This window comes from Macrobrachium rosenbergii, chromosome 12, assembly GCF_040412425.1.
Source record: "Macrobrachium rosenbergii isolate ZJJX-2024 chromosome 12, ASM4041242v1, whole genome shotgun sequence".
NCBI lineage: Eukaryota > Metazoa > Arthropoda > Malacostraca > Decapoda > Palaemonidae > Macrobrachium > Macrobrachium rosenbergii.
Genome location: NC_089752.1, coordinates 13,305,985 through 13,442,066, shown reverse-complemented (window position 1 = coordinate 13,442,066; position 136,082 = coordinate 13,305,985). Strand labels below are relative to the sequence as shown.

Genomic DNA, 136,082 nt, shown 5'->3' with positions numbered 1-136,082 from the left:
TTTTCTCGAGTTCCGGGACTTCTCTTGTTGGTTGAGGGATCTCGCTCCCTCCCATATTGTCCCTAGCATCGCTGTATTGGGGTTGGTGGTTTTGTTTACTCGAACGCGTCGAAGTCACTGTTCGTCTCCCCGTCGGATTACGTTGATACGGTATATATATATTGCTTCAGCCTATGTTATGAACATACGAGCATTTTACCCGTCTCGTTCCTCCGGCGGGGAAGTAAGGGCGGAAGGTTTTTCATTATAGGGGAACGGATCCCTCCGTCCTCTTGAGTTCTTACCATCACTTGTTACTGTTTTTATTTTTAGATAAGTCTGTTATCTACAGGAGTACTCTCCTTTATTCATTATATATAATACATGAGTCCGGTCCTATACCAGGGGTCTCCGCCGTTATTTTACTGGCAGCCCTTATGGTTAGTTCCTGGTCTCTCTCCCCTTCATTCCCCGGAGTACTCCGGGGTCTGAAATCCTACCTTCCACTCTGTGTAATTTAGAGCTTATTGGCCCAGTTTATGTTAGGGAGTTCTTCTCCGCCGGAGTATTCCGGTTGCAGTTGAATTTCCCGGCCTCGCCAGCTTTAGTTTGCTTAGGTGAGGTTCATGTACTTTTACTTACAGACTGTTCGCTGTGAGGAGCGGGGGTGCACCGCCTCCCTCCAACAACCCTACGGTCACGTGAGTTTGTCGGACCCACGCTGGTTGTGAACCCGCCTGGATGACCTGATTGTTTGGCACCCTGATGGTTGTGAGGTTTGCTTCGCCTCTCTGCACAACTGTCCAGGATGAGTTGGTAAGTGACAGTCTTTACATTACTCCTTGCTTTATGCTCTCATATTGCATATTATACATTGTTTATGAGGTTCCCGAATGGTTTTCGTCCCAGCTAATTGTTGGTTTTCTTACAGGGCGGACGAAACTTCCAAGAAGTCTGCCTTGAATCCCTCCGGGCCTGGGTGGCTGGTTTTGAAGGAACGTTGGTGGGAAGCCCTACGTCCTCGACGCCAGGTTGAGGGACTTACTCTACCCCGCGCGCACGGGTGGCGGCCCGCAGTGCCTGAAGATCTGCCACCCCTATCATCCAGCAGATCCGGGATGAGACCCAGCCACCTGAAGCGGATATCCCTCTCTACGCTGAGGTCTCGGAGGATGTTGCACGCCATTAATCTCAACCTGGAACCGATGAATGTGGAGCAGGACCAGGTGGTAAGTGGTGAGGTAGGTGAGGTTGTTGGGGCGGGCCCCTTTATTTGACTCCCCTGCTTCATCTATTTCTTCTTTTGCAGGCTTTGTGAAGTCTTCACTCTTTGGGTGATAGAGCTCCATCTGCTATCCCCAAGTTGAAGTTGAGACTTCATGGAAGGCGAAAGGGCTTCAAGTCCTCGTCTTCCAAGAAGGCATTGCCCTTCCCTGCCGGCTAAGGTCTCAGGACCTGTAGCCTCCGGAGCAAGTCTGGTTCTCTCCAGCAAGGCGCGAGTAAGAGGGCTGCAAAACCAAGCCCTCCCGCCAACCTGCTTTGATGCAGAGGCCTTTGCTAACCAGCTTTATAAGCGTTTTAATGGAGGACCTGGATTGAGATTTAGCGAAATCTCTGAGAAGTTTGCCAGTCATGACAACATACTGGCGGGAAATGGCTCACCCACCCCAGCCGAACTCAAGGGTATGTTATCCCCGACACTGCGGACTCCCGCCTGCTTGATGTCGGTAACCCTTGGCGGTTCGCTCCGGGCCATCCAACATGATGGCAAGCTGACTCTTGATGGTCTTGGCACGAGACGGTTGAGGAATTGGAGTTCTTCCCCGATCTCCTGCCCCCTTACCCAGGCTTCGTGGAGGCTCACGGAGAAGCTTGATTCGGTCAGACAAGGTTCCGGGAGACTGTCATCATCCCCTAGGGACCAAGCTCAGTCGGCTCTCCTGCGCACTCTGACGGAGTGGCAGGCAGATAACACGGTTGACTCCTTTCAAGGGGAACTTTACCATGTTCGCCCTGGAGACAACCTTCCCACCCTTTGCTTGACAAAGTCGCTCTGGCTACGGCCGAGCGTGGTTTTTGATGGTAATCCGTACCTCAATTGAGGGAGACAGACCCTACTTCCTGGTATTCCCAGGAAGTAATGAGTTCTGGTCAGACGCCCGCCCACTTTCACTGTAGGCAGCTGGACCCTTCTGCGCTCCCACGCAATTTAGCGAGCAGCTCCCCAAGCCGGAAGCTCTTTGAAAGCGGAGTTTGATGCTCGGGTTAAGTTGGCCGCCGTTGAACTCTGTATGCCTTACTGAAGCTACTGCCGTCTCCTGCTCGGACGAGCCCTCTTTTCAGGTTTTGGCTAAGTCCTTGCTGGCAGGTTTCCAGTTGGACTTATCTGAATTTATCATGGCCAGACTGGAATGTAGGAAATTCATCTTTGCGATGCAACTATCAATCACGAGCCTAACAAGCTCGTGAAAAGTTCGATCTGGGGACCTAACCTCTTCCCTGAAGAGGAGGTCACGAGTGTTATGGCCGAGGCTACACGGGCCAACCAAAGTCTTCGTTCGCTGGGGTATTTCGCCTCAAGGCGTAAGACCCCAGAATCGGCCGGCCCCCAATCGAGAGGAGGAAAAACGTTCAGGAGGCATAAGAGGCCTCACCACCAGGCGGTAGTCCGCCGTCCCGGTCTCGGCAGTGGCACAGCCTTCCACTTCTAAGGCCCACCCCCAACAGTACGTGCTGGTCCAACCAGCTGCACCCTCCTATGTGGCCTCACCAACATACAACCCCCCATATGAGGGCCGTGGTTATTTTCACGGCCTTAATAGGGTTGCAAAGGGGAGGAAGAGGCAAAGCCCCTCATAGAGGAAAGCCAATACCACCCCAAGGGGAAGACCTGGACGTGGTAGGGGAATAAACCCGCTCCCTCCCACTGAGAGAACACAGGTAGGCGGTCGCCTGTTTTTGGTTCAGGGACCAATGGACCTTCAGCCCTTGGGCACACAGCATTGTGTCCAAAGGGCCTAGGATGGAGCTGGATCAAAAACCCTCCTCCTCCTAACCAGGTTTTACCAGCCACCCACAGCAATCCTAAAGGATTATGTGACAGAATTGCTCAACAAACGAGCAATAAAGAAAGTAAGGCACCTAAAGTTTCAAGGCAGGTTATTCACTGTTCCCCAAAAAGACTCCGATCAGCAAAGAGTGATCCTGGATCTGTCGGCGTCTAAAAATCTCTACATAAAATGTGACAAATTTTCATGATTTCACGGTAGCTCAGGCACGGACTCTACTTCCGCGTGGAGCCGCTACCACTCTATCGATCTTTCAGACGCTTATTATCACGCCCAGTTGCTGAACTTCTCTCAGTTCCTCGGTTTCAGACTCGGGAATCAAGCCTACTCCTTCAGGGTCATGCCCCGGTCTGAACATTGCGCCCAGGATATTCACAAAAGCTGGCGGATACGGTAGTACAGCAACTCCGGTCTCAAGGGATATCCCTAGCAGCATATTTGGACGATTGATAATTTGGGCACCAACAGTTCCGGAGTGTCAGAAAGCCCGTCCATAGTCATCAGTTTCCTGGAGAGCTAGGGTTTCCAACTGAACAGAGAGAAGTCCGCCTGACTCGAGTCCCGGTTTCAGTGGTTGGGCCTCCAATGGGATCTGTCATCTCACACGCTGTCCTTCCGCCTCCCAAGAGGAAAGAGATAGCATCTCTCACCAGGAGATTCCTCAAAATCCATCAGCATCCCTTTGGTCCCAAGAAAGGGTTCTTGGGTCTCTTCCAGTTTGCCTCAGTGACAAACCTGCTATTAAAAAGCGAAGTTAAAAGACATAAACAGAGGTGTGAGTCGAGCCAATGTCAAGCTCAGAGACAAGGTCTCCTATCCCACAAATCTTAAAGACAAGGTTACGACCGTGGGCCTCGGTCAAAGGCTTGTCCAAAACAGTCCCGCTTCAATTTCCCCCTCCGCACTAGTAGTTCACACAGACGCTCTAAGCGGCTGGGGGGATATTCACCAAAACAAAAAGTACAAGGAACGTGGTCCACAATGTTTCAGCAGTTCCATATAAACACCCTGGAAGCTTATGGCGGCATTTCTAACGCTGAAGAAAATCCGCCTCCCAACCGATTCATATCAGGTTGGTATTGACAGCGCAGGTAGTTCATTGCATCAACAGGGGCGGCCCAAATCAGGCCGAGTAAACCAAGTAATGGTTGCTATCTTCTCCCGGCGAACAAGCACGGCTGGCACCTGTCAGCCACCCACCTGGCAGGTGGCCGGAACGGTGGCGGGATTCCCTGTCCAGGAATGCTCCGTAGAGACGGAGTGGTCCCTGGACGGAATCTTTCAGTGGATTTGCCGGGGTCCCGGGCCTCCGCGTGATCTGTTCGCAACGGAGAGCAACTTCAAGCTCCCCTGTTATGTGGCCCCCAACCTGACCTCAGGCTCGCCACAGACGCAATGACAGTAGATTGAACAGCTGGGAGAAGATTTATCTTTTCCTCCAATAAATTTACTGCTGAAAGTTTTATACAAACTTCAGGGACATTCAAAGGTCAATTAGCCCTAGCTCCCTATTGGCTGAAGAGCAATTGGTTCCTCTTCCTTCAGGAACTGGGCTTACGGAGTCTTCGGATTCCTGCCCATTCTGACTCAGACAGTACAAACCAAGACTGTGTCAGCTTCCTCAAGAATTCAAGAATGCCCTAGTTTTATGTGTGTACTTTATAAAAATTCGCAGCTCAAAAGGAGCTTAACATTGACCCTGTCAACTCTGTTTTAGAATCAGATAAAAGAGATTCTACTATTAGACAGTATGACTCAGCAGTCAAAAATTAGCCTCCTTCCTAAAAGCATCTGAAGCCAAAATCATGACGACTAATTTAGGAGTTCTTTCTTTAGATCATTGTTTGAGAAAGGCCTAGCTCGCCACTATTACCACAATCAAGTCAGCATTAAAGAAAGTATTTCTTTACGGCTTTAAAATTGACCTTTACAGATTCCTATTTTCATCTATCATCCCAGAGCATGCGCTCGTCTGAGACCAGTATCACGCCCACAGTCTGTTACGTGGTTTCTCAATGACGTCCTTAAATTAGCATCAGAGATGGATAACTTAAATTGCTCTTATCAGGATCTGTTAAGGAAGACTTTATTTTTATTAGCTTGGCTTCAGGTGCTAGAATTTCAGAGCTGTCGGCTCTCACTAGAGGTGATAATTATGTGAACTTCCTCCGTCTGAGAGGTCCTCTCCTGACCCTAGTTTTTAGCTAAGAACGAAGACCCACAGGACAGGTGGTCTCCTTGGAAGGTGGTGCCCCTTCCTCAAGACCAATCTTTATGTCCAGTTTATACACTTAAATCTTACCTTTAAGAACCACAGAGTAAGTCGGGTCCTCTTTTTATCAGGAGAAAGGTGGTACTTTTCACTAAATGCTATAAGACAACAAATTTTATATTTCATTAAACAGGCCAACCTTGAGACTCAGTTCCTAAAGTTCATGATATTCGAGCAGTTGCTACTTCCATTAATTACTTTCATAATATGGACTTTTCGGAGTTATCTAAATTTACGGGTTGGAAATCACCTCTAGTGTTTAAACGCCACCATTTAAAAACACTCAAGCCCTGAAATTTTCTACCATAGCTGTGGGAAGTGTCATCTCCCACATTAATTAATCATATCCTTGTCCTTTCCTTTCCCCCGCCCGCCTGCCTCATTTACTTTCTGCTTGTTCTCCTGGTTGATTATACTCACTGCCTGGCTCCTCATATTGATGTTTGTACCTTTTGATGGAAAACTGTAAATCTGACATGCCATGATTGTTTCTCTTGTGGGTACTGACAGTTTTTTATTTGGCCTCACGTACCCCAGATAATGTATATATTAATACTTAGATTTTGTCTCTTACGTGTTTAGCCTAAGTTTATGTGTATAGTATTAAAGTTGTTTTGCTTGTTTTTGCACTTTTCATGTTTCACCTTTGCTTTAAGTAATTTTAAGGTTTTTTGGGGCTTTTTCTCCGTCAGTCAGACCTGCCCATGTTTCTTGTAGTATTGGTTGTTTAATGTGCCTTAAATTTAATATGCCTTAGTCTTAGTTCTTGCTACATGGAAGAGAGATTGCTTAATTAAAATTATTTTGTAAAACTTTGCCTTTTCTTCAGATTACCTCTCCATTTCTTTTTCCAGTAGTTGCAGCCTTGGCATGATTCATCACTATTTCACTCGGCCGACATCGGACTGGACTCAGAAAAGGGATTTTGACAAGGAAAAATCTATTTCTGAGGAAGGTCCCGTGTCACCCGTGACCTCCCCTGCATTACCTAGTACTCTCCCCCTCTTGCACATGCCAAGTCAGGGTTAGTGCTAGCATGGAATGAAGTAGGTGGCGCTGGTGTCGCCGGGCCCTGGCGGGTGTTTGGTGGGGCTGTAACGGCTCACCGCTCCTTTCCGGGATTTTGATAGGAGAGATCTTCGAGCAGGTTTCCGTGGTAGTGGTAATTCACTCACCCTTCTTATACCGACGCCTTCCTGAAGACGCTCACTGGGGGTAGTAACCCCCAGCTTTCCTGAAAGCTCTTTTCTGGTATGGCTCAGCAAGGTTATACCTAGAAATTCTGTGCTGTAATGGAATTTCACCGGGTGACACGGGACCTTCCTCAGAAATAGATTTTTCCTTTGTCAAAATCCCTTTATTACAATAGTTATCGGCAATTTTCGGTTATCGGCGCTCGGCCTGGAACAGAACCCCCTCCGTTAACCAGGGACTGCTTACTGTACCTTTTTTAAAAAGACCCAAATATGGCTTACCAAAAGCATAATATGGAGTTATGCAGTAATGCCTTGAAATTACAGACCCCATAATTATGCATTTTGATAATTACAGTAGTGTCCTGAGTACTGTACTATATGCTTAGTGTTCTGTCTTGCAACCACAAAGTGAAAGTAAGCTATTGCAACCATAGTGATTTTAATTAATTGATCAATTGTTCTTTGTACATTCAGTGTGCCTGGAGCCAATCATAAGTGGCTGTTGGTGAGGCAGAAGTTAGATCTCAACAAGATGATAGTGGGTGGAGTGTGATTAGGTTCTGTGATTATTCTGGGGTGAAGAAGCAGGTAGTGGTGAGTAAAACATGATGAGCAAATATTATGTCATTTTGCTTGATATATAGTGTGGATGTTTCTGACTAAGTTTTGAGCCACCAATATATGACAGCATTTAAGGGTACACCCTACATTCTCTGATAAAGTTAAGAAGGATTTGAATACTGAACTACTTATAAAAATCTAATCCATGGATGCAGAGCAACACTTACATTCTAACATATTGTGAGTGATGGTCCAACTTTAAACCAGCTTTACAATCAAACAATAAATCAGTGAAAGAAATTTGTCAGAATCTTAAAAATTTTCTTTTTAGTATTCAAGTATTAAATTTTCAGTGAGTTGGAATATATTAAGTTGTAACATATTTCACAAAAAACAACCCGTTGAGCCAGACCTATGAGAGAGAAAGTTTATAATTTTTTTGTGGTTAAACTTTTATAATAGGGTGTCCCCGAGTTAACAGTGGCACCGATTACGGTGCTCTGATCTTACGTGCTTTTTCAAATACATTTACCAAGCATAGGTATCTAGTTATGGTGCTGTTAACAACGCTTACAACAAGAATGGGCACCTAGTTATGGCGCCTGTTAATTAATAAGCACTGACTTACGTCAGAAATCGAATTAACAGTGCACCACTGGAACGGAACCCCCGCCGTAAGTCAGGAACTGCCTGTAATAATAGTACTTTAATGTAAAAAATCTATATGCTTTTAGGTCACTGTTTCTTAGAAGTGATTCTTATAGAATGCTGATGTAAGAGGCATCAACTCTTTCAAGACAACATTCTCCAATCTCCCCTTATCCTTTAGGCTAAGACTCTGAAGGAGAACAAATCATTGGAGTGCCCTATTTTATTCTCTTCTGCCAAAGATTATTTCAGCTATCATCAGGTTTACAATCAGTGCAGAATAGAACTGCACTCCACTATGCAGTAGAGCACAGTCACAAAACCCACTTAGAGTCAAAATGAAAATCAACGTAAAAGATATATCACAAGTTAGGATTATTTACTATGAAGCTTCACAAGCCAGGCTCCTTAACTCAGGAGTTTTGAAAATGCTAGGATACAAACATGATTTGGTACATGTTTGAAAGGACATTGTGCAGTGACATAAAGACTTATCTTTTAGGATGTGTAAAACGTTGAATGTTCATATGGTAAGTTCTATTAGGCTAACATAGGTAACCTGCAGTAATTAACAGACTTCAGGCATGTATGGACAGGGTATACATACTTCCAAAATGTCTGTTAACCTTGGGCCAGTAGCATAGAATATACCTGTACTCATAAAATTTCTTTGAAAGAGATTCCCAGGAATAAGATATAATTTTATTTTTTATAAAAAATTAACAAGCCAAGTGGAGGTAAATAGTGGCATTGATTTAAGAAAAGGATTTGTTCTTATAGAATGTATACAATAGAGATTAACTTTTTCGGGGACAAGATAGCAAAGCATTCTGACAACCTAGCTAAAACTGTGAACAAACATTGAAATAAGTTTATTCCTGTCTGCTAACTAATGATTGCAAATACAGATGGTTGAATAAGGAGGTAATTATCATGTTGCTTAGTTGTATTTGCAGTTCATTGAAGAAGACTTGTTGGAGCTCTTCCTTATATCTCATAGAGAAAAGGTAAATACAGTTGGTGAATAGAGAATGTCTAATGTCTTGTAGGTTGGCCAAGTTGCAACAGCAAAACAGCAATCCTGAGTTAGGTGTTTAGACATTGGTACTAGAACCATTGCATCCTTCTAACTGGAAAGTGCTCTTTATACCTGGGGTTAGCATAAACATTTAGACTGGAAAAAATAAAAAGATGAGTAATGCATCAGTGGTGACCACTGACGCAAAGGCACCATAGTGCAAAGAAAGTTAATGAATTTCGTGTAAGATAGGCAGGAAGGAATTTTCATGAAGATATTGTGGGAAATCAACTGCGAAGAAAAATTTCTTAAATTTCTTGAGTGTGGTAAAGAGCTAAGGAATGCTACCATTTACAGACTAGTATTATTTACTAGCTGTTTATGCAAGTTAATGGAAAGCATTGTAAATATTAGAGCTGTCTGGTGTATCAAGAGAAGCAGTATTCTCATTCCAATCCAGTTTGCAAACAAATGTAACAAGTTCACCTTAGATTTATTGTTCTGCCTTCAAGAGCATATCTGTAGAGGGTTTGAGTAAGAAGTTAACTATGACCACCTTCATTGTCACTTCATGGCAGTAAAAAACCAAAAATCACTGTACAATCATTGCACGTAAGATTACTTACCAGTGTTTATAGAAAATTCTGTTTTGGACCAAACATGTAGTTCCTATAAACAATATTCCTTCTGATGCATTTAATTTAGAAAGTGGAGTTCTCCAAAGAAGTGTTCTAAGCAGCAGTGTTCCTATTAGCAATAAATGTTATATTACCTCTCAGTATGTAGGCTACAGTACATGAATTATTGTGCTATGTATTGTTTAATGAGCCTCTTTATTTACAGCATACTGGACATAAACACTCAATAAATTTATAATGAAAATAAATAACTGGATGTCAGCAGGCTTTCAGTTCTCCATAAAGCATGAAGGCTGTTGGGTTTATGAGTCAAATAGAAAAAAAAAGGTAATGACATTGAATTAAAAGATGAAAGACAACCAATAAGTCAAATAGTATGGTTCCTCTTCTTAATCTCTTGACATATCTCAGTTATAAAGCTTTTTTCTGAATTTTTCTCTTAACCTGTTCATTTGTAAGCCTATTTTGAGTATACAGTACACATGAATCACAGGCCCTCCATTCCTAAGAAGAAAAAGTCAACTGCTGTAGATTAGGCTACTTTATATGGTTCTCCCAGGTCCCAGTGGTAGTCTAACTTTTTATGTACGTCTGAAACAGCTATGAAGAACAGTGTGATTGTGAGGAAGGTTGTTTATTTAGAAGAAATGTGTGTTATGGAACAATAATCTAGATAAAACAAAATGTGTAAATGTTATTTTTTTATCAGAGAATTTGGCACTCCTGTTTAACACATGGTTTTAGCTAGTTTCGGTCTGTAGAGAATACCAAAACTTCAATCAACAGCAAATGACAAGTACCTAGCATAAATCTCCGAAATAATTTTTTCAAAACTTCAACATTTTCAGTTTATCCATTTATAAAGTCTTTGAAGCTGCAATTTATTAGATAGAAGAAATTTCATTCCTTCTAGCCAGCCTTAGATTTAGAATATCTTTTGTAATTTATCCATCTAGTGATAGGTGCCCTGCCGAACTTGGAGCACAATCTGCCACTGAAATTATAAAAAAAATGCCTGCACCAGACACAAAAGGGAGACCCTTTTTCATATACAGTATACAATACTATGTTGCTCTTTGCAGAATAATAGTACTAGAAAGTTTACCCAATGCAATACTGTTCGTTTGCATTAGGCAAGGTGCCCAATAAATTTAATATGTAAAGTGCATTGCTGTAATTCTGGAATATGATGTGAAGTAAGTTGCAAAGGCTGCTCATTTAAGATAGTTTTAGAGGATGAGGAATGTCCTTGTAGTCGATACCAAGGGTGAGGTTACATAAAAGCAGTAGTCTAAGGGGACCTGTAAACGAACACTTAAAGTTATCTCCTAGGCATAGCCTATAAATGGACCAAGATGAAAGATGCATGGATATCTGTAATAGGTATCTAACCTGCCTTAAGTGGAGGCAAGATTTTGTAACCATCTAGCTTGTCACATGTAAATTAGTCACTGAATACTTACCATCAGAAAAGTCCAGAGTACATATCTAAATCACAGATATCCCTTCATGATTAACTGAACATCCATATCTGTTCCTCCCGGTCATTCTTTGCCATGAAGAGTACAACAGCAATACTTCCCAAAAAAGGGGTCTTTCATTTATTAATATTTTAGTTGGATAGACAAAACCCTTTTCTCTCTAGGGTATAAAAAGCATTGAAAAGGGAGAAAGAATGGGAAGAGAGTAGGGCTTGACTACAAAGGAAGTGATAAACCTAATTATTCAAGGATGAAAGGTTATTACACTTGGGAAAAACAGCAGAAAGGGAATTCCAGAGCTTGATAGTAATAGAAGTCACAATAAAGTGGGAAGAAGTGGGCTAAAGATTGCTACAAGGCTGCTTGATGAGAGGAGAAACTCTTCCCTTACGCTCAACAGACCAGTGACAAAAATAGTAAAGCACATAGAAGAGAGACAGGCCACTTTTGATCATTGCTTAGACGAATAGCCTTTCATTCAGTCCTGTAACATGATGCTGGTGTATTTTTCAAATGTAGGATTAGTATTTGAAAATTACTGAAGCTGCACAGCACAAGCCATCACTGCCGAATTATCAGTGATTTTGATCGTTCTGTTGTATAACTTCTACTCTTTATTGATTTTGAGGTCTGTGACCTTTGATGTGATGCCACTTGATTAAATTGACTATTATTATTGATGTGTAATTCTCTAGTTTTGTCTTTTACACAATTTTAATTGAAAATTGCCCACATGTTGGCATTCTGGATTGCATAATTATTCTCTGCTTATTTTATAGCAGATATTAAAGAATGGTATAGACATTCTGCTTGTTTCTAGTAGGATCTATCTGCAGTCATTGTATAAAACCATAGTTGGTGGTCAAAGCCATGTTAATTTTCTATTTAGTACATAGTAAAACAAACTGCAGTTTCGGAACAGCAATTTTTTTCCTTCCAATTTGACCTCCTGAGACATCCAGTAATTGATCTGTGTTTCTGGCTTCTATATGCCCATCCATTTATTAGGAATTAAGCTTTTTAAAGAACGATAAAGTTATGGTTTGTGAAGATGAAGACTTAACACTCCATAATTATTACCGTACCTATGTGATGGATCCAGGGTCAAGGTCATACTTAGAGGTCAAAAGTGAAATAAAAATTTAACCTTTTTGATAACTTTTGAACTATAAAAGGTAAAGACTTCATATTTGGAATGCATGCACCATAAATGAATTCACTGCGCCAAGTAAGGTCACCAGATCTAGAAGTCAATTGTCAAATGGGATTTTGCCAGTCAGGTGCACTGTATTCAACAGATTATTAGTATGATAATTATTAAGCTGTTCAACTTAACAGGTATTGGCTATAGAGGAAAAATCATAATGTTCACTGCCACATTCAAACTTGAACTGCTGAATTACTGATGAACTTTTGTGTAAAAAACTTCCACAATGCTAGGTGCTTCATACACCTGCAAATGAGGCTCATCAACAGTGAATTGAGCCCTACAACATACGCTGTGCCATTCACCTTCATCATGCACTCACTTTCGTGCTTCATGGATATTAAGGACCTTTCTTTACATTACCTCTTCTCCTCCATTTATTCAGTACTTTCAAGTATTTTTCTGCTCCTCTGTCCCAACACCTACAATTTGTACAATTGTCACCAACCTATCATTGCTCATTCTCTGCATAATACGACACTATGTCAAAACACACAGATCCATCTTCTCATTTATGCTAGCCTATTTACCACCCTTACACATCTCCAGATTTTTACCCTTTCAAATCATACTTCACAAACAATTCATTCCAACAACTTTAATTTTTTTTCAATCACTTTCCACATTGACACTTCTCTTCCATAAATGAGAATTGCTCAATACTGTAATGTCTTTTTATATTCCCACCCTGGCTTAAGACTACATCTTGCTACCTTCATTGTTTCACTGCTCCTGTAACTCGTCTCTTGTTTCATCCTGCCAAATTCCTACATTCTTTCACCATTTATATCAATGTTCATTGCTCCATTTTCATAGTTTCCATTTAACTATCTCAGCCTTCTTCCTGCTCAAATTCACTCTTGGCTTTCTCTTTTTGAAAATTTGTGGAACGTGGGAAATAGAAGATAGACAAAAGACACGAGTGGGAAAAGGTCAGTGCAAGGTTGAGCCTGTTTATGGAAAGGACTGTTGAGAACCTAAGGGACTATCAAGAAGTTGAAGAATGGAAAGACACTGAGTGGCTGACTAGGGTTTGTGATTTATTTTTGGATGAGGGAAGGGCTCCAGTGAATGGGTGAGAGGAATAGTTATTCCACTTTATAAAGGTAAAGTGATAGAGCTAACTGTAAGAATTATGAGAGCATAAAATTCCTCAGTACATCAGGAGAGGCATATGGTGGGATTTTGATTGCGGAAATAGGTGGGGAGATGAGGAGAGGGGTGTACGATTCAAGTTTTCGTTATGATACAGTTGTGAGAGAAGTTTAAAAGTAAAGGGGAAAATTTGTGTGTCATTTATGGACCCCCCAAAAAACTTACGATAAACTCAAGAGAGTGGCAGTATGACGAGGTTTGAAAATGTATGATGCAGAGTATAAGCTGTTGAAAGCAATTAGAAACTTACAAATGGCAATGAAACATGTGTTAGAGTATATAAGCGGAAGAGCGACTCGTCTGGTACAGAAATGGATCTGAGAAGAGAGTGTGTTGTCTCCCTAGCTATTAAATATCTTTTTGGATGCACTGATGTGTACATTCAGAGAGAGGACATTAGATGTGAGAGCAAAAAATTGGGATAAGAGCATGACTTGTGAAGACACTGAGCTGGGTTTAGTTGTAGAAGTCTGGGAAATGGAGCAACGAATGTTAATATGGATAGTAAAAGAAAGAATGCAATTTACACATTTAGGAATTTGAGGGGCAAACGTAATGGATGGAGAAAGAGCTTAGTCACAGAACAGGCAGAGCAAGGAAGGTAGCGAGATGGATGTGTCTATAATAGAGGATTGAGAAGAGATTTGAATTGACTATGGAAGCCAAGGTGGGAATGTATGAATAGATTGCTGAGCCAATTCTCCTTTGTGGAAATGAAGTGTTGATAATGTTGACTGTGAGTGAAAGAAAGTTGTTGTTCTCGAGATGAGCTCTGTGCATAGTTTATTAGGGGCAAGAAGAATCAATGGGGGGTAGAAATATGGGGATAAGTAGAACTATGAAAAAAGGTTAGTATGAGTGAAAGGAGTATTTTGAGATGGGTCAGTCATGTGGAGAAAATGGATGGTTGGTGAAAAGAGTGTATAAATTCTGAATAGGTAGAGGAATGGACGAAATGACGACCCAAACTAAGTTTTGATAGGTAGCGTAAAGTAGGTACTGGGAGGAAAGACCTGGATATTCAACAAGTACAGGAATGGTGTTAAAATAAGGGTTAACTGCACAGTGTTTAGGGAGATTCGATGGACTGCCGGCAAATTTTCTTTGTACTGTAGGTGTATGAATCAGTTGTGGATGTTTTGCTGCAGTTCAACTGCAATTAAGCATGCAAACCTCGAATGTGGTGCTGACCGTTGTGTGTGTGTGTAGCAAATGGTCTAGTAATGCTAATGGAGAGAGAGAGAGAGAGAGAGAGAGAGAGAGAGAGAGAGAGAGAGAGAGAGAGAGAGAGAGAGAGAGAGAGAGAGAGAGAGAATTTTCGTTACAAATAGTATAGGAAACAAACTGAGACACATTACTCCAATGTATTCTATGGGGTACAATCCTTCCAGTCTGCGAACAGCTGATTCACAATAACAACAACAACAATGTCAGAAGAGGGGGAACGGTAATGATTTTATCTTTATTGTTTGGTTAAAATACCTTGTTTTTGTCTTTTTATTATTGTAGTACATACCAAAGTCGTAGTTTGAAGTAGGAGATTTAATTTTAATAGCTTATGGAGTTACCATAGACTAGATATGTTATTGATTCTAGGGAAACCAAGCTTGGGGACCCTTCCATTATTTTCGTATCCTAGCCAAGGGTAGTATTCGGTATCCCAGTTCCTTGTAAGATATCCCTAGCTTGAAGGAACTTTCTCTTTGAAAAAACTGCTGTCAGCCAGTGTAACTGCAGTTGCATCATTATTGTTGCACTTAGTGTAGTTATTGGCGAATCCCTTGGCTAGTGGCCTAGAGGTAGCCTAGCCTTTAATATGGGTTAGCCTTTAGCTTAGGCTTGTTCATGGGAATACGATATTTTTAATCCTAGAGTGTGGTATGGTGTAACTAAGGGTTTTTTAGTAGCTACCAAACTTTTTTCAACAGTCACAGTATATAGGCTGAGGTTAGGTCCTGTTACTGAGATATCTAGACCTAGTGTTCTATAGGTAGAATGCTTAAATGACAGCATAACTATCATTGGTAAATATATGATAAAATAATTTCTCACCGACAATGTGAGTCACATTAGCCCATATACAGGTTAGGCTATACAGTGGAACCTTGGTCCAGAAGGCTGCTGATGAACCAATCTGTCTGTAAACCCGATCAAATTTTTCCCATTAGAATAAGGTAAATTGGAGTAATTCATTCCAGACTTCAAAAAATATAGAAAAAGGCATACTAAGAAGCCAGGCAAGCAGAAATCAAACAAAAACCTAAACAAAGTAAATATAGGTTAAATAAATGTAAATTTATTTTATTCACACTTTACCTGTACTTAGGAGAGTTAATGACATGTGTTAGGTGGTGAGGACGGTGAATAGGAGGATGAGATATTGTTTTCGGAAGACCAGTCCCTTTCCATGAAAACAGTAGGCAACTGTGCTTTTTGGGATGTTTCTCCTCTCTGTCTAGTGTTATCTGTTTTTGCCTGACTTTTAAAATGTCTCTGAAATGAGACAAGGCATAGTCAGTCAGCAGGATTGTAACACTTTGTTTGCTACAGCTTTATTTGGATTGTATTTGTAACTGAAACTTTGCACTTCTCTCCTTTGAAGACAGCTTATCCGCTGCTGTCTTTTGCTGCTCCCTCTGAAGGTCCTGCAGTTTTTCCGTGATGAACTCTGACTTATTCTCCTCCACTAACTCTCATCATCACTGACTGACCTCCATGCCCAAGGAATTGCCCAAAAGCACAATATCCTCTACAACATTCTTAGCCTCAGGGTATTCAAAGTCCCTTTCTGTTATAGCATCTGGCCATAGTTTTCTCCAGGCAAAGTTCAGGGTCTTGTAAGAGACTTCATGCAAGGCTTCATTTATAAGGCTTATGCAGCAGAGGATGTTGAAACAGTTCTTCCAGAATTCTCTGAAGGTCAGCTCTGTATCAGAGGTCACTTCACAGCACCTCTAGGATAGTACTCTGGTGCAGAGTTTCTTGAAATTAGAGATGACCTGCTGGTCCATGGGCTGGATGACAGGGGTTGTGTTAGGGGGGAAAGAACCCACCGTAATTAAGTTAAACTCCTGCAGCAACTCAACCTCCAAGCCTGGATGATGAGCAGGACCACCGTCCAGCAGAAGGGGCCTTCAGAGCCAATTAGCCCTCCTCAAGGTATTTTTGATGGTACGGCCAACCACTTCATTCACCCATTCAGTAAAAAATTGCTTGGTTACCCAAGACTCACTGTTAGCCCTTCACATCACATTTAGTTTGTTTTTTATTAAAATACTTTTTTTTATATGCGTAACTCACAAAATAATGACATAGCAATTGTTTCTACTCTACATGGCAGCTCAAAATTTAAAATTCGCGGTAGCGCTTGTTTGTTTAATGTGTAGTTATACTGCCCCACCCACTTTTGGTGAAGGATAGGTACAACACAACTAAAAAGCTCAGTTCATTTCTGCCGGTTGATGACTGAACTTGGTCATGAGCAGCTCTGAATTCGTTATTTTTCACTGGATGGTAACTGTTATCCTTCATTTGGTGAAGCATTTTGTTCTTTTTGGTAGCGCAGTCCTGTTAATTGGCTTAGCTAATTCAGACTTCTCTTTTGTGACTTCCTGGTTTTGACTTATTAATCGTGTCAGATTCTAGCCTTTCTAGTATAAGGTATTGTAGTAAGGGCTGTAAGAATAGGTTGACTTCAGCCAAATATGACAATCATATAATCAGGGAACAAGTTTGCTCTCCTGAACTTTGTTGTGACGAGTGTAAAGACTGGGATAAGGGGAAGCGGAAGACTCTTTATGCATATTTAGACAAATTGCAGCATGACAGAATTAGGAAAGCGACTGCTAGGAATGAAGGGAAGGCTTCTGCTAGTCAGGCTTTGTCTTCGGGGGTTGATGTGGCTCCTTTACAATAAACTAACAGCTGGAATTGCTTTTTCCCCTATCGCAAGTCCTCCGACTTTCCCTGCAACTCTAATCCCTGGCTCTCATTCCTCTGATCCCAACTCCATTGCCAGCCTAGAAGCGCACGTGGACAAGAAATTTGATTTATTAGTGAACACAGTTTCCCAAATTGGGAATTCAGTGCGTGTCCTCATGGACAAATTCAACAGTGTAAGTGCAGTGTCAGTGGAGGGGGCGGCTGCTCGTCCCACTGATGCCCCGTAGACCAAAGTCCCTGCTAAACTCCCCTTGCTCACCTGGGAGGAAGCAAACTGGCAGTCCAAGGGAGGTCGGTGGGGTTTGCCCATGAGTAGTCATCGCCTCGTCCAATCCTGTTGTCCGTCCGTCCCAGGTCTTGGAGGATCGCCATTGGAAGGGCATTTGAATGGACGTACATGCGTTATCTTCTAGTGACTCAGACTCTGGCGCTCATAAGCACAGTCGGCGATTTGCCAGTGTTTTAAGACCGTTGAGAAGGTCTGACGCCCTGATGGACAAGGACATTTCCCTGTCTCGTAAGCGAGCATTGGGTAGGGCTCGTAGTCCTCAGCCCTCCGGTAGCTTTTGGGAGTCTCCTCAAGCTTCTCGCTCCCTTTCAATGGACATCGAGCACCATAAAGTGTGTAAAGAAATGTCCGTTAGTCCAGCGTATGGTTATCGAGTGTCCAAATGTCCAGAGTCCGAGAGTGTAATGCCCGATTGTGAGAAATCAATGTCCGAGCGGCATTTGTTGGAGTGTCCATTGTCCGCATGTCCAACAAGTGAACGTCCAGTGCCCGTGCATTCCGAGAGTGATCGTGTTTTGTCGGATCGTTCTGTGCTTGGACATCAAGTGTCCGAGTGTCTGTCTTATGGGTGCCCAGTTTCCGAGCGTCCTCCCTTAGGAAGCATAGTGTCTGAATCGCAGACTTCAGATCTGTCTGCCGGATCAGTGAGCGTACGTCCAGGGACTGAGTGTCCAGTGTTAACTGGCACCAATGTTGATGTTTGTCCGCCTTCCAGCATCCATCCAGCGCCACAGGTGGGACTTGCTGTCTCTGGTGCATCTTGTGCTGATCCCCTTGTGGTTCAGGATCCTTCCTTAGTCCATGTTCATCGACATTTAGATAAGATCTTGAACTTGCTGCAGAACCCATCTACAACCACTCAACTGCCTTTGGATCCTCCGATGTCCCCGATTTCTTCCGAAGAGGAACCTGTAGAGGATGACGTTCCTACGTCGAACAATGAGGCCCTGTTGTGGTTCTTCCTGGTATGCTACCCAGACTTCTTTTCTCCAGCCGCTCCTGCTTCTCCAGGTTTGGCATTTATGATGTGACAACCGTTAGGAGTGTCTAAATTGCCACGTATGGTTCTGTCCTCCTCATCCAGGAAAGCTTTCACACGTATCAACGTATGGTTGTCAGAGAAGAGAGATGTTGGTAAAGCTGTGTTCTGTGTGCCTCCTTCTCGTCTGATACGTCAGAAGTATTTGTCCTATTCTACTGGGGAAGTTCCATCCTTGGGAGTTTCTGCCTCCTCTCAAGGGGACTTCTCCAGTCTCATTGATGCTACTCGTCGGTCACCTTTCTCGTCTGCCAGGATTTTGTTTACCTTATCAGAACTGGACCATTTACTGAAAGATATTTTTAAGGTTATCGAGGTTCTGAGTTTCCTCAATTGGACCACTGGTGCGTTAGCGAAGAAGATCGAAGACTGTGCATCACTTCAAGAGAATTTTGCTTCGGACTGGCTGGGGGTTTTGGCCTCCACAGATCATGCAGTGAGGGACGGTGCCCATGAACTGGCCACCATTTTCAGTACTGGTGTACTGAAGAAATGAGACTTCGGTGCTCGTTCACCTCTAAGGGAGTCACTCCTTCTCAACGTTCCTCCCTCCTGTTTGCTCCCTTGGACAGCAACGGGTTATTTTCCCAAGAGACTTTAGAACGGGTGGCAGGAGAATTGCAGAAGAAATCCACCCAAGATTTACTCGCTCAGTCCACCAAGAGTACTAGGGTCTCGACATGCCCTTCTTCCACTGCGGTTCTCCCGACCAGGAACACTTCTTCTTTCCCTCAGCAACGCTTTCGAGGGAGTAGAGACCTCATCCAGTCCCGTCCGAGAACTAATTTGCATCCAGTGCGACTCAACAAACAACCCTCCAATAAAACCACCTCTCACAAGTGAGCTACCTTCCTCCGTGCTCCATTGGGAGCAAGACTACTTTTTTGGAACAGATGAGAATCAAGGAAAGTAGATCCTTGGGTGCTTCAAGTCTTGAAAGAGGGCTACTCAATCTCCTTCAGGGAGAAACCTCCTTTAGTAACCTCTCCCATCAAATTGACAGACTACTCTGTAGGCTCAGAGAGGTTTTTAGCCCTGTCTTGAGAAGTTTCAGCTCTGCTCAAGAAACAGGGAGTGGAGGAAGTCGAAGACATGAGCACAGAGGGATTTTACAACCATCTCTTTGTAGTTCCCAGGTCATCAGGGGAGATGGAGACCTGTCCTGGATGTCAGTGCTCTGAACCTCTTTGTCCAAACTACAAATCAATCAGTCCATATCAGCCATCAATCAGGGGGATTGGATGGTGACAATAGATATGGAGGATGCTTATTTCCACATTCCAATTCACCAGGATTCCAGGAAGTATCAGAGATTCATGTCCCAGGACAGGGTCTTCCAGTTTCGGGCCCTGTGCTTCAGCCTCTCCACGGCACCTCAAGTTTTCACCTGGATTCTTGCTCCTTTAGCAAAGTGGCTACACCTTATGGGAATCAAGGTGTCCTTATACCTAGATGATTGACTCACACTCCCCATCAGAAGCACAATGCACGGAGGACCTTCAGAAGACCCTTCAACTTGCGCAAGACCTAGGATTGCTGATAAACTTCAAGGAATCACAATTAATCCCCACACAGTCGATTCTTTATTTGGGGATAGTGATAGATTCTCTGAATTTTCACGCTTTTCCATCCCAAGAAAGGATTCCCAAATGTAGTTCGAAAGTTCGAGAATTCATGTCTCTTTCGTACTGTTCGGCCAGTGCTTGGATGAGTCTTGTGGGAACTCTGTCGTCAGTCGAGAAGTTTGTACCTCTGGGCAGACTACACATCAGGCCCCTTCAGTTCTATCTCAAAGCCAACTAGCGGAGAAAGATATATCCAGATTCGTTCATCTTCAAAATCACTCCTGAAATCATGGAGGACCTTCGGTGGTGGCTAGCGGAGGACAGATTCGAGACAGGGATGTCACTGTCTCCAGCAAACACCAACCTAATGTTGTACTCCAACGCGTCGGATCTGGGTTGGGGAGCCCTTCTCAACGGCTTGGAAGTATCAGGTTTATGATCCCCAACCAAAAGAGATTTGCATATAAATGTGAAAGAATTGAGGGCGGTACACCTGGCCCTTCAGTTTTTTGCGACAGAGACCTTTGGGAAAACAGTTGCGTTACATTCAGACTGCATGACCACACTGGCTTACATAAAGAAACAAGGGGAACCCACTCTTTTTCGCTATGTGAAGCAGCCAAAGATTTTCTTCTATGGGCACAGAACAACAGAACCATTGTTCTGACCCGCTTCGTCCAGGGCAAAATAAATGTTCTCGCAGACAAACTAAGTCGCGGCAAACAGATGCTACCGATGGAGTGGACACTCAATCCACAGGTGTGCACCGACCTGTGGAAATGGTGGTGAAAGCCGACGGTAGACCTGTTTGCAACGTCAAGAAACCTACATCTCCCTCTGTACTGCTCCCCGACTCCAGATCCACAAGCGTGGGCGACGGACGCCATGTTGCAAGATTGGTTGGGTCTCGACGTCTCCACCTTTCCTCCTTTCAACATGGTACTTCTGTTGAGGAAGTTCAACACCCACAGCAATGTTTCAATGACCCTATTGGCTCCCGGACCTTCTGAGCCTACTAGGGGTAGACTATCCAAGGCTTTTGCCTCAGAAGAAAAATCTTCTCACACAGCCCATTTTCTTTGTTTTCACCAAGGCTTACCCACTCTCACTCTGACAGGCTTCAGACTGTCAGGGAACTTGTCAGAGCAAAAGGGTTTTCAAGGAAGGCTGCAGAAGCTATTGCAGGATGTAGGCGACGATCTTCAGCTGCAGTCTACCAGTCGAAGTGGACAGTCTTTTGGAGCTGGTGTCGAGACAGAAATATATCCTCTACTCAAACGACTGTAGCTCAGATCGCAGATTTTTTGCTGTTCCTCAGATCCTCAAAAGGTCTAGCCACGTCAACCATCAAGGGATACAGATCTATGTTGAATTCTGTCTTCAAGCACAGAGGAATAGACCTTGCATTAAACCAGGACTTAAGTGATTCAATAAAGTCCCTGAATACTACTAAGCAAGATAGAAGCCCAGCTGTTGCATGGAATTTGGATATCGTCCTCAAATGGCTTTTGGGCCCTCCCTTTGAACCTCTAGAATCCTCTTCTCTTAAAGATCTGATAAGAAAGACGCTTTTTCTTATGGCCTTAGCGACAGCAAAGAGGGTTAGCGAGCTATATGCCTGTGATAAGAGAGTAGGCTTCTCGCAAGGTGACGCTATCTGCTCCTTGACCTTAGGTTTTATGGTGAAGAACGAAGACCCCTCTAGTCCCTGGCCTCCTTTAAAGTCAAGAGCCTGGCTAACATTCTAGGTCAAGCAGATCAAGAAAGACTCCTTTGTCCAGTTCGTTCTCTTCGCGAGTATTTGCGAAGAACCAAAGAAGTTAGAGGCCCTTCTCCGAATCTCTGGTGTTCCGTTAAAAACCCCAGTTGGCCGTTATCCAAAACTGCCTTAACATTCTTTTTAAGAACTGTGATTTTTGAATCGCACTCCAAGATCCAGGAGGATGTTTTTCCTGTATACAAGGTCAAGGTACATGTAATTAGAGCAGTAGCGACGTCCTTGACCTTCAAGCGCAATCTATCGCTGTCTTCTCTCCTGCATCCACCTATTGGAGGTGCAAATCAGTTTTTGCAACGTTCTACCTGCATGATGTGGAAACAACTTACGAAAATTTCAGTACTCTAGGGCCGTTTTTCACAGCTGGCATGGTGTTGGGTGAAGAGGGATAGGAGGAATTTCTTATTTTTCCTCTATCCACTCTCCTTGAATGAGGATTGGTGTTTTCTTGGGAAGTCTGATTGGTACTGTCATGAGTACCATCGGTTGGTTTGATTTTTAACAAGTTTTGTGGTGTGGGTTTTAAAATTCTGGTCATATTTGCACTGTGCCCAGGGCAAGAGCACACACATTTCGATGTGTCTTATTTGGATTGTTAGCTTTGGCGACCTGCGATAACTCCTATGTTGCAAAGCACCCACTGAAGTAGAGGCGACTCTTGGCTCTACTGCCACACCACTACAGGTCGAGAGGAGCTCCGACCAGAGGCAGTACCCACCTGCCGTAGTTCCCTCACCAGGTAAGGTTACAACAAACATTTCACGATGCTAACTAAATTTCCTATTTCAAATTTATCTCCATCCCTGAGTGTTTTTGAGTAGTCTTGTCCTTGTATCCCACCTTCTGTCAATGTGGAATTCAGCTATGTACAGGTAGTCCCCGATTTACGACGGGGGTTCTGTTCTTACGTCGCGTCGTAAACTGAAAATCGTTGTAAACCAAAAAATCATCAAAAATCATCAAAAATCCAAAGAAAACCTTACTTTTCATACTTTTGGTGCATTGAAAATGCTGTAAACTGCATTTTTCTTGAGTTTTTCATAAAAAAACTCCAAATTTTGAATATTCTGCTGTTTTGGAGCCATATTTCTTCTCTTAGATCGGCATTGTAACCCCGGAACATGCATCATAAACCGGGGAATAATTTCTGATGAATATATTTGAAAAGCGTTGTAACCTCGGAAGGTCGTAAGCCGGACCTGTCATAAACCGGGGACTGCCTGTAATTATTTGGTAAGTTACGTACTGTATATAAAAATTATATTTTTATAATAAAATAAAGTTTTATGTATACTTACCAAATAATTACATGATCAGAGCCCTCCCTCCTCCCCTCTCATGGACATAGAGCATAAACGAACTGAGCTCTTTAGCTGTGTTGTACCTATCCTTCCCTGAAAATGGGTGGGGCAGTATAACTACAACTTAAACAAACGAGCGCTACCGCGAATTTTAAATTTTGAGTTGCCACGTAAAGTAGAAACAATAGCAATGTAATTATTTGGTAAGTATGTATAAAACTTTACTTTATTATAAAAATATTATTTTATTGAAAACCCTATTTTCTGAGTGGTAGACAAACAAAGGCTTCATTTGTAGGTCCTTGCTTGCATTCCCACACAGCAAGAGTCAGCCTGTCCTTTGGCTTGTGCCCTGGAAATGACTTCTGTAGGATGATGTAGGTTCTGCTTGGTATTTTCTTCCAAAACAGGCCAGCCTCATCACAACTAAGAACTTGCGGAACAAAACCTCCAGCCTCTACATAGTCCTTGAACTCTGTATTTCTTAGCAGCCATAACATCAGAACTGGCAGCCTCCTCATGCATCACCACATTGTGTATGCCACCTCTCCCCTTGAATTTCTTACAACACCCATGAATGGCTTTGAACTCTCGAGCAGTACCTTTATCAGCACTCATTCCACCAGCATGCACTTGTTTTGCTTTATAAATGATGGCCTCTGAAACACTGTCACTAGCTAACTATTTTTAATTTTTCCAAATCAATAACAATTTCTCCATCTCTTCAATAATTATTTGTAATAGCTTTCACTTCCTGTGCAACATCAGCTGCTTTGATGGCCACTTTACGCTTCACCATGGAAGAAATTGTTTGTTTCAGCATCCAAACTCCGTTGACAGATCAACCCCACAGATACCACTTTCAAATCAGATCTTGCTCCTATTTGCTTACAAATCTCAATTTTTTCCTTCCTTTGTCTTGTTAGCATCTCCAGCATGTTTAAAGGCCATGATGACTTATAAATTTGTGCTAGAATTGCTAGATGGCTCACAAAGAAACATGAGACAATTTGGCTGAGATGAGCATAGAGCAAGAGGTACACAGACTTTATGCTTTACCACATACACACATACGCATGACACGCTTACTCCCATAAATGTTCTAGCCAACCATCTTTGTGCATTCGCAAGCCGAGCAGATGTTTACTAATGGGGCTGATTATTCCTCTGAAAATAATATCCTTAAACCTAATTGTCCAGCAATGGAGATGTCCTGTAACTGATGTTCTGTATTTTTCCAAGTGCTGTTGTTATTCTGTTTCCCCATTCCCCTCTGTTTAACTCTTATAGGAAACTGGGATTGGTAATACAATGGTACTATTGTCTTTCCAAATATATGAACCATATATATTTTGCAGCTGTTTATCTCATGCTGTAAGCATTTCAAACCATTAGTGTTGCTGCAAACCAACTTGTTTTTGTGTTTTTCCAGCCTTCTGTATGTAACAGCTATGAGGAGACCCCATGGGAAAACTGTGGTTTTTAGGGGGTCCTGGGTCACTGAATAACAAAGTTAAGTGAAAAGTCTGGACAGAAATGGTGTAAAATGCAGACTCGTAAGACAAATACCCCTGTAGTCAGAAAAATACATAGTTCATGACTATAAACATTTTCAGTTGCAAAATATATATGACAATACTAGTTACAAGGATACATCTTAATTTTACATTTCCGGTTCTCCTCGACCAGAATGGCTTCTCTCTCCTTGGACCCCATATTCTAAGCTTGCCTAGAGTACCATAAATCATAGGAATGAAATACAGAAATTCATATCAACATACAAGAGGTCTTAACTGACTAGTGGGCTACCCCAAGTCTACCCCTCAGCACTGCACACAGCATAGTCCTTAATTAAAAGTTGGGAGCTACACAGTTGGAAGGCACACTTTTCCTTATATCATAATCAAGGTAATTGACGTCTTTAGTTAGCAAAATTGTTTTGTGAAGGAGAGCATGTATGTGTTAGGGAATATTACCTGATGAATAAAGAATATTTAACACAGATTTTGCAGTTCTTGCAAAGCGGGCAACCATTGTATGTACAGTATAGTGTTTGTGTTTTTTGTTCAGCATAGATTAAATAAGAAAAGTGAACAATAAAAGTTATGAAGGATGTGAGCTGGTGCTTGGGCACATGATGTCCATGGTGTTAGTGTATCCAGTTTTGTTGCTCTTCAGGGGTAAGTCCTGTGAGGAGTGTGCTGGCTGATCTCCACAGTGGAGAGGTTCAACAATAGCAGAGGAAGGCCAAAGGATGTGTGCTGGTTTTTTTGATACCAAAAAATTTTTTTTAGCTCTCTCCTTCAAGACTGCCCTCTCTACCCCCCACCCCCCCAACATTCTCATCCTCCTTTGGCTCACCAAGGGTGGTACATGCTTGATGTTAGGTGACCAGCACATGCTCTCCAGCAGTTCCAAGCCAGGTTTGGGTGCTGAGCTAGAGGAAACAATAGTGATTGTTCTTGGTTTGCCACCACCTGCCCCTGCTTCATTGTTTGCTATGCTGGAGTATCAGTAGATATTTCTGTCTCTCAGTATTCTGTTTGATCTGTCTTTCATTGATGTTCCATCAAAGAAACTCACTGCTGAACTCAGTGCCATTGAAACTTCTGTTGCTTTTGTCTTGGCTGTGGAGATACCTCTGTGGTATCAAGCACAGCCTTCTCTATGCTGATGCAGCTACCTTCCTCAGCATGTCTTGTATTGTAGTCAAGAAGAGTAAGACTGTAGACAAAGGTGATGAACACAAGTGCATATCATCTTCCTCACTGAGCTCTTCTTCCTTATCTTCTGCTCCTTCATTCTTCCATAAGAAGAGGTCTTAGAAGGCCTCTCAAGAGTTCCTTTTGGACTTTGAGTAAGTGCCTTCCTTCTTCATGGGTTTGCAGATGCATGGATGGGCTGTTTGATATGCCATCAAACTATCAACCAAGTATGTTCCAGGCAGGAGGAATTTTTGGGCAGACCAGCTCAGTCGCCAATGGCAAATCACAGGGCAGAGAGGTCTCTACATCTTTGTGTAGTAGAGAGGCTGTCTGAGCTATGGGGAACATAAGTGTTATTCCTACAGGAATACAAACCACTGGTTTCTGCATAGGAATTACCTTCAGCCGAAGCTGGAGCAGGCCATTATACACAACAAGGTTTTTTGGTAGTTGAACTACCAGTGGGAGGGGTACCCTCACCACTTCCATTCACTGAGTTGCACAACCACTTGCCTTATAGCCTTCGTCCAGAGCAGATGCATTTCTTTGCCTTCCTCTCCCTGAATGTTTGCCGGCTGTTCTCTCTGCACTTCATCCTGATTTTTCCCTGCTTGATTGTGTTGTGCATATATTGTGATATCTGTGCTTATATTCTTGGTTCTTTATCATGCAAACCCAAGAATCTTCCAAGCCTAAACCCCACCTTTGCCTGGGTGTTGGGAAGTGGCGATGTAACTTCTTCCTTTCATCCTTTGATGTAGACCTGCACACCATTTGCATGAAATGTCGCAAACGCATGTGATCTATGACTGATCCTTGTTCTGAGTGTCATGTTTGGTCCCCGGAGCAGTGGATATGGTTCACTGGAAAGAGGAAATCCAGGAAGGCTGCCTGCCTGTCCTCAGAGGGTTATTCTCCTCCAAGGACGCCGGGTAGCTCCTTGTCTCTTCCCATATGACTCCCCTTAGCTGCTACCTCTTCTAGGGGAGAGGTCACTCCCCCACATTCCCCTGTTACTTGGCAATAGGTGGTTCGCGTGGGAGGGCGGAGGCCAATCACGATCTCTCGAGGACTTCCTCCATTTGTTGGGTGGAGGGGGAGCATTCCCCCTTTGAGCAATGGGAGGCAGCTCCTGCTAACCCATGTTTTACAGGTCTGGGGGAGATCGGGAAGACTTGTCAAGATCTTAGGAACCTCTGGCCATCCCTAGGTCTTCCCGGGGGAGCCATCAGTGCGGGGCTTGATTGCGCACCTTAGTGCCTGCAGTCTGCCTCTTGTCTCTATTGCATCAGTAACTGGAACCATGGTTTTAGTTACAGGATCCAAAGTCACCACGACTACTGTCACGGTGCCTTCAGTTAGCCATCCTGTTCTATCAGTGTCGACGACCTTCCGAAGTCTCCCGACGCCAAGGATCTTCTCCTAGACGAATTGTTGAAGAGGTACAAACATGACTGCAAGAGGACATCAAAGAAGAGACCCCATTCGCCTTCGTCATCATCGTCAGTATCGTCTTCTCCACCTGCCTTTGCCTCCTCCCCTTCTCCTTCTAAGAGTCCCATTATGCAGACAGACCTGAGGAAGGAAAAGGCAACTGCTCTCAACCGTAAGAAGGCCCGCTGGTTCTCTCATGACATGTCTTCTTCTATGGAAGAAGCACAAGGATCTCCCTATGGCTCTCCCTTGTCCCCAGACAGGGAACCTGCGTCTCGGGTATCCCCGGACACCCGAGGCGCGGAAGAAGCGTCCGGGTCAGCCACGGCGCGGCTTCCATGAGCCAAGTCCTTGTACGTGGATCACCCACATACACCAACACTCAAGGCACCGATACCAGACAACAGACGTCTCTCATGTCTGGCAAAGAACCTTCTTCTGTGCAGGACTCTAAGGTTTTGACCTGGAGGCTCATCCCCCCATCACAGACCCCCATGTAGCACAGTCGTCCGCGGCGCATTCCTGTACCCCGGACGATCCACGTACACAGGTGGTCTCCCCAACCTGTGCCACTGAAGGTTCTTCTGCCCGGGTTCCAACAGACCCGTGCAGCTACAGTAAGCTTCCACAGTCCCCGAACTGGGACGCAGCCTATAGAGAGAGTGTGGATGTGCAGCGTGCAGGCTTAGCAACTCATGCAAGACAGAGGCTTTTTTCATATTACTGTACAGTACTGTGCAGCTGTCTCATTGCCTCCTGGGAAGTGGGCCATCTGAAGGGTGCGGACATTTTATCCACAGTAGAATTGTTGATTGCTTATGAGGAGCTTCGACCTCATGCCTCAGGAGTGAGATGTGACTTTCCCATTGAAGTTTAACTCCAGCACTAGCCTATATGAGTCCTGGGGGATAGAGATCTCATGTTTAAAACTTTTATGCTAGTTGAAGTGGCCTTTTGCATAAAGTCTTGCATTTTTAGGGTTGGGGTTTGCTCTCATGCTCATTTATTCCTGAATTTATAGTGAAGACTCAGAACCTGTCAGTACCTGAGGAAAGATTTGATAGGATTTCTATTCCCTCCCTCCAAGGCTTCATTGATGGTGAGCCAGGTGAGATGCTTTTATGCTCAGTGTTATTTGAATAGGATCCAACATCTTAGGCCTAGTGTTGACATCTGTTTATTAGCACTGGTAGGCACAAGAAGGTGGTGTCCAAGAACTTTTTCTTTCTGGCTTTGTGAGACAGTCATATGAGCATATGGATCATCTGATAGGGTTGATAACCATTCTTTCTGGGAGAGCTCATGAAGTCTGGCATTGTCCTGTTGCTAGGATGATGAGGAACTTCTTGGTAATACAAGTAATTAGGGTGAAAGTTTGGCAATGACAGACACCTTTTCCTCATTCTACTCGTCATTCTACCAATGACACCTTCCCTTTAGGAGATGGTGGCTACTCAACATGTGTAGCTATCAAGTTCCTCATGAACAGAAAAGTATCTTGCCAAAGGTACATAGGTAGTCAAAAGACTGGTATTGAAAAGGTGAGTAGCTGTCACTACTCTCACTTCTTTGTGAGTTAGTAGTCAAGCCAAGTACATTTTGCAACAAGGGATAGTTGGCATGTTAGAATATTATCATCTGGAGCCATCTCATTCTGTTGGCCTACTATGGTTTACTGATGCCAACCAACCAGTACTTCCCTGCTTCCCATTCCATATTGGAAGGACAGGTTTCTCTGGAAATTTCCAAGAGTGAGCATTCAGACAAAACTCTTTGGCTCATGGCTTTATCAGCCTCTACATCCCCCTACAAGGTTGTTTAGGAGATTTCAGGAGTAATAAGTCCCCTGCTTATTTCTCATGATTGGGAAAATAATATCTCCAAATGGAGATGGAACACTGCCAGACATTTCTGAGAAACAACCCTTCCACTGTAGGAATGAGTCTCCTGCATAAAACTTTTCTTCTTCTTCTTCTTCTTCTTCTTCTTCTTCTTCTTCTTCTTCTTCTTCTTCTTCTTTTCTTCTTCTTCTTCTTCTTCTTCTTCTTTTTTTCAGCTTGATCCTTAGTTGGGGTCACTGTGTTTAATGAACCTCTACCAGCAGTTTCTGTCTTGAATATCTAACTGTGTAGTACTGTAATTGGTTTTGGCAGATTTTGTACAGGCAGATGCCCTTTCTGACACCACCCCTTCCTATTTTTCTAGGCTTGGGACTGGCATTGTGTTTGGCTGGCTTTTCCTTGCATCGGCAAAGTTTTTGTAAGCTGGTATTAACTTATGGCATTTTACTCCTCACTGGGGAACATTTCTCACAATGGCATTAGCTCATGGGTTTTGAAGAGACTGCCTTTGTTGTAATTATATGCTGGCATTACATTGTGTCGGAGGTTGCCTTTCTTTTATTCAAAAGCATTTACCTGTGAGTTTTTACACCACCCGAGAGGTTACCCTTTTTTCTTCTGTAACATATAAGGGCATTTACTCACAGGTTTTTAAGCTGCACCAGGTTGCTTTTTTTTGTACAATGGCATAAACTTAGGGGTTACTCTTGGTGTAGAATCTCTTGTTTATAAGGTAGCGGTTTGTGTACTCCTAGGAAAAGTTACGAAATTTTGAAGATGATTTGTATTTTTCCCAGATGTGCTAACCAGTCTTATATCATACTGTACTCTCATCTCAATTATCCCCACTCAGTCCTTATGCTGAAGGAAAAGTCCCAAATTACTGACAGATGAGTGATTATTGCCCACACTTACCTAATAAGCTTCAACAACTATTTCCAACAGTCACTGGGAAAAATGTTTGAAGTTCTTTTCATCATTCCAATTAAAGTATTAACCATTTTAATTTGTCTTTTCTTTTCTTGTCTGGAATATTGCTTTCATACAGTAATCTCTTGATTATCTGGTTAATAGAGTCAAGGCCCTGTTGGATAAGGTCAAATAAAACTCTACAGGAGTAAATAGCAACTCCGTACCCTTGCTCCCCCATACCTTGTCAATGCTGCATAAGTGTAAACACTCAGTATGTTTCTAAACAACAACCGCCACAGCTTAAATTGAAAACGACGCAAAAGGCAATTAGGTAGCTTATTTTTCCATTTGTTACAAAATACCATATACAGTATAAACATACTTAGAAAAAAGCAAACCCTTTTTTTCTCTTATGCAACACGTAACATGGTAGGTTACACTACTGTATCAAAATGAATATCGTCTTCTTCATTTTTCCCAAACCCATTACAGCAGTCTTTAAAATACCTTGTACATCATACACATAAAAAAATATTGTATACCTACAAATGTAAAAATATTTTTTCTCTGTCACTTACCTGTGTGTGCTGCCCTTGTTTATGATGGCCAGATTTTTAAAAACTTATGAAGAGGTTTACTAGTCTTCCTCCACCTCTTCCCCCTTTGTACGAAGAAGGAGAACATTCCTTGTTACCAAGTCCATTGATACTTTCCAGATGTAGCCAATTAGAGAAAGATATGTTCATGACATTATGTCTAGTAGCCATTAAAAAGCAAAAAATTACAATGACATACAGTAAGCCCCCCATATTCGCGTTCTCACGATTCGCGGACTCACATATTCGCTGATTTCTCTGTGGAACGTATCTACCCATTATTTGCAGAAAATTCGCCCATTCGTGGTATTTTTCACTGAGAAATATTCACTAATTTGTATTTTCATATCATTTTCATGACTAAATGCACTTTTGTGATAAAACCATTAAAATACTCAGGTATAAGCATTTTTAGAGGGTTTTTCTTGTGTTTAAACTATCAAAATAGGCAGTTCTAAGTGTTTTTAGAGGGGTTTTAAGTATTTGCGGATTTTAGCTATTCGCAGGGGGTGGTACAGTACGCGTCCCCTGCGAATTTGGGGGGTTTACTGTATATGTTTCTACCAATAACGGGAAAGCTTACAGAAAACATGAGTGCTTGCCCACCTCTCTCTCTCCCTCTTTTGCTTTGTAATTTTTATTGGTTTTTCATAATTTTTTTGGTTTGTCGTTTTATGCAGTGAAAATACTGTATAACAGAACACCAAGAAATAAAAAATGAGAATTGCTAGGGGAGAGAGGGAAGGTAGATACTGTATGTATGCTGTTAATTGTGTGTATGTGTGTGTGTGTGCATTACAGGCTATAGTATGTACATATAAAGGTGTGTTTCTTAGTGCAGTATTGGTTGGTCTCTCTCTCTCTCTCTCTCTCTCTCTCTCTCTCTCTCTCTCTCTCTCTCTCTCTCTCTCTCTCTCTCTCTCTCTCTCTCTCATTTGCATTGTGCATGATTTATTTCATTGTAAGTTGAAGTACAGTACTGTAATATCCTATAATATGTTGTAAAAGTATAAACATAAAACCAAAATAGTTCTAACAACATCAAACACCTACCTATCTCTCTCCACCCACCCCACACTACATTCTCACTCCCTTCCTAGCCTGAGAAACTATTACCTGGCCACCTACCTTCCAGAAGAACCCCTTCTCTGTGCTTATTATTATAAACAGCCTTACTGCTGCTCCTCTCCCATCACGCTGAGCGATGGGAGCCAAACAACTTGTAAATGAGAATGTCTCATTAGCAAAGAGAGCAAAAATGTAAATGTACATAAGCCCTGTACTAGTGTATGCAAAAGAAACATGGACAGAAAATTAAGGAGGTTAGGAAAATATGGGTCTATAGAATGTTAAGATCCTTGCTCAGAAAGAAGTGGTATCCAGCAGCTAGAAAATAGTGACAGATCTCAAAGACTCAAAACCGAAATTGTTTGGACAAGTGATGAAGAGGGATGATGAACAGCTAGTAAAGAAAGTGATAAATACGGAAGCAGCAGAATGAAGGTAAAAGGGCAGATGAAGACCTGGACCAGATGGGGGTTCAGGGAGAAAATGTATAGGACATTGGAGAGAACTCATGTCATGTCTAACCCTGTGAAGGGAAATGCTGTCATTAAAATGTATGATAAAAACTGATGGAGCCTACTTTTTCTGTCTGCAAGTAGGAATTTATTGCTCTGTTCTTCCAGCTTTATAGGTACTACAGTAGAATTAGCACAAGTTATAAGTAGTTTATATTTATGGAACATGAATATTGTTGACAGTTTTGGATGTTTGGTCTTTTATTCTGAATTCAATGTTGTATTTACTTGCCTTCATTACAGATCATCACATCATTCTCAAATTGCTATTATTCGGGAAGTTTATGACAGTGATTCTTCACATGAAAATTTTGAGCTTGAACTAGAACGAGCCTTAGAAGCAGGGGTACCAACAATAGTAATTGAACCAACAACACTTGGAGATGAGACTGCTAGATGGATAGCTGTTGGAAACTGCTTACACAAAACTGCTGTACTTGCAGGATTTGGCTCATTAGTGTCAGGTGAGTGAGAATTGCAGAATATGGCATATTTCATTTAATGAAAGCTAAGCTACTACTGTTTACTTCGCCTTGTCAAAGTTTCATGGAAAAAAGAATTTTTAATCAGACTTTTTTCGTTGATACAAACCCATCACATTACAACTGCCTTTGGGAGTATCAGCTCCTCTTCTAATTATGCCAAAAAAAGAAGAATGATAATGCAGCTCGCCATCTGGATATCTTGGTTCCCAAGTTCTTGTATTTGCAGAAAATTGTCTTAGCAAGTGATGTCTGATCACTCTGCAAGCTCTGTGGGGCCAGAAGGAGGACAACTTGCTGTATAAAGTGATTCAATTTTGCTTTTAAAAATTACATTTGTGAGCACCAAAAACTCATCACTGCTGGAGTACTATCTGTTTTGACAGGAGGAGACTTAGTGGCATTTGGACAGTGACTTTCAGGGTCTTGAATGCACAAACTACTGTATGAGTTTGTCTGGGAGTCCAGGAGTTATGGGGACTAACAAGGGGTCATAAGATGGTTTAATGCCTTGTTGGTAGAACTATAGACTGAAATTGTGGATCCAAGCACTTGCCTCTCAGCCACAGTTTAGAAATGACTACACTAAGTGATGAGTCACCAAGAATATGAGAAGGGGAAAAAGGAGTCAGTCAGGAGCCGTCTCTCCATTTTGAGAAAGTAATAACCTGGCCCTCAGCTGCAAGAGGAGTAGTTGAGAACAAGTCAGAGGATTCGTGAGTCATGTTTTGAAGGTAAAAACATTAAAAGGTAATTGGGAGCCTATGTGAAGCAAAATTGATGATAAGAGAAATGTCCATATTTCTTGTAAAGGCCATATTTATAACTCTAATTTCATGACATATAACCTTTTTGCTGGATGTTACAAGTTCATTTGTTGTCATAAGCTTTCAAAATGACCCAGTGTAGCCAGAAGGAAATAGTTTTAGACACAACTTATGCCTGCTGGTGAATAATAACATTCACTTCTCCCCCATTCTAAAACTTTGGTCAGAGTTCTAACTGTAACCCACTTATTTGCTACAGATACCTGCCTACTTTATCTCTTAATACATTCACTTTTGTAACTGTAATGACTGCCAGAGCAAAAGTCAAAACATTACAGGAAAGAAAACCATTGCAAGAGAACATCTTTATATGACCATGGGAAAATCTAATAACCAACTATATGCTGATGAAAATATTATAAGACAAAAAGAGAAAACTCTGTACAAATTGAATGCCATATAAACAGTTATATTTGAGGTGAAACTTACCCTCCATCATTAGCTTTATCTGCGGATACTTGGTGCAGGTTTGACGGGTTAAAATCGAAACAGTTGTTAACAAGCGAAATGTTCCCAATAGGTATTCCCCCTTTTAGGGGGTGGGGGTAAGATAACGAGTATTTTGGTTGATCATTCATCTCTTGTCGGTGAAATTGGCCAGGTGTGTAGACAAGTGCTCTAAAATTTGTGCTTGTTTTCTGGGTTAACAATTGGATCGTATGGTTTTGGTCTGTATTTGGAAATATGGATTCTTCTTTTCTATCTTCCGTATCAAAATCTGTTAGATTTTGTAAGGTAAGTTACAAGACCAGATTGAGTAATTGATGTGCGTATTGAGTAATTGACATACATATGCATGAACTTGCATGGATCATCAAGAGATGAATTATGATTCTGACAACCTTTGTGAACCTTGTAAGATTGGTAATTGACGTGCGTATTGAGCAATTAATGTGCTTACACACGAACTAGTATGGATCATTGAGAGGTGATTTACGGTTCTGACAACCTTCGTGATCATAGCAAGGATTGGTCTTTGAGAGTTAAAGAGAATAAATTGCCAAATTAGGAGAGAAAGATAGACTTAGGAGAGAGTAAATGAACAGTCTTGAATCTAGGCTTTATTTAGAATTAACACCTGGTGAAGAAGTTAGGGGTAGGTCTATAATTTCTTCTTTAGTAGATATAGATCCTTTTATATTCATATATCAGCTCAGGTACAGTCGACCCCTGCCCATTCACAGTTCGAGATTCGCAGCTTCATATATTCATGGATTTTTCTGTGGAACTTATCCCTGAATTATTCGTGAAAAATTCGGTAATTCATGGATTTTTTCGTCAGGAAATATTCACTAATTAGTGTATTTTAGTATTATTTTCGTGACTGAATGCATTTTTTTGATAAAAAAGGGATTTTGACAAAGGAAAAATCTATTTCTGAGGAAGGTCCCGTGTCACCCGGTGAAATTCCATTACAGCACGAATTTCTAGGTATAACCTTGCTAGATATACCAGAGAAAAAGAGCTTTCAGGAAAGCTGGGGTTACTACCCCCAGTCGAGCGTCTTCTAGGAAGGCGTCTGTATAAGAAGGGGTGAGTGAATTACCACTACCACGAAACCCACTCGAAAGATCTCTCCATATCAAAATCCCTCGAACAGAGCGGTGAGCCGTTACAGCCCCACACCAAACACCTGCCAGGGCCGGGCGACACCAGCCCACCTACACTCATTCCATGCTAGCACTAACCCAGACTTGGCCTGTGCAAGAGGGGGGAGAGTACTAATAATTTCAGGGAGGGTGCGGGTGACACAGGACCTTCCTCAGAAATAGATTTTTCCTTTGTCAAAATCCCTTTTCTGAGTCCAGTCCCGTGTCAGCCGGTGAAATCGTGATAGAGAATCATGCCAAGGGCTGCAACTACCAGGAAAAAGAAATGGGGGTAATCTGAAGAAAAGGCAAAAAGTTTTGCAAAATAATTTTAATTAAGCAATCTTCAGTGTAGCAAGAACATTAAGACTAAGGCATACTAAATCTAGGCATTAAAAACATAATACTCACCAAACGTGGGGGAGGTCCCGCACGACGGAGAAAAAGCCCAAAAAACCTTAAAATTACTTTAAAGTAAGGTGAAACATGAAAAGCGCACAAAATAACTGCAAATATAACCTTAATACTATACACGTAAACTTAGGCTAAACACGTAGAGACAAAATCAGTGAGCATAATATATACATCCATCTGGGGTACGTGTGGAACCAAATAAAAAACTGTCCAGTACCCCATAGAAACAATCATGGCATGTCAGATTACCTTTCCATCAACAGGTACAAGAAACATCAATATGAGGAGCCAGGCAGTGAGGGTATAATCAACCAGGAGAATAAGCAGAAAAGTAAATGAGGCAGGCGGGCGGGGGGAAAGGAAAGGACAAGGATATGATTAATTAAGGTGGGGAGATGACACTTCCACAGCTATGGTAGAAAATTTCAGGGCTTGGCGTTTTTAAATGAGTGGCGTTTAAACACTAGAGGTGATTTCCAACCCGTAAATTTAGATAACTAAAAGTCCATATTAGAAAGTAATTAATGGAAGTAGCAACTGCTCGAATATCATGAACCTTGGGAACTGAATCTGCTGGTTTGCTGTTTTAATGAAATATAGAATTTGTTGTCTTATAGCATTTAGTGAGAAAGAGTACCACCTTTCTCCCTGATAAAAAAGAGGACCCGACTTACTCTGTGGAGTTCTTAAAGGTAAGATTTAAGTGTATAAACTGGACATAAAGACTGGTCTTGAGGAAGGGCACCACCTTCCAAGGAGACCACCTGTCCTGTGGGTCTTCGTTCTTAGCTAAAAATCTAGGGTCAGGGGAAAGGAGGACCTCTCAGACGGGAGAAGTTCCACATAATTATCACCTCTAGTGAGAGCCGACAGCTCTGAGATTCTAGCACCTGAAGCCAAGCTAATCAAAAATAAAGTCTTCCTTAACAGATCCTGATAAGAGCAATGAAAGTTATCCATCTCTGATGCTAGCCTGAGGACGTCATTGAGAAACCACGTAACAGACTGTAGGCTTGATACTGGTCTCAGGCATGCTCTGGGGATAGATGAAAAGTAGGTCTGTAAAGGTCGATTTTAAAACCGTAAAGAAAATACTTTCTTTAATGCTGACTTGATTGTGGTAATAGTGGCGGGCAAGGCCTTTCTCAAACAATGATCTAAAGAAGGAAACTCTAAATTAGCTGTCATGATTTTGGCTTCAGATGCTTTTAGGAAGGAGGCTAATTTTTGACTGCTGAGTCATACTGTCTAATAGTAAGTCTCTTTTATCTGATTCTAAAAACAGAGTGTTGACAGGGTCAATGTGCTCCTTTTGGGCTGCGAATTTTTATAAAGTCCATAAAACTAGGGCATTCTGATTCTTGAGGAAGCTGACACAGTCTTGGTTTGTACTGTCTGAGTCAGAATGGGCTTGGAATCCGAGACTCCGTGAATCCCAGTTCCTGAAGAAGGAACCAATTGCTCTTGGCCAATAGGGGGGGCTACTAGGGCTAATTGACCTTTGAATGTCCTGAGTTTGTGTAAAACTTTCAGCAGTAAATTTATTGGGAAAAGATAAATCTTCTCCCAACTGTTCCAATCTACTGTCATTGCGTCTATGGCTAACGCCTGAGGGTCAGGTTGGGGCCACATAACAGGGGAGCTTGAAGTTGCTCTCGTTGCGAACAGATCCACTTGGAGGCCGGAACCCGACGGCAAATCCACTTGAAAGATTCCGTCCAGGGACCACTCCGTCTCCAACGGAGTAGTCCTGGCTGAGAATCCGCCACCCACGTTCCGTGCCCCGCGCTAGGTGGGTGGCTGACAGGTGCCAGCCGTGCTTGTTCGCCAGGGGAGAAGATAGCAACCATTACTTGGTTTACTCGGCCTGATTTGAGCCGCCTGTTGATGCAATGAACTACCACTGCGCTGTCCAATACCAACCTGATATGAATCGGTTGGGGGCAGATTTTCTTCAGAGTTAGAAATACCGCCATAGCTTCCAGGGTGTTTATATGGAACTGCTGAAACATTGTGGACCACGTTCCTTGTACTTTTGTTTTGCAGTGAATCCCCCCAGCCGCTTAGAGAAGCGTCTGCTGTGAACTACTAGTGCGGAGGGGGAAATTGAGCGGAACTGTATTGACAGGCCTCTGATCGAAGTCCAAGGTCGCAACCTTGTCTTTAAGATTTGAGGAATAGAGACCTTGTCTCTGAGCTTGACATTGGCTCGACTCCGCCACACTCTGTTTATGTCTTTTAACTTCGCTTTTAATAGCAGGTTTGTCACTGAGGCAAACTGAAGATCAGGACCCTTTCTTGGGACCGGCGGGATGCTGATGGATTTTTGAGAATCTCCTGGTGAGAGATGCTATCTCTTTCCTCTTGGAGGCGGAAGGGACAGCGTGTGAGATGACAGATCCCACTGGAGACCCAACCACTGAAACCGGACTCGGAGTCAGACTGGGACTTCTCTCTGTTCAGTTGAAAACCTAGCGACTCCAGGAAATTGATGACTATGGACGGGCTTTCTGACACTCCGAACTGTTGGTGCCCAAATTATCAATCGTCCAAATATGCTGCTAGGGATATCCCCTTGAGACCGGAGTTGTTGTGTACTACCGTGTCCGCCAGCCATGAATATCCTGGGCGCAATGTTCAGACCGTGAAGGGCATGACCCTGAAGAGTAGGCTTGATTCCAGTCTGAAACCGAGGAACTGAGAGAAGTTCCGCGCAACCGGGCGTGATAATAAGCGTCTGAAAGATCGATAAGTGTGGTGACGGCTCCACGCGAAGTAGAGTCCATGCAACAGCTACCGTAAGCATGCTAAATTTGTCGCATTTTATGTAGAGATTTAGACGCGACAGATCCAGGATCACTCTTTGCTGATCGGGTCTTTTTGGAACAGTGAATAACCTGCCTTGAAACTTAAGGTGCCTTACTTTCTTTATTGCTCGTTTGTTGAGCAATTCTGTCACATAATCCTTTAGGATTGATGTGTGTGGCTGGTAAAACCTGGTTAGAGGAGGAGGGTTTTGATCCAGCTCCATCCTAGTCCTTTGGACACAATGCTGTGCCCAAGGGCTGAAGGTCCATTGGTCCCTGAACCAAAACAGGCGACGCCTACCTGTGTTCTCTCAGTGGGAGAGAGCCGGGTTTGTTCCCCTACCACGTCCAGGTCCCCCTTAGGGTGGTGTTGGGCTTCCCTCTATGGGGGCTTTGCCTCTTCCTCCCCTTGCAACCCTATTAAGGCCGTGAAAATAACCACGGCCCTCATATGTGGGGTTGTGCGCCGGTGAGGCCACATAGGAGGGTGCAGCTGGTTGGACCAGCACATACTGTTGGGGTGAGTTTTAGAAGTAGAAGGCTGCGCTACTGCCGGGACCGGGACGGCTTGAACTACCGCCTGATGGTGGGGCCTCTTATGCCTCCTGAAGCGTTTGCCTCACCTCTCTCGATTGGGGGCCGGCCGATTCTGGGGTCTTACGCATAAAAGCGCAATGCCCCAGCGAGAGCGAAGACTCTGGTTGGCCGTGTGGCCTCGGCCATAACACTCGTGACCTCCTCTCAGGAAGAGGTTAGGTCCCCAGATCGAGCTTTCACGAGCTTGTTAGGCTCGTGGCGGATAGTCGTGATCGGCAAAGATGAACTTCCTACATTCCAGTCTGGCCATGATAAATTCAAATAGGTCAGACTGGAAGCCTGCCAACAAGATTTAGCCAAAACCTGAAAGAAAAGGCTCGTCCGAGCAGGAGGCGGCAGTAGCTTCAGTAAGGCATAATGGAGTTCAACGACCGGGCTAACTTTCTAACCCGAGCATCAAACTCCGCTTTCAAAAGCTTCGGCAGCTTGGGAGCTGCTCGCTTAAGTGGGAAGCGCAGAAGGGGTCAACTTCCCGACCGTGAAAGTGGACGGGCGTCTGACCAGAACTCATTACTTCCTGGGAATACCAGGAAGTAGGTCTGTCTCCCTTAGCTGCGGGTAACGAGTTACCATCGAAGCACGCTGGGCCGTGCCAGAGCGACTTTGTCAACAAGGTGGGTAGGTTGTCTCCCAGGGCGAACATGGCAGATTGCCCTTGAAAGGAGTCAACCAGATTGTCTGCCCTGCCACTCCGTCAAGTCGCGGGAGAGCCGATGAGCTTGGTCCCTAGGACGATGACAGTCTCCTAGGAACCTTGTCTGACGAATCCAAGCTTCCTCCGTAAGTCTCACGAAGCCTGGGTAAGGGGCAGGAGATCGGGGGAAGAACTCCAATTCCTCCAACCGTCTCGTACCAAGACCATCAAGTGTCAGCTTGCCATCATGTTGGATGGCCGGAGAGCGATCGCCAAGGGTTGTCAAGATCCCGAACGGCGGAGGTCCGCAGTGTTGGGGATAACATACTGTGTGGTTCGGCTGGGGTGGGTGACCATTCCCGCCAGTATGTTATCATGACTGGCCAACTTCTCGGAGATTGCTTAAATCTCGAATCCAGGTCCTCTGTAAAACGCTTTATAAAGCTGATTGGCAAAGGCCTCTGCGTCCCAGCAGGTTGGCGAGGAGGGCTTGGTTTTGCAGCCCTCTTACTCGCGCGCCTTTGCTGGGAACCAGACTTGCTCCCGGAGGCTGCAGGTCCTGAAACCTTAGCTCGGCAGAAGGGCAATGCCTTCTTGGAAGTCGAGGACTTGTGGCCCTTCGCCTTCCATGAAGTCTTCAACTTCAACTTGGGATAGCAGACGGAGCTCTATCACCCAAGGGAGAAGACTTCACAAAACCTGCAAAGGAAAGAAATGGATGAAGCAGGAGTCAAATAAAGGGGGCCCGCCCAACAACCTCACTTACCTCACCACTTACCACCTGGTCCTGCTCTATATTCATTGGTTCCAGGTTAAGATTAATGGCGGCAACATCCTCGAGACCTCAGTAGAGTGGATATCCGCTTGAGGTGGCTGGGTCTCATCCTGTTTGCTGGATGATAGGGGTGGCAAGGTCTTCAGGCACTCGGTCGCCACCCGTGCGCGGGGTAGAGCAAGTCCCTCAAGCGTCCGAGGGCGTAGGGCTTCCCGGCGGAGCGTTCCTGCCAAACCCAGCCACCCAGGCCCGGAGGGATTCCAGGCAGACTTGAAGCTTAGTCCGCCTGTGGAAACCAACAATTAGCTAAGGACGAAAAACACATTCCGGGAACCTCATAAACAATATACAATATACAATATGAGGAGCATAAAGCAGGAGTAATGTAAAGACTGTCACTTACCAACTCATCCTGGACAGTTGTGCAGAAGCGAAGCAAACCTCACAACCATCAGGGTGCCGACAACCAGGTCATCCAGGCGGACGCACAACCAGCGTGGGTCCGGCAAACTACGTGAGCCGTGAAGGTTGTTGGAGGGAGGCGGTGCACCCCGGCTCCTCACAGCGAACAGTCTGTAAGTAGAAAAGTACATGAACCCTCCCACCTAAGCAAACTAAAGCTGGCGAGGCCGAAAACTCAACTGCAACCGGAATACTCCGCGGAGAAGAACTCCTATCATAAACTGGGCCAATAAGCTCTAAATTACATAGAGTGGAAGGTGGGATTTCAGACCCCCGAGTACTCGGGGGAATGAAAGAGAGACCAGGAAACCAACCAGCAAGGGCTGCCAGTAAATAACGGGCGGAGACCCTGGTATAGGACCGGACTCACGTATATATAATATATATAATGAATTTAAGGAGAGTACTCCTGTAGATAAACAGACTTATCTAAAAATAATAACAGTAACAAGTGATGGTAAGAACTCAAGAGGACGGAGGGATCCGCTCCTATAAAATGAAAAACCTTCTCTTTACTTCCCGCAATGGAGGGAACAAAGATTTGGTAAAATGCTCATTATGTTCATAACATAGGCTGAAGCAATATATATTACCGTATCAACGTGGCCTTGACAGGGGAGACGAGGAGTGACGGAACACGTTCGTAAACAAACCACCAACCCCAAACAGCGATGCTAGGGGATGATATGGGAGGGAGCGAATCCCTCAACCAACAGGAGAGTCCTGAACTTCCCCGAGAAAACGCCATCTGGCGTCACCCGCACCAGTAGAGCAAGGCTGGAGAGGGGAGGGGAAGGAGGAGAGTAGGCTACCAGGAAGGAACAGGAGAGGGGAAGCTCACCACGCTCAACTGCACCATACCTCCCAGACAATGAATCTTGGAGAGGTAATATGACTGGAAGCAACCAACCCGGAAGCCCGACTCCTACCTAGGGCGAGCCTAATATGGACTAACAACCCAAATAGGCTAGGAAAAAGGAGGGCAAAGGAGGGAGGAAGCAACAGGGAGAGAAATTTTTGTGCCGAGAACCAGCCAGGGATCGAGAATGGCGGGCAAGGGGCGACCAGCCTAGAGGAAACACATCCCAAGAACTCGGTTCCCCCCAAATGGAGGAAGAGAACTAAGGAGCTCACTCTGCCCACCAAAACGATCCCGGGAGGAAAACAGCAACAAAACTCCCTCAACCTGAACTCCCACCCAGGGCAAGGGGATGGAAGCAAACAAGCCTACTCACAAGATAACCATCACTCATAAAAACTAAAATGTGCTCAACAGAGAAGCGTAGCCTACTGGGAAGCGGTTAGATCTGAGCTGCACAGCACCCAGGTAAACCACCCAATAAAATAATAAAAACAATAAAAATAAAAATAAAACTACAAAAGAGCACCATCTTCAAGCAAAAATTAAGTAGCCTTCGTAAGACCAAAAAACAACAGGAACCCAACCTGGGGGTACCCTAGGCAGGGCATCACTCCACAAAGGCCAGTAGGCCAATGAACGTAATTCATAAGGGGGAGCCACGCAAGGGAACCACCAGGAAGGAACCAAGGGGGCAAATATATCTATAACGGCGAGGAGACAACTCCAACTGAAAAGAACAGAAGGAGACGCCTCGCTGATGCGACATGGCTGGCGGGGCGCCGTGGCGACATAATAAGATCTCAATATTTATGAAAATACGAGACCGTAACAGCCAAAAATAGAACAAACCCCACAAGAAGATGGTACTTAACTTTGAAATGGTAAAGCTGCTCGACGCCATCGCAGAAAACAGAAAAATCCAAAATAATGGTGCCGAGGCACACAAAAACAGTGATTTCACGTGCTGAAAATGGAATGGTAGGTGGCTGCTTGGAAGTCGCCGTCTGGCGGGTGTTTGGTGTGGGGCTGTAGCGGCTCACCGCTCTGTTCGGGATTTTGATAAGGAGAGATCTTTCGAGTAGGTTTCCGTGGTAGTGGTAATTCACTCCACCTTCTTATACCGACGGCCTTCCTAGAAGACGCTCGACTGGGGGTAGTAACCCCAGCTTTCCTGAAAGCTCTTTTCTCTGGTATATCTAGCAAAGGTTATACCTGAAATTCGTGCTGTAATGGAATTTCACCGGCTGACACGGGACTGGACTCAGAAAAAGGCTTTACTAATTTTCAAATATTAATATTAATATAAACAGCAAAATATTGATAAAATGTAATTTTTTTTCAATGCATATAAATATTTAGGTACAGTACAATATTTAGCTGTAGGCAGTCCCTGGTTATTGGCGGGGGTTCCGTTCCAATGGCGTGACGATAAGCGAAAATCGGTGATAACGGAAAATTGGCAATTTTCAGCGGTTTTTCAGCGATTTTCAGCACTTATCAGTGCTGATAAGCGCTGAAAATTGCCAATTTTAGGTTATCGACGCCTCTTTTAGGTATGTACTGTATTGGCACCAATATGTGATTATTGGCACTGATAAGCAGAGATCGGTGCATATCTGCACTGAAAATTGCCGATTTTCATCACTAGACAAGCCCCGAAAAACCCACTCGCCGATAACTGAGCCTGTCTATAACCGGGGACTGCCTTATCTGTGAATCCCAGTGTTTCCCCTATGTACTGTAAAAAGAAAATGGGACTGCTTCAATACTGTATGAGAGAAAATGGATGCTCCTGGATATAGGGGTAACTTTAATAGTTTTCACACTTAGATGTAAGCCATATATTTTTAAGGGTAAATGTTGTAAGATGACTTTGAAATGATATTAAAGTGGTTTAAGGTATATTTGGTGTAGGATGATAGTTTAAGTTATACATTTGGTGTTTGAACTATTAAAACAGGCAGTTATAAATATTTTTAGAGGGCATTTTAGTATTTGCAGATGGGTGTGGTATGCATCCCCCACGAATACCAGAGGACGACTGTAGTAGGCTAGATTTAATTGAATTAGATTGAGTCAGTTAAATCTATGTGCAACTATTTGTGTCATTTGCTCTGTATGTGTCCAGTGCATTGGCAGGGACAGCGTCCCCTCATTCTTTTGGCCACTCCGCGAACGCAGCCTCTTCCTGTCCCATGGGCTCCACCTGCCGAGTGGCCTGGTAGTCTTGGGTTAGTTTCCAGACGAGGACTAACATCCCAGAATGTTTTAGGACTGTGCCCCCTGTCTCGTGCCTTTGCTTTCAGTCCTTCATGGACAAGAGTTAGATAACGGTCACGTAGGACAGTTATTACAGTAAACCCCTTATATTCACGTTCTCATGATTCGCGGACTCAGTGATTCGTGGAATTTTCTGTGGAACCTAGCTATAAATTATTCACGGGAAACTCGCCCATTCGTGGATTTTTCCGTAGAGCAATAGTCTGTACTTTCATATTATTTTCTTGACTAAATACTGCACTGTATCTACATATACATTTTATGATAAAATAATGATTTACAATACTAATTTTCAATATTAATATTAAGTTTAATAAGATTAAATAATAACAAATAAAAATAATAATTCTCTCTCTCTCTCTCTCTCTCTCTCTCTCTCTCTCTCTCTCTCTCTCTCTCTCTCTCTCTCAGGAAAAGATAGAATTTTTATGGTATACTTATTTGTTTTGTACGATACCGTAAATAGATTATTTACCTAATAATAAGTAATTTTCAAATAGTAATAATAATAATAATAGTGTACTGTAATTACATTTATGCATTTCTATAGTAACTTATGAAAAATTTTAAACAAACATATTTCAACCCTGATCTTTTCCTGAGTCTTGGAGCTCAGTGGGGAAGGTGAACCTGTCAAATATGTCAAATTACTACATTTCTGACCAAAGGTAGGTAGATGTTGCCACAATGTGATCAGATCAATTTCTCTCTCTCTCTCTCTCTCTCTCTCTCTCTCTCTCTCTCTCTCTCTCTCTCTCTCTCTCTAGCCAAATGTGAGAAATAATAGATAGATCAATAAATAGATACTTAGTTCAGCCCTTTTCTCTCTCTCTCTCTCTCTCTCTCTCTCTCTCTCTCTCTCTCTCTCTCTCAGGAAAAGATTTTGAGTCTCTTTAACCAATTGGTATTAACACATATGCACACTGTTTGTGTGTGTGTGTGTGTGTGTGTGTTCATAATGTTTTAAAAATGTGTAGTTAATACATCTTTGAAAGACAAAAAACAAACATATAAATTTTGTAAATAGAAATGGATTAACCTTCCTCAAGAGATTAAAGAGATAAACTCACTCTCTCTCTCTCTCTCTCTCTCTCTCTCTCTCTCTCTCTCTCCTCTCTCTCTCTCTCTCTCTCTCTCTCTCTCTCTTTGCTGGAGTGGTATATGTGTATATTTTTAAAGGATATTGTACTAATGTTTAAGATGGCTTTGAAATGATGTCAATAATATAATTTCAAAGATTAATACAGTAATAGGATAATAATTTAAGGTATATTTGATGGAGGATGATACTTTAAGTACAGTATGCATTTGGTATTTTAACTTTCAAGATAGGCAGTTATAAGCATTTTTAGAGGGGTGGCGTTCTAAGTATTCGGGGATTTTAACTATTCGCTGGGGGTTTTGGAACGCATCCCCCCATGAATACAGGGGGTTTGCTGTATAGGTCTAGATCTTGTGTTTGTCCCTGTTGTCCCACAGTTACTCTAGTGATTCGTCCGATTCAGATAACTTATTGCGATCCGTTGTGAGTGCTGCTGACATGCAAGGTGCCATACCTGCCAGCATGCGAGGCGCCGTACCTGTCAGGGTGCAAGGTGCGCCTGCCAGGGTCCAAGGGGCCACGCCTGCCAACGTGCAAGGCGCCACACCTGCTAGCGCAAGGCTTCGCTCCTGCTAGCACCCATTACATCGCACCTACATCCGTCGTTAGCAGTCCTGAGTTTGTAGTTAGCTATCAGAGTCAGTGTTCGCACAAGTTCTCCCCTTTTATCACCAATGGTCCAAGTTTGTTTTGACTAGGCCACTGTTAAGTCAGCTCCCATTCTTTTGTGGTTTTCAAGCATAGGCTAAGTGTGCCAGATGTTAGTTTTCGCCATTAGACAGTGAGTTTCCGCAAAAAGTGAGAGTCCATATGAGTGTCTGGGAGTCTGAACAAGTCTAAATAGGATAGCCTGCATTTGAACATCAAGGGTAATCCATGACTAATTCCATATTTTTTCTAACAAACTAAACTGTGCTCTACATTTATCTTAAGAGATTAACTGAAAGCTGCATTACTTTTAAGAAGGTAGTATAGCAAAGAAAACTGATAAATTCAGAGGTTACTGTACCAAGGGTCCTATACCACTGTGAAGGTCAACTGCCATAATTTTGTGGTGGGGACTTTTGATTGCCACAAAGTAATGCACCTGTGTCACATAAATGTTCTCAAGCCCTACGTAGTACAAATGAAGGCTAGTGCTGAAAGCACTGGCCCCATACCACACATAGCAAGGGGATAAGTCAAGAACGTAGGATAATAAGAAGAAAAGGTAATAGATGACGAGGAAAAATAGTCGTGACCAAACAAAATTTAAACCCCTTACTGCCATGCCTACAACAGCCCTTAAAGGGAAGGTTAGTGTATACAGAAACCTACTAGTATTTCTGGTTATGTACTTTTTTGCCTGATCACAGTAATAATGCAATCAGTTACATCTTTGTTTATAATATCAGTTGTACCGGGGGCCCCCTGCCTATTCGCGGTTCCAGATTCGCGACTTCACCTGTTCGTGGATTTTTCTGTGGAACGCATATACACATTATTTGCGGAAAATTCACCAATTTGTGGCATTTTTTGTAGAGAAATATTCACTAATTACTGTATTTTCATATAATTTTCATGACTACAGGCAGTCCCCAGTTATCAGTGGGGTTCCGTTCCCGACAGTGTGACGACAACCGAAAATCGCCGCTAACTGAAAATCGGCGATAATAGCACTGGTCCCTGGTTAGTGGAGCCGATAACCGGTTAGCGATTCCGATAACCGGTGATCAGCGCCACCAATAAGAGGCGATCAGCACCGATAACCGGTTATCAGCGCCGATAATTGGTTACCAGCAACGAAAATCTGGTTATCGTTGTCGCTAGACAAGTGCCGTAAAACCGGATCGCCGGTAACCGAGGCTGCCAATAACCAGGAGACTGCCTGTTTTTTGTGATAAAACTATTAAAGTATTGGTATACTGTAAGCATTTTTAGAGGGTTTTTTGGGTTTGAACTATCAAAATAGGCAGTTATAAGCATTTTTAGAGTGGTGTCAAATATTCGTGGATTTTAGCTATTTTGCCGGGGTTGTGGTACGCATCCCCCACGAATACCAAGGATCGACTGTATGTTGGTCAGGATATATAGCTTGTAGTTTCAAGTATCCTAATAGAGTATTCAGTGATGTTATGAGAATGGCAAAAAAGTTGTTTAATGATGATAATGGTAGAGGACCATGTAACACAGAATATTTACTTGTACTACCATACAGTAATAAATTTCAAGATAATCTTCAATTTCTTGAAAATTCAGTGTTGATTTGGCCTTTCTGAATAAATATACAATGAAAAATCCCTTACAACGGTTAACTTTATGAGATCCCATGTATGCCACATGACAGATTCTGTATTAGTCAGACTGGAAAATTATTGCAGAAGAGAACTGAACAGTATGAAATGTATAAGACATGCACAGGGTAAGAGTTAAATTTTCATTCATGTGAGAGAAAACAGTCATGCAATTAGCTGGATTAAGCAGTTGGTGTATTCTAATAATACAGTGAACCCTCCGTATTTGCGGGGGTTGCACACCACACCCCCTAGCGAATAGCTAAAATCCGCGAATACTTAAAACCCCTCTAAAAACACTTAGAACTGCCCATTTTGACAGTTTAAACACAAGAAAACTCTGTAAAAATGCTTATACCTGAGTATTTTAATAGTTTTATCACAAAAAGTGCATTTATTCATGAAAATTATATGAAAATACAGTAATTAGTGAATATTTCTCAGTGCAAAAATACTGCGAATGGGTGAATTTTCCGCAAATAATGGCTAGATATGTTCCACAGAGAAACCCGCGAATGTGTGAGTCCGCGAATCATGAGAATGTGAATACGGGGGGTTTATTGTATGCTGAAACTGATATAGATGTATGAATTTGTTGGAACTAATGTTAGTCAAGAAAAAGCACTTAATAGTGTACAGTATGAACTTGATCCACTTATTTTCAATGAAATACATAAAATGTGAATAAGGGAGTCAAAGTAGCAGTTTCCTCTCAAGAACACCTCAGTGAAATTACTGTATACTGTATTGTATTTTGGAGGTAACTTGTGCACGCAAGGGCAAAAGGCAGTTGGTAATTTCATAGCAGTCTATAATAAAATTATAATTATGTGTATAGAGTTATTGTCTTTAGCTGGTAGTTATTAGAAAATGCAGTTTTACTCAACAAATTGAGACTGCTTATTGTTTGTGAAAAATCTTTTATTCAGATTTTGGGACAGAATTTTGTTCTTATAATTGCAATAATTTTTGTGTCTATATCACATATTCCATATGGTTGTCAATTTCAGGAGTTATATGGCGAGATACAGCTTATGTTTGTGTTCCTCTTGGCACTCTCTCTCTCTTCTGCACTGGAGTATATACAGCATCTTGGCAGTTTGATCCTTGTTGTAAATATCAGGTAAATGCATGAATAATCTTGATATTTTAAACATTATTGTTTTCTCAATGTTTTTGTCATATGGTAGCTTGAATATGAAACGCTCAGAGAATAAAATTTCATATCCTGTAAGTAGCTAGTAATCAGGATTCCTGTCCCATTATTCGTTGAATATGAAGAGAAGCAAAATGTATTTGCTGAATTGGTCATGTTAAGTTCATCTGTTATCGTCAATAGATACAAAATGTGCTTGCTGATTTTGATTTCTGTAATTACTAGATACAGAATTTTAATTGCTCAGTCTTGCTAGATTATGACGTGAATGTTAATGTTTATCTTCTTACTTATTTTAATACAGTAACTCCATAAGGCCAATCATAACAGGCTAAGTTCATGAAAAATACAAACCCTTGCTTTAAAATTACCCGTCTTTTATATTTTACCATTTTTTATTCAAATTCTTATTATTAGCAATCAGTTAGTCTGTCAGGCACCCACACTCATGGAGTTATCTTATTTGCTTTGTCTCCACAAAAAAGTTTGCATTGACTATGAATTTTGGGGTTACGTTTTTCATTGTCTTCTGTCTTCATTATTATTCATCAGGACCATTACATGGACAGTTATGGGTGTCCTAGAGGCTGATTATGAAAATAGACTAGGCGAGATCCATACCTGAACTCTCTGACCAGACTAGCGTCCGACAGTTTACAGAAGCAGAACCCAGTGATTATCATGTGAAAGAGACTATGGCAGCTTTTTATAAAAACTAATGAAGGAGGAAGATCTGTCACCACTAAACACCTCTCTGGGAGTATGTTTGGATTTTGTGAGTTATCTGCCATGGAAACCCATTATCAGACACAAGTGCAGTTAAGACATTCCCTGCCTGAACAGATCAGTAGATTCAATATGTAGTAAATTAAACCTTTTGGATATATCATTATCATGGCTGATATTGCTGTAGACGTGAACAGCTTCCTGTAGCAGCCATGGGTGTTAGGAGACAGCATCAGTGCTTACTAGTTGAAGTGACTTCAGGGCAAATGAAAGGAATGAAATTTACTTCTCTTTAATCATGGTCCAAAATGCAATTTCTGGATTGATTCAGCATCAGTAATAGTAATAGCTGGGCTTGTATACAAGGGTTCTTTAGGCGTAGTGGAACAAGAAACTGTCATTAGCATAATCCCATATTTTTCGCACAGTAGTTTTTTCAGAGTTGAGAGAGGTTACAGTTTTTGCTGTAGTAAGACCAAACTTTGTCAAAGATTGACTAGATTCCATCAGCTACCACATGGCTGCATGCATTAACTCATTCTATCCTTGGCCACAGAAAAAGTTTCTATGTTGGGGTTACTTGATGAGATCTCTCAAGCTTCAGCTAGTCAATTCTTTTGGTTGACAGAAGAGGAGACAACTAAAGGTTTCCTTGATGGACTGTCTTTTGGATCTTTGTTGGTGAAGTATCTTTATCTTAAACAGGATTTCACGGTTGAATACGCTAATGCTCCTCTGACATGGTTTTTTTCTAGATACAGATACTGTATTTCGTTTCTAGAATAGCCATTCACAGATGTGTTGGTAAACAGGTGTGGAACTCTGAGCCCTGTGTCTCTAGATTTTGCTAGATAATGGATAATCGAGAATAAGTCCTAATTATCAGGGCATGATTATAACAAACTGAGAGTGGATACTAGATAAAAATGTAAATGAGTAAGATACAATGTCTCTGCAATGTAGTTTATTTCTCTCATATTTCAGTGAAGACAAGCATTCTCATTGATTACTGTTTATTTCATGTATCCTTCTGGAATATACAGTGATAACTAATTGTGGTGTCTATCTCAGTCAGTATAAAACAGCTTCACGTTACACACTTTCACTTTATATTTCCTATGTAACTGCAATATACACATGCAGTCTTTATCACTTCATGTATCCATTGCTCCTTTTTATCTCGTTCTTTGTTTGTATCAGATGTATTGGGTGTAATTGTAAAATGTTGAATGTCCATGCTGAAAGTACCCATCTGTTTCCTTGTTTGCAGCTTGTATTTTGCAAGAATCTAGGTGTGTGTGATGCTCTTCTTTTAATATTATTCCATTGATGTGCAGAAATTCTTAGAGTCTGACCATGAAATTCATATGATGTGTTTTGACTTAAATGCTGCAGTTGACTGTGTTAATCATGAGGTACTTTACTTTCAAAATTAGACAAGTGGGAGTTGGGGAGCATTTTTTACATACTTGTTGAGTTTGTAATTTGTAATCTGTATTATATTTCCTTTTGTTACTGCGTGTTTTTCCTAACTGTGCAGTTAAAATGAAAAGTGAAATTATGTTTGTGGTTTTTTTAACTTAATTTACCAACAGTTTCTTTTACTTTTCTGTCATATGGTAGTTTTATTCTGACTTTACCTCATTCTCTATGGTAGTTTTATTCTGGCTTTACCCTATTCTCACTGTGTCACCATAAATCTGTACAAAACTGAGGAAGATAGTTACTACTTTCTGTTTTTGTCTCCAGGATATGGGAATTGTATATGTCTTTGGAGTGTCAAGGAGGTCTGTATGATGGATGGGTTTGTGTGACAATTGATACAGTAGGACCAGAGCTAACACTCCCCTGTTTAGTTAAGGGAGTATCATTACCAATTTTCCAACAAGTGCAAAATTGGAACTCCTTCTATCTAACTTTCAGTACAATAATTGGCTACACAAAATTTAAGCAATCAGCAGTTTTCCCAAAAACTAGAAGACAACTACCATTTGGTTTATACTTCCTTAAGCATCTAGGGTAGGTAAAAGATTCTTAGTGTTACAGGACCACAAAGCTAAATTAGTTGGTTAAACTGTAGGAAAACAAAAAGGAGGCTCTACTTACTGTCAGCCTAAATGGATTTATTTGTTTGGACACAGAGGGACAGAACCGTTTGATTTAAGGAAAGGGGGCAGGGTTGAGCTGATTAAAAAAAAAAATCAGGTTTCAACATAGAAAGAACTTATTTTTAGTAGCTGCTGTTCGTCCTCAAAGGAGTTACACTCATGATCCCCCACAAGGCTCCATAAGACAGACCAGCCAATCTCAAAGAATTCTCTTATAGTTGGTCTTCGCCAGAATAGTGCATGTTGGCACAGTGATAGGTAAGGTCATAGGTTATCAACTGTTTTCTTTGTTCTGGATACCCACTATGGTTTGGCAATAAAGAACAAGAAACACACAAACCTATATACTATATATGTTTTACAGTGACTTAACTAATTGTGTCAAGTCTGGGTGTGGAATTATTGTGCCTTCCTTGATTCACGAATACTACCTCTTATAACCACCACTTACACTCTTAGACTTCTTCAAAGGAAACATTTCCAAAGAAAGTTACTATGTACTCATGTTTTGGATTTCATTCGACATTCGACTTAGGAAAGGAGTGAGGGTCTGCATTTTTAATGAGGGAAACTAAAATAACTCTTAGCCCATGTTTAGAGAGTGATTTGTTTGTGCTAAGGCGCAGGAAAAATAGGACCACCTCAGATGTTTGCTGTGACATCTAGGTAAACCTTGAGTGTTTGAACCAGGCATAATATTTCATCTGAAATATTGAGTTCCCCTATCAGAAAAGGGGATTTTTCCCTTTAAGAGGTCCTCATTCTTGGCCAGGAATGATAGACCTGGGGACAGCAGTAAATAGCAACTAGGTGTATGAGTGATGAAATGATGTCCCTATCTAAGAGAGCCCATTTGATAATCCAAGATCCTGATGCCAATGCAGTCAAGAAGACTGCCTTTTGGAGCATATGAGTTGTAGCTGTTTTGGGTCAGTTGAATTGAGGGGGATTACAGAAATCTAAGAACCTTATTCAGGGACCACAGAATGGGAAACCTTGAAGGAGCTGGACTTGGCAGTGCAAAAGACTATGTACTTAGCTTGGGTGGTGTTATGATGATCGACAAATGCAATGTCAAACACTATTGCTGGAGCAAACATTGAGGATGAATGAACTCTGTTACAGACCCGAGTGTATTGAGGAAGATAGCCGACATATGCGTTATTGTCACATCTGTGTGAGTAGGATGAAAGAAAAACTGAGGTAGTAGTTTGTTTGGACAGAAGATATAGCCCTCCTGTCCTGAGTCTTATTTTCTTTCACTGTGCCAACATGCGCTATTCTGGCCAAGACCAGCTATAAGAGAATTCTGTGGGATTTGTCGGTCTGTCTATGAAGCCCTGGGGGACCATGAGAGTGTAACTCCTTTGAGATCAAACAGTGGCTACACTATCAAAAAGTGCAGATTTGAGAGTAGTATACCATTCACTTCTGAGTTTTACCAGAAAAAGCTCCTTGTATAATTTTCAGCTGAAGTATTAACTCTGTGAGCCACATCTGTTAGTTGAGTATAATGATTCCATTTCTTATGAGATGCATTTCTATTTCAAAGACTGTAAGACTTCTGTTATTCTAGTGCCTTCAGTGTCTCTCTGGCCTAGAGTATCCTATTTAATACTTGTGCATATCTCACTCAGCAGTATATTATGCAAACATTCATCTTATTAATATTTTTTATTTCATTTGCATTCATCATCTACACTTCTTTTTCTTAAGAAGAGGTGGATCAATGGTCCCTTCATACAGTCCCAGCTTTGCATCCATAGACACTCCAAGTCTTATTCCAATCTTTAGCTTACACCTTGCTTTCTTCCTTGTTTCACCTATTGTTACACTTCTTTTGTCATCATACCATCAGTTATTGTATATATTCCCATATACCTGTACAAGTCACATGCTTATAATCTTCCACCATCCATTTTCTTACTTTCCATTTACCCCTACAAACTCTCTCCCTATTCACTATCTGTAACCAGTACCAACTTCCACACACTATTTACGATAAAATATATCTTCCTATCCCACATATTTACACCTATGTCTACTGTCTTTTCTCTACCATCATACAACACTTCATCCATAAAGATATTAATGCAGCCCTCTGACACTTTTACACAAGCTAGTCACCTTGCCATCCATATATTCTAATCCACACCTCACTGCAATAACAAAAAAATTGTTTTCATCAACTTCTTTACCTTGTATACAGCCTCATCACTGTCCTTAATGGCTTGCTATGAATGTAGTCAAAAGCATTTTTAGGTTCACATATTCCACTCAGCTTTTCCCATTACTTTCAGACTTCCATAATGTTCTCATAAAACTTGAAACAGAACCTCCTTACATGAATTTTATGAGTGAGTTTGCTTCATTGTGTGAGCATGTCCTCAAAAATTGTAAAAAAGTATAATTCCACTGTATTTGTGCTACAGATAAGGAAATCATTGTTAATTGGAAGTATGAAAACAGTTCCTTATGCAAGTTTTCTTAAAGTGATTTGTAGCATGCTTTTTTGTTTTATTGTGTGAGCTTTTGCTCTGAAACTCTAAGATTTTTTATTAAAACAAGTGTAGTTGCCCAAATCTACCACCTTCACACCCTATGAGTTTGGAACATCACTGTTTTGTCCATTACATTCAAATATAATTTGGTGATTCTGACTTGGAATAAAATGTCCAATTACCACAACTCCACTAGGGCCTCACTACACTTCTTGCCCTAAGTTTATGGTACATATCTAATATGGTTTGGCATCTTGATTGACACGTATTGTATTTCATGCATTGTTATTCACGTATTTTGTTGTCTTCAGGGGAAGAATTTACGATGTAGGAAATTATGTTTTTGTCTGTATATGTGTATCTGTATATACCCAAGCATCACATTAGGAAACACACCTGTCCTGTGGTGCTCCCCCCTCTCTCTCTATCATGGTGCCTTTTGTGTAGTTTGCTTGTGTATATGTACACTTGTGCATCATGTTAAAACAAACTCTGCACTTGTTGATTTCAGTAATGGTAATTGGGTATATCTACAAGATATGGAAAGCACAAATAAAAAATTTGCGTCTGTTTTAACACATAAGTAATGAAACACTTCACACTTACTGTGCCCCCCCAACTCTCTCTCTCTCTCTCTCTCTCTCTCTCTCTCTCTCTCTCTCTCTCTCTCTCTCTCTCTCTCTCACCTGTGTGATGTGCCGAAACTGCTTACATGGGCGGTACTTAAGAAATTTATCTTTTTTTTTTTTCTTTATAAACAATAGCCTAGAGAGAGAAAGAGAAAGGCAAGCAAACCACAGCAACATGATGCATAGGTGTACATACACACACTCACACTAACACATGCTTGTTTTATATTGAACAAGTAGCTGCCATTTCCTACTTCATTGTGGTACCTCAATATTAAAAATCTAATAAACATTTCATTCAAATCAGTTTCTGTGTGTGTGTGTGTGTGTGTGTGTGTGAAGGGCATTTTAAAGATGTATTTCAGCAACATTGCTATTTTTTGGGTAGTCGGACAATTAGCCGACAGACAATTGACCGACAGACAGTTAACCGACAGACAATTGGCGCGACAGGACAATTGGTGCGATAAGACAATTGACCGACAGACAGTTAGCCCGACAGACAATTGGTGACAGGACAATTGATGCGATAATCATTACATTAAATTTATTAAAAAAAAAACATCCAAATGAAAGAAAAATTCAAAGCTAAAAACATAATATTCATGGTTACTATACTATACTAAACTACTTATTTTTGAAATCATTATACTAAACTACTTATTGTTAAGATTATCACCTCTCGGAGTCTTATATAGCTCATCTTCTTTAAGACCGGGTCTCTTCCGTCACACTGTACGTTTGAGAGAGTCCTTTTTTGGTAAAGCTCCAGCAATGGTCACAGGGATATCTGAAGTTGCACTATCAATAATAGAGCTCGGCATTTCCTCAGATCGGGCCATAATAAAGCTTTATTTCTTCTTTAACTTTTAAAGCTCGATTTTCAATAGGAGTTGGTGGATGGGAGTGTTCAGAAGGAGTTCTGCTAATTACACTGTCAATCGTAGTCAATCTTGCATTGCAGTTATTACGATTAGCACATCTCCAATACGTTTTTGATTCTCTGGTTCTATCAATAATGTAGGCGTATCCCTCCGAAAAGGATTTTGACAAAGGAAAAATCTATTTCTGAGAAGGTCCCGTGTCACCGGTGAAATTCCATTGTAGCACGAATTTCTAGGTATAACCTTGCTAGATATACCAGAGAAAAAGAGCTTTCAGGAAAGCTGGGTTACTACCCCCAGTCGAAATCTTCTAGGAAGGTCGGTATAAGAAGGGGTGAGTGAATTACCACTACCACGGAAACCTACTCGAAAGATCTCTCCTATCAAAATCCCCCGAACAGAGCGGTGAGCACGTTACAGCCCCACACCAAACACCCGCCAGACGGCGACACCAGCGCCACCTACCTCATTCCATGCTAGCACTAACCCCAGACTTGGCATGTGCAAGAGGGGGAGAGTACTAGGTAATTCAGGGAGGGTCACCGGGTGACACAGGGACCTTCTCAGAAATAGATTTTCCTTTGTCAAAATCCCTTTTCTGAGTCCAGTCCCGTGTCAGCCGGGTGAAATCGTGATAGAGAATCATGCCAAGGCTGCAACTACCAGGAAAAAGAAATGGGGTAATCTGAAGAAAAGGCAAAGTTTTACCAAAATAATTTTAATTAAGCAATCTCTTCCGTGTAGAAAGAATATTAAGACTAAGGCATACTAAATCTAAGGCACATTAAAACTTAATACTATGAAACGTGGGGAGGTCCCCGCACGACGGAGAAAAAGCCCCAAAAAACCTTAAAATTACTTAAAGCAAGGTGAAACATGAAAAGCGCACAAAATAACTTGCAAATATAACCTTAATACTATACACGTAAACTTAGGCTAAACACGTAAGAGACAAAATCAATGAGCATTAACATATACATCCATCTGGGGTACACGTGGAGCCAAATAAAACTGTCCAGTACCCCATAAGAGAAACAATCATGGCATGTCAGATTACACTTTTCCATCAACAGGTACAAGAAACATCAATATGAGGAGCCAGGCAGTGAGGTATAATCAACCAGGAGAATAAGCAGAAAAGTAAATGAGGCAGGCGGGCGGGGGAAAGGAAAGGACAAGGATATGATTAATTAAGGTGGGAGATGACACTTCCCAGCAGCAATGGTAGAAAATTTCAGGGCTTCACGATTTTTAAATAGTGGCGTTTAAACACTAGAGGTGATTTCCAACCCGTAAATTTAGATAACTCTGAAAAGTCCATATTATGAAAGTAATTAATGGAAGTAGCAACTGCTCGAATATCATGAACCTTGGGAACTGAATCTGGGTTGGCCTGTTTAATGAAATATAGAATTTGTTGTCTTATAGCATTTAGTGAAAGAGTACCACCTTTCTCCTGATAAAAAAGAGGTTGACTTACTCTGTGGAGTTCTTAAAAGGTAAGATTTAAGTGTATAAACTGGACATAAAGACTGGTCTTGAGGAAGGGGCACCACCTTCCAAGGAGACCACCTGTCCTGTGGGTCTTCGTTCTTAGCTAAAAATCTAGGGTCAGGGAAAGGAGGACCTCTCCAGACGGGAGGAAGTTCACATAATTATCACCTCTAGTGAGAGCCGACAGCTCTGAGATTCTAGCACCTGAAGCCAAGCTAATCAAAAATAAAGTCTTCCTTAACAGATCCTGATAAGAGCAATGAAAGTTATCCATCTCTGATGCTAACTTGAGGACGTCATTGAGAAACCACGTAACAGACTGTGGGCGTGATACTGGTCTCAGACGAAACGCATGCTCTGGGGATAGATGAAAAGTAGGAATCTGTAAGGTCGGTTTAAAGCAGAAAGAAATACTTTCTTTAATGCTGACTTGATTGTGGTAATAGTGGCCGGAGCAAGGCCTTTCTCAAACAATGATCTAAAGAAGGAAACTCTAAATTAGCTGTCATGATTTTGGCTTCAGATGCTTTTTTAGGAAGGAGGCTAATTTTTTTGACTGCTGAGTCATACTGTCTAATAGTAGAATCTCTTTTATCTGATTCTAAAAACAGAGTGTTGACAGGGTCAATGTTCGCTCCTTTTGGGCTGCGAATTTATAAGTCCATAAAACTAGGGCATTCTGAATTCTTGAGAAGCTGACACAGTCTTGGTTTGTACTGTCTGAGTCAGAATGGGCTTGGGAATCCGAAGACTCCGTAATCCCAGTTCCTGAAGAAGAGGAACTGGTGCTCTTCGGCCAATAGGGGCTACTAGGCTAATTGACCTTGAATGTCCTGAGTTTGTGTAAAACTTTCAGCAGTAAATTTATTGGGGAAAAGATAAATCTTCTCCCAATTGTTCCAATCTACTGTCATTGCGTCTATGGCGAACGCCTGAGGGTCCAGGTTGGGGGCCACATAACAGGGAGCTTGAAGTTGCTCTCGTTGCGAACAGAACCACTTGGAGGCCCGGAACCCGGCAAATCCATTTGAAGATTCCATGTCCAGGGACCACTCCGTCTCCAACGGAGTAGTCCTGACAGGGAATCCGCCACCTACGTTCGTACCCTCGCTAGGTGGGTGGCTGACAGGTGCCAGCCGTGCTTGTTCGCCAGGGAGAAGATAGCAACCATTACTTGGTTTACTCGGCCTGATTTGGAGGCCGCCCTGTTGATGCAATGAACTACCACTGCGCTGTCCAATACCAACCTGATATGAATCGGTTGGGGCGGATTTTCTTCAGAGTTAGAAATGCGCCATAGCTTCCAGGGTGTTTATATGGAACTGCTGAAACATTGTGGACCACGTTCCTTGTACTTTTTGTTTTGGTGAATATCCCCCCCAGCCGCTTAGGGAAGCGTCTGTGTGAATTACTAGTGCCGGAGGGGGAAATTGAAGCGGAACTGTATTGGACAGGCCTCTGACCGAGGTCCAAGGTCGCAACCTTGTCTTTAAGATTTGAGGAATAGAGAGACCTTGTCTCTGAGCTTGACATTGGCTCGACTCCAGCCACACTCTGTTTATGTCTTTTAACTTCGCTTTTAATAGCAGGTTTGTCACTGAGGCAAACTGAAGAGATCCAAGGACCCTTTCTTGGGACCGGCGGGATGCTGATGGATTTTTGAGGAATCTCCTGGTGAGAGATGCTATCTCTCTTTCCTCTTGGGAGGCGGAAGGACAGCGCAGAGATGACAGATCCCACTGGAGACCCAACCACTGAAACCGGGACTCGAGTCAGACGGGACTTCTCTCTGTTCAGTTGAAAACCCTAGAGACTCCAGGAAATTGATGACTATGGACGTGGCTTTCTGACACTCCGAACTGTTGGTGCCCAAATTATCCAATCGTCCAAATATGCTGCTAGGGATATCCCTTGAGACCGGAGTTGTTGTACTACCGTGTCCGCCAGCTTTGTGAATATCCTGAAGCGCAAATGTTCAGACCGGCGGCATGACCCTGAAGGAGTAGGCTTGATTCGAGTCTGAAACCGAGGAACTGAGAGAAGTTCAGCGCAACCGGGACGTGATAATGGCGTCTGAAAAGATCGATAGAGGTGGTGACGGCTCACGCATGAAGTAGAGTCCGTTTTGAGCTACCGTAAAGCATCACGAAATTTGTCGCATTTATGTAGAGATTTAGACGCAGCGACAGATCCAGGATCACTTTGCTGATCGGAGTCTTTTTGGGAACAGTGAATAACCTGCCTTGAAACTTTAAGTGCCTTACTTTCTTTATTGCTCGTTTGTTGAGCAATTCTGTCACATAATCCTTTAGGATTGATGGGTGGCTGGTAAAACCTGGTTAGAGGAGGAGGTTTTGATCCAGCTCCATCCTAGTCCTTTGGACACAATGCTGTGTGCCCAAGGGCTGAAGGTCCATTGGTCCCTGAACCAAAACAGGCGACCGCCTACCTGAGTTCTCTCCAGTGGGAGGGAGCGGGTTTCTCCCCTACCACGTCCAGGTCTTCCCCTTGGGGGTGTGTTGGGCTTCCTCTATGAGGGCTTTGCCTCTTCCTCCCCTTGCAACCCTATTAAGGCCGTGAAAATAACCACGGCCCTCATATGTGGGGTTGTACGCCGGTGAGCCACATAGGAGGGTGCAGCTGGTTGGACCAGCACATACTGTTGGGGTGAGCCTTAGAGAGGCTGCGCTGCCTGCCGAGACCGGGACGGCTTGGACTACCGCCTGATGGTGGGGCCTCTTATGCCTCCTGGGCGTTTTACCTCCTCTCGATTGAGGGCCGGCCGATTCTGGGGTCTTACGGCTTATAGGCCGAAATGCCCCAGCGAGAACGTAAGACTCTGGTTGGCCCGCAGCCTCGGCCATAACATTCGTGGGACCTCCTCTTCAGGGAAGAGGTTAGGTCCCCAGATCGAGCTTTTCACGAGCTTGTTAGGCAAGTGGCGGATAGTCGCATCGGCAAAGATGAACTTCCTACATTCCAGTCTGGCCATGATAAATTCAAATAGGTCAGACTGGAAGCCTCACAGCAAGGATTTAGTAAAACTTGAAAGAAAGGCTCGTCTGAGCAGGAGACGGCAGTAGCTTCGAAGGGGCATACGGAGTTCAACGACCGGGCTAACTTAACCCGAGCATCAAACTCCGCTTTCAAAAGAGCTTCCGGCAGCTTGGGAGCTGCTCACTGAATTGTGTGGAAGCGCAGAAGGGGTCCAGCTTCCCGACCGTGAAAGTGGACGGGCGTCTGACCAGAACTCATTACTTCCTGGGAATACCAGGAAGTAGGGTCTGTCTCCTTAGCTGTGGTAACGGATTACCATCGGGCACGCTCGGGCCGTGGAGAGCGATTTTTGTCAAGCAAGGGGTGGGTAGGTTGTCTCCCAGGGCGAACATGGTAAAGTTGCCCTTGAAAGGAGTCAACCGTCATTATCTGCCTGCCACTCCATCAGAGTCGCAGGAGAGCCCGACTGGAGCTTGGTCCCTAGGGACGCGATGACAGTCTCCTAGAACCTTGTCTGGACGAATCCAAGCTTCCTCCGTAAGTCTCACGAAGCCTGGGTAAGGGGCAGGAGATCGGGGAAGAACTCCAATTCCTCCAACCGTCTCGTGCCAAGACCATCAAGTGTCAGCTTGCCATCATGTTGGATGGCCCGGAGAGCGACCGCCAAGGGTTACCGACATCGAACGCGGAGTCCGCAGTGTCGGGGATAACATACTGTGGTGGCTGGGGGTGGGTGAGCCATTCCGCCAGTATGTTATCATGACTGGCCAACTTCTCGGAGATTTCGCTAAATCTCTAATCCAGGTCCTCTGTAAAACGCAACATAAAGCTGATTGGCAAAAGGCCTCTGCATCGAAGCAGGTTGGCGCAGGAGGGCTTGGTTTGCAGCCCTCTTACTCGCGCCTTGCTGGAGGAACCAGACTCCCCGGAGGCTACAGGTCTGAAACCTTGGCCTCGATGGGGGGGCGTGCCTTCTCTGAAGTCGAGACTTGTAGCCCTTAGCCTCCATGAAGTCTTCAACTTCAACTTGGGGATAGCAGACAGGCTCTATCACCCAGGAGGAAGACTTCACAAAACCTGCAAAGGAAGAAATGGATGAAGCAGGGGAGTCAAATAAAAGGGGCCCCCCAACAACCTCACTTACCTCACCACTTACCACCTGGTCCTGCTCTATATTCATTGGTTCCAGGTTAAGATTAATGGTGACTACATCCTCCGAGACCTCAGCGTGAGATGATATCCGCTTAGGTGGCTGGGTCTCATCGGTTGCTGGATGATAGGGGTGGCAAGGTCTTACTCAACCTAAGCGTCGGGGCGTAGGCTTCCCCGGCCGGGCGTTCTGCCAAACCCAGCCACCCAGGCGGAGGGATTCAAGGCAGACTTCTTGGAAGCCGTCCGCCTGTAAGAAAACCAACAATTAGCTAAGGGCGAAAAGCCATTCCGGGAACCTCATAAACAATATACAATATACAATATGAGGAGCATAAAGCAGAAGTAATGTAACTGTCATACCAACTCATCCTGGACGGTTGTGCAGAGAGCGAAGCAAACCTCACAACCATCAGGTGCCAGACAACCAGGTCATCCAGGCGGACGCACAGCCAGCGTGGGTCCGGCCAAACTACGTGACCGTAAGGTTGTTGGAGGAGGCAGTGCACCCGGCTCCTCACAGCGAACAGTCTGTAAGTAGAAAGTACATGAACCTCCACCTAAGCAAACTAAAGCTGGCGAGGCGGAGAGCTCAACTGCAACTTCCGGAATCTCTCCCGGCGGAGAAGAACTCCCTTATCATAAACTGGGTAATAGCTCTAAAATTACATAGAGTGGAAGGTAGGATTTCCAGACCCGGAGTACTCCCGGGAATGAAGAAGAGAGACCAGGAACTAACCATAAGGGCATCAGTAAAATAACGGCGGAGACCCTGGTATGGACCGGACTCACGTATATATAATATATATAATGAATTAAGAAATTACTCCTGTAGATAAACAGACTTATCTAAAAAATAATAACAGTAACAAGTGATGGTAAGAACTCAAGAGGACGGAGGATCCGCTCCCCTATAAAATGAAAACCTTCGCCCTTACTTCCCTTCCGGAGAGCAAGGCGGGTAAAATGCTCGTATGTTCATAACAGGCTGAAGCAATATATATTACGTATCAACGTAACTTGACCAGAGGGAGGAGTGACTTTCGAACGTTGAGTAAAACAAACCACCAACCCCAGCTGGCGATGCTAGGGACGATATGGGAGAGGAATCAGAATCCACCAACAGCAGAAGTCCTGAACTGGAGAAAGCGCCATCTGGCGTCACCCTTGCCCAGTAGAGCAAGGCTGGAGGAGGAGGGGAAGGAGGAGGGTAGGCTACCAGGAAGGAACAGGAGGCGGGGGGAAATCACCCGCTCAACTGCACCATACCTCCAGACAATGAATCTTGGAGGGTATATGACTGGAAGCAACCAACCCGAGCCCGACTACCTGAAAGCGAAGCCTAATATGGACCTAACCATAATATAGGCTAGGAAAGGAGGGCAAAAGGGAGGAGGAAGCAACAGGAGAGGAAATTTTGTGCGAGAACCAGCCGGGATCAGAATGGCGGGCAAAGAGGCGACTAGCCTAGAGGAAACACATCCCAAGAACTAAATTCCCCAAATGGAGGAGAGAACTAAGGGAGCTCCTCTGCCCACAACGAGTCCCGGAGGAAGGCAGCAACAAAACTCCCTCAGCCTGAACTCCCCACCCAGGGCAAGGGGATGGAAGCAAACAAGCCTACTCCACAGGATAACCATCACTCATAAAAACTAAAATGCTCTCAGCAGAGGCGTAGCCTACGGGGAGAGCGGTTAGATCTGGGCACGCCAGCACCGAGTAAACCACCCAATAAAATAATAAAAACAATAAATAATAAATAAAACTACAAAGAAACACCATCTTCAAGCAAAAATTAATTAGCCTAGTAAGACCAAAACAGCAGGAACCCAACCTGGAGGAGTACCAGGCAGACATCACTCCCAAGGCCAGTAGGCCAATTGAGCGTAATTCATGAGGGAGCCACATAAGGAACCACCAGGGAGACCAAGGGCAAAATCTATCTATTGTGACAGAGACAACTCCAACTAGAAAGAACAGAAGGAGTGGCCTGCATGATCGATGGCTGGCGGGGGCCTGCGTGGCGACATAATAAGATCTCAATATTTATGAAAATCTGAGGGCCGTAACAGCAAAAAAGACAAAAAACCCCACAAGGAAGATGGTACTAACTTGGAAATGGTAAAGCTGCTCGACGCCATCGCAGAAAGCAGAAAAATTCCAAAATAAAGGCGAGCACACAAAGAAACAGCGATTTCACGTGCTAGAAAATGGAGATGAGTGGGTGGGCGCTGGTGTGTGAGTCTGGCGGGTGTTTGGTGTGGGGGCTGTGACTCACCCGCTCTGTTCCGGGATTTTGATAGGGGGAGATCTTTCGAGTAGGTTTCCGTGGTAGTGGTAATTCCTCACACCCCTTCTTATACGGCGCCTTCTAGAAGGCAGCTCGGCTGAGGGTAGTAACCCCAGCTTTCCTGAAAGCTCTTTTCTCTGGTATATCTAGCAAGGTTATGCCTGAAATTCGTGCTACAATGGAATTTCACGGCTGACCTGGGGACTGGACTCAGAAAGGGATTTTTGACAAGGAAAAATCTGTTTCTGAGGAGGTCCGTGTCACCAGTGAGATTCCGACGACACAATTTCTAGGTATAATATGCTAGATATACCAGAAAAACTTTCAGGAAAAAGCTGAAGTTACTACACAGTTCGTCTTCTCCAGGAAGCACGTCGGTATAACGAAGGTGAGTGAAAGATCACTACCACGGAGGAGTTACTCGAAAGATCTCTGTCAAAACCCCGGAAATAAATGATGACATGATTCGTAATGCCAGGTTCTCTTTGTTTCCCAGTGCCTCTCATTCCAATACTAACTGAACAGCATGTGCAAGAAAGGGGGGAGCAATAGGTGAGTCAGGGAGGGTCACCGGGTGACACGGGACCTTCCTCAGAAATAGATTTTTCCTTTGTCAAAATCCCTTTTCTGAGTCCAGTCCCATATCCTTTGGTGAAATAGTGACAGAGAGAATCATGCAAGGCTGCAAACTCTGAGGAAACAAGGTAATCTGAAGAAAAAACATAAATTCGAAAGCTTAGTTTTAATGAGAATCTCTTACATGTGTGAAGAACACTAAACCTAAGGCACACATCAAGACTTAAAATTACGAAAAGAGTGGGAAGTCCCTTACACGACGGGGAAGGCCCTACAAAATACTAATACTACTAAAGCATAATGTCATACGAAATTGCATAGGTTCAATGGCACATATAATCTTGGTGGTATACACAATCTTAGCTACACCAACGTAAACTTAAGCTAAACACGTAAGATCCAAATCAAATGGTAAATAAAATATACAGTGCATATACATATATCTGGGTACATGGAGCAAATAAAAAACCGCCCAGTACCCACAAGAAAACTCTAGTCGTAACATGTCAGATTACAGTTTCCACTCCAACAGAGACAAGATACATCATATGAGGAGCAAGGCAGTGAGGCATGATCAACCAGGAGGATAAGCAGAGAAGTAAATGAGGCAGGCGGGCGGGAAAGGAGGATAAAGGATATGATTGGTTGGGTGGAGAATGACACTTCCCACAGCTATATTAGAAAATTCCAGGGCTTCGAGCGATTTTAAATAGTGGCGTTTAAACACTGAGGTGATTTCAACCGTGTATTTAGATAGTTCTGAAAATCCATATTATGAAAGTAATTAATGAAGTAACAACTGCTCAGATATCATGAACCTTAGGAACTGAATCTGGGTTGGCCTGTTTAATAAAGCCTTCACAAATTTGTTGTCTTATAGCATTCAGTGAAGAGTACCACCTTTCTCTCCCTGATAAAAGAGGACCCGACTTACTCTGTGGGTTCTTAAAGGTAAGATTTAAGTGTATAAACTGGACATAAAGACTGGTCTTGTGGAAGGGCACCACCTTCCAAGAGACCACCTGTCTTGTGGGTCTTCGTTTTTAGCTAAGAATCTAGGGTCAGGGAAAGGAGGACCTCTCGGACGGGGAGGAAGTTCACAAAATTATCACCTCTAGTGAGAGCCGACAGCTCTGAGATTCTAACACCTGAAGCCAAGCTAATCAGAAATAAGGTCTTCCTTAACAGATCCTGATAAGAGCATTGAAAGTTGTCTATCTCTGATGCTAACTTAAGGGCGTCATTGAAACCACGTAGCGGAATGTAGGCGTAATACGGGTCTCAGGCGGCGCATGCTCTGGGGATGGATGAAAAATAGGAATCTGAGTCGATTTTAAAGCCGTATAAATACTTTCTTCAGGGCTGGCTGCTGTAGTAATAGTGGCCAGGAGCAAGGCCTTTCTCAAACAGTGACGTAAAGAAGAGACTCCTAAATTAGTTGTCATGATTTTTGGCTTCAGATGCTTTTAGGAAAGGAGGCTAACTTTTTGACTGCTGAGTCTATACTGTCTAAGAGTAGAATCTCTTTTATCTGATTCAGAAACAGAGTGTTGACAGGGTCAATGTTTGCTCCTTTTGGGCTCACGGAATTTTATAAAGTCCATAAAACTCACGGCATTCCTGAATTCTTGAGGAAGCTGACACAGTCTTGGTTTGTACTGTCTGGGTCAGTATGGGCTTGAGAATCCGAAGACTCCATGATCAGTTCCTGAAGAAGGGGAACCAATTGCTCTTCGGCCAATAGGGGCTACTAGGGCTGGTTGACCTTGAATGTCTGAGTTTGTGTAATACTTTCAGCAGTAAATTTATTGGAGGAACAGATAAATTTTCTCCCAATTGTTCCAATCTATTGTCATTGCGTCCGTGGCGTCGCCTGAGGGTCAGGTTGGGGGCCACATAACAGGGAGCTTGAAGTTGCTCTCCGTAGCTTGAACAGATCCCTTGGAGACCGGAACCGGCAAATCCATTTGAAGATTCAGCGTCCGGGACCCTCCGTCTCAGGTGGCCCTGGACGGGAATCCGCCACCACGTTCCGTGCCGCTGGGTGGGTGGCTGACAGGTGCCAGCGTGCTTGTTAGCCAGGAAAATAGCAACCATTACTTGGTTTTACTCGACCTGACCTTGGAACGCCCCTGTTGATGCAATGAACTACCACTACGCTGTCAATACCAACCTGATATGAATCCGGTTGGGGCGGATTTTCTTTAAAGTTAGAAAGACGCCATAGCTTCCAGGGTGTTTATATGGAACTGCTGAAACATTGTGGACCACGTTCCTTGTACTTTTGTTTTGGAGAATATCCCCCCAGCCCCAGGGAGGCGTCTGTGGACAACTAGTGCGGAGGTGAAGCGGAACGGCCGGACAGGCTGACTGTGGCCCAAGGCCGCAGTCTTGTTTTTAAGATTGAGGATAGAGGAGACCTTGCCTCACCAGGCTTGACATTGGCTCGACTCCGCCACACTCTGTTTATGTCTTTTAGTTTCTTTTAAGAACAGGTCTGTCACTGAGGCAAATTGAAGGACCCAAGGACCCTTTCTTGGGATCGGCGGGATGCGATTGATTTTTAAGAAATTTCCTGATGAGAGATGCTATCTCCTTCCTCTTGGGAGGCGGGAGAGATATGCGTGTGAGAGGACAGATCCCACTGGAGGCCCAGCCTGAGAGGCCGGGACTCGAGGTCAGAGGCGGGACTTTTCTCTGTTCAGTTGAAAACCCTAACGACTCAGGAAGTTGATGACTATGGACGTAGCCTTCTGGCCTCCAGAACTGTTGGTGCCGTTATCAATCGTCTGGGATGCAGCTGCTAGGATATCCCTCGGGACCGGAGTTGTTGAACTACGTGTCCGCCAGCAGTGAATACCCTGGGCGCAATGTTTAGACGAAAGGGCATGACCCTGAAGCAGTGGAAGCGATTCCCGGAGTCTGAAACGAGGAACGAGAAGTTCCGGCGCCAATCAGGGCGTGATAATAAAGCGTCTGAAGATCGATAGAGTGGTGGCGGCTCACGTGGAAGTAGAGTCCGTGCCTGAGCTACTGTAAGCATGCGAAATTTATCGCATTTTATGTAAGATTTGGCGCGACAGATCCAGGATCACTCTTTGCTGATCTGAGTCTTTTTTGGGAACTGTGAATAACCTGCCTTGAAACTTTAAGTGCCCTTACTTTCTTTGTGCTTGTTTGTTGAGCAATTTCTGCCCCGTAATCCTGTAGGATTGATGAGGTGGCTGGAAAAACCTGTTTGGAGGAGGAGGTCCTTAGTCAGCTCCATCCTAGACCTTGGGCCACAATACTGTGTGCCCAAGGGCTGAAGGTCCATGGTCCCTGAACCAATGCAGGCGACCGCCTACCTGTGTTCTCAGTGGGAGGAGGCGGGTTTTTGTTCCCTCTACCACGTCAGGTTTTCCTCTTGGGGTGGTGTTTTGCCTTTCCTCTGTGAGGGGCCCTGCCTCTTCCCCCTTACTGCGATCCTGTTAAGGCCGTGTAAGTATCCCACGGCCCTCGCAGGTGAGGTTGTATGCTGGTGAAGCAACATGCGAGGCGCAGCAAGGAATGAGCTGGTTGGACCAGCACATATTGTTGGTGAGCTTTTGAGGTGGAGGGCTGTGCCACTGCGAGACCGGGGCGGCGAACTACCGCCTGATGGAGGGCCTCTTATGCCTCCTAAAGCGTTTGCCTCCTCTCGTCTGGGGGCCCAGATTCTAGGGTCTTGGCTTGTAGGCAGAGATGCCCAGCGAAGGCCTGAACTCTAGTTGGCCTTGTAGCCTCAGTCATAACATTCGTAACCTCTTCTTCTGGGGAAGAGGTTTATTTAGATCGAGCTCTTTCTGAGCTTATTAGGCTCGTGACGGATAGTGGCATTGCAAAGATAAACTTTCTGCATTCAGTCTGGCCATGATGAACTCAAAGGTCAGACTGAAAGCCAGCTAGCTGGGACCCAGCCAAGACTTGGAAAAATGGCTGCGTCGGCGGGAGGAGGCGGCAGTGGCTTCCCGTGGTGAGCGGAGTTCGGGGACAGGCACAGCTAGTCCCGGGCATCAAACTCCGCCTTTAGCAAAGATTCCGGCAGCGGGAGTTCTCACTAAACTGTGAGGAAGCACAGAAGGGTCCAACTTCCGACCGTGAAAGTGGACGGAGCATCCATCCAGAACTCATCGCTTCGGGGAACACCAGGGAAGTGGGGTCCTGTTTCCCTCAGCTGCGTGGATTGCCTTCAAAACACGCTTTCGGGCGTGCCAGGGCGACTTTGTTCAAACAGGGGAGTTGGTAAGTTGTCTCCCAGGGCAAACATGTAAATTGCCCTTGAGAGTCAACTTTGTGTTGTCTGCCTGCCCACTCCGTCAGAGTCGCGGGAGAGCGACTGGCTTGGTCCCTAGGGATGATGACAGTCTCCCTGGGAACCTTATCCAAACGTATCCATGCTTCCTCTGTCAATCTTCCCGAAGCCTGGATACGGGGGCAAATCGGCAAGGAAGAATTCTTGCTCCTCCAACCGTCGTGCCCAAGACCTTCAACAGTAAGTTTGCCATCGTGTTGGATGGCGGAGGAAGCGAAGCGCCAGGGTTACCGACATCCCGAAAGGGAGGAGGAGTCCGCTGTGTCAGGAATGACATACTGGGGTTCGGCTGGGGTAGATTTTAGAACATTTCCATCACATGTTGTCATAAGTGGCAAACTTTTTGAGGATATCTTAATTGAATTTTTGGTTGATATCCTCTGAGAATCTTTGAAACATCTGGTTAGCGAATGCCTCCACGTCAAAGGCAGGTTGGCCAGGGAGGGCTTGGTTGCTGCCCTCTTACTCGGCGCCTTTGCCGGAGGAACAGACTTGCTCCGGAGGGCTGGTGCTGAGACCTTGGCCTTGACGGAGAAAAGCGTGCTTTCTTGGAGGGGCGAGGACTTATAGCCCTTCGCCTTCATGAGTCTTCAACTTCAACAGGGATAGCTGATGGAGCTCTATCACCCAGGAGGAAGACTTCCCAAAACCTGAAAGGAAGAGATAGAAGAAGCTGGGGAGTCAAAAGGGGCCCGCCCAACAACCCCTCACCTACCTCGCTACTTACCACCTGGTCTGTTAGGTAGCCATAGGTTCCAGGTCTAAGTCCAAAGCGGCGGCGTCCTCTGAAACCTCAGCGTAGAGGATATCCACTTGGGGTGGCTGGGTCGCATCCGGATCTGCTGGATGATGGGGTGGCAAGATCTTCTGGCACTGCGTCGCCACCCGTGCGCGGGGGCAGAGCAGGTCCCTCAACGGCGTCGAGGGCGTAGGGGCTTCCAGCGGAACATTCCTACCAAACCCAGCCACCCAGGCGGAGAGATTCCAAGGCTGACTTGGGAGGACTCGTCCGCCTGAAAGAAAGCCAGCAATTAGCTAAGGACGAAAAAACAGTCCGGGAACCACGTAAACAATATTCAAAATGAGGGCGTAAAGCGGAGGAAGACTGTCCTTACCGACTCATCCTGGATGGTTGCGCTGGTGAAGCAAACCTCCCACAACCATCGTGGGTGCCACACTACCAGATCGTCGAGCCGGACCGCACAACCAGCGTGGGTCCGGCACACTCGTGACCATAAGGTTGTTGCAGTGACGGTACACGGCTCCTCACAGCGAACAGTCTGTAAGTGGAAAATGTACATGAACCTACCACTCTAAGCAATCTAAAACCCGGCAAGGCGGGGAACTTCAACTGCAACCGAATACTCCGGTGGGAAAATCCCTTATCATAAACTAGGCCAATAGCTCCAAAATACACAGAGTGGAAGGTAAAGGCTTCCAGACCCGGAATACTCCGGGAATGAAAGGAATGAGACAACAAGAACTCACCTTGAGGGGTTGCCAGTAAAAATAACGGCGGAACCCCAGGTGTAGAACCGACTCACGTTATAAATAAGGAGAGTACTCCGTTAGATAACACAGTTATTTAAATACATTATATTCATGAACAATAACATTAAACAAGTGACGGTATAAAGGGCAATTCTCCGGAGACCGGAGGATCAGCTCCCCCTTATATATAAATAAATCCTTCTCCACTCACTACCCCGCCAGAGAAACAAGGTGGGCAAGATGTATATTCATAACATAAGGCGAGCAAGTATAATAGCAGCCGAGTAACCCGGACGGGAGAAAGAAGTGCGGGATAGAGTGTTTGAACACGTTCGAGCTCTAAGTGGGCAGACCACCAACACCAACCAGCGATGCGCTAGGGACTGTATGGGAGGAGCGAATCCTCTACCAAATGGAGAAGTCCCTGAACTCGGGAGAAAACGCCATCAGCGTCACCTGCAATGAGTAGAGCAAGGCTGGAAGGGTGGGGGAGGGTGGGTAGGGGAGAAATGGTAGGCTACGAAGAAAGAGAACAGGAGACAGGAGAAACATATAACCCAGCTCAACTGCACACATACACCACTCCAAGAAAAATGAAACTTGGGAGGGTGGCCTACTACACTATGGGAGGAAGCCACCAAGCCTCGATGCCCGACTCCTGCCTAGGCAAAGCCTAATAGGGACCTAACCTAGTATAGGCTAGGAAATGGAAGGAGTGCGGAGGGGAGGGAGAAACAAACAAGGAGAGAAATTTGTGCCGAGAACCAACGGGATCGAGAAGAGGGGGCAGAAAGCCCGAATAGCCTAGAAGAGAACACATCCAAAGAACTCTATTCCCCCAAAGGAAGGAAGAGAACTAAGGGCTCCTCTGCCACCAAAAAATGACCTCGGAGGAAACAACAGCAAAACTCCCTCAACCTGATGGACCTCCACGCTGAGGCAAGGGGATGGAAGCAAATAAGCCCTACTCCACTAAAAAAACCATCACACATAAACATGGAAACAAAAATGTGCTCAATAAGTGCATTAGCCTACCTCAGGGCAACGGTTAGATCTGAGGCTGCCACTACAAAGGAGGTAAACAATGGTAAATTAAATGACCAGAGAGCACTATTGCCAAGAATAAAATAAATAAATAGCCTAATACAGACTAAAATAATAAGGAACTCAACCTGGGAAAGTACCTGAATGGGCATCACCCTCAAAAGGGCCGGTGAGTCAAAAATATGTAAATTTCAAAGAAAAAGGGGGCCACATGGAAACCCGCCAGAGGAGAGAACCATGGGGCAAAAAATAACATCTATAACGACAAGAGACAACCCCAACAGAAAAGAACTGATGGGGTCGCCTGCATGACCGACATGGCTGGTGGGGGCGCCGTGGCGTCATAATAAGATCTCAATATATATAAAGACGAGACCAAAACAGCCAAAATATAGAACTAAAACACAATAAGATGGTACTTAACTGGAGATAGTAAAGCTGCCGATGACATGGCGAAAGATGAATAAATCACAAAAGGCACGAGCACACAAAAAGAAAAGGTAAGCGATCACGTGCCAGAAAATGGAATGAAGTAGGTGGCGAAGTCGCCGTCCTGGCGGGTGTTGGGGCTTAGGGCTGTAACGGCTCACCGCTCTATTCGAAGGGGTTTTGATAGGAGAGATCTTTTCGGTAAGTCTCCGTGGTAGGGATCTTTCACTCACCCTTCATTTATACCGACATCTTCCCTGGAGAAGACGCTCGAACTGGGGTAGTAACCCCAGCTTCCTGAAAGCTCTTTTTTCTCTGGTATATCTAGCATATACCTAGAAATTCGTGCTGTAATGGAATTTCACCGGCTGACACGGACTGGACTCAGAAAGAAGTTTTTGCCTCCTCGTTCCGTTTTTGATGAACTCCATGACTGATACTTAGGCTTGGAAAAATAAACTTAGTAAAAACAAGATGAAAGTTTGGTCTGGAAAGCGTTTGAAAAACAAGTGGTTTATATAACGATCTCAAAAGTAGTTGTTTAGCATAATGATATCGGCAATAATTGGTTTAGAATAACAATCTTAACAATAAGTAATTTAGTATAATGATTTAAAAAAATAAGTAGTTTAGTATAATGATTTCCAAATAAGTAGTTTAGTATAGTATAGTAACCATGAATATTGGTGTTTTTTAGCTTTGAATTTTTTTCCTTTCATTTGGATGTTTTTCTTTTTTTAATAAATTTAATGTAATGATTATCGACCAATTGTCTGTCAGCTCCCTCTTGTCGGTCAATTGTCTGTCGCCAATTGTCCGATTATCCATCGATTTTTTGTGGCATACAGTACATGATAAGCTAATAGAGCTCAGGCTGTTTAAATCATTGTTTCAAACTTTTGAGTGAATATAATGTACACTATGTTTACTGGTTAACACAGAAATATTAAATTTTAAAACAAATATTAACTTTATTGTGTATTGTATATCAAGTTTGCACCTCTGAATGTGAGCAACCAAGAAACAAACTGACATGCTGAGTTCTCTAAAGGCAATGAAAATCAACATGTGAGTACTTATAGAGAGAGAGAGAGAGAGAGAGAGAGAGAGAGAGAGGAGAGAGAGAGAGAGAGAGCTTTAAGCAAGTTAAAGCTGAACTCACAGCAAACAAAAATCTAAGTGCTATCTGACCATTATAATGTGTCTTGAACTCATATAGACATGCCCTCCAAACATGTTGTAATTTAACAGTTATGAATTAATGAAAAGTGAACAGGAACTACAGTAAATGCAATACCCAGTCTTTTGTTTGTGCTGTACAGACAGGAAATATCTTCAAGTAATTTCACACTTCTGTAAGCATTGATATTAATGTCTGTCTGTCTTGCCCTCTCTCTCTCTCTCTCTCTCTCTCTCTCTCTCTCTCTCTCTCTCTCTCTCTCTCTCTCTCTTTTGCACTGTACATGATTGTTTTGCTACAAATTAACATCCTTTAATAAAATGGGATTTATATATAATTATGTTTATCAGAAACATACTGGTGCATTACCTGTTGACCCAAAGTTTCAATGATGTATGATTGCTAAAGTAGATTTATGACGTGTTTTTCATGGGAAGGATTCATTACATTTAGCATATGCCATACTATAAACCGTAAATAAGAGCAAGTGCCTGCTACTTTACCTCAGTGATGCTGATGTGTACATATACAAGCACACATACTTGGTGTAATGTACACACAAGAACACAGACTGAGACATGGATGGGCAAGAAATGTTACTAATCTGTTCAGGTTTTTCAGTTTGCTGATATTTCAGCTTCATAAAAAGATTATTTGAATGTAAAGTAATAAACATGAAAAACACAAAACAAAGTATTTTTCAGATAAATGTAGTGAAAAAATTGCATGAGGTAGATGGCCTGCCCAACCCTCCCCATACACAGCACTCTGGCCTCACCTGTTAATACTTTCCCTACCCTCTCCCCCAAAAAGAAAAACATTCAGCCACTCAAGTGATAAACAAAATAAAAGTTTAAGTGACAATAATACTTTTAATCCATTAAGTGATGCATTACCAACTATCAAGCACAGTTTATTATTTTTGAGCTAAAACGTTTTGAACTGCAATCTTACAAAACTTGATGTAACTAATCAGGACATGTATTCTTTCTCACAAAATGGCGTATGTGACTTGAACAATGCACGAAATAATGCAAAATCACTCGTCTTATTCTTGTACAGGACAAGTCTTTTACCGTAACCTCTACATGACCGAAACATACAGCAATTGGCTAATTATGATTGATGTGTTTTATAAACAAGACGAAAAACTGAGTTGATTTCCTGAACGAATTGGCAGTTGTTATTCCAACCTGTCATTGCGCAACTCAAAAGAAAGCGCTCTCTTTTATCTCAACTGATGACAACTAAAGTGAAACAAGTCTTTGCTGAACACACACATGTGTTGCTCATACTACGTTACTATTAAAATTATATTATCAATTCTAAATTGCACTATTAAATTATTTAAATCATTAGCTCTTTTGAGATCTGATGCCAAACTAAATACGACACTTCAGTAATCACTATCATTACACATAACACCTGATAAATAAAAGTAAGTATATCAAAGTATCATGATATACATTCCAGTATTACAAGGCAACATCATGAAAAATATATACTGTATATACAGTATATATATAATATATATATATATATATATATATATATATATATGGTATATATATATATATATATATATATATATATATATATATATATATATATAAATGTATGTATGTATGTATGTATAAGCAAATCCCACAGGAAAATGACAGGCAGAAGTTCAGTACCAAGCGCTTTCACGTTTATTAACGCCACTATCATCACTTGCCTTACGCTTGCCATTAACCAGCCATTAGCCATGATAGAAAAAGGATGGGCTCAATATTTCATGATAAAATCACATGAATAAATCGGAGTGCAGGAGAAAATGTCGTACCACTTGCGTAGGTTTGAGAGTCTGGACGGCATATTGGTGTCAGCTACAGTGCTGTTTGGCATGGGTAGTGGCAAAAATTGTAACTAAGCTGAGGCAAGCAGTACAAAATTTTAACTTACGCGTGGTAGATGGAGGGCTCCAAACAAATTATAATATACGATCACAGTTGTTCGTATCTGAAAAATCATAACTTGAAAGTTCATAAGTGAGAGAGAGTGTGTGTGTGTATATATATATATATATATATATATATATATATATATATATATATATATATATATATATATATATATATATATATATATATATATATATATATATAATATATACAGGCAGTCCCGGTTATCGGTGTTCCGTTCGATGGCGTGGCGATAACCGAAACGCTGCTAACAACCGAAAATCGATAATAGCACTGATCCCCGGTTAAGCGGTGCGATATCGGTTATGGCGCGATAACTGGTGATCAGTGCGCCATTAAGAGCGTCATCAGCGCCGAGCAACGCCGGTTATCGGAAAATCTGTACCCGTTATTTTTGCCGCTGACAAGCGCCGTAAAACCGGATCGCCAGTAACTGAGAGCTGTGACAGGGGACTGCCTGTACATATATATATACATATATATATAGTGTATATATATACAGTTATATTCTCAAACTTACGCGAGTTAGGTTCCAGAACCCCTCGCATAGGGTGAACCATAAGTTTGGCATGGTCTCAAATGCTAATATGCTTATTTATAAAGTTAAAACATTAAATATATGACCTAATCATGCTCCCAAATTATTAGTTAACTTTAAATGAAATTAGTTACTGTAATTTCATTTAAAAGTTAGCTTAATACATTACCCTTAAAAAAGTCCAACCGATCTATTTTTAGAAGTCGTCTCAACCTCTTTTTAATAACTTCTTTATTCTGCGTCTCTTTCTCTTTGTTCTGAAATGCTTTTTCATGAACAAATAGTGTTTTTTATTTTGACTAATACATCTCTTAGTTATTATGTCTCTGTGTTTTAGAACATATTTGCAACACTAGCGCATTTACTCATTTACACTTCATAGACGGTACACGTCAAATTAGATCAATTTAAACTATCTACTGTACAGGTAAAGACGTACAGAATTGATAAGTTGTAAAATATGCACAACTATAACTAGAGAGAAGAGAGAGAGAGAGGAGAGAGAGAGAGGAGAGAGAGAGAGAGAGAGAGAGAGAGAGAGAGAGATTGTCTTTACTTGGAAATACCAAGTTGAATTATTTATGAATTATTATGAGACAGAGAAATAACGAGAGAGAGAGAGAGAGAAAGTTTTTCTATGTTAGATATCAAAAGATGGAAATTAGATAAACTAACTTTTAAATGAAATTAAAGTTACTGTATTTTCATTTAAAAGTTAGCTTAATACACATTTCCTAAAAAAAAGAAATAAATGGTTAACAAGAATATAGAGTGTGTGACTCTCTCCCCATTCCACCAATCTGTTTTTAGAAGTCTTCTCAACCTCGTTTTAAAAAAACTTCTTTATTCTATCTCTTTTCTCTTTGTTCTGAAATGCTCTTTAATCTCTATGTTTTAGAACAGTGCATTTACAGTTTGTAAATGTACAGGTAAAATTAGACTAATATAAAATTATTTACTGTAAGGTTAAAGACATACAGAAACAGTGCTATAATATATGTAGGTTGGCTAACTTCAAACGAGAGAGAGAGAGAGAGAGAGAGAGAGAGAGAGAGAGAGAGAGAGAGAGAGAGAGAGAGAGAGAGAGAGAGATAACAGTTGTCCTCATTTAAGAGAGTGAAATTTTTTGTGAATTATTACGGACACACACACACACACACAGAATTATAAGAAACATTTGACCACTGCTCAGCAGTGCTCCCCTTCTTGTCATGTTAAATGACATGTCTGACAGCTTTTGCCTTCGACCTTCTTACAAAAGACGAGGGAAGAATTTGTTTGTTTAAATAGGAATTTTGTAATTACAGTTTTATTATTATTATTATTATTATTATTATTATTATTATTATTATTATTATTATTATTATTATTTAATTTTATTAATCTTATTAATATTTGAAAATTAGTACTTATTATTAGGTAAAAAGTTTATTTATCATGCAAATAAACATGCCTGTATACATGTATCTTAAAAATTCTCTCATCTCACTAAAAGAGAGAGAGAGAAATTATTACTTTTAATAATATTTAATGTTATTGAATTTACACATAAAAGCTTGAAAACTTCTAAATTACATAAAAAATTAAACATAAACACTTTTGCAGGGTTTCTCAGTGTTTGCAAATGTTTGTGTGTATGTGAAAAACTCGTGTATGACCATTAGTGAGGTTCCAGTGAAAAATTCGTATGTCTGTGAATTCGTGCAACTCGAATCGCGCAAGTTCGGGTTATGGCTGTACACACACACAGTGGACCCCTGCTATATTACAGTTCAGCATTCGTATCTTCAGTTAATTGCGGATTTTCTGTGGAACATATCTCCAATTATATTGCGGAAAGTTCCCTATTTCTTTGAGTTTTTCTTAGAGTAAATTTGCTAATTATTTTCATGTTATTTCTGTGGATAAGTACATTTCTATGATAAAAAAATTATTTACCAATTTTCAAATAATATTAATGTAAGCACAGCAAAATATCAATAAAATGTATCATGATAAAGTAAAATCCCTCAAAATCACAAAACAGTCGTTTTCCTGATTCATTTTACCGATATAAACATACCACAGTTCACTACCCCCCCCCTCTCTCTCCCTCTCTCTCTCTCTCTCTCTTTCAGTACTGTGCATATCCTTTAATGAAATATGAAATAATGTATCATGAAGATAAAAATATGAAACTAAAACTCCAAGAAGTTCATGATGCATACGAATGAGTGCATGCATACATGTGTACATGCTACAATGATTTACTAATTTTCAAATAGTGATATTAATGTAAACACAGCAAAATATCATTAAAATATTATTTCACTTACAGAATTCATTTATATTGTATTATGTTGATGTATTGTCAGCGTAATATGTTTAAAAAGAAAATCGTCCAGCCATTTGTAATGTTACCGTTCTCAGAATCAGCTGATTGAGCCTACTACCTCAGTTCTCTCTCTCTCGCTCTCTCTCTCTCTCTCAATACTGTACATATCCTTTAATGAAATATGAATTAATCTATCATAAACATAAAAATATGAAACTAAACTCCGAGAAGTTCACAACGCATACGAGTGCATGCATATGTATGTACTTGTTACAATGATTTACTAATTTTCAAATAATGTAAACAGCAAAATTTCAATAAAATGTTATTCCAATTACAGAATCCATTCATACTGTATTATTATATTGATCGATTATCATCGTAATATATATAAAAAAACAGTCTTCCCGACATTTGTAATGTTTACGTTCTCAGATTCAGTTGATTGAGCCTACTACCAAAAGAATTAGGAGAAAAATTTTTAGTTGCTAGAAGAAACGAATGTATTAATGGAATTATTGATTTTAATTTTGTACTTAAAAGTAAAACTGGTATACAAAGGTAAACCAACATACTTTATGTTAAAGTAAAATCCCTGAAAATCACAAAACATCTATTTTCCTGATTTTTTTATTGCTATAAACATACCTCAGTTCTCTCTCTCTCTCTCAGTATTGTACATATTACACTAGTAATCATATTAATACTATTTGAAAATTAATACCTGTACATATATAATTGCAAAAATTCCGTGAATAGCGAGTGTCAGCAAAAGAAAAAATCCACAAATGTGTAAGTTTTTCCCACAAGTAATTTATAGACAGGTTCACAGAAAATTCTTTGCAAATCTGGTCGACTGTATATTATATATATATATATATATATATATATATATATATATATATACATATATATATATATATATATATATATATGTATATATATATATATTAATCTATATATATATATATATATGTATATATGTATAATATACTGTATATATAATATATATATATACAGTAAACCCTCGTGTTTAGCAGGGGGATGAATTGCACACCTCCTACCTAATAGCTAAAATCCGTGAATACTTAAAACCCTCTAAAAACACTTAGAACACTATTTTGATAGTTTAATCACAAGAAAAACCCCTCTAAAAATGCTTAGTACCTTAGTATTTAATAGTTTTATCTCAAAAGTGCATTTAGTCATGAAAATGATATGAAAATACAGTAATCAGTGAATATTTCTCAGTGAAAAATACCAATGAATAGGCAATTTCCCATGAGTAATGGATAGAACCGTTCCACAGAGGAAACCGTGAATACGTGAGCCAGCAATCGTGAGAACGCTAATATTGTGGTTAACTGTATGGTATATATATATATATATATATATATATATATATATATATATATATATATATATATATATATATATATATATATATATATATATATATATATATATATATATATATATATATATATATATATATATATATATATATGTATATATATATATATATATATATATATATATATATATATATATATATATATATATATATATATATATACACACACACACACACACACACACACACACACACACACAGCGCTATCACTCCTGTTTTTCACGGTTCACTTTTTCTTCACTTCATTTTGTTGCAGACTCTATGGAACATATCTTCAATGTCTCTGTGGGAACTTTCACCAATTCACAGATTTTTTCTATGGACAGTATCTCTAAAATTATCAATAATTGTTTTTTTTTTTTGTAGAACAACACTATTTAGTCACTAATTACTGTATTTTTTCATATTGTGTTCGTGACTAAATACTGATTTTTATATGTACGATTTACTGTGCATTTGTTAAGCTCATTTCAAGTTGGGTCTCTCTCTCTCTCTCTCTCTCTCTCTCTCTCTCTCTCTCTCTCTCTCTCTCTCTCTCTCTCTCTCTCTCTCTCTCTCTCTCTCTCTATAATGTAAGATGTATTTGAAATTATATTATTGTAAAGTGTTTTTGGATGATAGAACGTATGGTACAGTATTTAAAATATTCAATAATTATTTCAATTTTATTTTCCAGTAAAAGCAGACTGTAGAATAAAGTGAAAACAATCAGAAATATTTTAAATATTGTAAAATATCTTCATCCAAAACACTTTTACAGTAACATCATTTCAAATACATCTTATTTTACCCTTTAAAGAGAGGAGAGAGAAGAATTTTTCATACACCTGTTATGCTCAGTCAATTGCCCAACCTGGAATGAGCTTAACAGATCATTACAGTATAAGTATTAATTGTAAAATAATTTTATCATAAAAATCAGTATTTAGTCACGAACACAATATGAAAAATACAGTAATTAGTGAATAAACAGTGTCACTCAATGAAAAAAGCTGACTAATGGTAATTTTAATTGTTTTAACAATATAGAGAAAACAGGATGACTTCAATACTATGAAAACAGCTGTGTAAGCTTACAGGGAGTAACTTGATTAGTTGTCAAAACATTCTTAAGACAGATTTATTTAATTTGTATTAAAAGATTTATTTAGTTTGTTTTAAACATTTTATAAGATATTTTTCTGTGTTTACATTAATATATATATATTAAGATTAGTAAATCATTGTTATACAGTAAGCATTTTAGGGGCCGGATGTACATAAGAGTAACAGTTGTAAAAGGGTACTAATCTAAGATGACTTAGGGTGTTTTGGGATGAGGGTTTGATAGTGTTTTAGTATGATGATTTAAGGTATATTTTTGTTTGAACTACTTAATTAGGCAGTGAACTTTTAAAATAGACAGTTATAAGCATTTTAGTTTAAAGGTACAGGGTATTTGGCAGTTATAAAGCCTTTTAGAGGGGATTTGCATTTCTGCATATATATATATATATATATATATATATATATATATATATATATATATATATATATATATAAGATAAAATCCCTGAAGGAAACGGAAACACTGAGTGCTCATGAGGCCTTTCGACGCTATGTCCTTTACTTAGCAGACTGAAGAAATATAGTATGTTTACAAAGAAAAGCTCATATAAATGACAGATGGAGATTATAAAGAAAACATGGTGCCTGGAATCCAACACAATTGGAAGAATTAGTAGAACTGCAAAACAGGATTAAATATTTAGAGGTTTTTACAAAGGATTAGGGATAAACTGTTCCAGAGCAGGGACAGGACAATTAAGATTATACAGGTTCGCGACTGACCACCTAAAAATTTTTTTAGTACAACAACACAATAATTCTTTTTTTAAACAATGATAACTTTTTGCAAGATGAACATTTTACAAATAAAAAATTATATTAAACGCATCGGATATATAGAAAATATATATCAAGTAGCTAACTTGTAATTGTCAGTGATTTTATCTTTAGGTCATTCTTGAACATTTTTCTAATACAGGGGTCCAAATAATACATGCCAGGCTAGATTAAAATTACAACTGGCGTAAGCTGACAGATAGCGACTCAATAGATTTCTTGAAGAGAAATCTTTCGATCTGGCAATCACTGAACTTTCAGTCCAATTTTATCCTGTGAGAGTTTTTCACTTAAATGAATGAATATAGCATTGGATGCTTGTCAGTTTTGACTGAATATTTATGTTGCTTAACACGTACATGTAAAACTGCTAGATTGGCCAATATAAAAGAGGGGCAATCAAACATGGAATTTTATATTTATTTGTTGTTTTCTTTAGGACTATTTTGAGTGTGTTATTATAAGAAAAAAAACGAGGTTTACATTAAAAGGTTTTAACAATGATTTTATGTTTTCAAAACCACTAAAATAAGGCAAGCTAAGAATGTTTCTAGGGTTTTCATTCTTCATGTTTACTTCACTATAAAAACTTTTGTGGGCTTTGTTATAACAAATATCTAGTATATGTGAAGGATAACATAAATCATCCCTATTTTTCTTATGTATTCAATTTCTTTTATCAAATACTGGGACTGACATTACAAGGCTCAGAAAACATAGAGGAAAAAATTGATATTTTGATGTTGAGGTGATGGCCTGAATAAAAATGGACATAAGTTAAGTTGTTGGTTGGTTCCTGTAAATACTGAATTTTCATTGAAAATGGTTCTCATGTATTAAAACATCTAAGAAAGGGAGGCAATTGTCTTTTTCTAATTCTAACGTAAACTTAATGGATGGTACCTGGTTATTCAAATTATAGAGTAAATCATTACATCAATACCAGCAGAGCAAAACAGCTAAAATATCGTCAACATACCTATACCACTTTAAAGGAGTATAAATGATATTATTAGTATATATCGTTTTCAAAGTAATTCCATGTACAAGATTTGAGAGGTGGGGATAAAGGTTGCCCATTGCCATACCAAATATTTGTTGGTAAAATGCACCATTGAATATAAACACAATCTGGAAATGCACAACCTAGTGAGAGAAATGATATGACTTACAGGTAGAGGTAATTCGTGATGGATTACTTCATTATAAGATACTCTAAAATAGAATCTATAGGGACTTTAGTAAAAGAGAACAAACGTCAAAAATAACGAATCTATCAGTGGGGGCAAAGTGATTTTTTTAATTTATCAACTAAATCTAGACTATTATATACGTGAGAATCTGAGATAGTTCAAATACTTGACAAAGAGTTTGGTAATATATTTTGGTTATATGATATTGAACCAACAGTACTGATAATAGGCCGCATAAGTTGTTTTCTATCTTTGACCTGTTTTTACTAATCCGTACAAGTAGGGTAGCAGAGAAATTTTATCGACAACTGACCTAATAGTTCTTTTTTATCTTTAAGGATTTTTTTTCACTGTGCTGTTGAAACTTTTATGACTTGATCGGTATTTTTGTTAGTTTTTTGTATGTCGTATCATCATCCAGTAGGGCTTGCATACATGATATGTAGTCAACTGTATCTAAAATTACAATACTATTCGATTTATCAGCTTTTGATGTGGATTGTATTGTCTTTTTAGTCGTGGTCGCTTTTCTTATAGCGAGCAGGGGAAATTGCTTTCATGCCTGGTCATTCGCAGCTCCATAAATGATACCTTTAACTATATCAATATGATTCCTCAAAATCATATTGATATAGTTAAAGGTATCATTTATGGAGCTGCAAATGTTAGGCATGAAAGCAATTTCCCTTTCATGCCTAACATTCTCAGCTCCATAAATGATACGTTTTAACTATATCAATATGATTCCTCAAAATCATATTGATATAGTTAAAGGTATCATTTATGGAGCTGCAAATAATGTTAGCATGAAAGTTATTCCCTCTCATGCCTAATATTTGCAGCTCCCATAAATGATACTTTAACTATATCAATATGATTCCTCAAAATCATATTGATATAGTTAAAGGTATCATTTATGGAGCTGCGAAATGTTAGGCATGAGAGGGAATAGCTAATGTTTAACATTTTAGCTCCATAAATGATACCTTTAACTATATCAATATGATTTTGAGGAATCATATTGATATAGTTAAAGGTATCATTTATGGAGCTGCGAATGTTAGGCATGAAAGCAATTTCCCTTTCATGTCTAACATTTGCAGCTCCATAAATGATACCTTTAACTATATCAATATGATTCCTCAAAATCATATTGATATAGTTAAAGGTATTATTTATGGAGCTGCGAATGTTAGGCATGAAAGCAATTTCCCTGCTCGCTATAAAAAAAGCTTGACCGACCTTAAAAAAGACAATACAATCCATATATTTTCTATATATCCATATGTTTAATATAATTTTTTATTTGTAAAAATGTTCATCTTGCAAAAAGTTATTATTGTTAAAAGAAAAAAAAAGGAGAATTATTGTGTTGTACTAAAAAAATTTGTAGGTGGTTAGTCACGAACCTGTATATTCTTTTAATTGTCCTGTCCCTGCTCCTGAATGGTTGATCCTAATCCTTTGTAAAAACCTCTTAAATATTTAATCCTGTTTTGGCAGTTCTACTAATTCTTCAATTGTGTTGGATTCCAGGTACATAAGTTTCCTTTATAATCCCCATCTGTCATTTATATGAGCTTTCTTTGTAAACATACTTTATATTTCTTCAGTCTGCTAAGTAAAGGACATAGTCGAAAGGCCTCCAGAGCACTCCAGTGTTTCTGTTTCCTTCGTGGATTTTATCTTTATTTATATATTCATCACGTTCCATATTTTCGTGATTCAGTTATACATACATATATATATATATATATATATATATATATATTAACTTTATCACATACACAATTGTTCTGTGTATTAGTAGAATTACTAATAGGACTTTTTCTGAATAAATACTCATTAGATACCATCCAGTTTGAATGAGGTCCTGGTAGTAATGTATATATATATACAGGCAGTCCCCGGTTAACGGCGATCTGGTTTTACGGCACTTGTCTAGCGATGAAAATCAACAATTTTCAGCGCCAAAAATCACCGGTTTCCGCCTATCGGTGCCAATAACGCATACCTAACAGAGGCGCCGATTACTAAAAATTGGTGCTTTTTGTTCCAATAAGCCCCGAAAATCACTGATTTTTGGTTAGCAGCAATTTTTGGTTATCATCACACCCTCAGAACAGAACCCCTGCATAAATCGGGGACTTTCTACATATATATATATATATATATATATATATATATATATATATATATATATATATATATATATATATATATATATATATATATATATATATATATATATATATATATATATATATTATATATATATGTGTGTGTGTGTGTGTGGATATACACACATATAAATAAAAGATAAAATCCATGAAGGAAACGGAAACTGGAGTGCTGTGAGGTTTTCGACACTATGTCCTTTACTTAGCAGACTGAAGAAATATAAAAGTATGTTTACAAAGAAAGCTCATATAAATGACAGATGGGGATTATAAAGAAACATATGTACCTGGAATCCAACACAATTGAAAGATTAGTAGAACTGCCAAAACAGATTAAATATTTAAGATGTTTTACAAAAGATTAGGTCAACACGTTCAGGAGCAGGGACAGGACAATTAAAAGATTATGCAGGTTTCGTGACTGATCACCTAAAAATTTTTAGTACAACACAATAATTCTCTTTTTCTTTTTTTTTAAACAATAATAACTTTTTGCAAGATGAACATTTTTACAAATAAACAATTATATTAAACATACGGATATATAGAAAATATATATCAAGTAGCTAACTTGTAATTAAGTCAGTGATTTTATCTTTTAAGTCATTCTTGAACATTTTTCTAATACAGGGGTCCAAATAATACATGCCAGGGCTAAGATTAAAATTACAACTGGAAGTAAGCTGGATAATAGCGGATTCCAATAGATTTCTTGAAGAGAAATCTTTCGATCTGGCAATCATTGAACTTTCAGTCCAATTTATCCTGTGAGAGTTTTCACTTAAATGAATGAATATAGCATTGGATGCTTGTCCAGTTTTGACTGAATACTTATGTTGCTTAATACATACATCTAAAACTTTGCTAGATTGGCCAATATAAAAAGAGGGGCAATCCAAACATGGAATTTTATATATTATGTTGTTGTTTTCTTTAGGGCTATTTTTTATTAACATTCTTTTGAGTGTGTTATTATAAGAAAAAACGAGGTTTACATTAAAAGGTTTTAACAATGAAAACATAAAATCATCGTTAAAACCTTTTAATGTAAACCTCATTTTTTCTTATAATAACACACTCAAAAGAATGTTAATAAAAAATAGCCCTAAAGAAAACAACAACATATTATATGAAATTCCATGTTTGGATTGCCCCTCTTTTTATATTGGCTGATCTAGCAAAGATTTAGATGTACGTATTAAGCAACATAAGTATTCAGTCAAAACTGGACAAGCATCCAATGCTATATTCATTCATTTAAGTGAAAACTCTACAGGATAAATTGGTCTTGAAAGTTCAGTGATTGCCAGATAAAAGATTTCTCTTCAAGAAATCTATTGAGTCCGCTATTATCCAGCTTACTTCCAGTTGTAATTTTAATCTTAGCCCTGGCATGTATTATTTGGACCCTGTATTAGAAAAAAATGTTCAAGAATAATCTAAAAGATAAAATCACTGACTTAATTACAAGTTAGCTATTTGATATATATTTTCTATATATCCGTATGTTTAATATAATTTTTATTTGTAAAATGTTCATCTTGCAAAAAGTTATTATTGTTTACAAAAAAGAGAATTATTGTGTTGTGCTAAAAATTTTTAGGTGGTCAGTCATGAACCTGTATAATCTTTTAATTGTTCTGTCCCTGCTCCTGAACGGGTTGATCCTAATCCTTTGTAAAAACTCTTAAATATTTAATCCTGTTTTGGCAGTTCTACTAATTCTTCAATTGTGTTGGATTCCAGGTACATATGTTTCCTTTATAATCCTCATCTGTCATTTATATGAGCTTTCTTTGTAAACATACTTTTATATTTCTTCAGTCTGCTAAGTAAATGACATAGTGTCGAAAGGCCTCGCAACACTCCAGTGTTTCCGTTTCCTTCGTGGATTTTATCTTTATTTATATATTCATCACGTTCCATATTTTCATGATTCAGTTATACATATACACATATATATACATATATATATGTATATATATACATAGATATATAGATATATACATATATATATATAATATACTGTATATGTGTATATGGATTTCATTCCATTGCATTACTGTCCTCATTAAATCTTTTCTTTTTTAGATTTATTGCAAGTCCCATCTTTCCAGTTGTATGATGCAATCTGTGAACTTTTTATATGATCTGGGGTAGTAACCCCAGCATTCCTGAAAGCTCTTTTTTCTCTGGTATATCTAGCATTTTATACCTAGAAATTCGTGCAACAATGGAATTTCACCGGGTGACACGGGGCCTTCCTCAGAAATAGATTTTTCCTTTGTCAAAATCCCTTTTTTATTGATCAGCTTGCTGTAAACTGGAAGTATTGCTCACTGTAAATTTTGATATGCGATGATAACATAAGAGTAAAGGAGATAGAATTCATAGCATTTATAACAGTACTAATTGTTAGGTTTGGCTAATGAATATCTTCTTTATTTTACAATAAAAATGTTTACAGAAATTCTTGTAAACTAAGAGTTATTGTATTATTGTTTATTGTCATATGATCTCTAACACCATAATTTGATTTCAAGCTTAGACATATTTTCCAAAAAGCATTGTTACATGAAGTACTGGCACTTTTTGTTTGTAAAGAAGTTTTTTAAAAATATAGTGTTATAAGAATGATGTATAATAAATTAATGTTGTGAAATATTGGTAAATTACTACGATAAAATAATGGTATAAGAATGCTTGTACAATCTAAATATTTGGGAATTGCTTCTGCAGCATAGCCCTTAATTTCATATTTCTGTTTATTCCAGCAAGAATTTTGTGTAGCTAATTTCCCGTTTGTGGCTGGTCCCCATACTTTTCAGGTGGAGTATGATTCTGGACGCCTTTCTCGTTTACCTCTGCAATCATTATCATCTGCGTCTCCAGTTGTTTTGGTACGAAGAGATGACTCTCGAAGAAAAGTTTTACACAATTGCGTGTCACTTGTTGCATTTTCATATTGTATGTGGAGATTGTATTTGTTATATAAATAGGAACATGAACACTATTCCATTAGAATGTAGGTAATTAGATAATAAAGTTTATCATTGTAAATGGGATGTTTAGAGCCTATAAGTATTTATTAGAATATATTTTTAATTGATGTACTCACCTTAGTGTATGATGATTCATGTGTTATTAAAAAACTTTATGTCGAGACTTTTATGTTATGACATTTAGAGAATGATTCCATACCTTGATTTCATGAAAAGGAAATATAGAAAAACTCAGGGCATACAACTGTTGTAAGTTATTTAGCACTTACTGATTTTTCAGTACGATCATGAATTTTTACTTAAAAGAGTATATTAATTTGTGAAGGGCTAACACATCAAGAATATGGCTTAATTGATTTTATATTGCTCACTTGAATGCATATCAGGAATTAGCTTATATTGTAGTATGGTATTTCTAAAATATTCTGCATTTAGGATATTATTCATTGACTAGTTGCATGCCAGGGTAAAATACTTTCTGATTTTGTTAACTAAACCGGAATATTTACATTATTTTGTTAAGATCTATGTTGAGTAATGCCTGTCGTATATTGCATAAATTTACTGTAGTATGATATTTGTATATATAAGAGTTATAATCAAGAATTGTTAGAAAACAAACTGCGATATTTATTAGTGGGAAAGGTAAAAAATTTGGTAAAGTATATAGGTTTGCTAGTCTTTCACAACATTAGCTATTCATTCCTGTGTATGTGTATACAGTATCTTATTACTTGTTCTGTGGCAACTTTTCTTTCTTCCACTTCCAGGTTTTTTACTCCTGTATGAAACTGAAGTTTTAACATGTCAGGGTTTAATGAGACATCCATTTTTGCTAATAGGAATTAAATGAGAATATTGTGTGTAGAAGAATTTTTTTAAGAATTAGCTAATATGTAGAATGACAACTACTGAGCACATAATAGTTGCAGTAGTTGCTTCTTTTTATTTGAATATTCACAGTTCTGGTATTTTGTTATATCTTGAATTTTCACATTGTTATTTAAGAAGCATGAATATTATTTTGTCAGGTCTGTTCTTTGTTGACACTGTCATGGAAACATGGTGCAAAAGTAAGTACTGTTCTTGATTATTGTTAGGCTTTTGAATAGCACAACTACTGAAGGAACCTTTGGCTCTGAAACTATGTTTAATCATAAATATAATAGTTTGTTATATTATAATATAATAAAGGTTGCTCTGCATAAAAAAGGGATAGGAAGAAAAAGGGAGCTGGAAATGAGCATCATAGCATATGAGAAGATAACATTTGCAGCTGTGATACATTTCTTTATTTTCTATTGGTTATAGAGTTATTTTGGAGCATACAAAACATATATGTTTAACACACTGAAATACAAATGGCGTAGCTTTTCAAGGGAATACTGTAGGTACTGCAGCCAGCTTTTGTACATGATATTTTAAACTTGTTTGTAAAAAAAAGTATATTTTTTGTGTGCTTTTTCTAATAGTTCAATTCACATATATTTTATCTTGTAGCCTTGATTGTGTGAAGGGCACATTACCAAACAAGGAAAAAATATAATCACTTTATCTTTAGGGACTGTTTGAAATGGTTTATGGTACTCTGATGGTAGTTATACAAGCTAAAATTTTTAAAATCCAACTGCTTAAGAAATGCAGACTTTTCAGTTTGTGGAGAATCTCTATGGGGGCTGATGGTCTTATTTGCCATAAACCCCTGAAGATCAGCTATTAGGAGATACATTTTGCACTTGGTGGCTATTGTGACTAGCTTTAGGAATGCCCAAAGTAAGCAAAATATCTCTTTCCCTCTCTCTCTCTCACACACACACACACACACACACACACACACACACACACACACACACACACACATACACACAAAATAAAAAAAAATATATGCATATATAAATGTGGCATTCCCACTTGTTAGCTGTACTCATTATTATTATTATTATTATTATTATTATTATTATTATTATTATTATTATTATTATTATTATTATTATTGTAAACAGTAGTCCCTCTGTTTATCAGACCTCTCCTGATTGAATCTGTGACTTGCCAGTCACTTTGTCATGATGGTAGGCCATGTTTTTAAAATATAATGCCCATAAAGCTCCTAAATTGAACAATATGTCCAGTGTTCAGGTTAGCTTAGGCTAGAGGTTATTTGAAGTTATTGTTGGCTGTGTGATAAGATGGTTGTTCGGTGTAAGCTATACTGTAGGGTCTATGTTAGAAGGCTACATCCCCAAAGCATCTGATAAGCTGAGGGGTACTGTAATTCAACCATATTAGACTCATTGAAGTCACTTGAAAGATTGTTCATAAATGGGAGTGGAAAATTTGGAACAAGGTGAAGTTAAAGACGTTTTGACAACTCAATAAGAATACACAAAAGGGATTCAGTAAAATGTAAAATCTAGAACTATTGCAGTTGCCAGCTGAAGGAATACTGAAAGAATCCTTTGTACATTTACAATGTTCTTCCCAAGACTCATTGGAAGCAATATTCCTTTATGGTGTATTAGTGTGTAAATATACAACACATTTTTTGTAACAATCGTAGAGATCGTTTATGTGATTCATAGGCTTCAAGTTAATAGAATTCTATTTGTGAAAAGAAAACAGTTTAGGAAAGGAATGAGAATGGATTAGGTGAAATGTAATAGATAAAAAATATAATTTCTTAAAAATAAATTAATTTTTTCAGACAAACCAGTTACACATAATTAGCCTGCATTTATGGTCTTTGGATGCCCCAACACTTCTTTGTTATGAGGCAAAAGAAGAGTTTACATATAGATTCTTGAGTCCCCATCAGCTAATTGGCCTGCCAATTAAAAGAAATTGGTGTGGGGAGATGGAACCAGGAATTTTGTATCAAAATAATTTGTATGTGCAAAAATACTTATTTTGTTTTTTGAGTACAGTATTAGATTTATTTCGCCACCACAATTCCATTACTTACATTTACCACCAGTCATAATTTAGGTGGGAAGGATTGAGCTGAACACCCCAGGATTCATAGTTTGGGACATGTAGGATCCATTTGAGAGTTTTTGGGATTGAGATAAGCAATTGAACCCATAGGTTACTCCTAGAAATTACCAAACACCAGGAGAATCTTTCTTGGAGGATCTAAAATGGGAAATGGGAAAGCCAAGGTAAAAATAGTGAGTCTACTGACTTTAGAACCTTAGCTGAAGTATAAACAACCTGTCCTGCTGCTGCTGTAGTTCCTAATGAGTATGATCCTGACTACCTGTTTCTACTATCCCTAAGGTAAAAGTTTACAAAATTTGTTTGGCCTCTCTATGTATCTACATTAAAACCAAGTTGACATCAAGATTTTATATAAGGTAAAGAAGTAGGTATCTTGTGCTGCTTTGCCATCGGGCACATTACTCTCTGCCCTTAAGATAAATTGCCTGAAACACTGAGAAAACATATTCATTGTCATTTGTTTCTTGAAATGTCCTGTCAAAAGGAGTCAGCTGGATATACCTTTCTGGCAGCCTTTGTTTCTTTGAAGATAAATAAGAATTTCTCTGACTGGATAAAGAAAGTCCTCTTCAACTTTGGTATGGGGTAAGAGAGATGGATTGGCATAGGGCACAGTGGATCTAAGGTTTGTGTTTTTGCTATAAAGTCAGCTACTAAGGAAAATGTACTGATTTCCATTCCTTGGAATTTTGCTTGGTAATGGTTGAGTGTCCAAACTCTGTAAAGATTGGAGATAGTCTCTGCTGCTCCTGCTGGAAACCTTTTCCCTGAGGTTGTTAGATAACCTCCATGCATGAATATCTAACAATTCCAGGTTTTTGTGAAATCAGTGAAAGTAAGGACTGTGTAGAAACCTCTGCTACTGGAGATGTCCTCCGGAAGATAAAGAATATTAGCAAACCATTTTTGCTATTCTGGATAGTTGCCAGTAGAGTCAATAACAAATCTCTTGATTCCTTTGGCATACATGTTAGGACATGTATCTTCCAGGTTGCTTGATCCACAAGAGTAGGGAGTTATATTAAGATCTCCTCTTGAGGTTAATTGGAAATAAGTCACCCAAGAGTGCTCCACAGTACCCATAGAACCTTTTGGACAGTGGATGTAATGACCATTCCAAGAGGGGATAGAACTTGATCCCTTTTGTTGAGACAACATTTTCACAATGAAAAATTTTGAGTGCCAGATGACATAGGGTTTCCAAACTCATGGCCTTTTGGTTTTTAGATATGCTGTGGTAGTCACATTGGCCATCATTCTTCTGTCTTGCCTCTCACATGAAGAGCAAAGGTTTGAAGACCAGAGTATACTGCTTTCACCACTAAATAGTTGTCTGGACATTTGTTCTGAAGTCCCTGCTGCTTAGAAATTTAGGGGATGGGCTCCCCACCTTCGGTTTGACTTGTCTGTAAAAAGTAGAATCTCTTAAGAAGGAGGTCCATAGGCACTCCTGTCCTGTATCACCAAGGAAATTCCTTTCAGACATTGCCCAATATGGTGACTGGTCGGCTGTCTGACTGATTTCTTGTTGCTCAAGACCTGGTGTGCCAGTTTCTCCAGTGAGATGATGTATCAGAGATTGCTACATTTTGGCAATTGGGTCCAGTTTATGTTGAAATTTCTGCCTGTCAAATAAACAGGGCCTCAGACATGTCACATCCATCTCTATGTAAGTTATTTACATCAATTCAAAATTTGACCACTTTCAGTTGACCTTGGCCTGGAGAATGCAATAAGGGTGCTGATAAAGTTCTGTTGGTGATGATGCCATCAAAAGTGAGTTGTCAAAACTTCTGAGGAACCTATTCCATTCTTGGGCACTCCTGCTGCTACAGGTGCAAGATTCCTGCAAAAACTTGAGGGGTGATGGCTTGTCCAAAACAGTTCTGTGAGCTGGAAGATCTTCTCTCCAGAGAAAAAACAAAAAAAAAAAAACTTCTTGGGAGCATGATGGACTGGAACATGGAAATGAGAGCACTGAACTGGAACTGCTGTCTCTGAAAACTGGTGGAGTTGTCCAATAACACTTAGGTTGTTTACTTAACATCCACCACACCTTTGAGTCTTTGTGAAGTAAAAAGGGTGGGAGAGTTTCCTCTAGATATGGAAGTCATTAATCCTCTCGTTAACCAAGGCTTAGCTCCATCTAGTGACAAGCTCATCAGAATTTCGAGATGAGCTCCACCGGTAAAAAGAGTTGGTGAGATAGAACATCCCTCCTTTTCATCCCCTTCCCTGGAAACGTGATGTTGAAATGGCCACCTTTTCTGCAAACGTTATTTTCTTTTGTAGCAAGACTGGGCTGGTCACTGATAACATTTCTGCTGACACATTCTGGTATCTGGTATTAGATTCTATGAGTTGGATAGAACACTTTCAATTACTGATGACAGCTTTAGTTAGAGTAAAATCCAGTTTGTTTGACTTCTTCACCATCTCCAGAAACAGGTCTTTTCTGTAAAACATTTGGTTGTATGAGAGAGAGAGAGGGGACCAAAGTTTGACTAAAAGAAGCTGTCTGCTTCGTAGCCTTTGAGATTATCTTTAACTCTTTTGAGAAACCCAAGCTGTTGATGCTTGCCCCATGAAAAAAATCAGGTTAAGAGGAAAAGAAAGGTACATTGGGTTAGGGCTTCAGTACTTGAAGGTTGTTGTCGTGCTTGCGTGGAACATCTGGATATCTTGTAAATTTTGCTTAGCCTTGGGTCTGGGAGAGAGGAACATTTGGGAGACATTATGGGCTTGTTGTAGCCTTTACCAGTACCTTATTCTGCCAACTGTTTTCAGATATCATCCAGGTTATGTGTTATGGGAAAATTAAAGGAAAAGGAAGAGGATTCTTTTATTGTGCAATCTACCTTGGGTTCAGCTGCTGAGGCCACGTTTCGTGGTTTCCATATTCTTCAAACTGTAGATCCTACAGTTCCAGTTGAGGGTCTCAGCAAATGAGGCTTTATTTTGTCAGACCATTGGAGCCTTTCCAACGTTGTCATCATCAGCAATGTTTAAGATATGGATCCTTCCTGGGTTCTCCTCATATCTAGACCTCTTGGCCAAAGTGTCTGATCTCTTGGTACATAGTATCAGGTTTGTAGAAAGCTGTCTGTCTAGGGTCATGAAAACCTCTCTAATTCCAGGACTAGAGGTTTTTTCTGTGTTGGTCCTCTTTGAGGTTTCCATCTGTATCCAGATGCCATATAAGGCAACAACTTCACTTAAGGACAAAGAATTAGGAGACAAGAAATGGGCTAGACTTCTGAGCAATAGTCTATAAACTGTCCACCAGCAGGAGCTAGTTAAAGGCCTGTTATTTCATTCAGGTGTCTTGAAGTCAGATGCTATCGAGTGTGCTAACATCAGTATATATCAATATGTTGAAGGTTCCTCTGTAGAGTAGTAGACCAAGAGACTAAAGCTAAAGAGAAGCAAGCATCTGGTGTGGCACTCTTTCAATATCTTTTTTAAGACATCTTGCAAAGTAAAGGCTCCACTGGAAAGGCTACCACTCAGCGGGTAGGACAGATAAGATCAGGAAAACAAACCTGGCCAAAAAAGCAGCAATTTTATAATGAACAACGCAAAATATGAGGAAGCAAAAAATATAGGCAAGTACAAAGTTCAGAAGTACCAAATCCCAATCCACAGAAAACTGCAGGTATACAGCAAATGAGAAATACACCAGAAGTACAAAATTAGGCATAAATAGTAACCCAAGTAATTGAGGTCTTTAAACAAGAACTTAATAACTGTTTCTAAATGCTTTAGGCATGGAAAATCGATGAGCAAAGATCTAGAAAATTCACTGAGTAGTGCATAGCATCACATACATGAAAAGTGAACCATAAACTGTGTGGGACTTAGGGATTCATATGCATGTGCTCATGGTATCTTCTATGGTCTGTCAAGAAAAGACAAATGTCTGGGGCATTCAAAAATCATGAATGGACTAATTATAAGTACCAGGAAACAGGTGCATGGTAGTATTACATTCTTTCATGGTGATGAGCATCACCATTATTTCTAAGGAAAACTGTTCTATAGTTTCACAACAAACTGTCTGGTAATTTGCATTGTGGCTTGTGGTGCCTGAGCAGAATCAGGTGCTGCCTCTGTGAAATAAGTAGTGCATGTTACTTCAAGAGACGTAAAAACTAAGATTGGATACCTAGTACTGTATAAATAGCGAAAAGAATTAAGAATGAAATACACTACATTTATTTGAAATATGTACGTTTGGTATATGAAATTTCTTGATCACACAAGTTATCAGTGGTGTTAAACATAAAAAAAAAATTTATTTTGCAATAGATTAAGTTTAGGAATAGACACAGTTGGCATGTACTTGTGCTTCATTATGCCCACATATTTTTATTCCATAATGATTTTAACGGTCTTCATTTGGTAATCTTGTGGAAAAAGAACCAGTGGGATAATACAAAATGAGGATCTGTATGTATTCATTGATCATTCTTTAAAGTGTACAAAAGTTTTTGGGGTGCCTCAACTTGTTCTAAGATTTTTTTTATCACTGATTTTCCATATCCACAAATCCACAATTACTTTAATCCCTCTCCTTTTATTTTACTGTCTTAAAATTTTTCTTTACATTGTCTATTTTGTAAGCTTCAGGTAATTGGGGGTTACTATTCCAATCAGTTTGAATAAATGTTGATTAGTAAATTCCTGTATATTATGTGTATTTTCATCAAAAGTGCAAATGCAATTACATTATGGTGGATGTTACACTACATATGTAACAAGAAAATATTTCATCTGCCTAAGAAAAGCAATCTTATGTAGAATATCAATATAGTATTTTATTTTTTATTCTCGTATTCATTTATCTACAAAGAAATCCTTTTTACACTGAATGCTAACTTATGAAAGTTTAAGAGGGGGTTTTAGCAATTAAATCATGATTGTCCTTCACTTGAGAAGCAACTTTGAATATTTTTAGCCCAATCAGACTTCAAAGGATTGCAACTGAAGGTTTACTGTTAATTATTTTTTATTGTCCAGTATTTTTAAAGTTTTAAAGAAAATTCATTTTCATTACATTAATGAGAACTGAAGAATTTGACAGGTGAGACAATTATTGGATCCTTTTTCAGATTGGCAAGCACGATCAGAGTTGATAGACAAAGAAAGAGAAATTCAAGATTGGTTACAAAGAACAGAAAAGGGGTGAGAGTAAAGGAAGGAGAAATACAAAGAGTTTAATCGTTGGCAAAAACATAGATAGAAAAGGTAAATTAGAGAAATTTGTTGATGAGTATGACGAGAGAATGGACCCTGCGGAATACTGCTAGAAATGGTGAAGGGAGTAGTTGCTGTACTGTTGACATCATGTAGAAAGTATTTTGGTAAAAAAACAGAAATTAGCTTACATAGAAAAGGAGCTAAGCTATGAGCAGGAAATTTTTAACAGAGCCTTGTCTGGCTCTTGTTAATACCTTGGAGGTACCAAATCAAAGGTCAAAGATTATAAAAAATGACCAAACATCATATAGACAGGAAAGATCCTCAATAGATCTTTCCTTGCAGAATCTTTAAAGTGAGTGAAAAGAAGAGGTTTGGATTCCAGATGATGCAGGAATTGTGAGCTGAGTAAAGTTTAAAAAATTTACCATTAGCATTAGTTATGCGATTATTTGTTCTCTTTTGGAGGGGCTGAGCCAGTGCATATTTCCAAGAAGGGTAAGTGTAGAATTTAACAAGGAAAGTGAAAAATATAAGACCAAAATCAATAGGCAGTCCCGTTATCGGTGATCGGATTTTACGGTGCTTGTCTAGCGACGACAATAACTGGATTTTCTATGCCATTATACGCTGATCTCTGGTTATCATTGCTAATCTCCTCCTAACAGCGGTTATCGTTGCAGATATCCAGTCATTGGTGCCAATAAATGCTGTTATTGCTGATTTTCGGTTATCATCACACTGTCGGGAACGGAATCCCCACCGATAACCAGGGACTGCCGTATATAGTATTGTATTGTGAGGAATTATTTCAGTACATTACTCAATTCATATGATGCGTTGTGTTTATGCATACCACTCCTTCCATTAGATAATTGACATAAAATGAGAAATGATTGTCGTATCTTTCAAATGAGATTTGTATCATAGTTTTCCATAATTACCTTCACAGAATTTAATGAACTCATGAACTGTTTATTGAAAAACATGAATTACAGCAATAAAAGGAACCACAGCTAAATGGCACATTAGGTATGATGAAGTCTGACCTGTCACTTCAGTTCAGAAATTTTTTATTTTTTTTTGCAGGTAAATAGTCAGCTACTTATTGTTTACTAGAATAAAATAAAATATACCTACGTAAGGTAAAAAATATTTAAAGAGAGATTCATAAATTATTAAGTTCAAAGTTTTTTAGGTCATGGAGGAATGCATTATATTTGAACTTGTTCTAAGAGTGTTAATGGACTTCTATTTTATATTTCCATATTTCAAGCTTTGTTTGTTCATGTTGTTGTTTCTGAACAATCTAACAGGCTAAGTTCTTCTATATTTATTATAATATGGAAATGAAAATCACTAGCGTTCTCTGTAGCGCAACTTTAGCAGAAATTTTCTGTTGCCCGTGATATAAATTTTTATTATATAAAAACCCATTTTAGCTGAGTTAGTTTAGTATTGGTGGATTGCTGTACTGTAGCCTGGAGAAAGTTTTGTAAGCATATACAGTACTGTATATAAAAATGAAGCAGAATTTCTATAACCAATTGTCAGTAGATCATTGTTGTCCTCTGTAAGCATTTACAGGTTTTGTCTTTTTCTCTACTGTGGTCTTGTTACCAGAAATTCCTGCTGTAAAAAAACTGGAATTTAAAAGCATATTTCACATCTTTTACCAGTCAGTTTAATTCAAAATGAAATATGTGCTTGCATGTTTGATGTGAAATGAAATGAGACAAGCTCATTATATTTGACACTTGTTTTTGCATAAAATGGAGAATGCCACTAAAAAACCCAGACATATTTATACTGGATGGTTGCTTTGTATCATCCAGACTACAATATGCTAACAATATTTTATTCTATTATGTATTTTTCCTCTCTTCCTTGTTTTTTTCTTCCACCCACCATCAGATAGTGAATGGAAAATTACCTCAAGAGCAAGACTGCTGAGGGGTTAACATCTCTTTGAGTCATATTCCTTCTAGTAAAACATTACATTTCATGCATTATAAACTTCTTTATGGTCTTTCTTATTCCTTGGCATCCCAATAAAAGGAGTAGGTGGAAGTCTTTTTCATGCATTTCCTTTTGCTGTTACTAATTGATTTTTTGTAATCTTAGCTTCGAAGGAGAAAGGTCAGTCTGTTCTAAACTTGTCTCCTGCTGAAGACAATTTCTGTTCTCTGCCAGTAAGTTTTATAACTTGTCTCACTTCAGGCCCATTACTTGAATATAGACCATTTGGCACAGCACATGAAATCCCTGACACATATTTCCACATTAGAAGAAAAACCCAAGCAGATCAGGGAGGTTAACTGAACCACTGTGGATCTACAGACTTTTGGAATCATTCAGGATTAGCATTTTTGTTATAACCAGTTTTTATTTCATTTAATCTTGTTTCATACAATTTATTTTAATTGTGTCATTTTATTACAGTATATTCTTGGTGGTGCAATTAATAAGAATGATATGCTATTCAGTGAAACCTCAAAATAGATTAGTTAATAGCTTGGGCAGGTTGTCTTCACTGAATTGTAGATAGCTCATAAATTTTATTGAATTACTTCTCATTTACTATTTTAATTTGCAATTGCTGATCTCTTTGAGTTCTTTTATGCTTCCAAGTTGTTTCTGTGACTGCTTTCTGATGGCTTTTCAGGTCTTACTATTTGTATTGTAAGTGTTTGTTTAACAAGCAAAGTGTTGTTAGTTAGTTTTAGGCTTTTGGTTGCAAGATAGTAACTGATCATTCCTCCACCAACTGACTTTAGTATGCGTGCTATAATTTAATACTGTATTTAATATTAGCAATAATTGTCTGTGTGAAGTGATAAGTATTAATTAAGAACGGCTCAATGGCAAGTCCTTGTCTTTTTCATTCTTAGGTAAATTTAAGTTGGAGTGTTTATTTACTTGTTTTTCCTTAATTATTTTTAATGTATATGCAGTACATAGTGCAATGTACCATCAGAAATGAATTTAATCTCTTTTACAGAGTGTGAATATCAAGTGTATCTATTTTTATTTAATTTTCTGCCAAAAATAAGTTTGCATGCATCTTCACATTTTTATGTTACTGTATTGCAGTATACCTTTTATGAACTCATTACTTCTATATAACTAAAAGCCTTTTTCAGTGAGAGTTTTGTAAGTTTTATTATTGGTCATTCTTGGTTTTAGTGAAAATTACATTTTTCAGATTTATGATGTAATTTCATTAATTAACTTCTGTAATGCTTTGTATTTGTGATTTTGTTATTCCAGTGAAAGCAGAATTGTTCAAGATATTTTCTTATATGTTACTTTTAAAAGTTTGTTCACATGTATTTTTCACTGCTCTAAGGTGTGTCGTTTCAATTAACTACCTAATTATTTAGGTGTTGGAATTGAAAGATTAGACATTATGTCTGTTTTCATTGCCATGATTCTTCTCCAGTCCGCTGGAACTTAGCCCTGGCGTAAAATGATGGAGTACCACTTATGAGGTAATTGCCTCTTCTGTATTGAAGTTTCCTTTGTCTCCCTGTTCCTCTGGAGTTCCCCCTAATTTAGCAGTTATTGTGTTGGAGTACCTAGTGTTTTTATTGTCCCATGCCACACCTGCCAGCTTCCTTATCTTCGCTGTTCTCCTTTGTCTCCCACTTTATAAAGGACTACATAGATACAGAGGAATGACTGCCATTCTTAACTCTATTGTTGAGAAGATGAAGAGGTCTGCTTCACTTGATGCTTCATCTCTCTGGCTGCTTTCCCTCCTTTCCAAGTACAGATCTGGATGCTTTTGTCTGCTGGTAGATTTGGTGCTCTCTGGTCTCTTGGCTGCCCAGTTGGGATCTAACTTTGGTTTTGATGTTTGGTTGCCTTGTTGCTCCTTTAGTTTAACCATCCATTCAGTCCTCTCTTTAGATAGTTTCTACACAGTTTCTTTCTGCAAGGTGTGTTGCATGCTGCAGGCCTTATTGTGGAACTTTTACTTACAGTGGATCATTGAGAAATAATTCATACACTAATAACCAAGATAATTGTCAAACATACTGTATTGTCCTTTGCTTTTTTCTGTAGTAAAAGGATGGAGATCTCTGATCAAAATTTGATTTGTGGTTTTGACACCATCCAACCTTCAAAGAAGCACTTTTTGTTTGTTCCTCACCTTAGAATGGTGTGAAAAATTAACAGATATATTTCAGCTCAGGCAGGTCATCATTCTTACATAACATATCACTTTGGTTGCTGAACTTACCAAGTCAGCTTTATATTCTGAAATTGAAATTTTATTATTATCCATACCCTTTAGAAAGTCTCAAGATTGACTCAGATTTTAGTCAGACCACTTTCTTTTTTGTATGAAAGGTTGCATAAGTTGTCTTTTTCAATTCATTTTGACTCAATAGACTCAGCAAGACAAGTTTCATTTAGCCATCTCAGTTTTACTTCCCTCTTTGTATGCATATCTGACATCACCAACCATTATGTTTTTTCAGAGGTTAGTGTACATATTATTTGGTAAATCATATGTGTACATATGTTCCTCCAATTTACTGAAAGGGTTCTAATCCATCTAGTCCCTTTGCAGCTTGGGTTCCTTTATGCCTCTTCCTGGAAGTTCCCTTGTCCCTTTAGGTCCTTTTAGGTGTAGAGTGTCAGCATTCAAGTAGGCAATCCCCGGATAATGGCAGGGGGTTCCGTTCCCGGCTGAGTGCCTATAACTGAAAATCGCCGATAATTGTGGTAATCGATGTTGTAGGCGCCAATAAACACTTATCGGCACCGTTTATCGGTACTGATAAACTGCTTGCTGACCTACTGATAAACTGCTTGCTGACGCCAATAAACCGCTTGCCGACGTCGATAAACCACTTACTGATGCCAAAAATTGCTTACCTTCACCGAAAATCTAGTTAACGACATCGTTAGCCAAGCACTGTAAAACCGAAATGCTGTTACCTGGCGCTGCCGATAAGCAAGGACTGCCTCCCACCTGAGTGGCTATTCAGGCCATGTTGAAGTAATTAGTCTATGCTGAAACAAATTCATCTTTTTAATAAAATCAGTTTTTCAATACAATCCCATTACAGTTTAACTGAGGTTGCCTCCTTCCAGTCCTATGGCTCTGTTACAACTGGATAAGACAGATAGTGATTTAGTTGACCCTTAAGGAACTAATAGAATATACCATGTGCATGCGCCAGTCTACCTAAGCCACTTAACTTTTTTCTTGCATTTTTCTTCCATGGTGTAATGTTGTATCATAGATTTCTGACAATGCACAAAGTATACCATGCCAAAGTGATGAGTTCATTTTGAAATAACCAACTTTATTTTTAAAGAATTATATTTTCGTAACTATAACAAACTCGTAAGCACTGCAAACATAGACAACCTGACATATCTCTTTGATTGTTGTGTTTGTAATAAATGGTATCACTTTTAAACTCATTTCTTAGCAAAATTTTCTTCTCTTCCTATACATACAGTATTTTGTTGTTCTCTGATCCTATGCTCTTCCTGGTATTTCTGACTTGTAAGACTTTGAGAGTTGTCCTTATAGATCTTCATTTGTACATTATAATCATATTTTGTCAGCTATACTGTATTCTGAATTTTAAATGTTCTTTTGTCATTGCTGTCAATATTTTTAATACAGTTATCATGGTCTTTGACAAGAGTTTGTCAGCAAAACTACTTGTAGTTGTACTAAATTATTCTTTTAGTCATTTGAAACCTTTTGTCTTTTATATTTATCATTAAGTGTGGTATATATTTTGTTCTCTGGCCTGTACGTTTCCTTCCCTTCACCAGTGGCTACCTTTAGTGAATTAGTGAATTATTACTTCAGTGTATTTTTACTTGTGCTACTGCACTCTTCATAACCCATTGTACACACCCTCTGCTACTAATCTTCAGTCTTTAATTGCTCCCTTAATGTCTGTCAGCTCTGGTCTCCTAAGTACATCTGAATGAAATCCCTTAATTTAGTCACATTTAAGAGATGATCGCGTCGCTCCCTTCAAAATTGAGTTTTTTTCCCCCTCATTTTGTCTCAGGCCTAGACCAGGAAATTTTTGAATTTCATAGAAACTTGACCCTTAGGGGACGGGCTAAATATAATACTGTATTGAGCACATCCCAGACCGGGCAAACTTTAAGGTTGGTCAATTTAAGAAAAAACACATCAATGGAAAGAGGAAGATATGCAAATGCACATGGTGTAATAAAAAAAATTCTAAAAAATTTTTCCTACCTTCCACGGGAAGTTGAAAGTGACTACTGTATTTACAACCCAGTGTGGGGCCTCTTTTACAAGATACTTGTAAAAATATGCTAATTTTACCACATTATACATGTTTTTCTAATAATTTATTTTATCTTTTAAAATTATAATTACAGCTCACACAGTACCATAACAGATAAGAACTAAAATTAGTAACAAATTCTGAGCATATTTGTTGTGAAATATTTACGAGATTTACTGAGGTGGGGAGATGCAGTAACTTTTTGTGAGGTATACATGTTTTATCTAATATTTCTTTGCACTCTTCTCTGCAAAATTACAATTATAGCAGACATACTATCATAAAAGATAAGAACTAAAACCAACAGTAATCCCAGGTATCTTTATGAGCATATAAATAAAAAAAGACATCATGGGATAGAGAGGGGCAATACATTCCATCATCAAGTCTGAAGCATACTGATCCCCCTCTGTCCTGGGCTGAGCTACTAAAGTTGCCATAAGTCATTTATGGACCATTGAAGTGCTAGGGACATCTTTCCCGCTAAATTCATCCAAATCGTATGACGTGTAATATTAATACTCGTATGAGTTAGCCTGTCCACTCAAAACCTGTTATAGATACAGTACTGGTATGATGATGCCCGTCCATTAAGAGTTAAAACAGTTTTCTTTTTTTGTTAAAATAATCAAAGAAAAACGCATTATAGTTAATTAGTTCAAAAATGTGTTGAAGCACAAATAGCTTTATGCAGTAAGTAGCTCCATTTTGTTAAAATTTATGGTGAAAGACTAGAACATGTTGAACTCTTCCCATAAAGTATTCACAGTTAACATAACAAAGTCATAAGCACTGCAACCATAGACAAACTGTATGTACTGTATAGGTTATGATACTTGTGATGATACCTTGAGCATAGTCAGTACCTATATTATTTTTGTATTTATCAAATCAAAACCAAAATCTTGTACAAGCTGCTCCATCATGCCCTTTCTAGACCAGGACTATAACTAGAGCACAGCCACTTCAGTGGAAATTTATCTACATAGATTTAAAGTCTGGAAGCCCTGTATGTGGACTCAAGCTATTTAGATTTTTTTGTAAACTTTATTTTTAACTCTTTAATGCTAACATTAATTTTTGTCTCTTTCCTAATGTTTTGTGTATTCTTATATAGATGAAGTCTGTGCTGTCTAACAGAGGAGATCCATAGTCACAACTACCTTGTAGGTACAAGACTTATCAGGATGGAAATTCATTGTATAGGTTTAAGGTACTTATTTGTACAAACTGTTTCATCTGCCATTAGAGAGGCCTCTAACTTTGTTGTCTCCTTTTTGGAAGCCTTTCCTCTGTCTTTCAGACATTACCTAATTTCTGATATTCTGGAAAATTCTTTTCCTAATTTGGAAATATACGGTACTCATCTTGAGTTTAGGAGAGTGTTCCAAACATCTTAAAATTACAAGGAAACACCAGCTCTTTAAAATGCTAAGAATATTTTGTCTCTTAATTTAAAAAGTAATTTGCTGAGAAGTGACTGAAGAGGACAGGAATGATGACTAAAGATGGTTCAACCTGGAATGCACATTAAGATAGGTAATTTATGTCCTAGGTTCAAAGATGAAGGAAATTAATGTAGTCCACCAAAGATGAGACTTAATTATTTCTTGTAGTTAGCCTTTCAAGTAATTTCTCTCAGTAGTCTGTAAACTTTTATGCAAAAATTTATTTGATTCAGTTGGGAGAAATTGTAATGGGTCTGTTTATCATGGTATGCCTATTGATGCATTGTTGAACCAGTGTTGGTCACTTCATAATTTTGATCATTATTCCTAGGATGGAAAGAGTTAACTTTTGAATATGATTAAATTTTGCACAAAACTTTTACTAGTTTTTCAATAATGGTAGTGGTAATGTACCTTATGACAAGGTATACGTAGGTGCCAGTGTATTCACATTTCATAAAAAACATATTAGTCATAATTAGCCTTAATTCCAGTGCTGAATGCCTCCAGAAACATAACATGTGAAGTCTTGAAGAGGGAAGTGCATGAGCGAATGTTGACATGTGAATTCCTTCAGCCCACCTGTAGGTAGTAACTGCCATCCTCATAATTCTGTGTATTTGTCATGCTAAGACTGTCAAAAGAATCCTCCCTTGCTTTGCTTAGCCAGGCCTGAAAAATAAACTCACCATCATCCATCCTTGTTCCTTTTTCAAATTTTCTAGTATCATCAGTTAATTAAGCCCTTGTCTCACCTATTTTCTTGTATTAATTGACTGATTATTCACTTGTTGCTTACAGCCTTAGTTCTTCAGGTGGTTTACTAGCTTTTCAGCTTGCTTAGTTGCAGTTTCTTCCTTAATGGTTTTTTGCTTCTTGCTTCAGCAGCATAATTAAGTAAATTCTTTGCATTTAACGGTATGTGATCATTATATATTGTAAGTACCAAATAGCATTTTCTTCTGTGTTAACTGCCAAGCAATTTAAGTGACAGTTAAAGCTAACAGACTTAACACTGGGTAGCCTTTAGTTTGTTGTGTACATGCAGTGATGATGTTGCGCTGCTTGGGGCCACCACTTTTGCTGTTCCTGTTACTCCTTTGGCCACTGGTGCTGCTGCTGCTCTGATAACAGGGCATGCTGTTCTAGTTGCTCCTTTAATCTCTGTTGCTGCTGAGCATACTGTTGCTTCTACATTGATGACTGGACATAGTCGTCCTGCTATTTCTGCTGTAGTATTCTGCACTACTGACTGAACCTGCAGTTTTGGTGTAGAGTGTTCTAACACATTCTCTGGTTACTATTATTATGACTGCTTAAGCAATTTCTGCTGTGCCACAGTTGCCTGCTGTCAATCTCTTCAGCTCTGCAGTTGCTGCTACCTCCCATGACTGTTTTAATTTCTGTTTTGGATTGGCTAATAGCTTTGCCAGTTAAGAATTCTTGCTGCTAATGCTGGGTTTGCTTTTGATGGCCTGCTAACAGTACAAACAGTACCAGCTGTGGTGCCAATTAATATTTTTGGTTCATCCTCTATGGGTAGATGGTATTCTTCTGAGCATTCTTGTCAAGATAGTCATCTCCAAGCTCTACGTCTGATGCTGTTGTGCAAGCAGAAGAATTTGTTCCCATAAATAATTGGATTTAGAAGGATTCTTCCTCTACAGACGATGTATATTGCAGGGATTCTCACTCCTCTTCTTGTGGACATCCTCTTTGAGGTTTTCATATCAGCACCAAAGGCATTGATCCTATAGACCGAATGATGGCATTAGACTGTACTCCTTACTGGTAATCAACCTGTCCCTGGTGACTCCAGCTGTTAATTGAAGAATCTCTACTAGCAACCTGCTCCAGGCATGTTCTTTACATTGAACTCCTGTTGTCAGCTCATCTCCCTCGACACTGTTTCAGTCCTCTAGTAATCCTTTCTCTGTGGATTGAAGCTCTTTAGTTGTACCAAAAGAAAGCTATCGCCATCACCCATGATCTCTGTGGCATTTGTGACCTGGCCAGGAGGTTCTCATCTTGACACCCCAAAGATGACCTTGGCTGCCTCTGGTCAATTACTCTGAATAAAGCCCACTTCAATACAGCCTGAGGTATCATCTACCTAGTGGAGTTCTCTGATGAGGATAAGGAGGCAGCTGGTGTATGCAGTAAGTGGCTACCTTAACTGCTGTAATGGATTGGGTATGTAATGCCTGAAATCTCCAACAGCCTCAAAGACTGAAGAAGGGAACCTTTGCTGCTTAGCTTTGTCCAAGACTGAATTTCTTCTGGCAAGTGTAGTAAAGGAAAATCTCACAGATGCCACACGTTGAAAATCTCACAGATGCCACACGTTGAAAATCTCACAGGTGACACACTTTGTGTGGAGGGCAGAAAACTCTTGCTTCTTGTCCATCCAGTGGTTGCACCAAACTCTATTAACCGCCTGGATAAGGTACTTTTGCACTAATTTCGATATTTACATTAACCTATGGTTTTTGATAAATGAAATACTTGTTTTCTTATGATTTTATGAAGTGATATAGAACGTTTAACATTATTATAAACACAGCATTAAAGTGTGGTTTATGAACAGACTGCTTGTAAAGAAATTGTGATATATAGGTGAACCGCTGCTAAAGTGATGTCTTTAAATGTTAATGAATGTAGGTGGTTTATTACCTGAAAATATTTTATAGTAATTATTTCTATATGTAGATTTCCCTATACTCAGCACATTATAAGTTCTTTTTGATAGGATCAGAAATATTTCAAAGCAGAGTTGATTTACATCGTGTCATCTCTTAACCCATTTCTTTTTTGTAGTGGTTATGGATGTATTGAGTGAAGGAATTATGAACAAAAGTCTTTGGAACTTATGTGCAGATGATCTGGTGATTACAATGGAAACTGAAGAACTGCAAAGAACGATAAAAGAGAGGCAGAAATCCCTTGAATGTGGTTGTATGAAAGTATATGTGGGTAAAAGTGAGGTCAGGTTGTCCAGCAACCAGGGAGGGACAGGTTATTTATATAAGATAGAAGAGGCCAAGGTTTAAAACAGGCAGAGAATTTCAAACCTTAGGACCTACTTTAATGCAGAAGGGAGGTTGTGAAAGCAGGATAAAAGCGGCTTAGGGGAAATGGAGGGAGATGGCAGAGTTATTGAGGGACAAAGAATGCCAATAAACTGAAAGATCTATTTTACCGTAACCAGATCAGTGATAATGTATGGTTCAGGAACATTGGCTTTAAATATGGAGGAGGAACAGAAACTGGAGCACACACATATGAGGATGCTAAGGTGGACTGTATGGATCTCGTAGTCTGAGCCCCCTTAGGGGAACAGTACCATCAGTGCACTGCAGGCGTTACTCGAGTTTCTCTGCAGTGCTCCTTCGACCACAAGCTGCAACCCCTTTCATTCTTTTTACTGTACTGCCTTTCATATTCTCTTGCTTCTGTCTTACTTTCCACCATCTACTAACAATTGTTTCGTAGTGCGAGGTTGTTCCTCCTGTTACGCTTTAAAACTTTTTTGCTCTCAATTTCCCTTTCATCACTGAATGACATCATAGGCACAAATGCTTTTATAACATTCAATTACATTGGGTGAGAGGCTGAAAAATGAAGAAATTTTGAGTGGCCGGGTGATATAGATTACTGATATGATAAGAGCTTCAGGGTTGAGGTGGAACCTGTTAAGCGTAGGAGCAGCGGAAGATGCTTTTTGCAGAAATTATTGAAGATGTATGAGGGCAACCAACCCCTTACTTAAGGGATAGCAGTGGGGATGAAGGAGAATATTATCGAAGCAGCCAAGCTGATTTTTTTAAATTCGTAAATTGTTTTATTATAAGCAAATATGACTTCAACATACACCCAAAAGAAAGGCAACCTTTATTTGTTCATTGTAGTTGTTCCGACAACAAATTGTCCCAGTGGCTCTTCAGTAGGCTACTAATAATGGTTCTCCTAAGAAGCCAATCCATAATACAAGAGAAAACTACATTGTATTTGAAATATCTGTGATATTTCAAAATTATAGAACCTACCTAATATAACTTGTATAATTTCTATCAGCTAGTTGAGCTGAAAGATGGAGATGACATGCCATACCAAAATAGATAACTGTTGTACTATCCTAGGGAAGAAATCCATCACACACACACACACACACACATATAGTAATATATATATATATATATATATATATATATATATATATATATATATATATATATATATATATATATATATATTGTTTTTTCCTTGCCTGACATTTTGAATATTCTACCAGGCTACCAACCTGCCTTCGGCAAATCTAGCAATCATGAGCCTGAACACTGTACCCTTCAGCCACGACGGCACATACATATACATAAACAATTGTGTAGGCTTCTCATCAATGGAGTCAATATATAGCAGCTCTGGAGGAAAGTATTTCGTACACGCCTCGTCCAGGAACTCAAAAGATGATGAGAAAATGAATTAAAGATATTAAGAAAATAAACTACTTGAATTGATTCAAAGCTATTCATAAAAAAATTACAGCCGACAAATTAAAAGGGTCAGTTAGGTTTAATTGAAGGAATTCCAGAGATAAACTAAAAGAAGTAAAGGTAAGTTAAATTCACAAATTTGAAATGAGATGCGTAAGACAAGCTGGAAGACAACAACTACATTTAAGTCTGTCACTTTTTCCAGTTGATAAACGTTAAACACTGAATTTTGTTTGACTGTAGACATATACTGTAAATAAGCATCGTTGTCTGACAGTGGAGTTTTAAAGAAACGTGACTTTTCATTAACATTTTTTTAAATTGAAGTATCCAATAGGATAAGAAACTCGACGACTCAGAAATATTACTGAAAAATCTTAACACGCTTAGATATTCATCAAAACAATGTGTTATGTGCAAGTGATTTTTTGTAGTCCGGTCACCAATAAATAGATGTCGGTGCCACCTTTGATGTGACGTCTGCTAAAGTGGGAGTGTAGTTTTAGATTCCTTGTTTTCTTCCAGTATACAGTACTTCCCTACGTAGTACCTTCTTAAGATGATAGTCTCGCTAGTTTGGTTGCCGAGATTTCTAGATTAACTTCGATGATGTCTGGGGTTTCGTTGCTCTATGCTGTAACTGTATTGTGTTTATTCGTGTCGAACGTTGAAGAATTTGCATGGCTTTGCGTTAATGAAAAATTTGGTGGTAATTCCAAGAAAAAGGTAAATTTCGGGCTGTTTAATTTTGTTAGTGAAAATATCTCTCTCACCACTGAGTAGTTAGGAAGATGGATAGATGATGATGATATTGGTCGGTGTAGCCTACTCGTGTTTTTACTCAGGGCTTTGATTTTTTCGGATTGGGAAATCCACAGATAAAAACTCCAGTAGCAGGTCTTGATGGATTCTAATTTAATTCGGGATAGTTTATACGATTAATCTTTGCCATCAGTGTGATTTAACTCACGCTGTTCAAATGAAGGTTGCAGTCGTTTACGTGACTTTTTTTTTTTTTTGTAAAAAGAAAAGGTAATTTTTCGGAAGACTCCAGCCAGCCATTTCGAAAGCTTTTCGTGCAGAAATGGCCAGGAAATGATAGGGCACTAAAATAACCTAAAAATACCAACCTAACTCAACCTAGGGGTGTTTACTGGTTAGCCTACAATTTTGCCATATTATCTATGGAGGGGCTGGACGCCTGGTTTTGTCTTGACTTTTAAGTCATAATTTGATTATTTTTCTATGTCATTAGGCATTTGCGAAGATTATGTATTGAGAAGAAATTTTTTGTTTTGATGTTTTACCCAATAAAAATATAAATTTTAATGGGAGGTATGGAGTTCCTGAAAATAACCAAATAAGATCAGATTCACTTTAAATCTTTTGTATTTTTTGAGACAAAAATAGCAAGTAAATGCAGTAAGTCGGTCAAGTCGTCCATTAAAAGGATTTAATTATACTATGGGAAAATTAAAAGATATGGAAATTATCAAGAGTCACTGACCTAGAAATGTTTGGTACTATCATTTCTATACTATTGGTAAGCGCCTTCTGCAGGGGTTGGTAGTTCCGTCAAGTGTTAAAGTTGTATGAAACGCCCATTTATAAACTTGAAGTGGGTCTCATCTCTGTTTCATGGACTAAGCTATGCTTAGGGGAATCAAAGAGGGGGTCATTCATCCATGAGTGAAGTGAAACATTCATGAAATAGAGTAAAGTATGTTTATCCCTGTAAAAATCCATTATTCCATTTGGTAGAAGTTCAGCTGATATGTAACAGACTTCTCAAGATATTCCTTAACATAACCATGTAAGTATGGATATAATTTAGTTCAGTGATTTATAGTAAGAAATAGTCCAATTTTTAAAAATACATCCGTTAATTGTAGTTGTAATAGATACAAAATAATGACAACTTTTTGGTAAATTTTTAGAAAGAGGAACCAGCCCAAAATGGCATGAAAATGTTTTTCTATGTGATTTGGATGTGTTTTGCACGAATATCACCTTCATTTTCCTCGGAAATTAACGGTTTAGACTTTACCGAGCACCTGCCAGTTTCCGGGCTACACTCGACCGCTGACCGAAATCAGCGGAAGAACACCAAAACCAACATGTCGCCCTGTTTATGTAGGTCAGTGAACAGGATGGAAATCAGCGCCGCGCTTTTATCCGTGATATTTAAAGATTCTTGCGCACGCATTTTCTGGCAAGAGGTAATGTTGAGCTGCGCTTAGCCAGAGGGGTTACAGTAAGGTCAGTGTTCTTCCGCCGATTTCGGGTCGGCGGTCGAGTGGGCCCGGAAACTGTAGGTGCCTGAGTAAAGTCAAAAACTGTTAATTTCGAGGAAAATGAAGGTGATATTCGTGTAAAACACATCAAAATCACCTAGAAATACATATTTTCATGTCATTTTGGGCTGGTTCCTCTTTCTAAAATAATACCAACTTTTTTTGGTTGCAACACCAGAAATTCTCATGTGTTCAGTGGGAGTCTGAAAATAATTTTCAAAGTAGCCAGGTCAGTGAAGTTGGAAAAATTCTAGAGTGATTTGAAGACATCATCAGGAAAGCTTATGTTCTCCGTATTGTGGCAGGCACCTGTGTATCGCATGTGCAGTCTTGCTGTTTTTCTGGCATTTTCCAAAATTTGTGGGCTTTCGTTTGACATCAATCCCCGTAAAAGAATGGCCTACAAAATCAGGGTGGATTCCAAACATGTCTGTGTATCCTATCTGGCAACAGATGTGAACCCCAGTAGTTTCTCTTGTGTGCATTATTGCCGGTAAAGTTAGTGTTGGAAAATTAAAAGCCATTAGTTTTATTTTCGGTAGATCTAAGTAATAGATACACGATGGGTATTTAGCGAGAAATGGCAGTTTCTCATAGTATTTTGGGTGCTTATTTACAATTTAACGTTATTTTTGGGGGTCGATTGTAATTAACCCCTGAAGTCACCTAACAAGGGGTTTCCATACGCGATCTTCACAAGACAGAGCACGGTTACGTCTGTTTGGAACAGTTCATATCCCGTCCGGTAAGTGCAATAACTTGTTAATGTAGGGGTATCCTCCCCCTGAGCCAGTACTAAACACGACGAAGGGACATTCCATGTCGTGTCTTAGGTTAGGTTAGCTGTGGTTGGCTTTGTAGCATCCCTATCTGCTGTCTCCCAGGATAGGGTTAGTTAGGTGGAGTCTGGCCATAGGTAAGGACCCAACATCCTCGGTTAGGTTTGGTTGGGGGCAAAGCTTCCTGGTTAGGTTAGGGACCAACCCCTCCCCAGGTTAGGTTAGGTTAGGTCTAGGCTAAGTAAGGGTACAGCCTCCAATGTTAGGTTAGGCAGGGGATCCAGGGCTAGATGAGAACCCAGTCTGCACCCCCCCACCCCAACTAGGTAAGTAACCTCCATCTAGGTTAGGTTAGATTAAGTCCATCTTAATATTTCACAAGTTTTGTGTTATTCCCTACCCAAAAACCTTGTGGTATTTCTGAGCAAGAGCTCCACATGGACCGTTAACCTTGGAAGTTGATTTTTCCTATACTTTTAGTGTTGCAGATAAAGGAGGTGGTGGTGCTCATTGTCAGTCAGTTATTAATAACCTCATCTCTATCCAACATGGTTGGGGACTGTTTGGGAACGCAGGGTTTTGGAAACAGGAGAATGACCAGACAGCCATGTTGTTGTTATGGAATGGTTCCGTGCATGTGCAAGTCGTCAGGGAGCCATATGTTTAAGAAGGGATTGGCTAAGGAACCATACTAACCAAGCGTACCCTAACCTAACCTAACCTAGCAGGCTGTGTTACTTAGTTGGGGGGTCAATCCCCTGAACTTCATGGTGAAGGATAGCCAGTGTACAATTTCTGAGGTTAATTACAGTCAACTGACAAAAAATTAATGGTAAATCCTTGATAAACAACCAAAATGCTACAGTAAAAATCAAGTTCCAAATAATACCCCATGCGCAGCTATTGCTTAGTTATACCAACACTGCTTTTCCACCGTGGTTCCCTAAATTATAGGATCTGAGGGTGGGATCCACTATCTATCAAGTACTCATTTGTTAACAAAATGGTTGTCAGTCGTGTTCAAAGCACACATTAAAACAGGAAAATGTAGAGTAAAAAAATGCATTAATGGTGTAGAGTAAAATTTTATGGTAATAAAATGAATTGCTTTACATTAAATAAGGCCACCTTTACATTTTTATTTAATCAAACTTGCAAGTAAAGGCCGTACATACGTTGCTTATTGACTCTTGTACCAAAGTTTAGCTTGGCATAAGTGATAAATTAACTGCAGTGATCTGTGGTCTACAATAGGTTAGCTTAGAATCTTAAGTTTCCCAAAAATATGTGGGAAGTCAGTATTTACTTTCAATGAGAAGAGTAATGATAGGTACTGGAGGTATAAAGTTAGGAAGAGTTGTGCATGCTATTTTTGCAGGGTGCAGCCAAGCAGGTCATATATTTTAATAGGGACACATCTTATCCTTCACCTGGTACTCCATACTCTGACCCAGCCTGAGGGCCTTTGTCCCCTTGACCCCCTACTTGGTACTGTATAGCAGAAAGATACTTGGGCAAATTCTGCAGCTTAATCAAGTCTTCTGTATATTGTTGATTTACCACTCTTTAGCCTAATTGATATTAGTAGCTCCGCAGCAGCGATTTCCTTCTAACTTGACTTTTTCTACAGTTTTTTTGGTTGCTAATTATGGATTTATCTTCAATGTTTGTCGCACGATTGTAATTAACCCCTGAAGTCCATCCACCAAGGGGTTTCCATAAGCGATCTTCACAAGACAGCACGGGTATGTCTGTTCGGGACGGTTCATATCCTGTCCGGCAAGTGCAATAACTTGTTAACATATGGGTACCCCCCGGGCCGGTACTAAACACAGCGAAGGGACATTCCATCCCCCCCGATGCTAGTACTAAACACGGCAAAATGCATTTAACTCCCTCCTGTTGGCGAATGGCTTCCTCTTGTTTTTCCCCCTCCAGAGGGCGCCCCCTCAACGTAAACATGTCCGCTCCATTTCTGTGTTCTCCCCCACCCAAAATCCCGAATTCCCACAGTCCCCTTTTACTGTTGAGTAGAGTTAGGGGGCAAATAACAGTTGGCCGACAACAAACAAACTCACCGTCAGTATCAGAAGCCCTAAAATTGTAGAAAAAACCAGTTTCCAAGGTAATAACAGGCACGGAGCTAGTACTTAGAATTACCGTGCAAATTAGCCCAAAGCAAAACCAGGCAGGAATAAAACTGACCCGTCAGAAGTAGTGGCAGCTCAAAGTGAACTGTCTCAATCCTCCTATCATTATTTGTGGTCTTGTATATTTTTGGTTTTAATTAGGTTCTTATGACAAATTTTAAGTCAATATAATATCCATCTTGCTGCTGAACCACTCATTTCCCTCTTTTCATACTGTTTTAAGCACTGAATGGCCGGAAGTGCTTCAGTGCTTGGCCTTGAAGCCAAATTTTCATAAATTAGTCAGTCTTAATACAATACTGCAAAATTAACCTGAAGGTTGTCTAATGCTTCATCATCTGCCATATGAATAGTTGTAGATAACATTTCTTACCATTATTTATTTAAATGTATTTTTACTATTTGATATTTACATTGCATGTACCATTTATTGTTTATTTGGCTGTGAGTGTTTTATGTATTTGCTGGTGTCAGTTAGATAACTGTAGCCTTTAGTTTACTGTGTAGATTATGTTTTGAAAGATCAAATTTTCACATTCTGGGGATCTACAGTAAGTTGGCAATGCAAAGCATGCAATTATTGGTGTTTTATATGGATGATGCATCTAGTAAAGCAAAAATGGAGACTATTTTAAAGTTTAGTAGAGTTGACATTTGAAAGTTGTATTGTTTAGGAATTAAATGTAATGTTAACTTCTTTAGTATTTATTAAGCTTTCATGTAATGATGTAATCAGTAAAGATAAGTATTTTGGAAATGACACTAAGAATTTAGAGAAGTTTGCCATTCCCATAAGCTCAAACCCTGTGCTTTTGAATGGAATATAGCTGAACTCCCAAACCTGTTTCCACTCCCACAGTTGTTGAACATGTGACCATTATCCCTGTGCTACCCATGCCAAAATTACAGGTCAAAATTCCAGAATTTGATGGCAGAAATCGTAAATGGCCTGTTCTTTGGAAGGTCCTCAAGTTTGAGGCATGTTAAATACTATGAAATTTGTTGCTTGAAGGTCTAGCTTGAAGGTAATGCGTACCAAGTTGTAAGAATACATATTACTAGTCAAAATTGTGGCATTTCAAACCATCGGATACGTGAGAAAATAATTTTCATTTGAAACATTCCCTGCTTTGGGAAGTAAAAACTTGTCCACCCCCAAAACACAACTACGAGGAGTTGCTGAGTTGAAATATCATGAAAATAGTAGTTGTTGCAAATCAGTAATAATGGCATGTACAGTATATTGAACAGTGTGCTCCCATCATCACTATCATTATAACTCAAATTCAGAGAATCAAAAGTTCCTAACAAGTAAATATGATAGCTTGGATCTTATGCTGTCTCAGATATTTGAAAGTTTGAATTGAAGTATGCTTTAGATTTGATGATTTTACAGAACAAGGTCAGAATAACAAAGCCAGACAAGTTGACCAGAATCCTGCCATTATAATGGCTACGTTTACTTCTAATTGAAGTTCTTCCTTCAGAAATAAAAGTTGTAATCAAAGCAGAAATAAAAGGTGAAATCAAAGATGACACCAGTCATCTAGGAAATCGGCAATCCAGAAGCCATACATTTGTAAAGAATGTCACCCTTCAAGTGTTGTAAGGATGCATTCGCACTGCAATAAATCGTCATTAACAGACATGGCAATGTACTGCGTGCATGTGACAAATGCAAGTCAGTGACTTATTGATAGTCCTAGTCAGTACTTAATACAATTCTCCAACATTTGCCAAAGTTCGTTCTCCACACGGGGTTCATGACTATTTTCAGCCTCTCTGTGATATGTATGCGGTAAGCTAAGCTGCCAACATGGCTTTGTCATGTTTTACTGTAATGTGGATGGACTCATAACAGTAGAATTATGGAGGGGAAGGTTGTTGTTTTAATTGTTTGCAGTTTGTCGCTCCTCAGCATTGTGTATGTCAGGTTGAAATGTAGAAACTGGTGGTGGTTATCACCTTTTGATGTAAATCTTTCCTCATTTTGTGAAGAGGTTACAATTAATTGTGAGTACAGTAGTAGTGTGATTAGGCAAAGCAAGAGTTACCATCATTTTGCAAGGAGCTTCATCTAGTCTACAACTTAGATATCGAATAGTTTGCCTAGTGCAGTTGTGGGATCTTCGCATCTCCAAATATTTTTGTAAGGAGCAAACTCATTCCTGCTCTCTGCTTACATCTCCTGATGTATTGGTTTTGTATTCTTTTCCCTCATATATATTTATAAATTGCTTTGTCCTGTAACTTGTCTCTCCATGTAGGTTGATTTCCCGTTGGAGCTCTCTTGGGTTTATAATCTAGGGACTTTGGCCATGAAGGTTTTTTACCTGATGATGTAAAAAAAAAAAAACTTTTAGTTCAAGCTAGTGCAGATAATGCTTACACCAGGTTCAGCTCAAGTTGTTAGCTCTCGACAGCACAAGGATGTGAGTTAGCTGACTGTTCACTTAGTAGTGACAATTTTTCAATCGATCCGTAATATAATAGACACTGGCCATACGAAAAAAAAAAAAAGTTTGTTTGGTTATGTACCATGGTATCATTACTGTTTAGCACTTTAGTGGTGCTCTCATTCATGATCTTAGGGCATCCATTGTTGTGGTGTAACGCGCTGTCTATTCACATTTGTGCAAGACCTCAGTTGTGAATTTAATGGTGCTCCAAATCTTTGGAACATTCCAAGAGAAGTAGCTATTCGCAATTACAGTAGTCCAAGATTAACAATACCATGTAGTTGATTTATTTTGTAGATTAGATAAGTTGTCCATTGGCAAATTATTATGGTGCAGGATCCTGCTTTGTGGAGCCATTATGATGTCATATTTTCAATACTTGAAACTTGGGATTCATGAACATGTTCCATAAAACCTTTTGAAGGTCATCACTTATAAGAAAAGAGTCTCCAAAAACAAAGTCTTGCTGTATGTAATGCATCTTACAAGAAACCATGGATTTTGTCCCTTAAAGATTTACACATTAGTCCATCTTTAACTACCTGTTATGATAATAGAATCCTAATTACCCTTTAGAACTAAACCTTGGGAGGCTTTTTCAGACAGAGAAAAGCTTACTTATTAGTACAAATGGTTGAATCTTCAAGTGACTATTATATCTGATCACTGGGGTGTACCAGTGTTATGCTCTGTTTGAGTAGTTTGTTTCAGAGCTACTTAACCACTTTTTTGTTACAAAGGACATTACATATTATCATGTTAAATACACTCATAATCTGGAAATTTAAAAAGCCTACCATGAGACTTAACTGATGTCTTTGAAATTCCAGAATGTTTAGATGGATAGTCCAGTACATTTTGCTTGTTTCTCTGTGTGGTACATAAGCACATAAATTAGCAGTTGAGAGCACTATAGCTGCTTCAGCAATAGAAGTAGGATATATTGAACTATCATAAAGATTGATGGCTCTTACCATGAGTCACCTAATGTCGAAGAACAGAATTAAGTTGTTGCAAGTCGTCACCTAATGTGTGAGACTGAAATTAAATTGAAAGCTTAAGGTACAGGCTCGTGGCTGCTGTAGCATTTCTGAGTCATTACATAGAGGCTATTGAAATGTTCTGGTACTGTACCTTGTCTGGTCATCCGTTAAGCATTTGACAACTTAAAAATGTAGCTTCGATGCACCTAAAATTTGTCAAGGCTTCTGTTTTATATATTCATTGATGTACTGTACTGGTGGTTTGAGCATGGTTTTACTATTGTACATGTGATTTTAGTTAAGCAGTTACTTGTGATTTGTGATGTGGTGGTGATTAGGTGAATAAACATCATTTGGCAATTGCTTTTTTTCGAGACTGGGGATACTGTACATGAATATAATGCATGAGCTCAGTATGCGCCTTGTATATGATACGGTGCAAAACTTAGGTGGATTATATTAGCCATATCCACAGCTGAATATTAACAAATTTAGTTTTCAAGTTTAAACATTGCATAGTGTTGTAACCCAGCTTGATAAGTTTGGAGTAGTGAATTCTCAAGATTTCAGTACTGTATATGGTAAGATAATAAGTTGATAGTATAGTAGTTGCAAGGTTTAAGGGTTCTGTTTTCAGGCTCTTTCATAATTGTACAATTTGTATTTTCAGAATGTGGCAATAACTTCTGGACAAGAACAGGTTCTTGAATCTTCATGCAGGTATATGGGGTACCTTGACATTAGGATGAAGGTGAACCTTATGGTGTGTTGAGGACAGCCCAAAAGAAATGTACTACACCATAGCATTTATTGAAGGTAATCATTTTAATCTAAGCGAAGGTAAGAAAATCTTATTGTTTTACATTAACGATCTTATGTCATAAGTGACTTGTAGAGGGCATCAGAGAGAATTTGTCAGAACTTGTAAAAGCAAAAGCATTTGTGTTACGGAGATAATGTGGAAGATACTGCTGTGAAATAAGCAGAATAGAACTCGTCTGAGGTTGTTGGAAACATGAATTTATTTTTACTGCTTAGATTGGAAGTGCCTCTCTAATACCTGATAACCAGATTGCCAACTAAAGACTAGTGAAGTAGGTGAGAAGATTTTTTAAGTTGATCACTAGTAAGTATTACTTTCTTCTCATGTATGCATATTACGTGATATTTACCATGATTAATTCTGCTAACTACTCATACTCACAACCATGCAATTGATTTTGGACAAACAGGATTTTTATAGGACAGTTAGCTGTGTAGCCTATGTGCCAATTACCAATTGAAACAGTCCTTAATTACATTGTCCATGGTAATGTAGGAGGATCATCATGTAGGGACCTTAAAGGCTCTGATTACACTAGCTGTGCTACATCTGTAGCAGAAGGTGAATTGGTTAAATAAAATTCCCAACAGAAGTCAAATTTTTAGGTTGTTTGAAAAGTGCTTGGAAAGGAATGTTAAATACAGCAAGTACGAAAAACTTGAAGATTATGAGAGACATCAGGACCTGAGCAACAGTGTAAAGATTCTATTATGGTTATATTCAGGTAAATAAGGCTCAGAGTAATTAGTACATTAATGTCTTCAGGTGAATTTAGAATGTTCTGTTAATGGTGAGCTGTAAGATTTTGTATCAACAGACCTTACAGTCTATGCTATGTTGTGATATTTTGTTTTACCAAAGAACTTGTATAAAAGCAAAGTATTTTTAAATTTTAATGATCATTGCTGAATTTCATGTTCAAATTTTATTTAATATTGAAACTTTAACTTGTTTGCTTTATGCCACATTTGTGTTGATGGTTTCCACTCCACCTATGAGTGTATGGGTCCCCATCCTCCACCCTTAAGTGCCACATGTATTTATGAGTAAACTGTCAACATTAAAGGAAAACTGATTCACTGATTTCCACTCCAGCAAGCAATTTTTCCATCAGTTATTTGTTGATTGCTGTTATACCCACCGCTGAACTGTACTATTTTGAATTCTCAGGGCTGCATGTTTATCATGTAACAGTTTTCTGGACCTTGGCTTATAAGTTGTACGTGTTTACAGCCTTTTTCATGTTGTCAACTAAGATCTTGGATTTAGCTGCTTCCAGATGTGTATAGGGACAGAAGATTGTAGGTAAAACAAAATTGGAATATGTAGGCAGTTTTGAGAAAATTTTGAAATTGAAGTCTAAAGTGAAATACATTTAAATACAGCATTGACAAGTTTGAGCTCAAATAAGTGTGGTTAAGTAGCTTGTTAAAGTAATTTATATTTGAGAATTTTTTTTTTTTTTTGTTAGGTGGTTTAATCATACCTTTGTCACATGTGCAGCTTTCATGGAACCTTTTAAATACAGTTCATACTAATAACTTCGGGAATTTTGTAGTTTCACTTTGTCTCTGCTTCTCTTAACTTGTAACATTATCTGCATACTGTAAATTAAGTCATGTTTTATATTAAAAATTGCAATAACCTCTCTCCCCTGCCCCCTGGTATTTTTTCCTTATACTGTAAATCCTTCACATTTTCCCTTTGTGCACATTTTTACCCTCTGCAGTCTTGTACTTTTGTTTGCCTAGTGTTTCTCAAGATTCTCTCTTGCTGTTTGCTTCATTCATTCTCCATTATTGTGTTCATTATTGCTCCATTTTTATTTTCTTTTTCATTGCCGTGTGTTTTCTCCTTGAATGTCAGCTCATTTGCAAATTTCTTTTCCTCATTCTGTCTAATTTGCTGTTTTGTCCGAGTGCTCACTTTATTGTCATTAACTCTTTGTTCATTAGCTATGGTTTTGCTTTCATGTCTGTTGCCCTCAAGTCCACATTTATGTCCTTGCCAATAAAGTACTGTACTCTTATTTGATCAGGATCGGTTTTTTTTCTCACTTGCTGCATATTCAGTCTTGCTTGTGATTTTGTTATATTGTAACATTGATTGCTCTTTTCTCTTTGCATTTTCATGGTGGCTCTGTTTTGCTATAGTGAGTTTGGTTTGCGTGAAGTTTGCCCAACTTCTGTTTTTGCCAAATCATATACCCATTGTTTGCTTGTTTATATCTTTTGTCTGCTCACTAACATTGTTGTGTTGTATAACTGCTATTTTCCCTGCGTTAATTTTCTTTTGATTTTTGTTTGGTCTGTTAATTTAATTGGGCTTACTCATTCTTACTGCCAGGTTGGTTTAAGTTTTGGCCACTCTTGCTATAGTTTTTTTCGAGTGAAGATTTTGATAATTCCTGGCATATTTTACTTTTTGTATGTATCTTTAAGTAGTTAATGGCTTTTTTTGTGCTATGCAGTATGGTGTAGTAGTGGTTTGAATCTGATTACAGTATAGCATTATTGTTTTTTGCTTGCAATAACGTTCGTCACTTTGGTCCTTGCTTTTTGTTTTGCTAGAAATATCTTTATGTAGTGGGATTTCATGTTTTTCATAAAAATTTTTGTGGTTTGAGTCCATTTACTATCGGTTCCCTGAACCTTTCCCCTCCTTGAATGAAGCATATGAACACAAGCTAAGGATCTTGCCACTCTGTCATCTATGTACTAGACAGAGTAGGAAGTTATGGGGGTCACTGAATCCCTTGCTTGCCATTGTGACTAGGATTGTGAGATTTGCGTTTGTGTTGTTCCACTTCAGTCTGTTGACAGACAGCCTTCACCTAAGAAGCAAGTCCCCTATGTACTGCATAAGGCAATGGTATGTATTTGTGCAGGAACAAATATAAATGTTTAAAATTTTATTTAATTTTTCCTAGGTACATTATTAAAAAAAAAAAAACCTTTTATTGCAGTTATCACCTCAAGCACCCCATTTGCTGAAGGAAAAGAATGCTTTGAGTTGGGAGATGGAGTAAGGGGTGTTTTCCACTCAATCTTTGTAACACCAGTTAACTGCCTTCTTAGCATGTTTAATGACAGACTCCCAACTTGTGCTGGAGAAAACTCCTTTTTAAAAGGATTAAGTTTGTACACCTAGGAAAAATGTTATTTTGAGACTCCCTTTTGATGAAATATTGATGTGCCATGTAACTCTAGTTCCACATATTTAAAACCCTGTAGGGGGCGGTAGTGCTATCAAGTGCATTTAATGTGGTGCATTTTAGGCATTATTAAAGGGTCTTTAAAGTACCCCTAACTGCAACCACTTTCATTCCTTTTACTGTACCTGTGTTCATATTCTCTTTCTTCTATCAGACTTTCCACCCTCTCCAACAATTGTTTCATTCTGCAACTGTGAGGTTTTCCTCATTACACCTTTCGAACCTTCTTAGGCTACTTTTGCACAATGTGTGTTGTTGCTGCAGATAGATGTGTTCACTTGTGCAGCGGTTTTTTAAATGTTGCTGCACACAGCTGTGTTACGCAGAATCAACAACATTCGTGACTTGTTTAATACTCAGTCTATGGTATGTATTTTTTCAAGTATATTTCTTAATATTTGCTGTTATAAAAGTTGAATACGATAATAATTGATACTCAGTAACTTAACCATCAAATATTTTATTTAACAAGAGTAGATTACATGCTTATTTGAAAGTGATGAAAGTAAAATACTGAGATTAAGGCAGAATCGTAAAATCTTGATTGTACTCCTCTGTCATGTCTGAACACTGTGAGTTTGATGGGCCTCCATTGCATACTTGCCCTCTTTGATCCTCATAGTTTTCTTTGGTGGTCAGTGATGGCTGTCTGAAATGAGAACTTGGTTCTGGAGAAAGGTTTGAAATGAGAACTTGGTTCTGGAGAAAGATTAGGAGATTGTCTTGAATGGGAACCTGGTGTTGCAGAAATCACAGAAGGTTGGCTAGAACAAGAACTGGATGTATAAGGATGCACAGGCAAAGGTGGTCTGCTATGATAGCTTGGTGTTGCAGACTTTCCTCCATGCAGATAGTCCAATTCCGACTTTTGTAGTCTGAGACTTTTATCCCATAACACTGGTTTCATCTTCACTGAAGATAAGAGATCTATATCGATTTCACGTTCCATTATAACAAGACGTACCGACGTTAGAGCATAGACCTCTACTGGAGAGTAGTTCAGCACGCTGCTAAGTGCGTATGATATGCAGGATGTGAGGATGTGTGTTGACCATGATGGTCCACTGGCCACTGCATCTATCTGCGTCGACGCATAAGCATGGTGGAATCACACACATGCAAGATCTGAATGACTCCATAAGATGTGTAAGTCGACTGCTGTCTGTGTCACTGCAATGCAGCTAACTGCACTGGCACAACAGTGTGAAAGTGTCTTTACTGTCGGTTTCCTTTTCAGCGTTGAATGACCTCATAGGTCCCAGCGCTTAGGTTAAATTCTATATTCTGATATTATATATTTAGAATCTGATTACTGTAGTGCTAAATTTTGTATATTAACCTGCTTTAAGAATCAAATTAAAAATTTTGAGATGTAAATAAAAAGTGAATTAAGAGAATAAAATTCATATTAAAGGCAAATCTCAAAAATAACTTCTAAACTGTGTGATTTAGAAAAGTGATATTGTTTGAGTTATGCTATACCTGACAGACTATTGTACAAAGCTATAATCTTAGGCATCAACAAGAACTTTCAAAATTATTGTAAAGCCCAGCATACATAACTTAAGGATGTACAAAGGCAAACTTCCAACAGAGATTAAAATATAAAAATAAATAAATAATAAAAATATGAAAATCCTTTTAACATTTGAATTTTACAAAAAAGAAGAAATTTTAAAATTTTGTTTAATTTATATTCTGAATTTTAATATACGGTTTTAGCATATATGTAGGGAAGTCTGAGTAAATGTATTTATTGTATGAGAGCATGTGCTCATGTGCAGTTTTAATTTCATTTTAATTCATTCATCTTAGTATTGATGATCTATTGGGTCCTAGCGCTGACTTCAGGCCTAGACCTAGTATTTTAATCAAATTCTTCTGGGCTAGCTCCTATGAGAGCTGAAAGTCAGCTCAGTGGTCTGGTTAAACTACTTTAATAATAATAATAATAGACCTCCACTCCATATAAGCCCATGATAAAAATTTAAAATCTAGACAAAAACATTAAATATGGACCATGAAATAACTCTGTGCTTGAATACTGCCCTGTTGTCATATGGTTCTGAGGAAAAGGTGGTGTTTGAGGGAACAACATACAAGGTTATGGGCTAAGCCAGGTTCTTTGATAGGCCTGTGTTACCGGTATGAAGGTTCATTAATACAGGAACTTGCCAAGCAAAATTGTGATGGGCAGTTTGCTTTTAAAAAGGGTCTAATGATAGGTGTATGACTCCTTGATCTGTTTTTTTTTTCTAATGTCTTTTATTATGGAATTGGACTACAGTAATTCAGTTTCATGGCAACTGTTATTTTTTATATTTATCTTGAAAATTGTTCAAAATGCAAATATTTCCTTAAACCTTTGTACCATAATAAACTTTTCTGGCAAGTTTTCAGATTAAAATCCCATTCTGTATTCATGAATATTTTTAAATCTTTCCAGAGATCAAGTCTTATACAGTATGATGAACATTGTATTTCTGTGTAAGGAACATGAAAACTGGATATTCAAAGCTGTAAATGTGAAGAATTTTCAACCATGTAATGAAAGGTAAATGAGCTTAAGAATTTTTTATTTTATCTATAATGAATGTTCTAAATCTTGTCAATTTAGAGAGAACATTCACAGGTAGACAGAAGGGTAAAATACAGGGCAACATTAAAATATTCATAGATGGACTGCCCTCTCACTCTTCTGTTGTTGACATGGACTAAGTATGGACTACAGTACGTGTGAAATTAAATGAAACAAAACTGTAACAAACATTACTTTTGTTATTAGCCCAAAAAAGTAGCATTTAATTAAAGACTCCCAAGATTAGTCTATTAAGTAGACAGAAGAATGAAAGTAAAGCTGCAAATAATGCCTATGATAGTATTTAACTGCCTCGACTTGGATAGTCAATATAGCCAACAACTGTCCTTTTCTAGCAGTGCTTCTGTTGTCGCAGCTGAATTACGAGTACTGTAGTAGAATCAGCCACTTAAAGGAATTATGATATGCCATCGTAAATATTTGTAATTTTCATTGACTCGAGAAGTGCTCTAATATCTCTACAAATTTATTATCCTAAAATTACCTTTGCACAAAAAATATACTGTATATTCACTCCACAAAAAGTAGTACATTAGATTCCTGCACCCAGTTGGGCATTAAAGGAAGTGAAGGCAATATGGCAGCCAAAGCTATAACTGCCATGACAAGATCACATATCAAGCCATACTACAGTATGTGTTTAAAAAGTTGCATAATAATTAAACAGCCATAATAGAAAATTTCTTCACAAATCAAGGAGTTTAATCAAACCACTGAGATAAATAATCTAGCTTTAACAGGGCTTGGCCTGAAGGATTAGTCTTTGTTAATAACAAGGTTTTGATTGTTTGTATTGAATTAGTTCTTGAAAAATGTTATAATTGGGTTAATTGAAAATGGAAGTTTAAGTTTCTCTAAAACCAGACATTCATTGTTTTTATTTGGACATTGACACTAAAAATTTTTTGACACAAAATTTTAATAGATAGTTACTCTTCAGTCTCTGATACATTTATTAGATTGTGGACTTTTCATCAAGTATCCAAGGGTCAGAGTAATTCAGATATAAAAATGGCTTGTCTGGTTTTTATATGCTGTTATGCAACACTTGGCGTGTGGATTATTAAAACAGTTGCAGCTTTGCAGGCTTTATCTGCTTCATTTCCTTTGTCATCTAAATAAGTAGGAATCGAAGATATTTCTTTGTCTTGATCTTAAAATTTGTGGAAGTGATATGTTGTGCTTTTTTTTTTTTTTTAATGTTTTCCAGAGCACTTATAGTCACTAAAAAATTACTAGTTTCTTTGGCGAGATATCTGAAATAATTTTAATGGCTGGTCCTCTTGCACATAATTCTATGAAAACCATTTTAGGCAAGGAAAACTGGTATGTACAGTTGGTAGATGACTGCAAATCCTACACTTTGAACCCTATTTATTTTTATATCTCTTTCATGGTGTGGTGCATATGCAAAGTTTTTGGATAAATATTTCAAGTGTAGATAAACATTTCAAGTGTAGACACATGCACATAGGCCAAGGAAGAAGGCACTATTACTGGAGGAAGTTATTTTTGCGGAAATGTAAAATGTAAGAATTAGATAAATGTTCCCATTTAGTTATGTACATTGATGCCTTATAGCTTATAGACTGTCACTGCATGCAGCTGAATAAGTTGAGCAGTGATAAATCAAAAGAGCAGCCCTTGCAGAAAGTTGAAACAAACCTGTTTGAGGAAGAGAAACATTGCTGCATTGCCTAAAGGATACAAGTCTATCATCATGCTCTTCTGCATATAGGCCGATATGTTACCTTGGTTAAATCTGAGGTTTTGAGAAGCTGCTCTCGTAAGTGTTGAAGATACCTACTGCCAGCTTTACAGTTTGAATTTTGTAAAGGTCTGGGATTTGTGATGCACTCTTATCAGGACTTACAATCTTGCAGAGTGCCTTCATTTAGGGACCCAAGGGGTCCTGATGGATAGTATAGTATCTTTGTCATTTCAGGTGTTCAAGGTAGTGTTTTTGGACCCTTGTTTGTGTGCTAGTGGTTGTAGGTCTTTCATTGTAGAATCCTTGAATGGAGATCCAACATGTATTCAAGAGTGAATTAGGCTTTAGGCATGAAGCATAAAAACTTTCAAAGCATGACAGTCAATCCAGAATACCTGCCTTTGCATCCTGATTATAATACTGTATTTTAAATATGTACAGTAGTTTTAAATGTCAGTGACTTAAGAATTTAGGTGTAGTTTTTGACGAGATTGATTTTTGAGAAGCAAATATGCAATGCTGCTTGTTTCTCAGAAACTCAGGATTTTGTGGAAATGTTTGAGAATGTTTAGGACGAGCTGTCATAGCTTTTTTCCCCTTGTGTAATGTACTTTTCTCTTAACTGTATGTGGTCTACAGGTGCCGAGAATGAACGCTTAAAATGTTTTGGGATGAAGACTTCATTATTTTTCTTCCTTGTGTAAGAGTACTGTTTTCTCTTTTGTGGTCTTCAGGTGCTGGCTATCATCTCTATAGCTATTCAGTGTTATAAGTTAAGTTTATATTTAGCAAAATCTTAGACTTGTAGATGTTGTTCCTCTGACAAGGATGGTTTTGGAAAATTACCATCTAATATGCTGTTGAATAAAAAATGTTCATTTAAGCTGGGAGAGAACCCTACTAGAAACTCAGAAGCAGCAGGGAGAGAACACCGAAGAACTTGCCTGAAACTCATCTGTGTCATGTAAATTTTTTTTTTTTTTTTTTTTTTTTTACTTAACACTTAAGCATGAGATTCTGGAATTTTTGTGGCTTTCCTGCTTTGCAGAAAGGGTGTATTTTCTACATAAGGGTAAAATGGAAAAAGTGTTAGCATTACTCACTAATCTGCTAATTGGTATCACATTATAACATTATTAGTTTTTTAGTTTTAACAAAAAGAGTAAAAATATTCTACATCGGTATATTTTCTGAAGGGTAAGCACTCTTAACATTATCACAGAAAAAAGGTTTTATCACTTTCCTCCTGAAATTTGACATTTGAAGAAAAACTTATGGGAAATAATTTTTTTTTTTTGCTTACAAAATTCTTTCCATCTAGGTTCAAAAAATAATTTTTGCTTAAATTATCTTTCCATCGATCTAGGTTCAAAATATGACACACATGACTAGTTTAGTGTCTCTTCCGTTTTCCCTTCCTTGTTGACAAGACCGTTCCAGCACCTTCCACCACCTGAATTTGAGGGAATTCCCTGGCTTGAAGTTGATGATCTTCGTGTAAAAAGCCAGATTACGCAGGCTTGAATTCACATTCTCAAACAAACTGCAAAGGGAAAATGAAGATAAAACAATTTGTTTTGTAAACCTGTGAAGCAATGTTTTTGAGACAACCAAGAAACACAAAATGGGCAAAAGTATAATGTACATCTGCTGCTTTACCAGTGCAACATTGGGACATTTATATTTTTTGTATTTAAATGACAAAAGATTTATATATATATATATATATATAAGATGAAAAATTTTTTTTAACCATCCAAACTATTCATTCTTACTCTAAAGTGACTTATCTTAAATTGTGCGACTTACCTGCCAATAAAACTAAAATTTTAATATCTTTTGTATTTTGACATCAGTCATTCTTGCTATATTCAGTATTATATAAACTTGCTGTTGTAAACCAAAATGTTTTAAAAGTTTTTGTTACACATCTAATAAACCTGACATACATAGTAGTACTACTGTACTGTAGTACTTTATCTCGTGTTTTAGGACAAATACCCTTACCCTTGCCCATCAATGCTCTTACAATATATAAAGTGATAATGTATCGGCACATATCAGAAAAACTTGCTCACTTGTTCCAAGTTTCAATTTTTTATATAGATACAATGGTAGACTTGATATTTATATAACAGCTGTAAAAAAAAAAAATTACAAAAACACCTGCAATACTCTCACATTGTCATGCACAAATTTACTTGAAGTGGCTATTTATCTGCAGTATATGTGGTTTTTCATCTTCACCTCTCAGGTTAGGAAAATGTTATCAAGTTTGTGTGGAAATGTTTACCTTTGATCATAAGCTCGAGCCCAAACTTTATAATTACTACCATTTCTGTAATTTAATTTTAATCGGATAAATCTGATATAACATTTCAGGATTTAAAACTTCTTTATTCCTAGATGGGCTTGCACAGTCACCATAGTATTTCTCCATGCATTTGCCAATAAATACCCTTATTTCTATAGTTTAAAATGCATCAGTGTAATGGAATACTGTACAAATTTTAGGCCAAAGGCCAAGTACTGGGACCTAAGACGTCATTTACCACTGAAAGGGAAATTGAGAGTAGAAAGCTTGAAAGGTTTAACAGGAGGAAAACACCACAGTTGCACTATGAATCAACTGTTAACAGAGGTGGATAGTAAGATGAAAAATGTTAGGTGGTACAGTTAAAGAATGAAAGGGGTTGCATCTAGGAGCCAAAGGGATGCTGCAAAGAGCATTATGTAATGCCTATTAACGGGTGGGTATCATTCTCAGCTGTACTCTGATGGTCCCGCGTTCAGTTCTCCAACTGGCCAATGAAGAATTAGAAGAATTTATTTCTGGTGATAAAATTACCTCATTATGGTTCAGACTCCAAAACCAGCTGTAGTCCCAAGCATATGTAAACTAATTGGTTCTAGCCACTTAAAATGGTCTGAATCCTTTCGGCCAGCCCTAGGAATAGCTGCTGGTCTGGTTAAACTAAGGTATATTTAACTTCATCAATCAATGAAAATGTTCTCTTAAATGAAGCTAAGGTATTTCTACCAAATATTAAGTATTGGTAAGTATTTAATAAATTAAGACTACTGTATATTAAAAATTTGACAACGTAAAAAAATGACAGTACCTTAAAAGACCATTCTTTTCCTCTCAAACACTTTCTTCTCAGCTTTTTATACCTACCTATATACTCTCAGCAATATATTGATAAAATAAGTGGTCTTCACCAATGCCTAATCCACTCAATTTGGTTTCATGCTCATGTTGAGGGGAAGCATTTTGTCTAATCATGACAATCATATAATAAATATCACAAACCCCAAAGTTAGTGTCTTATCATAAGCATAAATACAAATACATTCTCATGTGCAAGCCCTCCCAACAATGAAGTTTATACACATTTCTTTAGCAATGCAAGGTTTTTCTCATGAAATCTTAAAATTGGTTTAGTATTATAGCAAGGAAACACCTAAAGGCACTAACTCAGGTTTTGCCTACAGTGCAGTAATCACACCTGGCTTTTGTATGTGATTTTCATGAAATTCATTTGATCCAAAACCACCTGGTATATTACTTCTAAAGGAAGATGCATTTATAACATTGTAAAAATGGCAAAAAAATATGGCTAACAGAAGCCATGAAAAAATCTGTCTTGGAATAACAAAAGCAACTCGCATCATAATCCTTAGTTTAGTCTCCATTGGTCTCTCTACTTCTAGAAGGTCAATTTGATTATTCACATTATTAAGGTTTAAGAATAGTCTTACATAGTCTTTCAAGGTTCAAGTTCAATGTTTAACCTCAGCACAAGGATCAAGTTTTTAATTTACAAATTTAGTAATGACTGATTCAACAATGATCTCACATTCTCAAATGAAATTCTAGTATAATAGGCTTGTAATAAATACATACTCACATTTTACAAAGCCTGACACATCAAAACAATTACATGAACTATGCCCATAGTAAAAAGTTAGTATGGGAACAATTTTACATCAACAGCGAGATTTCTTACTATTGGTTAATAGGGTCAAGATATTCATTCCTCAGGTTGTTTCAAGGCTTGACTAGGTACACTGAAAACGTCAGGGAAATTTTTGTAATTACCTCCAAATAAAATCCTTACTCTGCTGGCAGAAACCTAGGCCAGATTAACCCATATTTAAATTTTTCGTTTGCAATATTACATAGAATCTAATGAAATTTAATTTACTTTAGGGAAGAATTCACAACTAAAACTCAAATTAACATTTTTTGAACTTCTATAAAACATGGCCTTTAGTCATTCAGTAACAAACTTAAATTTTAGATGCCAAATCTAACCATGGCTTTGCAAGCCTTATATAGGCCAGACATAATAAATAATAATGGAGAGGCTAGGCTCAACTAAGCACATTAGAACAAAGCTTTTGGGAAATATCTACACAACTTGAAAATGAGCCTGCATAAAGTCATGAATAGAACAAATTGCCACTAGAACCTAGGATTGCATGACTTTGTTAGCTCCCTCCCAGAAGAAAAACAATTCAGTTGGTTACAAGCAAAAAGACAATTTTGGCAATGTACCTATCAAACAATACAAAATGTTTTATTCACATACCCCCTCCCAAAAAAATTCATTAAAAAATATAAGAATTTTGGCAATATTACCTGGACAAAGCATAAGATCCATAATACAGTATTGTACCTAATCAAGAGCCTCTTAATTTTCTTTCAGATCTAAAACTATGCTCAATCTCTACATAAAATATCTGCAGGATGAGCATCTAAACATATCTTTACTTCCACTCAATGTTTTGCACAATGTTACAAAAAAAGTTTTGGATCACTTAACAGCATTTGCATAAATGTTTTTTACTGTACATTAACAAATCGCCAGCAGTACAGAAAACTGTAGAGTCAAGAGGAGTGGTAGGGTAATGTTATTTATGCTAATAATCTTTACTCCAGAAGGAAGTCTCATCAGAAGACTTGCAACTTATTGCAAAGAGACGAGAAAAGACAGATGAATCACTAACTGGAGGTGGGAGCACAACACCTATGTGCATAACACTTGATTGTACAATTATTATTGATCAATGGACCAGTACTCACAACACACTTCACCTGGGGGATCAATTTTGGCCTGTGTGAATGTGCTACACATGCTGAAGCATGTTTGGAACAAAACCTAAACAAGGGCAAGCACAAGTACTGTAATAAAATATCAAATCACATAAGTAATAAAACAAAAATAACAAGGAGTGGTTTAGACAGAAAGGAGAATCAAAGGCAACTGTTATTGTTGATTTGGGAGAGTAAAATTTACTTTGAGTAAAATCCCACCCAAAGCCTAGGCAAGGTCAACAATTATACTGCTCATTACACCCTAGCAATGTTTACATAATGGAAATATCTGAATGAGCTATCATCAAATATGCATTTAGTCAACAGTACAGCATTGTGATTCAGTCAAGCCAAAAGGGCAAGAGGTGTTATAACAAGATTGTAAACAATGGGTATCACTCATACAAAAGGTCAAACAATGTAAGAAGCATATCAGCTCTTCTTACTTCAACAAGTCGCACAAAAGAATGAGCAGAGTTGCCTTGCAGGCCATAGAGCCAAATAATGCTTCCAAGGCTAGGACCTATGAGGCCATTCAGTTGCACTAAAACAATTGTTAGGAAAGGATGGAAAGATATGAATGGAGATACAGTAAAAGGAACAAAAGGGGTTGCAACTAGGGGCTGAAGGGGCACTGATGGCACTGCCCCTCCATGGGGAAAAGATTTGTTTCATGAAATTTAGGCTGTCTACTCAAGCACTGGGGCACTTTTGGCCAGTCAGCACCAAGTGAAAAAAGGAGCTGGAGTGGTTGGACAGTGAGACTGAAGGAAGCAGGAATGGCCTCAGCTAGGGGCGATTGATTGGCTTAATATTCTCTGGCATCCGGACAACTAAATTTATATAAAACCTAGGACACAACTAGATTATACAGTATATATATATGAAAAAGTAAATCTCTAGCCACCGGCACCGTAAATAACCTCTTCCCAAGGACTTTGGCTAGGATGTACCAGCCATTCTTGTCTTGGGCCTGGAACAGGGGCTTCTCTTCAGGTTCCATGACTGAAGCATTCAATTAGCAAATGTTTGACATTCAAAGGGACCAGGCAGTCACCATAGGATGGTTGATTTCCATTTACTAATAAACACGTATGAGGCAGTGTGCTGAAGGGATGTTGCAGACCCTTTAGAACTGCCTATGGTGCACCAAGTGATGTGCACTGACAGCACTATCCTCCTACGGGACTAAGGGGTTCGTAATAACCGCAACTTTTAATACAAGAAAGTTATCACAAATATCACACTATGAATTTACTATACATGAAATTATGTTCTGTTTTTTTTCCTATACAGTTCTTTGTATTCTGTGCTGTATCAAAATAAGCTACTGAAGACTGCTTATAAACTCACCAATTAAAGTCACTGTGTAGCATTATCTGTAGAATAACCCATTATCTGTAGAATAACCAAGTTGAAGGAATGGCTTAACAATCCATTATTTTAAATATTTCCACATATTGGCAATAGTGGCAATAAATACTACATTAAGTTATGAGTAACATTTGTGCCTGAACCAAAATGGTGGCATTATCTTTGAATCCTCGTAGCCAAGGCCAACCTTTCATAACTTCCCTGGGTGAGAGGGTTAAAGGAAAATTAGGATGAAGTCTGAAGAATGAAGCTATATCTGTATCTTAAATTGTACAAGTATCAATTTGATTTAGGTAAATTTCTTCAAATTAAAAAACCCTTTAACTGGTTGACTGTAGCAGAAATCTAAAACCAATACAGAGTGTAGTTTACTCTCAGAATTCAGACACTGAACCCAAAAGGTATATCGACTCAAAAATTCCGAACTTCGGGGTTCTGTCTTGGTCTCAAGAGTGTATGGATTTGACTTTGCCAAGGCCTCAGAAGGTGCAAACTTGACTATACATTGGTCAATGGGATAAGGATGGACTACAACAATTTGATTACCTTATACAATTGCAACTGTACAGTGCTCAACATGCCTTTAAAGGGTGACAACACTCATTTTTTAATTTAAATTAATATTTAACACGTTAAACAGTGTAGTGTGGAAAGACTATTTAACACATTAAACAGTGTAGTGTGGAAAGACCTGTAACAGAAAAAGGGACAAATCTCTATAGATCTGTGCTAAAATTGTTCAATTACAAAGCGAAGTTGCATAAATATTTAGTAACTCAAGGAAAGGGATCTTGCATTAGTCAGTAGGCAGCTATCTGTGCAAAAACTCTGAAAGTAGAGAAACCTATCAGTGTGACTTTAATGTCTCTTCCAAACAACTAGACCAACAGCCCAGGATCACAATCATGGATGGTGGTCCTGCCTGATGAGTAACCCCATTTGATGTGTGCCTAAGACAATTGGAGCAGAGTCTCTTTGAACAACCAAAGGAGTGGACTCCCAGGGAAGGGTGACTGCTAGAAACAAGAACTATGCAAGTAGCCTAATACCCTCTACAGAAGCTGCAAGATTATGTAAGTAGCCTAATACCATCTACAGAAGCTGCAAGATTAAGTTCATATGAACGCAGAGCCAATTGCAGATAGTAGCAGAGGCTTCCAGCACAAGAGGCAGTACCAGCAAGCAGAAGGCAAGCAAGTTACAAAGGCAAACTAGTAGAACAAGCACTAATGGAACAAAAAGGCATCACTGAGTCACAGGAATATTAAACATGGCAGAGTTACAGAAACCTCAAGAATCCTGCTAAGGACATGAGAATTTCATTTGGATCATAGGCTTTGTAGTAACAAGCTCATAAAATTGAAGACACCAAAAAGTCATGAGTGTGTCTAAGCAACAAAAACACATGTCTAAGCATGTGAAAAAAATAACCAAAGCCACATCAACAGACTGAAGTAGCATGAACAATAGTGGCAATAAGCCGAGTGGGAGGTTACAAGGTAGGGAGTCAAGGAGCTAACAGAGCTTCAACGATTCTAACACAAAAAATGGTTTTATAACTAAGAACTTGCAAATGTGGGAAGACTCAATGCAAGATGTTATGTCATGAGGGTAGTTTGCATTGGTAGCACTGACAAAATGAGAATGAAGTAGCCAAAATCAGATGCACAAGACTTCTCTAAAGGAGAAGAGGGTGTACAAAACTTCATGAATTAAGTGCTGCACAACAGGTATGGGTCAGTTTCAAATCAGATTAAGGAAAAATAGGCTTTACCTAGAATAAACTGACAATCTTGCACTCCACAGTTTGTAATATGCAGAAAAATTTTGCAAATATCAAAGTACATGAACAAATTCCTGATCTACTAATGCATATGGTACAAGTTTTCAGATATTAAATATTAACATGATTTTCTCATTGTTTTGCATATTTCTGTTCTCTATTGTCTAATAATTTCAATAAAAGTATTCCTTTGAAACTCCGTATTTTCAGACTTTGATAAAAGAGAGTTGAGTACAATTTTTCCTATTTTTTATTGAGCTCCTAAAGACAAGTTTCAATAGTATGATTATAATATATTACATCAATGATAATGCTTAATCACCTCAAATGTTAAAAATTCAGAGAAGTTTGATTAAGTTACAGGCTATTTTCTGTATACCTAATAGGTCAAGTAAATCAAATTAAGTATTGGCCAAAGAAATTAAGTCCAATGTGCTGTTCTAATATTTCTCTCTCTTTCATAACGAATTTTCTGTTCATTCCTTTTTGTTTCACTGATAACCAGACAAAATAGGATAAATTAGTGAAAGTTTGGCCTCTAGTGGAACACCTGAACAAAATTTGCCATAGTCTACCCAATGGATCAGCACTTAGCCCTTGATGAAGCCATGATACTGAAAAAAAATATTTTGGTACAATTGGATGGTAAGCAAATGTATTTATTAAAAATAAACCTGAGATTTACATTCAAATCCTAAGCCTAAATTCTCCTCTTGGATACCTGGCTATCTTGGACATATACCAAAGGACAGCCTTTACCAGTCAAATCCTTACTATGAAGAAATTGTTTGGAAAAGGTGAAGCACTCTGAAGAAACTTCAAAGCCACAAAAAATATACCACTTGGGTTTTACTTTGACAGCTACTTCATAGGTTTACCTTCAGTAATCATTTTCAAGAGATGAACTATAGAGCAACAAGTACAATTTGAACTGAGAGGATGCTTAAATCCTGCCTTATAAATCCAATAACCAAAATGAAGGTGGTCCCTAGAGCTACGGATGTTGTGGGTAGTGTGCATAACATCTTCCCAATACCCTCGAAGGGCAAAGCAACAGTACTATATCAAGTGTTTCACTGGTTTATCCGCTTGGGTAAGTGTTTCTTGATGGTCTGGAGAGAGGAAAAAAAAAGTCAACCACTATAATTAGGATTAAAAAACCCATATGGGTGCCCAATGTTTTCTTGGACTTTCAATGCAACAATTCAGAATAGCTGGCTATTGAATTGCATACATGAATTCAATCTTTCACTTTTGTCTCACTAACACTACATTGCAACAATCTTCAGCAGGCAGAATCACATGCAGGGTTAAATCAGCAAGACGTAACCAAAGGTTATTCCAGATGAATGTTATGACAATACTGGGTACTATGTCAAACCTTTACATAAATATGAAGGTGTGCTCTGACCTCTTGCAGCATCCTTCTAAAGGGTGCATCAAGTGTGGCATTCCTTTGTGTGAAATGTTTCACTGAAAAGGACTGTCATGCCCAACAGCACACTACAGTACTAGATATAAAAGCCCAAGCTGTTTTTTAAAGGGATTTTGACAAAGGAAAAATTTATTTCTGGGGGAAGACCTGTGTCACCCAGTGAAATTGGTTCCAATCAGCACATTTCTAGGTTTAAGACTGCTATATATACCAGAGAAAAAGCTATGTAGGATGCTGAGCATTACCTCCAGTCTGAAACATCTCTGTACAGATGTCGGTATACTGTGTATACCAGGGGTGAGTTATTACGCTTCACAGGCTTTCTGTCCAATAGACTTCTCACCTAAAGACCCAAATTGATGAGCTGTTACAAACTTGTAACTCGAATATTCTCACCTGACCGCCAAGTGTAGGCCATCATGAGTGACACGTCATGCTAAATTTGCTCCCTACCAAGCTGAGTATCACCTGGGTGGGAAAATGAGGGTGGGTCAGGACACAGGTCTCCTCAGAAATAGATTTTTCCTTGTCAAAATCCTTTCTGGGTCGACCTGTGTCAGCCAGTGAAATAGTAACAGAGAATTAACTAACGAGAGCTTGGTGGCCCGCCTCAGAGAGTACAATACAAACGAGCTAAAATAAACATTTAAAGAAAACTTCACTGTGTTTTAATACAGACAATTCAAACATTATCACAAAAGTAGGATTCAGAGGCACACAGGTAAAAATTCATAAATACACAGGAAAAATTTTTGAGGTACTCAGATAAAATTTTTGAATACTAGATATTAATCCAACTAGTATACTTAAGGCTAACAAAATAAATGACAATGAGGCATTGTGGGAAATAAATGCTAGGCTATGGGATTAAATTCATATAACTAAACTTGAGTTGGACCAGGGGTACCACACCACCCACTGCAACTGTGGAAAATTTAAGGGCCTCTAAAGACTTAAAGATAGTATGTTTAAATACTTTTGATTTCCAACCCGTATATTTAAGTTCGTCAAAATTCACAATGAAAAAAGTTAGTGCCACCGCATGAACATCATGGACCCAGTACTGATTCCGATTTGCTTAATAACAAAGTAAAGAACTTGCTGTCTGATGGTTTTGAGTGAGATATTGCCCTCCCCCCCTTCCCTAACAAAAAGGGTACCCGAAGTTCTATTAGAGGTCCACCTAAGTGTTAAGCCCAAAAGTATTGATGGGCAAAGAGATAAATCTTGTGGAAGAGGGACAATCTGACCACCTATTCTGCAGGTCTTCGCTCTTGCTAAAAAAACTAGATCTGGGGATAACAGAACTTCACCTGACGGAGGAAATCAACACATTCAGATTCTCTAGAAAGAGCAGACAGTTCAGAAATTCTAGCCTGAGGCCAGACTTACTAAGAACAGAGTTTTCCTAGCAGACTCGGATATGAACATGAAAGGTTATCAGTGTCTGATGCCAACCTAAGAACATCATTTATACCAGGAGACCGTGTGTGGACGGTTGCTGGTTTAAGTTGCGACATGCTCTAGAATAGATGAAAATATGAGTCCGAAAGATTAATATTAAAGCTATAAAAAAATATTCTTTTTAAAGCAGATTTAGTTTAGTAACAGTACTAGAAGCCAGACCCTTCTCGAATAGCTGACCTAAAGAAAGAGATTGCTTGGTTCGTGGTCATTCATGAGCATTTGATTCTCTCAGAAACAAGGCTAATTTAACTGAGTCATATACTGCCTGGAGGGTAGATTCTCTTTATCCGACTCAATAAATAATATATTAAGAGGGTCAATTTGCACCATGCCTTTAAGTGGTGCGTATTTCATGAAATCCATAAAGTTAGGGCACCTGAGAATTTGAGGAAGCTGACACAATCCGAGTTTGCACTATTTTGTGTTAATCCGAGGGTTGGGGATAGGTCTGGGAGTGAGCTTCAACAGGAAGTAAGGGAAAACCAACTGCTTTTGGGCCAGTTGGGTGCCACCAGTGCTACTTCGGCTCTGAATGATCTTAGCTTGTGCAAAACTTTTCATCAGCAAATTTTACCGGGGAAACAGATAGACCCTTTGCCACCTGTTCCAAACGATTGTCATTGCATCTGTATAAGCCAGAGGATCCAGATTGGGAGCTACGTAACAGGGAAGTTTGTGGTTGTTTCGTGGCAA

The 136,082-nt window shown here is 39.4% G+C and overlaps 1 protein-coding gene and 2 long non-coding RNA genes across 6 annotated transcripts in view; 2 read left to right on the top strand and 1 right to left on the bottom strand.

Moving 5' to 3' along the window:
• The first annotated feature begins 14,516 nt into the window (after positions 1-14,516).
• On the top strand, positions 14,517-94,605 carry Pmi (Transmembrane protein Pmi). 2 transcript variants are annotated; one of them, XM_067113533.1, is made up of 4 exons: positions 14,517-14,670; positions 32,448-32,668; positions 48,319-48,431; positions 49,017-50,752. In XM_067113533.1, the coding sequence occupies exons 1-4, from the start codon at positions 14,651-14,653 to the stop codon at positions 49,053-49,055; spliced, it is 393 nt and encodes a 130-aa protein (XP_066969634.1). In that variant the 5' UTR covers positions 14,517-14,650; the 3' UTR covers positions 49,056-50,752. The 2 variants fall into 2 exon arrangements, with proteins under 2 accessions (XP_066969634.1, XP_066969633.1); XM_067113532.1 differs by lacking the exon at positions 49,017-50,752 and adding an exon at positions 86,611-94,605 and having other exon boundaries at positions 14,518-14,670.
• Positions 94,606-107,674: 13,069 nt separating this feature from the next.
• Positions 107,675-122,483, top strand: LOC136844399 (uncharacterized). The gene is made up of 3 exons (XR_010854864.1): positions 107,675-107,943; positions 116,553-116,698; positions 122,366-122,483. It is a non-coding gene; the product is annotated as an uncharacterized lncRNA (long non-coding RNA).
• The window catches only part of LOC136844398 (uncharacterized), a 41,138-nt gene continuing 27,534 nt past the window's right edge, over positions 122,479-136,082 (bottom strand). For all 3 annotated transcript variants that reach the window (XR_010854862.1, XR_010854861.1, XR_010854863.1), the window contains one exon: positions 122,479-125,772. This is a non-coding gene — a long non-coding RNA (uncharacterized lncRNA). The remainder of the gene's footprint in view (positions 125,773-136,082) is intronic.

Coding starts and splice junctions, on each gene's coding strand:
- Pmi (XM_067113532.1), top strand. CDS start 14,651: ATGTCAGAAGAGGGGGAACG. Junction 14,671..32,447: donor ATGTCAGAAGAGGGGGAACG/GTAATGATTTTA, acceptor CCTTCATTACAG/ATCATCACATCATTCTCAAA. Junction 32,669..48,318: donor ATTTGGCTCATTAGTGTCAG/GTGAGTGAGAAT, acceptor TGTCAATTTCAG/GAGTTATATGGCGAGATACA.